Below are 123,679 nucleotides of genomic sequence, written 5' to 3' on the forward strand. Positions count from 1 at the left end.
CTCTTATTTCCTTCATCTGGGACTTTCTCTGGTCCTCACATTCTCCATTCCCTGGCTGTGTCTCCTTTTCTCCTTTCAGAGTATACCATGTCCCTGCCCCTTTACTGTTCACCCAGCTCTGTTCCTTTGGTAGATAATTGCCTGCAACCATTTCACCCCAAAACAATGGCTTCCCATCCAGTCTCACATCCTTGCTGGAGTCATATTGATTGAGAGCCTAAAATTATCCGTGAGATCAACTCCACTGACATAAATACAGGGGATTTAACTCGATGTTTTCCTTTCTAATACGATTTTTTAAAATTTCAGTCTTATGTATGTTTTCAAAACATATTGTCATTGAAAAGTACGAAAGCAAAAGCTCATTCATTCCCTTTGAGTAAATACCTATTCTTTGCATCCAGCAGCTGTTGCAAATATAAAAAATCTTTTTCTGAAATCAAAACAAGCACACTGCTTTCACAGCTTACTTGCTTTTCCCCTCATTACCGATCTTTTGCTGTAACCATGGACCTCTCTGTAATGACGTGTTTTGTGTGTACTAAACTTTGTATTGATGAAAAAGCACTGACCAAACTTGCCTGGAAGTCTCAGATGAAGATTGCTTAAAGGATGTGGCTGAAACAAAAAGGTGTTTCTACCATTCCATAAATAAATCCTCCTAAGTGTAAATTGTGGCTGTTCCTCTCTCCATCTGAACAATTCAGGTTTTTCAGAGAGCTGCTTTTATGTAAGATTAGAGAGCTGTCTCCATGACATGATGCTCTGCTTCTCTTCACCATTAGTTGGGCGTTAGTTGTTCTGGCTGTAAATAGACAGGCACAGATGGTACCACGACTCTCCGAGCCTCCACACATCTTGCACTGCAAGGATTTTTGTTATTCTTGCTATGTCTCTAGCAGCTCCTACTCTTTCCTAACAGTTTGTTGAGAAGAAAAATGGAAGGCTAAAGAACAATCAGTCCCTTCTCTCTCTGAAGTCTTTAGATAGGACAGCACCATTCATTTTTACTTTTTGTCTTTGCTAGGGGAACCCAGCCATGGGCGCATCAATGAAGCAAAATTTCTGCCATCTTCTTTAGGTGAATTCGGTCATTCCCAAGACGGCTGAGATGCCTGAGACAGCCTAGATGCCCCTAAAGCATTAAATTGTGAGACTCAAGTGGTACATCCTCCCTCAGTTCCCGACAGCTCTGATCACCACAGTTAAAGCACCATGACGGATGAAAGAGAAGCTGGTATCTCGAAAGACTGGAATAGCTTTTGCAGGAAAACCAGCTGGAACAATTAGCAATGCTGAATTGAGAGAAAGCATGGATAAGAGGGATGTGACAGATTCATATTACCTGCTCCTCATGTCCACCATGGAGAAGGTAAAATGACCCTTTTTTACAGGTTATAAAACAGAAGAACAAGATGTTAACTTAAAAGAAGAACAAGATGTTAACTTAAAGGCAACAAATTTGAAATCTAATAAAAGGAAGTCAGTTTTATTGAAAGTAGAGTTAACCTGATGCAAAAACTATTGAAACCAAGAACTTCGTGAAGCTATAATAAGGATTGAATGTTTCTATATATTAATAAAATATCAATTTAATATTTTCTATGTCCCATCTCATGTAAGGTTTTAATGTTCTGTGTCTCTAGAGAACTCAATTTACTAACAAAAAGATAAGAAGTAATTTTCCTTCCTATGAGCAGGCAAATCTCCTATTTGTTTACTACTTGGTTTTTCGTCATCTTCCTCTACAGTCTTGTGGAATGGAAGAATCAGTGATGTGGTAATGGGTGGACCATTCAGCTGCTCCTTGACAGCAGCTCCTGCATTTTCACCTATGAGGCTGCTAACAAGAAGAAAACTGATAAAGGTTAGTCAGTGTGTTCATAAATGGCTCATCTCACCCCTGGGCCTCATATTTTTTGTTTAAATCTGTGTAACATTTTTTAGGGGACTAAGATTTTTCAGATACGCTACTAGCACTGGAGTAGACAGAGGAGTAACAGCTGTAGATGGAGAGTAAATTTCTCTTTTCCCACCCTCCTTCCTCTAAAGAAAGACATTGAAATAGCAGCAATGCAGCTGTGAGCTTGGTGTGGTGAAATACAGACCCAATGCACTGGGTTTCATGGCCAGGGGATGGTTTGCTCCCTCTTCATGCACCTCTTTGATATGACTGCAAACTCATCCTGTCTGTAATGATACAGTTTATCTTTATCCAGGTACTGTGGCAAGACAAAAAGCCCTCCTTTCACAGGTAGGCACACCCACGTGCACCAGCCATGCTCTCTGGCTGGTCCCCAGAGACCTGTGGGCAAGCAGGAGCGGCGTCAGAGCCTGGAACACCACACACAGGGCTCCTCTTACCTGCTGCTCTGCCCTGCTCAAGGCAGTTTATCTACATCTGTATTTATCACCCCTTCAAACTCTATCTTAGTCAAGACAACAATATCCTCCTTGCTTGCAGGAGGAGAGAATGTGATGAAAATACTGAGAGAAGGAACATCACAGCTTACCTCTTTTTAATGAAGGATTTTCTGAGAACAGTCCATCAAAAGGGCTAGACATCTAAGTGACAGATGAGTTTCCTAGAATTTCAGTGTTTCAACAAGAAAAGGAAAAAGCACCCTAATATTGAATAGAAACTGTGACTGTCATGTGGAAATAAATCTATGACAATCTGCAGAGGAAGCAGTAGAAGGCATGAAAAGCCTGATGAGATTATAAATAATATAATCTATTGTGTTACACCATTGTCACACAATTTGTGTTCCCTCAGCTACTCAGTATAGACTGCTATGTGCTTATCCTCTTATCTGCTGCAGACTTTTGCAATCTCTTGGCTCCCCCACAAATGAGACAATTTGGATACTGACATGTAGAAATAGGAGGTGTCTCATAGTGGATGCCAGTGTAAGTGGCAAATCTGGGTGAAATCCTGACTGCGTGAATGGCTCAGGATATGCCAGCACATGTTGGAAAGGGCAAGCAGAGTTGCAGTTCTTTGAAAATGTGAAGACAAATAAATATATAATTCACTTGATGGAGTCACCAAGTGGTGATGACTTTGAAGTCTGCGGAGCAGTTTTCCTGGTAGCTGGCTCGTCCAGGCTTTTCTGTGTTCTTTATCCTGGAGACTGTGCAGGCATTCCCAGGGAAGCTTGCAGATGTCCTGATGCAGAATGCAGGATATGGTCGATTCATCCGTGCTTGGTGCCTTCCTATTAAAACCATCTGCATTCCTAGAACATGTGTACTAACTGGACACGTGCAATTAGGATCAATACAGAACTGCAAAGGGAAATTTATGGGCATCAGCATCAAGTGCCACCTAAAAGTAACGCTCACAGATCTGTGAGACACTCATGTGCTCTCTTGCTTGGCTGTCTGTCTCACCAGCATGCCCCAGTTTGCCAGTCAGAGTTGGATAAAAAGCCTGGCATCCACCATGATGCACCACAACAGGGTGAGCCCCAAGGAGGTGTGCTTTGGAAGCTGCTATGGGGGTCTTTAATAATATTCCTGATTTTTTTTCTGATTTCTGCCAACTGAACACCGTGTTCTGACGATGAATAGAGCGGCTGGAGCCAGGTCCACGTCTGCCACTTAAACCCTAATGCTTTGGAGCTGAAGCGAGCTGCTTGCAGGAGTTGCTAGGTAACTGTAACCTGCTCACAGCTTATGTGAGCCAGCGAGATGCTTCTGATGATGTCATGATTCAGATATGTATTTCATCTCTTGAAAGAGTTTTCTCTCAATTTCTACAAGAACAGGTGCATAGGGAAGCTCTTCAAGCTCTTCAGTGAGGCACAACTACTCTGGCCCAGCATGCTCATGCAGCTTAATTTCACTCTTGCAAGCACCATAATAAAACAATATTGACCATGGCTTCTCAAAGTGTGATTTTAGGGGAGAACTTACAGCTTCAGACCTCTTTTATCTTCTAGACACCAATTCAGTGGAAATACAGATATCTCCATTGGCTACTCTGCAGCCTGCATGAGAACAAAATGACGGCTTACTTTCTGCTATTAATAATATAGAACAGGAGTTTCTTGATTATGCTTTCCAAGAACACAAAAATCCAAGTATTACATGCCAGATATGGACTAAATCTGGGAGTTATGGTCCTTCCAATACTAACTACATGCCTATCTATAATATTTCTTACAAGGAGAGTCTAGTTATGGCAATATGTGACATGACAAGTGTGTGTAGCATATCACTGACAAGGCAGATGGGAAAACCTTCTCCACCACAGTGCCTTGAACATGTTGTGGTGAGTATAGGGTTGATGAAGAGGAAACTCCAGAACTGTGGGAGATCTAAGCCAGGACTTGAGAGACTTCAGCCCCAAACCTGGGCTGAACAAAGACTGCAAAGTGTGTGTGCTTCCTCATTCCTAAACCAAGAGGGGATGCACTCCTACATCATGGGGAGTCTGAAGGCTTTTTAGTGGCTCTCTGCCCATATGGGAAGTCAGGATAATTAAGACTGATCATGTGTGTGTGTGTTTGACACCCACTGGGGCTCTGCAGATGCATTTCTTATTTCTCCTGGTTTCTTCCCCCAGCCTATCAGTGAGAAACCTGTGTTTCTCCTTGAAACACCTCCTCGCCTTAGAGATACCCTTGGGTTGGAAAGTGTTCTGTAATCTCTAAATAGGCCAGTTTGCCAGGAGCATCAAACTGAAGCAGTAGCTGGTGCAGGCAAGGAGAAACCAAACCCCTTGTTTCCTGTCCTCTGCTTGTAACACTCATGCATCCTCTGTGAGCCACTGCCTTCATCCCTGACACTCCTAACTATCTATTGGTTTTTCTTTCCCTGTTTGCCTGTCTGATTTGATCTTCTTTCTCCTTATTTCTGTCTCTTGCTGTCGTTCTCCCCATGTGTGCTGCTCTTCCCCACGTGTGTGAATCCCTAATCAGTGCAGAGCTCGGGTCCCAGGCATGTGCTGTGCCAGGCTGCTGCGACAATTAGCTAACATTTGGAGAGTGCTATGCCTCCAGCACACTATTTTAAGATGCGCAGCCTTGATCACATTTACGGGTCTACCTGGCAGAAAAGGAACTGAGACAGAGCATACAGCTGACATTCCCTAGGCTCTGGATGAGTGCCAGTGTTAAATGTACTGTTTAGCACAGGGAGGACCATTTTCTGCAGAGAGAGGTCTGGCAGGCACTCATTAGGACAGGCAGAGTCCAGTGGGAAGGATGATATATCTCACTGTCAGCCAAGTGCCTTGGTATCTTCACCTATCCAGGCTGATCAGATAAGAACCCCCCTCCCCCACAGATGAACCACAGGAACCTATTCTTTGTGTCACTTCCACAGAAATCACTGGGATTATTTGCATAAATATGCATTTTTCTCCCCTGCTTGGTGGTAGGATACCTCTCCTAAAACACAACACATTTACTGTCATGGCAAAAGAGCAGAGCAGGAGCTGCCAGTCCTCCAGTAACCGTCTTGTTCTTCCACTTGCAATTTTTTAACTAGTTGAAAGCGTTAAGTAAATGGGAACTATTAAAATTGCTGATCCCATTGGGAGACTTTTCATGTATATTTCACATACTGATACATTCTGCTAGATCTAATTTATGACCAGGAGTCTATGAAGAATTAAGTGACTGATATTCCTCATTCTTCACATTTTCATTTTGTTTTCTGCTTGATACTCTGTGTATTCTGATGTTTAAACCAGAGATTAACACACACTTCACAAAGCTTCATGGTATTTTATAGAAAGTACCCAAGGTTTTTGTACAGCTGCCCAGCAATTGCAGAGCAGAGGGCTCCAGGGCTTAACAGAAATGATCAAATACGTAACTTGAGGCATGTCAGTTTGCATATCATTAAAACTTGGAACTAAAATTTTTATGATTTTCAGAAGTGATGTAAATGAAGATGAATGCAAGAACTGAGCCAAAATGAGGATTAAAGTACATCCTTCTTCTAATTACCCAACATAATCCTGTCATTAATTAACCTGGTTTAAGTGCCAGGTTAAAAGATGTCAATTACCTAGAAAACTGGTAATCATCAATTGAGTTGTCTAAAAAAACAGTACTTTCCAGTAACACAGTGTAATATTTATGAGTTATGACTAGCAGTGATACTTTCTTGAGGCAGATGGTCAGACTATACATAAAATAAATCAGACAGCAGTACTTTAGGAAGGTGTCATTAAAGTCCCCCTTTAAAATCTCACAACTTTTCAATGTAATAATTTTGAGGAATGAAGTTTTTCAGTGCTTAGTTCCCTCCCAAAGATGATTCCTTTTAGATGTTCATAATCATTCTAGCTTCCTAGCTACATTTAAAGAACACATTATATAAGCATACTCTTTTGTATGATTAACAGAAGTATCTGCTGCTGAAAAAGCATGGTGATACAGGATAAGGGGCAGATTTAACGGGGTACATATAACTCAACAAATGTTGTGGGCCAACAATAAATGCTTCACTGATAATGGCAACCTGAGACATCCACAGGGGAAAAACATTTTTTCTGAAGACCATTTTTTATGCTATTTTGTTTTGAGTAATCTGATTTTTCCAAATAAGAGACATGTTAGGAAATGTTCATTAAAACACCACAGAAATTTTAAGCAGTGTTTGAGTACCCTTTCTTGGGATTAAGGTTTTGAAATATTTCTCCCACGGTTTGTATTCTGTTCTCATCTCAGTGTTCAGAGACAGCTTGCAGAAACAGTTATAATTTATTATGCTCTAAAGAAAACAGCTTACCCAGATGAAGACATATTAAGATCAGCTGGTTTTAATAGTTCAATTCACGAAAGTTAGTTACATTTTTGTTTTTTAGGAAAAACCATGGTTGTCCTGGCTCATCAGGCATGGTTTTCAGCATTTCTGTGGCAGTGCTGAGGACTCGAGTCAGATCTCCTTAGGAATGGAGCAGTTCAGCCCTGTTCTGGTCACTTACAACAAGGAGACTGGAAGCATGACAAAAGGCGCTTCTGCCCAGCCTGCATGGATACTTTACACTTCCAGAAGAATGATTCTGTGTGATTAAAACAAAAGTAGGTGCCCTTCATACCAGCTCCAAAGGTTGTTCATGGCTGTTCATTCAATAGCAAAGCTCTTCCAAGCAAAGCTTTTCCAAAGAGGAGCTATCCTCCAACATCAATCCCTGCTGAAAAGCAGTGGCAACTTGGAGATACCCCTGAAGATTCCAGCAGCCGCTGCTCAGGGCTGAGGCTTGCACTGCCAAGCTCCCTCCACAAAGAAGGGTGGGCATGCCACACTGCTGCCACTGCTCCTCCAGGCAAGTGCCACTGCTGAAGTTGCCTACTGCCTCTGAGGAAATGATCATCAGTTGCATTTTATTTTTATACCCTGAACTCCCATCTTTACACTGATAAGGGAACAGCTGCCTCTAATCTCTCTTCTAAACCCTGAGCCTGGTATGGCAACCTCTTGGGCATCATGGATGCTGTCCTTAAGTCACCAGTGAGACAAAATGCCAGCTATTATCCTATGGCAACTATGGGTGGCATTAGCTGTGGGGTTTTTTGCTGCCTGCCTAATTTTGTCAGTAGCAGTTGGGTCACGGGAGTCAGAGAAAAACTCTGCAGTCACTTCTCTTGCTAAAGGATTCTGAGATTCACTGACCAGCATGCAGAGAGTTGTTTGGGGCTGCTTTGGCATTAAAGGTTTCATTTCCAGAGATTGCCACACCATGATGCAAACTGCCAGGGAAATTTGAGCACAGATGATTAATGCATAGTAAGGTAACCCATGGACTAGCTGAGCTGCTGCTCCTCCAGAAGGGCTGCCTTGTAATACAACATTTAGATAAGAGCAGTGAGACACTCTGGTCTTGGAGGTGCCATGGTCTGAGTTCACCATGGCCATAAGAAATGTGAAGGGAGCCTTTCTCAGCAGGATAAGCAAAATGCACTTTTCCCACTATGGGTGAGATTCAGCAAAGACAGCAGAGGTGAGGCTCTGAAAAGCTGCTCTGCTCTGCAGATCTGGTCCTGCAAAGAAAATAGTCTCCATACACATCACCCTCCTGGTATAATCACCTTTTGGAAAGTAAAGAGGGGACCTGCACTCCAAGTGATTGTAAAAATGTAAAAACAGATCTATCATGTAGAAAGTCCTCCTATATATATTGGGGAAAAGCTAAACACAGGTAAAAGAAAAATTATTTCCATCTTCCCTGACATTGGTAGGTAAGTATTAAAAGGCATTCTTTCTTCTTTAACTAACTTTTGCTAAAAGAGAGGAATTCTAAAATCTTGTCCATCACATACTTTTTGTGTGGGTCAATGGAGGCAGTGGTGATTGAATCAATGCCTGGAAAAGAGATGGGGAAATGTATAGAGCAAATGAGGTACAAGAAACTGGGAAGAGATAATTTTCTCTTTTTGTCACAAAGAGGAGTTTTATAAAAGGCTCTGCAGTTGGTGCTTGTAGCCAGATAAGATTTTATACATATTCTTTCTGATGGTGATGAATTGCATGATGGGAAGAGATCCCTTTCCATATACACAATACAGAAGTCTTGGAAGGAATATTTTGGTTAAAATTCCTGGAGTAGTACTAAAGCTGCAAGCTGGCAGCATTTCTTCAGAGCTAGTGGTTTGTTGACTTAATATTCCTCTTGCAGGAAATCCTGTGTGCTGAACAAAGACCAGGCACTCTTTGTGTTCCTGGCTATGGACTGGGTTTGTTCAGATATGGAGGGGTCATTCTCATGAGTCTCTTTGCCCACTCTTCACCCCACAGAAGATACAGTATGTTAAAATGTGAGATATCTAAGTGATAGCAAACATCAAGAAGAGAGATTCACGCTTAAAAAATAAATTCTTCTCATGACTTAGATTCACCAGCCTTCTAGTCTGCGTCTACAGCCAGTTTGCTGCTGGTGTTCAGCAGTTCATTTGAAGATGGTTCTGTTATGTGAACAAATATGTGCAGAGATATATGCAGGGAGACATCTACAAACATGTGCAATTCACTGTAGTGACATAGGATATAATTCAAATGACATGGGGGATGTTGAAATTATTTTGCACAGAAAAATGCCATAGCTTCAGCCTCATAAAATTCCTACATATTTCACATGGCCTCACTTGTTGTTTAGTAACTCACAATATGAACCCTTTTAAGAAGTTATAAAGAAGCTATTTAACTCCTTTATCAGAGTAGGTAACATAAATTAAAGCAGCTTCCATCCCTGCATAAGCAGGGCACCAGTCCATTCCTGGCAGCATAACCCTGAGATTCCTAATTTTCCTCAGGGCCATGTTCCAGTGATTCATCCACAGTGTTCAGTCCATCCTACCTCCCTTCTCTCCCAGAGTCATTAGCCATTCTGCTCTATTGTAGGCACAAAGGAGCTTTCCACCCACCTACACTAAACCTAAAAAAAGCCAACAGAGCCCTTGGGCCATGTATTTTCTGTGCTCAAGATATTGATTTGTATAAACATGTATTAGTTTTATCTCCTCTGCCAGCAGATTGTGCTGCTGGAAGTTTTTAATATTTATTGTGCTTGTATGGGAGGGTTCTGCTCACCTGTGGTATCCCAAACATATCTCCTCTGTATCGTTTCCCATTCTGGTCTTGCTTTCCAGAATGGGAAAGGATACAGAGGAGGGTAACTAAGGAATAAATTTCACAGGCCCCTTCCACTAAATGAAGTTTGGATTAAAAGGGAAAATCCCCAACCTGCTGAAATGGAGACAGGGAAAGAAGTGAAGTTTTCCTTCCATCACCCTGTGCTGAGCTCTGTAAGAGAAAAGATCTCACTGACTGCTGGCAAAATTCTGGGACTTTTGTCTCATCTTGACCTTCCCTTTATTACTGTATGCAGATTATTTTTCTTTAGACTTAGACAGTGAGTGAAGGTGGGAAGGGTAAATGAAGAAGAAAAAAAGAAGAGGACCAAAAAAATTGAGTTTTATTATTCTTGCTCCTGGGCTTTGTCTATTATTCGTGAATCACCTTGGGATTAAGTCCCTTTAGAGATATGAAAAATATCTTCCTCAGATATAATTTAATAATTTCTCCCTTTCCCTTATATTAGTAAATCCCCCACACACACCTTCCACTGAAAAGCAGATCACTCTGAAATACATCACTTGGGCTAATACTTTATTTTCAACTGCACTGGCCACACTTGGGTGCTCTTGGTTCCTACTCTGCACAAGTTTGTAGCTATTCAGGAATATTAAAACCCAAATGCAAAAGCCTTCTTCATCAGCATTGTAGTCCTGATGTCTGAGGACAGTCAAAATATCAGTTCTATTTACCTGCTTCTCTCTATTTTCCTCAACTTGTTTACGCCATTTTTTTCTACAATATACTTGCATAGCAAAGATAATCTGAAATCAGACTTCTTCATCAAGTGTAGCCTTTCACTATGAGCATGTCCAGCTAGAGCTGTGCTGTCCTCCTGGTTGTTTGATTGCCCATCTCTGAAAGCTGGTAGCTACTTCACTCAGCTTCAGCAAGGAGAAAGCTGACAGGAGGCCCTTTAAGACCCTGTTCTGCTGGCTTGCAAGGTAGTTCTGAGCTGTTATTTCTCTAAGAAGCAAAAGCTTTTATTTTGTCTCATTATTATAGTCATTCAAGAAGGAAGAGAAACAAGAGGGCATCTATGTGTGCCAGCAGAGAAACATCTCCCTGATAAGTAAGCAACTCATTCATTAATTTCCATTTTGAAACAATGTTTTCATCTCCCAATTTTGCTTCTGCCAGCTACAACCAAGTAGAGAAAGATTGAGCTGTTTATATGCAACTTAAAATGGATGCCCAAGACATTTCTTTCTTAAATAATGGTTTTGTACTGCTGACTGATTTTCCACTGAACAGGCACAGTTATTCGAAGCTGTGATATTCGCACTTTGTCTTCTGTTCAGTTCCAGGAAATTTGTCTCATGAGGGTTAGACATGATGCCATCTGCAATACAGACATTTCTATCAGAGAATATGGCCAGGAAAACGTACTGTTTGTAAGTAATTTCTTTTAAAAATAAGTACTGTCTCTTAAAAGTAAAATGGGAGAGTGGCATGTAGGTCTAAAACTAATCTTCTGGTTAGTAGCAGAAAATAACCCACATCAGTGACTATCTGTAAGGCAAATAGCATGGGCATGAAGAGAGATGCTATTCCACTCCCAGCCCAAATGCAGCTTTTGAACTTCTGTTCCACAACAGTGCTCAGACCACTGGCTGGGACCATTGGCTGCCAATTCTCAAATGCCCCTTGAGGGTCTCCAGCCAAAGGTTCCAGCTCCATTCACCTGTGGTGGAGTGTGAACCTCCCCTTTGTTCACATGGCAGAGAGAATGTGCAAATGCAAGGGGTCAAGGAAGGGCACAGACATTCAATCTACTAAAATAGGAAGGGCAAGCCAGCATGGGTCAGTTTAAGGGTCAGGATCAGAGAGTTTCTTTATCCCACAGGAGCAACCTGGGAAGGCACTGAAGCTTTCATACGTGCCCCTGAATAAAGCACAGACCTTCTATGACAAACTGCCAACCAAGGGAGTAAACCAGAGATTATAATCAGTAAAATAATGTATGACAGCTCTTCTTGTGTCTCTCTTAGCACTAGGTTTTTTTATGGCACCAAGAGATAAACTGACATCAACTCCCTAATATACTTGCTCTAATGACAGGGCTTTTGTCACTCCTAGGTGCACCCTTGCTTTAGCTTCAGACAGGGTTGTTACCTTTGTAAATGCTGCTTGGGCAGTAATGTATTAGGCACAAACAGTAACTGCCAATTATCATTCTTTCCCACAAACCCACAAAGGGAGGAGAATTTTGTCTCCTCTGTCAGAGACAGGCCACAAAAAGATCACAGAGAGGGCAAGAGCCCTGTGGCCAGGAGGCTGGGGGCAGAACTAGGGCATAAACCTCTTATAAAGGCAATAAAAAGTTCAACTACTTATAGTTTGGGAAAATGGTTAGCCAATAGACCACTTAATCCCCTACTTCTACAGTTTTATAGAGTCATTAAGTCTTAGTGTGACAAATGAATGAAAGCCTTTATTTGCAAAAATGCCCAGTATCTGGCTGGTCTGAGGGAAACAACCAGAGAGGTCTTTTAAGGCTCTTGTTTGATTTTAAGGCAGGGGCAACCTTTTCTCTAGAAATTATGGCTTTCTAATGGGGCACCACTTAAGATTTGGCAATTTGTACTTCTAGATCAGAGAAATAATAAGTACTGGCACTGAAAACAGAGAAAACATCTTCCCATGCCCATATGTCTCCCTGGCCCGTTGGCAAAAGCTCAAGGACAGTCCATTGTCCACCCTCAGTCAGCGGTCAGATGGACATTTCTGGAGTCTTGTGCTACACAAAGTCCTTGAGAGAAAAACAATCCTCTTGTCTTAGCTACGGGGAGAACACAATGTAAAGCTCTCCCCTGCTTTCTGCGAGCAGGGCACACACGAGCTGACTCAATTTCCATCTTCCAGATTGTCATTCTTACACATATACAGCTGCTAGAGCCAGTTTTCACACCAGGACTCGGAGCAAGCTGAGGGGAATCTGCTGAGCAGAGGCCACAGTGGAGCCATTCAAGGGGCACTGTCCTGCAGTGATATGAAATCAACAGGAACTGACCAGGAGAACACAATCTGGAGGGCACATGCATGATGCAGTACAGGAGAGAATTAGGAGAAGTTTGTGGGAAATTAGCAGAAGAAAACAATGATTTGTTTTCAAAAATAATTTCTTTACAAAGACATGATCTAATCACAGAAAGTGGTTAGAAATTCTGGCCTTTTGAGCCCAGCACTTACTCTGGCAGAGAAGAGAAACACTCTGCATTGGCTGAATCTTTTCTTCATCCCCCAAAAACCAGAGCTCTGGGGCAGCTCTTTCATAAATATTTCACTGTACAGGCTGCTATGCAGCCTGCAGGTTCAGGCCAGTTGTGCAGCCATTCCTGTCCCTAATGGCCTGATTCACTACAACCCATGTAAATAAGTAAGAAATATTCTCATGGGGAAGATGAGGTCTTGAAAAAGGCTCTGAATACCACAGATAAATCAGCAGTAGTGTTGGCATTGCATAAAGGGCAGGATGAATAATAATAGCAACAAAGAACTCCCAGCATCCTTAAAATGTGGCAGGCTTAGTCTTTGCCACCAAGACAGTTGTTCAGGAGAGATTTAAATATTTTGAAGGAAAGCTCAGTAGGGCAATCATGCAGGGAGCTACTAAAAGGCTCTGTTTCAGCTGCAGCCCTGGGTGTTGGGCTCTGGCTGAGGCTGCTGCCACAGAGCATGGCCTCTTCAGCACTCCACTCTTCTCCAAGCAAACACATCCTATAGTCCAACACCCTAGTGCATGTGGTGCAATCCATACTGGTGGGCTGTGAAAACTGGAGCCTCTTCCTCAACAGTTTGTAAAAGGTTGCCTCCAGCAACCTGCACTCTGGCCAGCTCTTGCTCCCATCTCTGGCAGCCACCTTGGCCATTTTCAGTGAGTGACTACTTTTCCTAGGAAAATTTTCAAGCCTGGTGTGGAATCTCCCACCATCCAACCTCACCCTCCACACTCCTGTTGCAGCATGTTGCCATATCTTCCTTTGCAGACCCACCCATGTTCCTCCTGGCCACTGTATTCCCAGCAAATTCTCCCTGCATCCCTTCAGAGAAGCCAGAGGGGAATAGATTACCACAGCCATCTTCACTGTGCACTGGCCCTTTGGAGTCTGGACAGACTGCAATATTCTCAAACATCCTTGAATTAGTTTTTTATTTCTTCAACAATTAATTCTTGGTCTGTATCCTGACTCACTGAGTGCTGTACATCTCTTAAGTCATTCATGCTAATGATCATCTTCTCTGGATTTTATAGCTAGTAGTGGTGAAAGATAAAAGCCTAATATTGCCTATTATACTGGGGCTACAGTCAGATATTGAAAGCAAAAAAAGCCCTTCAAGATGACATCTGTTGTAGCCAAAGTTCATATATTCCTTCATGAAAATTCAACTACATAAAAAAAAGACTTTGCAATAGATGGAGGATGATTCACACTTAAATATACAGCTGAAAGCCACTCAAAATTCTCTCTTTTCTCTACTTCCTGCTGGTTTGTGAGTCCAGTGAAAGAACTATGTTCAGTGATAATAAATCTCTGTTTTCTCACCTTGCCCTTCAGCATTTCATCAGAGATAACAGTAAAATCTGGTGCTCTTTTGACATCACACAAATAGCAGTCTGTGGCTCTCTTCTCTCTCCAGCCTGCTTTATCTTTCACTGCTCAGCAAATCTTCACACAAAACTAATGTCGAACTGCAAAAAACAAAGGATATGGCGGTTATGCATGAACACAGAAAGTAGCAATGCTCTGCTGAATGGCCCTTTTTGGAGAAATTGGCCCCGTTACAGTGGTTAGTGAACAGCTGCTTCCCAGCTGAGATTTATCAGCTAAAGACAAGGTGATACAAAATTTAGCAAAATTTAGAGAGCTGTAAAAACTGGAGGGCTTCTTTCTGGCCGTACATTGCAAGTGCATGATCCTGGGCATTTACACCCCAGAAAAGGATGCCCGGGTGTCTGTGAGTAGCAGTCCTGCTCCCTGCAGCTCCCACTGGGAACAATCTCCATGCCCTGAAGGGATGATGCTAGTGAGTGCCAACTAGAAGAAGAAAGCAAAGCAGAAGGCCTGAGGCAAGTGCCCAGATTGATGTCTAGCACAGTCTCCTGTATCACTGAGCTGCAGAAGTAGGTTAAAAACTTGAGAGAGAGACTGTAGCATTTCTATCCAAAATAGCAAGAGGTTTCTTGGGCAATCCCTGACTTACAGCTGCTGTCTACCCATTTCTCTTGGTCACTTCAGTCCCATGGTTACTTTGGCTAACACCCAAAGCCAATCCCTGTCTCCTGCTCCGCCTATGCAATGCCTCAGGTTGAGGTGGAAGCTGAAAAGATACTTGGATCACAGGAGAGGGCTGCAGGCTACTGAAGTCATCACCATATTCCCTTTCAAAGGGCTGCAGCAGCAGAGTGAGGTAGGACCATCCTTACATGTATTCATGTCTTCATAAGGTGTTTCTTGGAATTTGTTATAATTCAGAATGAAGTAATTGCAATTTTGTGGGGGAAGATTAGCCTTCTAAGACAGCAACACACCTCCAAAGCAGCCATGACTGGACTGGGTATGAATGGGTGACATATGACAGCAAATTGTAGGAATGAGATGGGTAGTATTCATGTAGTATCCTATAGAAACCATGGAAGAGAAGAACAGGGGCTAGGACCCCACAGACAGAAGAGCCAATGGAGAGAAGGAACACATAAAAGACATTGCCCAGAATAATCCAGGACTAAGCTCTGTTTTGTGCAACACAAACATCTTGCTTACATTGCCAGTTGAAATGGAAGATTTTGTCTGCTAGAAGCCAAGAGGCACTACCAAATATATAGGGTTTTTTTCTAATTATTATGCCATTCAGCTTTCATGTGCCCATGAGTTTAACATCAGGGTCTGATCCTCAGGGAGGATGAGTGACGGGGGTCCTGCAAGGCTCCAGACCAGAAACATGGTGAGGGAAGCCATGCCAAATATATCACACCAAGCATGGGAAGTAAAAGGCCAGCCAGGAACCATAAAAACTACTTTGAAGTTAAGTCCAGGGGTTTTTTGTGCCTTTCTTTCATGTCACAGAATCTTCTGGCTTCTGAGGTTTTTATGATTGCTCTGATAATTGAATGATTCTCGGTGGAAATAAAAATGTTATTCACAAAAATTCTTTCCAAAAAAGTGACAATTAACTGCCAGATTTTTTTTCCTGCATCATACACTGCTATCACAACTACCAGAGCACTGATTAAAACCAGAGGTCACCCCTGCAGATACATGGGGAAAATCACTCCAGATCTCTCGCAAATTGCAATTTCTCAAGCTGGCAACCCACCAAAGCACGCCAGCTCAGTTCTGGCCAATAAAAGCACAGAAGCAGCTTTTTTATGTGTTTCTCTACTGAAGTTTAGTGTTAATGGAACAGAATATTCCAATAACCTTTTAAAAGGTTGGAATAACTCAATTCTTTGGGTTGGAGAGAGCCAACCTGCATTAATCTGGTTATTGGGCAATAAGTAATAAGCGAAAGGAGTGACATAGAAGGGAGAGAGGTGGTGGTTGAAAGCATTTTCATGTAGCAGTTGGTATAAAAAGACAGAGGAGCTGAAAGGTGGGAGGTTTAGCTTGCTGACAGGGGACAGACACCCACAAAGTTGCTGTCTCTCCCTTGCATGACCAGTTCCTGAGCCAGGCTGCACCTGCGCAGCTCCAGCACTAACATCCTGGGATGAGAGGGATATGTGGGGATGAATAATTCAGCTGCAAATCAGCTCTCCAACTGCACTGCATTTTTTTCCCTGGGTTGCTATTTTTAATTTAGATACTCCCACGTGTGTGTTTGGTGGATTAGAGGCATATGAGAAAGAGAAGAAGGTGGCTGACGCAGGCAGGTAGCAGAGCCTGGGGGTGGCAGGGGCTGAACCCACACTGACCTATAGCAGGTCCAATGTCACCTTCCTGCTGAGGGCAAGCTCCTCTGAGCCCTACTTTTTTTGGTGGGAGTTTAAAAAGCTCAGCACTTCTTGCTTGGATTTATAACCCTGTGTTGGCAATCACAAATAAACAATGCAGGTGCATGTTCAGTTATAGACATAGCTGTTTGTCAGGGTTCCTGGGTTCAGTTTTGAGGTCTGCTACTTATCTCCTTTCCACAAACCTTGTAAATCCTGTCTCTTCAAGTTCCAGATTTGTTAGTGGAGAATTGTTACCACTGTTTCCTTTGGTCTCCCTCACTTTCCTCTGTGGGAGAAACCATTGCTGCTTGTTTATAGCTACAGAAGATAACTCAGGGAGGAGCCTCTCCTGCTGTAAGGTGTCATCTTCCTATTGTATTTTTTAATCACAAACATCAAAAGGAGAGAGTAATCAAAATGGTTTAAGAGGAAGTAGAAAGGTTTTACTTGCAGCAACTCAGTGGACTGTGGGATACAATGGGGTAGAAACAGCTGCCTATTTGGGCAAAAAACTATTGTTACATGCTCATCTTCACAAGAACCCAGATTTCTGGAAGAGATTGGCTGAAATTTTGGTTTGTTCATTAGTTCCTACAGATAATAAAAACAAAGATCAATCGATAAAGAAAATACTGTCATGTCCAAGAATCTTTCCTTTTCCCCTTCCTGTGCATACAGTGTCCAGTCAATTACTAATAATAACTGCTTTTACAAAATCTAGAGTGCTTTTGCAAATCTCTGGCTGGTAAAGGCATTAATGTCTTCCTGTGGACTCAAGGAAACTGATGTTTAGAATAGATCATTCCTTGTTAGGTTATACAGAGTCTCAACTCTTCAGCTGTAAATCACTGGATATGGGGAACTTCTTCAAAATTAGATAAGACGGAAGTATTTGAAAACCAAAAATTAATTAACTATTGTGAGATTATTCCAGAGATTACTGCCAGGGTTGTGGAAAGTGCCCATGTGTTCAAGGCATGATGCACTGTGCTACCCCTTCTCAGTATCTAAATAAAGGTCTATTTTACAATAAGCCCTTTACTTCTTAGTTGATTCTTGATCTTTGAGATCAAGAAAACCCTAGACTATTGCTTAATTATTCAATTCTTTGTCAGCAAAATCAGATGCTGCACACAGATTGTGGGGGACTAACAGCAAAACAAAAATGTAGTGATGCAGCCGTGATGAAGAAGCCAACATCTTTCACAACAGTAATTTCATTACTAATGGTTCACAAAGCCTGGTGGTCAGTTTTAGCCATGTGATATCCAGGAGACTGGGACAAAAAGCATTCTCAGTTATACTCTGCTCAGAAAGTAGATAATTAGCCAAACAGCTGAAAGTTTAATAAGCTCCATTTATCATGCACCTTTGGCCTCCTGACTTCTGGGAAAACAAGCACCAACAAGTACACACCACATGGTGGCTTCTCACACCAACATTTTACAAGGAGTATCTACAATTTTAAAACACAAAACAGCATGCCAGACAAAGGCTTCTCTTTCTTTCCAAAAACATTAATCTCCAAAAACTACACTTGCCTGCAGCCTCCAAACAGCAAGTCTACATAGAAACAGAGCATTGAAACAGAATCTGGCTCGAGATTTGGAACCCTTGGAGGCATTAAAGCAGCATTGAATTGCTTTATATCATTAGAAAGCCAAGACTATCTACTTTCCCAGGGAATATAAAGCATTCTGTTTGCAACTGGTACTTCACAAGACACTGAGCCAAAGCACTACCACAGTGAATTTTGCATACGCACTACAGACCGTTTTACACTTTCTAAACTATTATCAACAACTTGATTATTTTCTTTTCTCTGATGGCACATCTAAAGGCAGATTTTTACCTACCTAATTCTCCATCAAATCTTCCAGACTTTTGGGAAGTTGTTGGCATGCAAAATTTGCTTTCCAGTTGTTCTTCTCCAGTTTTGTTGAAGCCCAGATCAATAGAGAGACATCCATTATCCAACTTTCGACGTGTGAATAAGCTGTAGTACAGTCACTTGGTAGACTTCTACCAGGACAGCATGCTGTCAGGCACACCATGTCCTGCAGTGCTGAAACTGCTGCTGAATGATTGTCCCCAGTGTCCTCTGGGAAGTGCCCTGTGTTGAACTAACACCTCAGCCTCCAGCAGGCAAGGACAGGTTTGAGTTTAAACCCTTGGTTTAGGACAGAAGTGAGAAATACTTCAAGGGAAGCCTGAAAGGAGTAAGAAGTATTCCTTAATTCTTCTGTCACTCTTTATACAAACCATGGGCTGTTTGCAATCCAGATACAGCAAAACACTCTTATAAAGAACAGGCACTAAATATCCGGGACAGGCCTTAAGAAATCTTAGCATTATATTCATGTAAAAGCAGTGCTAATGTGGGCTGGTGATCCTAGTTGTCAAGCTACCTTTTAATCTTAACTCCTCTAGTGGGCTTTTGCATGTTAAAGAGTAGAAAACAATAGTTAAATTAACATAAGGTTAACAGTGTAAGTATTTGGTTTGCAAAACATATGTAAAAACTGCAAACATTACATGCTCTGCTTAGACTTGGGAATGTTAGCAAGACAAAAATACATCCAAAAGACCTTTAGAAATAAGAATCAAAAGTAGGAATCTGACTGTATGAATAATAGACAGAGTACCTGAATGTTCTTTTGGTATTTTGTTCACTTCATGCAGTGTTTTTCACAAGTTCAAGCTGAACAAAACAACAACAACAACAACAACAAAAAAGTGAAATGCAGCTACTGAAGCAACCCTGTACTTCTCATGAAGGACACAATGACAGGAAACACAAACAGGCAACCACAGCATCCCTCTGGATCTGCATAACTAGAAGTGAAAATTTCCTTGCATTCCAGAATAAAACTTGGCATGGTTGAGTTATTTATGGCAATGGAATCTTTAATGAGCCATACTCTCCAAAGACACATTCTCAACTGTTAAAAGTTGCACTCATTTAAAAAGTCCTGTATTGTTGAAATAGAACTGCTTAACATTTAAAATATATTTTCTAATTTTAGCTATATCATACAAATCTCAAACATCTTCTATTAGAAGCAATATACTCCCCATTTTCTTATTCAGGTTTTGTGACATCTTTTCCTATAATTTCAGCTACAAAGAGAAAATGAGTGACAGGTTTCATAATATCAAATCCTGGAATGGAGGTGTTAATTGGTATTTAAGAACTGCAGTCCAGACCATTCAAAAGTTCTATTCATTATCTACTCATTTAGAAGCAAAAGGATTTCTATCTAGCACCAGTGGATTTGAATAGCATATGCATCATAGCTATCAACAAAGACCACTCTATATAATGGACATAATATCTGTGTAGTTTACATGGCATTAAATATATCTGTTGATAGTCACATACTAAATTAATAAAAATTATTTTAGAAAGAAAAAGTAGAAAGAAAAAAGATAAAACATAGTAGATGATCATTAGGAAAGATTGCCAACATCAAACAGCATCCAGAATGCTTTACCAATCCTGTTTTGCTTCCTTTCCAAAGGAAATTAAATTAAAAAATTCTTTTTTTAATTAAAAAAAAATTAAATTAAAAACTGGGGTCCAAGATGCAAATAGTACTGATGAAGAACATAAGGAATCTGCAATTGCATGAGATAGCAGGGGGCCATAATAACATCATAACTCTCCCAGGTGTAATACTTGCAGTATCCTAAAGCAGCAACAGTCTGTGCTGGACTGTGAGCAAGCAGACTCCATGTGCATCATCCCTGACATAGAGGTTTGCTGGGTCCAGTATCTAGTTACTCTTGTGCTGATCCTGCTTGGGTTCCTGCAGCTCAATAGCCTTCACCATCCCAGATCAGCAGCCAGGTTGGGACAAAACATCACACTCAATATTTCATGAAATTTCTCATGCTCACTTCTCATGCTCACTGTTGGCTTTTCTGCCTGTCCATGCATCATGAGAAGCAGCAGATTGGTAAAGGAACATAAAACATTAATTTTAAAGTGTCAAGATGTCCTGCAGCTTTCACATCTTCACAGCAGTCCATGACTGCCAGAGGGCACAAGTGAGTGAGGTTGGCAAATGCTACCTTTGGGGGAGGCCAGCTCCCTTTTTGATCTCTTTCTGTAGTCAATGGAAAGAGCAGGATCTGACTTAGGTACACAGTGTTGCCACTGGATGAACTTTTTCCCTTTGTGTAAAGCCCTCCTCAGCTAAAACAGGCTCTGGTGAAAACTCCTCCAGCCTCATGCCCAGAGTGGGCTCCACAGGGCCCAAGGTGAGATTCCCACATGTGGCTCCTCACTGGCCTGGGACAGAGACACACACTGTTTGGCTACCTTAGGTATAAGAAGGGCACAGTGTCCCAGTACAAGAAAACAGTTTCTACCCTGAAGCACTACCTAGTTTATTTCCCTTACTGCAAGGAGTTACCATGGCTCGATTGTAAAATCATGGTAATACGGAACAGCATTGAGTCACCACCCTTAACCATCATTCCTGGGCTTATCTCATTCTTGAGTAAACCAGTGATTTTCTTTCATCAATAAAGTATGAATCAAGGTATATCCTGTGCTGAAACTGCATGTCCTTTGCTTGAAATTTCTCTTGGAACAGGAAGGCATGGAACATCCCCTCCTGCCTGTCTCTAGCAAGTAATTTCAATGGCAGTAAGAAACGCTGAGCGAGCTTATCCGGTACATCTGGTATGCCTGCAAGCCATGCTGGCAGTTTTGCTGAAAAATGTGCAGAAGAACCTTCCCCCTGTTGGAATGTAAATCTTCATTTTTATAAAAGCATAACGAGTTTTGAAGGGGTAGCAGAAAGTGATTTACAGAAATGCCAACTTTGCATTACATATCTATGAGACATTCAGGATTCCCACGGTACTGAAGGATGGATAGCATGGCTGTATCTGCTTACTTTGTGATTAAAGTAAACAGGCAAGGCCCCTGTTTAAATGTTATTTCCCAAAGTAATTTACAATTTTTCCAGGGAAACAGGGACTTGAGTGACTGGTTATAGTATTTCCAGAGTCCACCTGCATTACCAAAGCTAGACCAGGCCCTGGCTTTCCACAGAGATTGTGCTGTTAATGGGCTAAATTTTGTTCTAAAACTTGTTAGAGTTATTGAAGGGAGGAAGCTGTTTCCAGCTGTAGTCCTCCAGAAGCTTAGAGGACTTCTGCAATCCAATAATGAGAACCTGCTCTTACTATCCAGCCTAAATGTGATATAGTTATTTAAGTTTTTCTTTTCTTTTCTTTAAGTAGGAAAAAGATGGTACTAAGTTAACCAATATATTCTTAGAAAGAATTCACTATCTTATCATAACCTTTATTTTTTAGACTAAGTAGCATTTCATGCCATCTCTCATATGACATGCTATATGGTACCTCTGCACTCGTTTCAGATTAATTAATCTTTTTCAGAGAAATGTGGCAGCAGCTGTGTTGCAGATGCACATTCACCCATGCCTTCTACAAAGGAGCTTTCACTTTCTGCTGGAAATACCTTGTCTGTAGTATGCTGTGGCCACAAACACCTTCTTCATGGGTTCATGCCGTGGTCAATTCACAGTCACAGTCACGCAATCCTCTCCATCTGAGTCCTCTCTTGTCTCCCTTAGACAAATTCCTCATTAAGCCTAAAGTGTACACACTGAAATTCTGTTCTAATCAAACATCTCTTCCACTTATCTGTCAGAGTCAGAAAGCTTTTAATAAATGATGTCTTACATGTTAGCTATGCCCCTTCATCTTCAGATTTCAAGAGCTCGCTGACTTCATATGCTAATGCACTTCATGAAAATATTGCCAGCACTGGTCCTAAAATTGACCCTTGAGGAACTCAGTGTAACTTGTTTCTTGGCTCTCATTTCTTTCTCTTACTCTGCCGTTTCCCATTGGCCAGTTCTTTCCCACCTTTCATGTCATCTGTTAAACACCATCTTCTTTTGCTCCATTAGTATTTTCCAATATAGGGGTGTATCAACCACTTAGCTAAGGTACAAATGAGATTTACCACATTTTTTATTTTGGAAAATCCATTATCTCATTTAGGGGAGGCTATCAGGTTATTCTGGCACCATGTCCACCTTGTAAACCCAGGCTCCTTTCATTTTGTTTTATGCTTAACTAGAAAGAAATTTAGTCATTCTTTCTCCATTGGTAATTTTACCATGTGTAGAAATACAGAAGAAAGTTGAGGGAGATCACATTCACTTCCATCTGGAGTATATTGATAAGCTTATAGATAGAAAACACGAGTATATATATATATGTGATGTGCATATGAGTGTTTGTGTTACATATACACATGGGCAACACACACACATACATGTAAATATTTGTATACAACCACTTCCAAGCTGCACTGAGCTTTTTAAGGAAATACAACCATTTTCACTTGTCCATACAAAAAGGATTGATTAATACTCATTAATTTTAACACTTGCAGATATTTTCCTCCTTTTCCACTTCTTCTGGAGCCAGCTGACAGCCACTGAGACAAGCCCAGTGTGCAGGATGGTTTTACCCGACACTCAAACCATTTCCTGCTGATATCATTACAAAGTTCAAGTGCAATCTAGATGTTGGATAATTGCAATGATGAAGTTGGTCCATTAGTATAAAAAGCTGTTTTAAGAGTCACAGTGAACAGAAAATGTCCATTTGCCATCTATTTTAAATATGAGGGCCTGGTTCTTAATGAAAGAAAGGTCAACATATGGCAAGTGTTTCATTAACAAGTGCCTGTCTTGCTATTCCTTCTTGTCTGATATGGTAGCACACACTTATGTAATACAAAAAGTTATTGTGAGAGGAGGTGGAGGAAGAGAAGTGCAGTGCCACTCTGTAAGGTGGCTGTCCAGATGGATCATCCTCTCCCCCACATACAGAGGATATCTAGAAGATGTGTAGAGGATATGTACCACAGCAATGTGGCAGCCTTCACTAAGGTCTTTGAGGAGCTGGAATCACCTGCCTCTAGGCATACAACTGACTTACCATCTGCAATGACACACTTCAAGAAAGACAGAAGAATGAAAAGCCAGGTTTCCAAAATTTGCATTTTTAGCTGTAAGATGCCCCTGAATTGTAGACAGTTTAATGACAATATGGTGTCACTGTGACCAGAGCCCACCAGCTCACAAGGACTGAGCTCTTACTCCCTGTAAATAACTGTAAATTCAAAGTTTTAAACAGTCTTACAAAAAACTTATTTTGAGATGAAAAGCAAGAAATGTGTAGCTTTGAAAGCTGCAAAGGGGTAGTTTTGCTTGCCACTGCAAGCAAAACAGCAAAAATGTGCATTAGGAGATGGCCAAGATGAAAATACAGTACCAATTACTTTGTTTGAAAACTGAGCTGCTGATGAAAGGCAAAAAAGTAAAGGTGCATTGATTCTGATAACTTCTCCCCAGCCACATGCACACACCTACTCACACACTTTTAGTCTGAATCAGTAAAAGTTGCTGATTGCCACTGGTCTAAGGCCTTCATGTGGAGCATGGAGGATGCACGTTTTGGGTTAAATGCATCCTTCTGTAAATAACACAATACAGGTGCTGCATAAGACTCCTTCACAATAAGGCTCACCTAGGTTTTAAAAATTAGTCCTATGTCCCAGCTCCAGGCTCAGGATTCCAACATCAGCCTGCTAAAACAATGCTGGTAAATATGATTCCACTGAGCCTGGATCTTGCATGTTTTCAAAATTCTTCCATAACATTCAGTGTTTTTATGAGTGGCACAGGGACAGGCATAAATATTTTCCAACCAGACAGGGCCATCCTGGTCATCCTGGATGGGGCAGGCAGGTTTCTGACTTCTTACACAGCTGATCTCTTCATCCACTGATGATTAGTGTGAGTTCTTCATTTTGACAAACCAAGGAATGACAAATCTTGTGCTGGTTTGGATGACAACAACCCACTCTGTCATCGTCCAGTCTCCAGCTAAAGTGGGGCATCAAACAGTAATACCTATAATACAAGTAATACCTGTTATGAGTTACCAAAACTCACAATTTAAAGGCTAAGCTCCACCCCTAGTAATGTGACCAGTCTTGCCCAAATCCATACCTTTCTATCCCAAAAGTACAACTGCTTCTTCTACCGCTTTCAAGTGTTTATTCTTCCACTACCACAACACCGGAGTGCTTTTAAAATAAAATCCACTGCAAAAGTGAAGCTTCTCCTGATCTCTGATTCTTCTGGTCTCACTCAGAATTCTTTCCTTTGAGATATGGGCTCAGATAGTAGATATAGTTTGAAAAGATTTTTCTTAAATTTAGTGTATGAATTTCTTGCTTTTTTATATTCTCAAATGATACTCTTCACACCCCTGCAATCCAATCACCTGCATTTTTTATCTGACATTGTGTTTTAAAGCAAAACGACTAAATATGCATATATGTAAACAACAGCAAAACAAAACTCAGTAGCAAAAGCCACATTCAAGGAGTTGGATGGAAAAAAATAACCAAACAAATTCTTTAAGTACATGAAATAGGGCTAGGATTTTAAGTAGGCGATAAAGACCATTTTGTATTTGAAAGGCTGGGTTTTAATCCTCTTTTTGTAGGAGGCTAAAAAAAATACTAGTCATGTTGTTGATGTAGGAGCAAAAAAAAACAATGCCGGGAAGCACAAACATCAATTCTGGTAACTATCAGCCAAAGCAAAATTATACTTGTACGGAAATCTGGGAACCATGTCTATTTAAGCGACAGACAACTGGGGCACTTCTGCACACTTCCTATACAGGAACTAATGAATTACCTATTTACCCAATCAGCTCCAGGCTTTATGTGGACTAATGAAAATGCTAATAAACACATTAGTGCACAGACTAAAAAAAGAAATCAGGAGACTATCAGCCTGATGGAAAATAGCTTATGATTATTAAAGCAAATACAAATATTTCTATATCAATTATTTCCCATAATGAAATGAGACTGAGAATACAGACTAGGTTAGGAAGCAAAACTCCAGGTGGGGAAGGTGGGGATCATGGGAGAGAGGGTTAGGTATCCTGTTTGGAAAAGTCTGAATCTTTTAAGGGCTTGTGTCCCTGCTTGCTCTCTGCACTCTGCATGGGTTTTGGCCCAATAAGGACAGACAGGTGAGTGGGTGGTGTCTCCAACACTTGCCTGGGCAATCAAGGCATTGTGGGGTTTCATTGTCACTCATATGTGCACTGTGCAGCTCACAGCTCTGATTCATTATTGCTACAGGATTTTGCTCAGGAACCTGAGAGGTTCCCACTTCCAAAGGGATGGGACCTGATGTGGAGCAGCTGGCCATCCTTGCTTGCAAATGAAAACCTCTTTACTTTGTGTGTGTAGTGCTCTTCCCCTCAACTGGGGAAAACACCATAGAGCTTAGAGCAAGAAAAATTAGCAAAATAATGAGAGGTTTATTTTATGTTGTCTTGAAAACATTTTGGAATTCTAATTACTGCCTCAAATTTAGAATTATAATTTTTAAAATACATTTCAATCTCTGGACTATTGAAATATCTAACATTAAACATATTGACCTATATTTCTCACCCACTGCCATCAAGATTATAGCTGATTCAGTAGTTAGACCTTTGTCTTATCTTTTTAATCCATTCATTTCACTAAAACATTGCTTTCTCATCCTGACAATCTACTTATGTATTTGATTTGCTGGAAGCTGAGGATAATCTGTTTAGATTATTGCTAAATTCATCACAACCTTAAATGTTTCCTAGAAAGTTAGATAGATGCTATGCACAAAAGTAGAGCTGCTCCCTGAGGAGCACTCACTTTGGTTTGGGCCCATGTGGAGCCTCTAGCTCTTCTCTGTTTACCATATTAACCAACAACCAAACTGGGCTTGATTGAATTCAAATCTATCCTGGGATTCTGATGATATGGCAAGTATTGTACCAAGTCTTGGCTACAGTGCCATTCTGCAGACAATATTTTTAAAAAAATTAACTGGAGAAAAACAAAAACCAAAATCATATAATATTCTTATTTTCTTCTGGAAGGACTTTACTGGTATGACTTTTATTACCTGCTAACAAAAACAACTCAAGCAGGTTTGCCACAGGTTTGAATTGGGTGTTACTTAGAACATGTAAAAGGTGAGAATATACTGATATTTTAATTTGTGTCACTTTCTGTTGATCTTATTGGAGCTTATTGTGTAATCTGGATTCTAATAGTGAGGAAGGCAGCCAATATCAAACAAAGCTAGAAAAGGTATAAGACTTTCTGTAAACAGAAACTAAGTGAGAAAAACCAAGACCAACCAGAAACATTCTGAGAAGGAAAGAAGTACAAAGGTATTCTTCAAGGTATGATAGTCCATGAAGGCCAAAACCAATCCAGACATACACTGTTATTTGGTATTTGGACATTTTATTTCCTTATTTATGGTAGGAAGCACTGACTGTTTGGCAGCACCATTTCAAAAACACTGTCAAGACCCCATGTCAGCAATGCCAAGAAATGGCAATGAATAATTGCCCTGGGGTGTCAAGAGGACAGCCAAAAGCACACAATAGTTCCAAAATCTTATACTGGCTTTTTTTCTGTGGTCTCACCCAGTCTGCTAACCTCTCTGAGATACTTTTCATCCATTCACTCAGACATGAATCAGAAAAGCAGGGGTTAAGGGCAGTGTGAGGGGAAATCATCGAGTAAGTTGAAAACATGTCCCAGCTGGTCATGAGCTGTCATTTATCCTGGGGAAGGGACTCAGCCAGGGACTGCACTGTCTGTCCCCACACACAAGAAAATGCTTCATCCTCCCTCAGTCCAGGAGCTCACACAGCAGCTTAGGGAGAAATTTGGGATGGAAGTCCTGTTAAAGCCAGATTGCCATCACCTGCTGAGAAGGAGATCAACTGGAAAGCAAAATAAAATCATGCACAGAGTCATGGGGAAACTGTACTAGTTTATCAGCAGGGTAACCATCAGAGCTGCTCTCTGTTCATTTTTGTGGTGAAAAGTTTATAATTTAAGCACACTTGACAGGTACACACAACCAAGTGGAAAGCTTTTATTCAGTAAATACTTATTTTTAGTCATATAAGAAGGTTGACTTTACTGCAGGCATTGCACTGCATAGTGTCTGTTTAAACTGTGTTGGAGACACAACAGTGAAGAAAAAGGTCTAAAAATGAAAAGAACCAACAGTTGCCAGCAGAAAAAGGGCTTAAACATGGGGAAAAAAATATAATTATTATTTCTTTTTCTTTGGAGTCTACTACAAGTTACTTGCTGTAATTAAAACCAAGTCTGAGCTCCACAGTGTTGACAACAGGATGAGATGTTGCTTTCCAGGCAGAGGTAGCATTAATTATGCTGGGCTAGATTGCCTTTATTGACTTGTGCCATTTTGTCCAGGATGCCCCTGTTGGAGGAGGGAAGTTAGATGACAGCCAGGGGCACACTGCACTAGAGCTGAGCTCATTCAAACACACGGAATTTCAGGACAAGAAAGAGAACTGCAGTGCTTTTCCTGCTCCCAGGTACCTATTTTGTGATCCTGTATTTCTGTGACTTGTGCTTTTTGCTCTGACTAGTCAAAAATTACAAAAGAAATCCCCAAACCATTGCCTTTATTTCAGAATCTGAAAAAAAAAAACCAAAAAAACCCCACCCCAAACCAATAAACAAACAAACAAATAAAAAACCCAAAAAGGTAAGTAAAATTAGTAATTAGACTGTATAGATTAGTAATTATTGAAATTACTAATCTTTACAGGGCATCTGTGTATGTGGAAGGGAGCAAAACTAACCACACAGACCAGGTCAGGTTGGAGGGGACCACACTTGGTCGTCTGGTCCAACCTCCCTGCTCAAGCAGTATCATCCTAGAGCACACAGTACAGGATTGAGTCCAGACGGTTCCCGAATATCTCAAATGAGGGAGACTCCACAACCTCTCTGGGCAATCTGTTCCAGTGCACGGTCACTGCACAGCAAAGAACTTCTTCCTCACATTCAGCTGGACACTCCTGTGCAGCAGTTTCTGTCTACATCAGTTGTGTCACGTCCTACTGCTTGGCACCACCGAGAAGAGCCTGGAAACACCCTCTTCGCACCACCACTATAGGTATTTATAAATGTGAAAAATGAGTATTTTATTACTGGCTTTTCGCAAATATTAAAATGAATATTATATGTGTTGTGTTAGAAAGTAATGCTGTATTAATTCTCTTAAGTAGTGTGTTAAATATAGTTTTAAGTTATAAAAAATGTTAGAATAGAAACTATGCTATGTAAAATATTTTTTTAAAGAAAGGACTTGCAGCGAGATAGCAGCCACAGGACACCTAAATCTTTCAGAGAAAAAAAATTTGTTGCCCTCTTCAGAAGAAACGAACTTCTTCCCGCCTCGAAGGCTCTGTTAGGATTCAGAGGAAGAAGCTGACAATGACCAGACAGAATCCTGTATTTTAATGGAATTTGTGCATCAAGTATGAAGTGTATGAATACGCAACAGGCTGTTGTTTTTAAGGGTTAATCCTTTGTTAACGGGGGTCCTTTTTCGGGCTTTTGCTGCCCAGAAAAAGGTACCTGGACGTCCGTAACTCTTTGTTTCTATTGTTTCATATTGTCCTAATTCAAATTGTCGAAATTATTATTACTCTAATTGTATTACTATTTTTATAACCATTTTATTACTATTAGACTTTTAAAATTAAAAAAAAAAAAAGTGATTGGCATTTTTCACAATAAACATTAATGAGGGTCCCTCTCTTCTCAAGGCCGAGCAGGTTCTGTGCATTTTCTACAGAGCTGAATCCCGGTTAATTAATTTTTTTTATATCATTATTTTTGTAAGTTACTCTTGTTCTACCTTTCCACGTTACATTCGGGAAAGGTGGAAACTCTTCCCGCTCCCTCCCCGCGCGGAGCTCCCGCCCCGTCGGGCGGTGCCAAGGGCGGAGGCGGCGCCTCGCTCCGACACCGACACGCCAAGATGGCGGCGCCCGCGGCCCGGCGGGGGAGCTGAGGGAGGGCGCGTGCAGGTAACGGTCCCCCCCCGCCCGGCCCCGCCTCACGCCCCCCGCCCGCCGGAGACGCGCTAATCCCGCCGCCAGCCGCTTCCCAAAGCCTCCTCCTTTGGGCTCCTTGCCCGCGCCCAGCCGGCTCTCCCGGCGATCCTGCGCCCACGGAGTTCCCCCCTCCTCTAGCCTCCCTCTGCCACTGCTCCCCCGCTCGCTCCGGCCCGCCTGCTTCCCGTGCAGGCTTCTCCAGCGGCGGGACACGCCCCCATTCCCGCGGGGCTGAGTGAAATGTGCTGGGCCTCGTTAGTCCGTTTCCAAGACTTTAATTCAGTCTCCGGTGTGCTTACTGTCTTTCCAAACGTTTTCTGTGTCAGGGAGGTTTACATTGTGTATTAGGAAAAGATTCTTCCCCCAGAGGGTGGTTGGGCACTGAACAGGCTCCCCAGGGAAGTGGTCACGGCCCCAAGCCTGACAGAGCTCAAGAAGGGCTTGGACAATGCTCCTGAGCACATGGTGTGACTCTTGGGGATGGTCCTGTGCAGGCCCAGGAGCTGGAGTCAGCGATCCTTGTGCATCCCTTGTAGCTCAGACATTCTGTGATTTATTTCTTTATCAGACCAGGCCCTTCCTCCTTGCTTGGCATACCTGCCTGAAGACAGTTATAGGCTCCTAACCTGCTCCTTGAAAGACTCACATACCACTGGGCTGGAGTGCCCTTTAGTGGGGCACGGAGAGGCACTCTCCTTGTCCTAGTGCCATGCACACAAGCCTGGAAAGGAAAAACAGCTTAGTGCTGTGTCTTTTGGATTTGATTATCCTCTGTGCCATGCCTCCTGGACATGATGGTACCTGGGAGCAGGAAGGACACTGGTCCAACACATGGCTGGCTGACCATTGCATCTTGTGCATGATAGTACCTAGGAGCAGCAAGGACCCTGCAGTTCTCTTTCTCATCCTGAAATTCCATCTATTTGAATGAACATAGTGGTAGTGCTGTGTTCCCTTGGCTGTGGCTGTTTTCTCACTCCCACCCACTGCTCTGACCCCTGCCTGGGTGACCTGTAGGGCCTGAGGTCACCCAAATGTGCCCTCTCAGGCATGACATGGCTGGTGGGCTTCCCTTGAGCTGTGCACAGGCATGGGTCTGTGTTCTTTCTGTCTCAGAATCACAGGATCAATTAATTAAGTTGGAAAAGACCTCTGAGATCATGGAGTCCAAGCCATGACCAAACATCACCCTCTCAACCAGGCCTTGGCACTGACTGTCATGTCCAGTCTTTCCTTAAACACCTCCAGGGATGGTGACTCCACCACATCCTTGGCAAGCCCATTCCAATATCTAATCACCCCTTCTGGGAAAAAATTCTTCCTAACGTCCAACATAAACATCCCCATGTGCAGCTTGAGACTGTGTCCTCTCATCCACTAGTCTGCTTTCATGTGGAGCTTCTGGGGTTTAAAATACTTCCTTTGTAAACCAGCAGTGCTGAAATTGGCTTGTATAAGGAAGCACTCCTTTCTGTTGTAAAATAAATCCATAGAAATGAGACATAAGTAATAAGAAAATAATTAGTAAAAATAAGCAAAAAACTTTGAAGTACTGAGATGCTAATTTTGAGATGAGTGTGATGTTATGGGCTGGGGGAAGTTGGAGTCTCCTGAATGACTCATGTGCGCCTGAACTGGGAATCCTGAGTACAGTCCTGGATCTGTTTTTATTACAAATGAGAGAGATTATGGAGGGTAGCAACAAGAAATCCAAAGCACTGATGTGACATAAGTGAAGGAGTGTTTATAAGATCCTGCTTGATAAGTAAGGGAGAAAAGGAGCAATTCTCTGCATAGGTAATGAGACAGGCAGTGAGGGTTTGTGTGTGCACGTATGGTGAATGTTAAAGGAAGCATAACTCCCACTAGCTTGCTGGGGATCTAATTTAGGTGCTATAGCAATTATTTCTACTGATAATGTTTCTACCTTATGGGAAATGCATAAGTAAAATCTTTTCTTATACAGACTTTCTCTACACTGAGATTTTACTGATGTAACTCTGCAAGGAAAATTCTGAACTGACTGAAACAGCTAGTTTGGTACAAGTGTATTGGGCAAAATTAAAAAGAGAAAAACAACACCAAAGCACCAAAATCAACAGTAGAGAATAGAAAATACTGATGTAAAAATGCCATAAAAAAAAAGGCAGTCAAGATGACGAGGAAATAGCAGAGTACAAGTTCTTTTAATGCCATATTTCCTACTGTAGGAAGTAAAATCAACAAAAATCTTGTTGAGACTCATCCCAGATATGAGAGCTGTTCAATCTTTTCCCATCTGAGTAGCTTAGAAGATTCTCTCTGAAGCATTTGAGGAGTTAACCAGATTTTTAGTTGAAAAAGAAAGCCTTAGCAAAATAGTTGGTTTAGAATATCTGGTTGAAATCTACTAATTATAGTCATCCTCCCCCATCTCTTTTCAGTGATGACAAATTCAGTATTTTTACAGTATAATTTCGTCCAACTTCCTTTTCTCTCTGTTTCATTCTGAATTTTTACTAACACCCTGTTAGCCATCTTCTATTCAGGCAGTGGAGCTTCTGGAACCTTCAATTGACTGATTATGCCTTTATGGGACACTGAATGCAAGAATTTTATTTTATTAGACAAGACATCTAACACAATGGTTTTGTTCTGTGCGATCCCACAGTTAGTTCTCTTGACTAAAAAATACATACTTTTATAATTCAGATGTGGAAATAAAATGCAAGTTCCATGAAAAGCAGCTGAGTAGACTAAGTCAAGCTAAAATAATTTAATAGCTACCGCTTTTCAGTATAATCATAATAATCATTGAGTTCTTGTTATGTATTGTGGCATGAAATACATATTTTTGTCTTTTCAGATACCAAAACCTTAAGAATGCAGTCGGTTTATCAAAGAACTGGCCCTTGTTCCTCATGTTTGAAGAGACAACTAAATGGCTTCCTGGGATTAATTAAATGGCAGAGAAGACTGGTTCCTGCTTGTGTGAGAACCATTTACAGTGAGACGGGCAAATGGGAAAAAAACTATGGGTTGGAGACAAGGAAACGAGTTGAGAATTGGTGGTTCCCAAGAATAAAGGAACAGTTCTGCAGAATTTCAGAAACTGATGTAAGCAATATGAGAAATGTGGAGATTGCATGTTTATATTTTTGTTTTCTTAGAATGAAATGAATTGAAACTTACTTAGTACAGATGGCTTTTAATGATTAGATTTGCATTAAGTTTCAGGGGAAAATACTTCCATGTAGATTATTAAAAACTGTTATTAAGTAAACAAAAATAATTTTTAAAATCCTGAGGAAAAATACAATAATAGGCAAAGTATAAACTTGTACATTTAGGAAGGGTTTAAGTAATCAGTTCTTTCTTTACATATTATAGATATTTGGCACTTAATTATTTAAAGTATTAAACGAAACATCTAATAGTAACTTCTGCAAACAATTTTCTCAAGGTTCTGTTCCCCACATTATGACAAATCTATCACACTACACCCTGTGACTCACTAAAATCTATGTTAAAGGAAAAAGATTTTTTAATATTTTCTGGTTTACAATCTCATAGTAAGTGACTTGAAGAAAAAAAAAGTTTTCCCATGCAATAAAAGATCTTGAAAACAGCTGTATCGCAGTCTCTGACTCTTTTTGCCTTCACAATTATTCTGTCACAATAGACAAATACACTTCTGTGGCTTTTGATGTTTTTTTGTTCATGTCCCTTAAAATTTGCCTTTTTTCTGACAAAAAAAAAATAATTCTATCAAAATGTTGAAGAGAGAAAAGAGCTTGCTTTTTCTGGGGAAGAAAATTGAGATGAAATGGTATGTGTGTATACCTGTTTAAGGGAAAGCATTCATTTAGACCTGTGCCTTTTATATACATATGTACATAGGAGTCATATGTAGCATATGTATGCTAAGTTCTAGATTGTATTTTAAATGGTATTTTTGTTTTATCCTTAAAGTTGAAGTAGATTTAATAACATATTAAGAGGCAAATAGTGTGTAGTGCTCAGATTATTTCTGATTTTGCTGTGATTGAACAAAAATGATAAAGAAATATTATTTGACAAATACTAATAGAGTTTTATTCAGAACAGTAAAAGCTGAAAGCTGCCTGTAATTTTTTATTATTAACAAGAAAAATAATATAAGAATTTAGCATGTATCAGTGGCACTTGATACTATCAATGTATCAGTGATGAATTCAGTGGTAATCAAGATGTAATAGGAATAATTGATGTGCAAGAGGATTTGTGATTTCTTTGTAACTTTTGTCATTTTAATTAAACCTAAGTAAATGAAATTTTTCGTTTCTTTTCACTGTGCAAAATCTTGCTTGTAAGATGTGTTTGGATCTGAGGATACATAGTGAAACTGAACAGTTTCCCTTTAGCAGATGTTCATGCAATTGCAAATGATGCAGTCACTCTGGGATGTTCAGATGACAAAAAGCAACTGGCCAGGAGTGAGCTCTGTGTTTGTTGTAGATACAAAATAAAACATTAATTATTTAAACTGTTATGAGTGTAATTTAATTGCTATGTTTTCATGTTTTTGTTGGGGCAGACTAAGAACACATAGATAATCAGTTGCAGATGCTGTAGTTAAGCTCCAGTTCTGTCAATATAGCTTTTTTTGAGTAAAAGTGAATTAATTTTCATAACATTTAAGTGCCATAGAAGCATCAGTATAAATTCATGAGATGGCAGCAAAATCTGGCAAAACACCTCCATTTACAGCCCCAAAGAATTTGATCCAATGAACTTTGTCAGTGCTCACTTGGATCAGTTCCAGCAGAACCATGTTTCCCTTTATGATGTTGTGCAGTAGTTTATAATGTGCATGTGTATTTGTTCAAGTGAAATGTGAACTCATGTAGTTACTAGTTTCTAAACATTTCTTTCTAGAAATCAAGACCAAAATTTTATGTGCTTTCTATGTTCCCATATCCTTCTGGGAAGCTTCACATGGGCCATGTTCGTGTCTACACCATCAGTGATGCAGTAGCTCGGTTCCAGAAAATGAGAGGGATGCAGGTAAGAATAGATCAGTGGTAGGACTGGGTGGGGTTTTTTTATATTTTAATATCATAATTGATCAGGAAATTAGTATTTTCCAGAATCCATGAAAGTTGAGTGTGTGCTACAGGTGTGTAGATAATGACCCGTGAAGCTTTGAATACTGAAATTTGAGAGTTTTATTAAAGGAAGTGGTGTTCAGAGCTCACTGTCGGTAGGAGTGGTTGGAAGCTATCTCAGATGATAACAGCTGGTGCTGTATGAGGTGCCTGAATCTACTGATGTGTGGCACAGTGTCACTGAGACCTCTGGGCTACACTACACAGATTCTGTGAGGAGGCTGACAACCCTCCTGCCAGCTGGGTGGGACCAGGGGGGAGGAAAAGATGTACCTGGCAAGAGAAAAGAGATACCACCAAAACCAACTGCTTTCACCTCTTCTGCTCCTGAGAACCAGTTCATGTCACTTGTCAGATGCAGATGCCTCTGTGCCTGCTGGGAGTGAAACCTCTTTTTTTATTGTGGCTGCTGCAAGTTGGATGAACAGGATCATGCCATATGTTACATCATGTGTGTGTAGCTGAAAGTTTCTGTTCTGTAGCATCTGACCCCTTGGCTTGCCCATTTCAGCCTTGCTCATAAAAATGAAATATCCTCTGAAGGTGCAGGCCTACGAGGTAGGCTAAGTCTTAACTTTCTTGCTACATCTGCAAGGAGAAATCCCATTTTCCCTTCCACAGTTCTCTGTTTCCCAGTCTCCCCCACGCCTGCCATAATTTCTCCTCACTGCCTTCTGTCTCTCCATTAGGTTGAAGGGGTAGCTGAGAGCCGTGTCCCTGCAATCTGCAGTGGGATCTTGGCTGGCATTCTGCAGTAAAGGCTGGCAAGGTAAAATTTGAAGGATGTAAGGAAGGTGTAGGAGAACTGTGGCCTGAGTGACAGCCATATTACAGAGGAAAGACATTTGGTAGAGGGAAAATGTGAAGAAGCTGGGAAAACAGGAGGAATATGGAAAGAGAAGGGAACAAAAAGAGGAAAATAGTATAGGTAAGGATCTAGGATGACAGGAAGCAGTCTCTCTATTGTACAAGAGTGATGGAGCAGCTCAAGAATATAGGTATCAACCTCAAAAGAGTACAAAGAAGATGAAATTGAGAAAGAATGTTAGTTGCTGGTCGTGGTACTAAGTGCAATTTCCTTGCTACAAGTGCTGAAGAAGTGTAGCATTTCCTGGATTTATCACCATCCCTGAGACTCTGATAGGTATTGTCACTGCATTATTCAGTGTGCTGCCTTTCCACATACTATGTGTTTTTTGCCAGTGATGAACATACCATGCACTGAATACTTGCTGCTGCTTTACAGATATGCATTCTTAGGCTTCCAAAATTGCAGGAAAAAGAAATAAATGCTTTAGACTTTAAATGAGAAGAAACCCCAATGTCTGTTATAACACTTACCTTTCCTGACTCCTCTGAATGACCAGAACTTGGATCTCACTAAAAAAATGCAGCTATAACAGGGCATTTGAAGGGATGCTTGATTTTTGCTTGATGTCATTTCAGGATGTAGCCCTCTCTTATCAATAGCAGGGAAGGTAGCCAGTAAATTGCTGTTCAGAAAGATGAAAACTTGCTGCTTCTTGTACTTGTGAAAATGAAGTGAAAATAATTATCTGCATCCAGTAGCATGCTCTAGTTGTAAATTTTTGAATACAAAGTAAGTAGGCACTTTAATGGAAACATTTGGAGAAAAGTAAAAAGATAATATAATTCCAATAAAATGCAAGAGCTACCATGCAAACAAGTTTTTATTTCCACGTTTGCCTATATTTTTTCTGGAAAAATTTTTCCAGACTTTTCAAGTTTTTACATCTTGCATTTCAGCACATTTTTATATTTCATATAAAAATTACTTTGAAGAAGTGCCTGTAGAATATGCTGGATTTCTAAAAATACTTATATCTTCTGTTATGTTAACCAGTTTGAACATCTATTTTTGACTAAAGGTGGGCAGCCAAAGAATTTAACTTTCATTTACGATTAAGAGACATTAAAAATCTCTCAGGTGATTTTCTGGGTATGTCAGATTAATAGACATTGTGTTATTGATGTGCATTAACTTGCTGGAACTTACATTTACTTTAAAGAACTTTTTCTTTATTTCCCATGCTAATTTCTCCATCACTTAGAATTAGAGTCTGTATAATTGATTTTCTCTTTGCAATTAATTTATCAACCTCTAAAGCTTCCCTCTGCCTTTTTCATGGTTGTACAATCTGTCAAAGGTTATTATGATGTTTAAGATACTGTGATGATTGTAAGCTAAGATGTGGTTATATCATAAAACTTTATATATTCCCTAGAAAAATTAATTTGTCTCTGTATTCAAGGAATTACTGGAATTCTTCAGTATATATAAAGAAAGAATGCTTTAGAAACAGAACTGTTAGTATGCATAATTTTGAAGTTGTTCTATTGATCTTCTATTTCTCAAAATTCTGCTGTAATATTCTATGTTTGAAAGCCTAGTGACTGCTAATTTTTCTCTAATCAAAAATCTGAGAAGTGAATCAATATCAGGTATTCAATGCAAGGTTAGGGTAAGATTTTTGAGCAACCATGTTGTTTAAACTTTGCATCCATCATTTTCAAATTAAAAGAAAAGTGTAAGGCAATGAGAAATGATGGGCTGTTACAATGAAAGTTACAGACAAAACCATTCAGATTTACAGTTCCCAGGGAAAGCTTCAGACTACAATGTATATTTGTTATTTAATAAACAGTGAGGGGAAACGTCTATCATGTGTATGTAGTTGACAAGAATATATGATTGAGTAAGAGATTAATTTATATTGAACAAGGTGGAGTTATTTTTCATAAAGAATGCCTTACTGAGAAAACAGTAAATTAGTTACATCTTGATTTAATCTGAGCAGGCAAGAATTGGCCTATATTTTGTAATATTTTAGTGAGGATAGGCTAGAATACATTTACAAAGGGATTATTTTGAATGCAGTTGCGTAATTTCTTCATATAGGAAGTATTTTGAAATTTTAATTGGTAAAGTTTTTAATCATTTGGATTCTGTTGTGGTTTTGATTTTTCTAAAATGGAACACTAGTATTCCATTTTTTTTCAGTTCCATAAAGTCTGATTTTGTTTCAGTTAAAATATTCTAGAGAGGTAATGCACACTGAACTGTACAGATATTTCCTAGAAACCTGTACTGCATCAGCGCTTTAAGTGTGAAAATAAATATCTATTGCTCTTTTCCCCACCTTGTTTCTGAAAGAAATACTACTTCAATATAAAACTGCAGATGAAAGCATTGTAAAGCATTGTCTTGTTCCAGCAGTCACTCCTCAAGGACCTGTAGGCAGTGCATGGGATGCAAGCTGTCATGCACTAGGATTGGGTTGCTGGATAAGTGATTTGTAGAGTACATGTGTTAGAAGGTAACTTGTTTACATTTTGATTACTGAAGATGAAGTTTGAAGTCTCTGCCTGGGAAATGTAAGCCATATAGATTGCTTAGCATGGCTGCACTGAGCTGGTCTTTCCAGAGTGTGTTAAGGGTGACATGTTTCTTGAAGTGCAATTAAAACAGTTTTTATCTATGGAGATTTCTACATCTTATTTAAAACGTGTTTATTGTAAAATGCTATGAAAAAGTAATGCATATATTTTAAATTACAAATTTATAGTTGTTAATAAATCAGTCCCGAACTATTTGTTAATAAATCAGTCCCGAACTATTATGTGTAGTTTCTGGTTGTGTTTACTCTGTGAATTTACATGCATGTTGTGAATGCAAATGTAGGAGTTTTGTAAGAAATTATTTTCTATTCATTATTTGAGATTGCTGTGTAGAAATGATAGAGATATTCATGGTGATTTTCACTATGGCAGATTTCCAGTGTGCTATTGCTCTGGGAAAAAGTATTTACCATTACTTTATCATGCTATCATTAGCATGTCTTTGATAAATTCCAAAGTGGATAATTTGTGCCTCTCAGAAGACTGAGAATAATTCCCTTAGTGATCAGTAAACAGAGTGATTCAGTTCAATAGTTCTTGTGATATCTCTGTAATGAAACTGGTACCAAAGCCAGGCAGTCACATGTGAGAGTTGTACAGAACTGAGAATAGTCCTTTCTGTAATCAAATCAGGGGGAAATTCCTGCATGCTAGAATCACACTATACTCATTATTTCTTAATTTATACTTAAACTGGGATGGATGGGATTAAAATATAGTCAGTGATATTTCTGCAATGCCCCTAAATGACTTGAAGAGCGTTTTCTTTTTATCTGTAACATATCTACTTTTTAATTGGATGTATTTTCATTAATTATTTTCCCTTTCAGCAGTGAATCTTAATGCTCTTGAAATTGCAAAAGTGAGTGGTATTGAAGCCAGACAGGCAAGTTTAATTAAAATTCTATAATTAATCATCAGTAGGATGAATTATTTCTATACAGATCCGTTTTCTACTCATCACTAGCTGCTATTTTCCAGGGGTTTTTTGTGAGGTTTTTGTATCCTTTTGTCAGGTTATTTCGCGTGGTAAAATTAAGTAGCAAATATTACAAGTATTGTGTGTGAATTGAATCTTATTTAATTTCAGTTTTCCCACAACCTGTACTGAAGGTGTTAATGAGCTCACTCTGTTTCATTTTGAAAGAAAAAGAGAAAATGAGATATAATTTTAAATATAATTATGTTAGACAAGAATGCATGAGATTAAGAAGGCAAAAGATAACTTTGTTCTCAAAATGTGTGTGGTATTCTGTGGATGTTGAGTAATTTCTCATATCTCATATTCTATGAGAATAAAAATAAATGGGCATTTTATGTTTTGATAGAAATCTGTATGGTTTGATTATTAGAGAGTACCTTCTCTAGTATGCAGCACTGTGTTGCAGAGAAGCATTGAAATAGTCCTTTTTAGGATCTACACTGGTCAAAACCTCCTTATTTTTATCTTTTTTCAGGTGTGCCTTATCTGCTTGGGGGAGTTGTCTGTTTGTTTGTTTATGATAATTTTTACCTGTTGTGCAATGATGTCTCTTACCTGTAGTGGTTAAAAGAGAATCTAGACTTCGCACAAGGGGAGGTCTAGTATTTAAAGTGTGCTGTAATACGCCAGTTTACACCAGATTTTCAACAAGTTCAGCGCACTGTGGGCAGCCAATGGAAGGAGCAGCCATCCTTTCCATTGCCCTCTCCACCTGCAAGTCCTCGCTGTCTCATGTCTGTGATTGCACAATTGCAAGATCCATGATGGAGCCAGGGGTGTTTTCTGACAGCTGGAACTTGCAATCATGGATTGCCTGTTTTGCCAGCCGTTTTTGGTTAGTTCATGTCGAGTGTGTCGTGGGGCTGCAAGCAGAGATAGGAACATAGACTTTGCTGTATCAATTCAAACCACTAATTTGTCAGCAAGCCTCTTAATTTTCATTTCTGGTCATCTTCTTTTATTACACATTCTCTGAATTAAATATATTTATCTGCAGGCCTTTCTGACACTGAGTGTACCAGCTTTCTTAAAATTTAGAATGCATTGATCTGAGTGTAAGAACAGTATGTCAGCTCCCTGGTCATAGTTCTGAGACATACTGAGTATATCAGGAGAGCAAACATGTTCTTTGTGTCCTTACAAAGACCGAGGAAAATTCACTGAATCACCAGCCCTGGTTATGCTGATGGAGGCTTAGAGCTGAGTGTTATGAGATCATTGTCAGCTCTGTGTTATACAGTACACTGATCTCACCTGCTGATGTCAGTGTGATGAGCTGATTGTTACAGCAGTGAACAGATGAGAATGCTCAGAGAGGAAGAGCTGAGATGTCAGCATTCAATCAAGTGAGTTTGTGTCTTCCTCCCCTTGGTCCCACAGTAACGTGAAGAGCTCTAGCCATTGCTAACAACAGATGTTTGACCATGCTGGGAAATTATTCTTAAAAATGCTTCAAGCCAGAATCTCTGGGCTCTAAAATGTTTCAAGATGCAACTGGTTTTATTTTTAATAATTTGTTCCTAAAAAGCCCATTCAGTGTCGTAGTTACCGAGCGCTTTGTTCCCTACGTGCTGTTTAATCGCTTCCTTGTAACCTTTTATACTCCTGTGCAAACTGTGTTAAGTGGTAGAAAATGCCAGTGTTTCATAGTTGATCCTGCATGGTCATGTGAGCTTCTGAGGATCTGAAGTTATGCCATGTGTGTTCAACACTAACCTGGGAGTTTCCAGCACGAGGAGTTCACCTGACCACTTCATTGTGAGGATGAACACACAGCTGCCTTTGGTGATGGCACTGCCTTCTGCCATTGTAAAATGGCTGGAACTACAGCCTGCCTTGTTTTACCTGGTGTAGGCACCCTTAGACTTATGCAGCCTCCTGTTTAACAAAATACAGTCATTTGTTTTTCTGTCTCCTTGAGGCTTAGAGAAGTGATGTTCAGAAGAATGGTCACTGCAGTGAGCAGAATGGATCCCTCCATTGCATAAGGTTTAGAGGTTGCTGTTGAAAGCAATCAAGTCAGCTTTCAAGAAAGTGGGTGACTTGTTTTTCTTCTGCTCATCTGTGCTGCTAGAGAGAGCAGCCATGTTTTCTGCTAGTTAGGCCAGTGACCAACCCATCAAAGAGCTACAAGGAATAATCCTTGGGTCTTCAAAACTGCTTTCTATTTTTTTTTTTTAAATTTGTTTTGAACAGTCAAACTGTTCCTTTATCCCTTGTCCCAACTTTTGACATGGTAGTTGCATATTTTCTTCTCCTCTTCCATTTCTTTTCAGATTTTATGTTGAATAACTAGAGTTAAGATGTAAATGCTGGGTGGAGACTGTGGCATTTTTGCTGCAGATTACAGCCAGAAGAACTGACCTGTTGTTTAGACAAATGCATTTCATAAATCATTCAAATCCATTCATGGTAGAGAATTAAAAGAGACAATAAACTTGAAATCATTTTCTAAACCCCTGTGCATGTTACATTCATCTCTATAGCAACTACATAAATAGATCTATCCTGGAGGCTAATTTGAGGATATTTTTAATGTCTCTTTAAATTCAGTTTTCTGATTGAAACTTGAATTAGCATACTTCTTTAGACCTTTAGCTTGAGGAATGCTATTGGTCGTTAAATTGAACTTTTGAATGTGAAGAGTGGATATGGCATTTTTTGATAAATGCTAGAATTTGGAAGCTCTGTGAGCACAGGTTGCTCTTTCCAGCACTGATGGTACAGGGTTAAAATGTCTGCACATGAACTGTCTGCAGCACCCATCAGCCCTTTTGGGGAGTCTGTAGCTGGTAGTGAAGTTGTTTTTCCCACATCTTTTTGCTCAGGGCCATGAGAAATGAGATTGTGTCTTGCATTTGGCTGCCTGTCTGTATCCAGGAGATCATCAGAAGCCAAATTTTACAAAAATTAACCAAGAGTGATTCTTTCTAATCTCACTTAATGTGCATCAATTTGTATTTGTAAGAATGTAAAGGCAGGACATTAGTCTAGGGCATTTAAATAGAGAAAACATGTATTATACATGGAAAAAAAAAATCTGTTTTTTTCCATCACATCTGTCCAGAGGTCGGTTGTCAGCAGTACTAGCAGTCAAAAAGAACTGAGCTACATAAATTAATATTTTAAGATGTCCATAAAAATTCTGTTGATATTTATAGCTTATGTAAAGCATAACTTTTTTTTTCTTTCATACCAATAGTTTTGATTGGTGGGTGGATGGGAGGGGAGGGGAGGGGAGGGGCTGGGCAGAGGTGTGTTTCAGTGGGGTGTTGAGAAGTGGTTTAGGCTCCAGCTGACATTTTCCATGTAAAATCCCCCCTCTATTTGTGAGGAAATAGGCAGTTAAGACTCATAATTTCTGATACCATGGTGTGAGGAGCAATAGTTTGTCTGATAGGGAGAGTTTGTGACACAGAATAGCATTCCAATTTCTGTTAGATTTAGACACCGAAAATGTGCTGTGCATGGGCCCTTATTGGGCTGGCTTGGATCACAGATAATCACAGGTTAATACCTTTGGTTTTGTTATTGCACCAGTAGAGTTATGATAGACAGCAGGTTTAGTTTTAGATCAGTACTGAAAATGAGAATGCTGAAGAGTCACATCTATTACATCCTGTTGCTTTTACACTGTTGGTGCCTAGGGCATCTTTATAAACACGTCTATAAAATATTTGTTATGAAATATTACATTAAGTCAGGAGATTGGAAAGCGTTGGCAAAGAAGAATAAAAATAATTCAAAGCAGTGACAAAAGTAGCTCTTATGCTTCTAAAATGAGGTGATTTTTCACATGGAGATGTATTATGAGATTAGTATGGCTGGGATTGCTCTTTTATGGCTTGTTTGCTTACATGCCACTAAGAAACATGTTTTTTATATAAATAGGTATTTTAAGGGGCAAAAATTTTGATTTCTTACAACTTGTAAAATGTTAGTCATGTTTGGCTGTTGTTAAACTTGTGTAATTTTAATAATGATTATTGAATTTATAGCACATTTGTAGGTTAAGAAATAGAATTGGCTTTATCAGGTATCCAATATATATGTGTTTAATGACAGCATCTTAAGTACTGGCCTTTCTTTTGTTGGTTATTAAAGAGGTTTTTTGAATACTTACCATATTGCTAGATTATTTTTCTAAATAACATGCGTGTTAACAGGAAGAATACATCTCTATTTCAACAGAAATTATCTATTATAGTTTGTAGTAAACTTTTTTCCCACCTTAATTTGTTTGTGGTTATGAAATAATAATTTGTCCGTCTGTAGTCTATATTTGCAAGAGATGTTTCAGTAAAATTTGACTAAAACAGTTTTTCCTCATCTTCACAATTTTATCTGGTGAATTTAAAGTTATCATAGGGTATTTTTCTTTTATTTTGTTTTCAACACAAAGTAAAAAGCTAGTAGGCTACACATCAGTCACAGTTGTAAAACTGTTGTTTCAACTATTTTTACTTACATCTTCTATTTTAGAATGAATATTTAGTTCTGTCCCGTGGCAGCATCAACTGCTGACTTTTACCACCACACAAACTTACAAAGAGTTGGGTTTTGTCATTGTAACCTGATATTGAAATAGTCATGAGAGTTTATTGCATAATACTTTAAACTCCCTCTAACATCTCATTGTAGGTAACAAGTGCACTTCATAGTCATCTTTTAAAGCAAAGCTGGCCACAGTTGGCAGGTTTGGAAGAAGTTCAGCTCAGACTGAATGCTGGAATGCCAACCCCATTCATTATTCAGAGGCCTCTCAGTGTGTTGCTGATGCCATTCCAGGAAGTTGCATAACATTGTGGTTTTTCCTTTTGCTGACAGGTGATCAATCCCATGGGATGGGATGCGTTTGGTTTACCAGCAGAAAATGCTGCAGTTGAACATGGCCTTCACCCTGCAAGCTGGACACAAAGGTGAAATGAATTGAAATATGGCATTTTCACTGTGAATACCTGTACTGTGGCCCCCATGAATCAATAAAACAGAGCAAAACTAGCACAGAAGAAAGATGGTACGGGAAAGAACAGGGTTGTCTGAGACCAAGGTTATGTGAAAACATTTTATGGGACTGTGCAGATGACTCTGCTTTGAAAGATAAATATATTGGGATGATTTTCAAGGTTTTAATCTCAATGACTTTTAAATTGTAAAATGCTAGAATATCAAAAGAGAAGCATTTCCCAAACACCCAAACCAGCAGGTACAAATAAATCAAAATTTCATCATGGTGAGGTAAACCTTAATATGGAGTACACAGTGGAAAATTACGAGTTATGTGGTTTGATTTACTAGCAGATTTTGGTACCATGGGAGAGAGGAAGGAGGTAGTTGGGGTTTTTTGAGACTGGATCTTGGAAAGTGCTAAGTAGCCATTATTGCTGCTGATTTCTGTGAATATTTTTGGTTTAGACCACAGAATGGGGTCTTACGTTCTCCTGATATTCTTTAAAATGAGTAAAATGTTATATAAGTAAACAGTTTCTGAAAATTACTTGGAAACCAATCTCCCTAAGTGAGGTTGTTTGTTGTACTCTGGAAGCAGTAATCTACCTGTGGTATCTTTATAGGCCTTGATTCATTTCCTTCTTTGATAATGCTGTTTCTTTGGGTTTTGTTCATGCTTCTGGTCCCATCTTAAGATTCTTGATAATTTTCCAACAAAGATATTATAATACTAAATACTTGCAGTACTCAGTTATTCAGCACTGCAAGTTTTTTCTGGATCAGAATTAAATGCTTTGTTTCATGACTGTCAACTCAGCTGCTCTGGGAGGATAGATATTACTTTATCTGACAGAATGTCTTTCAGTAGAAAGGTCAAAGTCCCTAAGAAATTTTAATTCATTTTACAGTATTTGAATGAATTCTCACCAGGTCACTAATTAATATTGTGTAATTGAGGGTATTTTAGCAAAGCACATTTAGTACATTTTCAAACTAAAGCTTCACTGTATATCCTGATGTATCTTACTTTACATTTGTAATTTAATCTGTTCAGAGCAGCACCTAACCTAACAGTGTGTGAGGTGATTAATGTTTATCTATGGTGGTGCTGCCACCAGAAGTTTTGTAGTTCTTTGTCACCTCCCAGGATACAAGCTCTCACCACCTCCTTTGCACTGGCTCAGCTGGTTTTGTGGGCCACGGTTTTGGTTTGATCGGCCTGTTGATCAGAGGGAGGAAAGAAATCTCGTGGGGTTTTTTTGGAGAATTTTTGTAGGGCATATCTTCAGCTGAATGGGTAGGCTGATTCAGGTTGTTTTACAGCCACACAATCACCAGAGCCACAGCAAAATAACAGCCAGGATAGCATTGCCAGAGTACAGCAGGATTAAGCTCAAAGTGGAAGTGTCCCCTACTGCATTGAGATTTGAGAGGGCCCTTTGACTCAACTGCAGTAAAGATAAATAAAAATAGTAAGAAGTGGTGCTTGGGTAATGCTTCCTTCAAACTACACTGCCATATTTACTTTTAAGTTGCATTCAAATCTAGAGGAAAAAAAATTTATTGCCTCATATACATAGCCATGGGAATTGGACCGGAATATACTGGGGGCTTTTTAAAAGTATTATTTCAGTATTCTGACAATTCTGAGTTTTACTGCTAGTGAGATCATAGTGTTTAGAGGTTAACTAGTGCTTTGGATTTCTCAGAACTCTATAAGCACCAGATTTTTTATATGATCACATGTTAGAAGTATCTTAAGCTAATAATTTTTCATTTATTATCATTATTTTGCAGTAACATTCAACACATGAGGAAACAGTTTGATGCACTAGGTCTGTCTTTTACATGGGAAAGGGTAAGATTTTCTTTTTAAAATGGATACTGCTTTATTTTATTGTATGATGGAGCATTGAGACCCATGGAATTTCACCATTTTATTTATGACAATACAGCTGTCTTTGGCAGTAACCAGTTTAAGTTGTTAAACTGTAAAATTGAGCTTTTTATCAGATTTGGTTAACTTTTAACATGCTGATATAATCTGATATCATCAATGCATAGGAGAATCTTTAAAGTCATTTTGATTTTGTATTTGCTTTTTATCTCTTTGAAGTATCAACTTTCTGTGTTAGAAATAAGGTAATAAACAGATGTTTATGAAACAGCAATGCCTTTGTGCTAAGGTATGTGTTTCTTGAGGAGTGCTGTTTTCAATGCATATGTCAAATGTTTAAAGATAGTAAATTGGAGTGGTGGCTCAGTTATGTTATTCCAAATTTTGAAGTGTAAGCCTGCATTTTCATAAATGTTCATATCAGGATCATGTTGGAAACCAGAAATTTATTTAAAACACTAATGCTTGAGAATCAGGTGTTCACCATAAAAAACTTACCAAACATGGTCAGACATAAGCTAATGCCATTTTTCCAGATAAAAAAGAAATTAGCGTTGGAAGCGATTGTGAGGTTATTGCATTTACCAGTGAATCAGTCACACTGCCTTTATATTCTCAGCAGTAGCTGCTGCTTATCACCTTAATGTGATTTTGAATAGAGTGATGGAGATGCTAATCTTGGATTTTTATAGCAGTATTGTAGATCTGAAAAGGAAAAGCATTAGTTTTCTGACAGTCTGAGACATGCCATCTGTTTTCTTTAATCATGAAGGTGAAGTTGTTTATTTGTATGTCTTGCATCCAAAAAACCATTTTGTCATGTCTCATATAGGGAAGGATTTTCCAGTGTAAGCCTTTTGAATAAGATTTAAATTTTCTTGGTAGCCAAAAATTTGCTCTGAAAATAAAAGATTTGTTGTGGAAGCTTCACTGCAGGCATTCTTGACATCTAATGTTTAAAGCTATTGGTATCTCAGAGGTTGTTTGTATGTATGTGTGGTGCAGCAGTATTGAAAGCAGTGGAATCCTGTGTGGAGGCTGTGTTATGGAGCATACACGTGCACACACACACACGAGTTCAGTGGTGCAGGTTGCATTTCAAGAAGATTGAGAAAATTAATGTCTCATGTATAAGCTTCTGTTTGGCCCTTCTGTCCTGAAAAACAAATGGAAAACTGGCAGTATTGAAAACCATGGCAAGAAGTATAAGTGCTCAGGGAAAAATGATTTGTCATCTCTGCCTATTCTTCGAGAGTTACTTTCACTTTACTAGTAAACTGTATTTTAGTTAATGAACTTTCAGGAGTTTCTCAATACTTGTGGAAAAGGCTTTGATACCCTATTACTAACTCCATTTGAACTGCTGTGTAGCTGAAATGCTTTAGTATGCTCTAGGGACATGTAGTTGGTGCTTTTGAAAAGTAAGATTTTGAAACAGCTGAAAAATGTTCCTTGAAAGACAACACATGTTATAGTTTTCACTCCTTAGCTTATGAGTTAAGTTTTGTTTTACTTGGAAAGCCGGTCATACTAATTGGAGTAACAGTAACCTGAATGGTAGCCACAGAAACAGATATGTTTATTAATTGCAAAAAATGCATGATGCCCAAAATATTGTGTGACTCCAAATACACAGATATTTGAGCTGGCCATGAAAGAAGCACCTGTGGAAATGGAAGAGCTGAGCTGTAGCAGGGTGTTTTCCAGGCTGATAAAGCCTGCTTCTCTGCAGGCTCATTAGGCTGGGCAGAGCATCTTACTGCCTCAGCTGTACTGCTCCTGGGCTAACTCAAGCATCTTTGCACAGAAAAGCACTGTGCTGTGCAAGTGCTTATCTTAAAAGTGAGCTATTTGAGGTAAGGAGTATTTTTTTATAGTATTCTATACTTGTATGGCTCTAAATCAGTGGCTCACAAAATACTGTGACACTGCAAAAAACCCACTAGTATTAGTGACTCCTATGAACAATCCAAGAAAAACAGATTTTATATGGGTTGGTCTAATTAATCAAGACTATTACACAAAGCAGGGGCCTGTTTTAAATTTAATTTCCTTGATGTTGCTTAAATCTTCCCCTTTATTATGCTACTGCATAGTACTTACCAAATAATGCTGGAGGGAACCCACTCCCCTACCTTAACTCCATGAACTGCTTTTTTAAAATGTGAATTTATGTTAACTCTCTCTTTCCTCTGTGGCCAGCTTAGAGTATGTGCTTAGATGATGGGAAGGAAACTTACATAAACTTTACCTTTTACATATGGTATGGGAAAAGAGAAATGGAAAAAAGAAAAAGAAAATCCATTTTGAGAACCTATTGCATATAGCTGTCCTAAAGAGTCTTCCTGCTTATAGTCACGTCTGCTTGTCAAGAAATTTGTGTCCAGGAATACTAAGACTAGTTAAATCTCATTGTTTGATAAAATTAGTATGAATAAATCCCTGTGCACTTGCGATGCTAGAAATTTCCTTTTATTTTTCAATGATTTTTTTTCATTGTTCTCTCTGTATTACAAATCAAAATGTACAGGTATTTCTGTCTCATAGCTGTCAGTGAACTTACTTATCTAGTACAATATCATAAATAAGACATTTATTAAAAGCTAGATTAATTAGATTAGATTATTTCAGTCAGGTTACAATGACACTTTAAAATTGCTCTCCTAAACAGAAAATCTAAGCAAATTCAAAATGAAATTAAATTAAATGAGTAAAATAACTCTGTAAGTACTTTGCCTTAGAGTAGTTTTGAATACAAATGATTATCTGATTTTTTTACCTGAAACATGGAGGTATTTTAAATGCCTCAAGTTAGAAGTATTATATTTGTAAATCACTTTGAAAATGGTGTGATTCTGGGGAGAGTTTTTTTTTTAAATAAGTGAGATAACATTTCTATTCTGAACATTTATGTTTCTAGGATGGAAGGATGAAAAGCTGAAGTTTGAGCATGGAAGAAATGTCTCTTAAGAGTCATTAAAAACACATGGAAAATTTTAAAAATCCCCAACGTTATGTTTTGGGTTTAAGATAACTATAATCTGAGCATTCCTGGTGATCAGATTTTTTGAAAATACCACCTCAGACAGCATAACAAACTGCCTGTGATTTCTTTTGAACATTATTTTCAGGGGAATTAAACATTTTCAATTATTCATATCATCAACAACAAAACATGAAAAGCATATAAAGCTTTTCCTTCGTTTTGTTCAGGAGTGTCATCAGACCAAATGCATGTTCCCAGTCAGCCATCAGTTCACCAGTTATTATCAATCTGTAACTTTCTCCCAGGAAGTAGCTCTTTCTATGAAGGTTTTTTAGTAATTTCAATTTCTGCATTCCAAGTGACATATTTTTTGCATGAGACTAATGTTCCCCGTCTGCTCTGTACATTAAAAAAATTAAATCTTTGGTAGATTTTCTCTGTGCAGATAATTTTCTATTTAATTTTGAAGTTGTCATTTGTGTGTACTGCCTGAACATACATAAAACCAACAGTACATAGATTACCTATGAAATTTTCTTCGCATCCACGTACCATTGACCCAATTATAATTAAATTTTTTTAAAAAGAAACTGTTGATTCAAGACTGCTTTTTTTTGCAGAAAATATATTTGTGTTCCAAAATGTAGGCACTGTATGACATTTCTATTTGTAGCTAATAAAGCATAAAACTAAAGGCCTTTGAAATACAAATAGTCAAATTAATTTAGAAATGTAGGTTGGTGTAGCTCCAAACCTCTGAAAATCAAATAATTATACTTCTAGATGAGGTAGTGCATGCCCTTGAAAACCAAAATAGGCAGATAATTGATTAAAGACTGTTTTATCTTCCCAAATAGATTTTGAAAAAAATCCATCCTGACTTTTTCTTCTTATCTCCCTTTAAAGAGGTGCAACATGCCTGTCTTCAGGACAGCATACGACTGTGCTAAAAATAAATTTAATATTAATAAACTAGGAAATTGCATATCTCCAGTCTAGTTATATGTTATTCATAAAGCCTGGTGGATCTTAGGAAAAAGTAAATCTTTTCATGCAGCCTATAAATATTACTTTTATTTTTTAAAATATAGCCACGGAAGTAGCTTGAAGTTGTAACCTTATTCTTAAAAATACAAGCAAAAATGAATTATAAGGTCAGAGACTCATAATAGAAAATTGTTAGAAGGGAGCAGGTTTAGAACAAATAATGAATTTCAAAACAAAGCATTTGAAAATTACTTTTTCTTTTATTAAACACCAAAATCTTTCATCTAGATTTAGCTGTTGTTTTTTGGTTTTTTTTTGTTTTTTTTTTTTTAATGCAGGATTTTTTACTCTTGGTTACCCTTATTTTTATTGGTAGTTGAAAGGTACTCTTTAAAGCAGATTTCATAATAGTGAATGGCTTTTTGACCTTTTCATGGACCCATTGCTTCCCACATTGCAGTGATACCAAATCCAGATTATAATACTACCAATTTAGTCTGTAACTGAGAATTTCTTTGCAAAAAGAAAAAAGTTACCAACCCCTCTGGTATGGTATTTGTTTGAAACAAATTACTGTGCTGCAATAAATTGATTAAGCTAGGTAGTTTTTGGTAAGGATAGGGGTCTTTCTTATGCCTTGCCAGTATCTGCTGTTTTAAAAGCAAACCACCTGTATAGGTGATTAATTTAAATTCTTGTAATGAGTTCTATTAATGAATGAGTGTCATTCCTGTAGGAATAAGGAACAGTAGCAGTAACCAAAGACAAAGATGCATTTTGGTGAGTGTCTGTTTAAAGCTGACAAAAGTAAAAGGCAAAATGTAGAGGGGAAAAGAGGGAGAGACTTTCCCTGGCATTTCATAATACTGAAATGCTGAGGTGATGGGTGATCACTGCATCTCTCACAGAGCACTGAAGGGCACATGCAGTGGACAGCTGAGCAGCATCTTACATATTTTTAGAAAAGTTTGGATTTTTAGTAGGTATTTTATTTTTGTGGAGAATATGGTAATATCCTGTTCTATATATTCACTGTACTGCTTTATGATACAGGATTCTATATGTGTGCTGTAATGCCAGTGCTCAGATCGCAAATGAGAAGCAGAAATGTACAGTTTTTGGCAGGCTGGAATGGCTCCAGCATGCTACTTTTCAAACCCTTTTATAAACTCTTTTGTGTATTTCTGAGTTAAGATAGTTCTGTCAGTGTTCTGTGGATCTTTGTCGTGCTTACAGAGTATAAATAGAAATGTTAACATTCACCTTAATTTAAGCATGATGGCAGCCTAATGGAAACTTTTTACCAGGCATCATTCATTTAATCAAGGTCAGTAACTGGAATACACACAAAATTATTTATAACAGTAAATCTTACTGTGCTAAATGATAGGAAAAAAACCACCAAAACACATTTCAAGATTGACAGGAGTTTGCTGGCTTTTCTTAGCACCTCATTTTACTTGTTAGTGATGTAATTTCTCTTTCTTCATTACCTTGAAATGTTACTCCAAACCTTCATGGTTATAAAGTTAAATTCTAAACTTGATTATTCTTTTTGCATCTCAGTGACCACACAGCAGATTTCTTTTTCACTGATACAGTCTGCAACATTTCTTTCAAAGAAATGTCTATTTACTCCTTGTGAGAGATCGTGTACATGGGATTCTGTTTGCAGCAATTAGCTTGTATCTTGTAGCTCAAGCTTGCAACATGCTTGTTTAAATTGGGAAATGTCATCTTGTTGTTTCAGTTGACACATATCTGCCTTTCAGGGCCAAAAGGACCAATCTTCATTCACTTTTCTATTTTTATTTCACAGCTCACTTTTGTTATCCTACCTATTTTCCTGTTGCTCACATAATCTTATAATGTACTGAAAGGGATTGTGTCTCTTCTTTTGTGTGTCTGATACTCAGCGATGAAACTGTTGCCTGTAGTGGCATCACACTGGCACAAGAACTGTTGTCACTGTGTGAAGAAGCAGGGGGGGAAAAACTATTAAATGTGCTTAGTTGAAGAGATGGAAATCAGATTTTTATCAAGTGGGGGTTTTTTTCAGTGCAGAGCAAAGGGTTTTAATCAAGCAACTGTTTTTCATTACTAGGTCTTCACATGCTGAGCTGAAAACTTGCCATTAAATGTCTCCTTTTGATCTTGAAAACCTCTTATACACACTTCTGAGGCACATTTATTCAAAGGTCATATTAATTGTTAAAAGCTATGTTTCAGCACTGGCATATAAAGTACAAAGCAACTAGAATATAAAGTTGTAGAAAAAGAATAAAAATTTTCTGCTAGAGCATTTCAGATGTCATTTGAGTAGCAGATGATATTGCAGGAGCTGTGTGTAGTGGGAAGCTAGGATGATGGGAAAGCCCACGTGAAAGACATTTCACATTTAGAGCTGTTTCTGATGCTTGATAACTGCTCCAAAAGGAATAAATTGTATCAGTGGCTTACTTTTTGTCAGTAACTTTAAAATCAAGATATGTTCATATTAATTTGAAGTTGATATAGAAGCCTCTTTCACTTCAAGCAGGTATGTGGGTTCCCACTGCACCTGTGAAACCTATGTTTGTGTTGAGAAAACAGGGAGTCTGTAATGATGGAATCCATTAGTTGTCTTTACATATTAATGCTTATTTTAAGTTAGAGTTTTTTAAGAACAAACATTTAAAATATGGAGCTTAGTAAGCAGTTGGTAAGCAGCTTGTTTTTTAATTATCAGAATTCACTAAAAACTTAGCAAATGTTTTTGAGTTTTAAAAAAGCTATCCATTATATCGCAGCTTGCTGTTCTCGTAACTCCCATTCCTCCTGCTTATGTTGTCTTTTATTTTTATCCATCTTTATTTCCTTCATAACCATCTTCCTCATTTGTGACTTTTATGACTCATTTTTTCCATACTTTAACCTAGAGCTAACTTGAGCTGCCTTGCCTTATGGAGCAGTTGCTTGTCTGAGCTTTGAGTGTGAGCTGCCCTGTGTGAGCTGCCCTTCCCGAGCCTTACCCAGTACTCCAAGCTGTGTGCCCCGCATGGTCCGTGTGCCAGCAGCTCCTCAGCGCTGCTCTCTCTCTCTCTCTCTCTCTCTCTCTCTCTCTCTCTCTCTTTCTCTCCTCCTGCACCCACAGTTTCAGCTGGAAGCTCCTCGCTCTGCCTGCCTCACATCAGCCAGCTCCCTGCTGCCTCTGAGCATCCACAGCCTCTGCTCCTGCCTCCCATTGCTGAGCAACAGAGGGAAAGGCAGCCTGGCTAGGAAGGCTCTTTGAGAGAAGTCTGCTTTTTTTTTTTTTCTAGTTTTGCTGTTTCCTTGATCAGGCTGCTGTAATCACTTCCATTCATCTTCTGTTCTTATATCTATCAGCTTTAATCTTACAGAGTTTTATGTCCCACATTAACAGGGAAACTTTACCTTCTGCATTAAACCCACACAAAGCCAATGTTCTCTGGTGACTATCACTCATTGTGACTGCCATTCATTGTAAGCATTATACAAGTAAATAGGTTTGTACATGAATACATGCATAAATGTTTACTCTGTGGAATATATTATACACTCCTGGGTTAATTGTTGAAGTTAAAACAGTGTAGGAAAATACTGACAATAGTTTCAGAAATTTTTATTTCTTTTCTACAGGAGGTAACCACTTGCTTACCAGAGTACTACAAATGGACACAGTATCTCTTCCTTAAGCTTTTTGAAGCTGGGATAGTGTATCAAAAAGAGGTAGGTACAAACTTTGACCTTCAACATTTTGCTGCTACACTAATTTAGATCCCTCACATCAGTGGCACATTTCTGCATTGTCCATTCACAGTCATAAAGTGATTGTGTTCTGTTAGTTTTAAATCACTCTAAAATGGAATTAATTTTATATATACAGAATTTTTATGTAGCAGTTTATAACTAGCTAACATGCATGGCCATTGTAGCAAGTCAAGTCAGAAGTGTTTATTGTCAGAGATTTGCACTGAAGTGCAGGACCAGAATATAGCTTTTAGGTTTTTATTTCCTGGCTTTACTATTTTCTAGATTTTATTGTCCCTCATGGAAATACATGACATGGTGGTCATTAGGAGTCTGTTCAGCAGTGAGATTATTTACCTGTCTAACATTACTGTGATACTGTCTCAGAACTTATGGTTTTGGATAGGATAATTGGAGATCAGGTGCATAACCATCCTATTCCAGAACACTATTTGTGATCTTCAAAATATTAAAGAAGTATTAGGTGTCATAAGACTATCACAGCTGTTCATCAGTTACCATTATCTTAAGAAATTATAATATTTTGTACCTAATATGTGTCAGGCTGTATCTGAAAAGTGAAGGTTTCAGTTATTTCTGAAACACGAGATGAAACAAAGATGTTGAATGAGCAGTCCAGAGAACTCTCTGTATAGCCTAGGCAATGCAGTTCCAAAATACCTGAACAGCTGCACTTTAACAAAGCAGCAATTTACTGAATGTTTCTAACTTAAAAAGGAAACTAAAATTTCTTAAATATGCTTTGATATTTCATTTGTATTCTGTAGAAACCAGGAAACCCCATAGGATATAATTAAGGACGTACTCGAATTATTCTGTGAACCTGGAAAAAGAGATTGATGGTGAAAGGTAGCATTTAGGATAGCAGGGTGTTACTGAGCTATTTCTCCTATTTGCATTTGTATTCAGAGATCTTAAATGACAACCAGTGAAATCTCTCAATGGTTAATATATACTAGCTTGCTAGATTGGGGGTTGGGGTTTTTTTTCCCTTCTGTAATTATTTTTTTCTTGTATTAAAAAAAGGGAACCCCCAGCTTTGTAACAAACCTGGTTTTATCTGTGAATTTGTTGTTTGACAAGTGAACTCAAGATTCAAGATGAATCTTGAATCAAGATGATTCAAGAAAGTAAAAGTTTGCTGCTTCATTTAAAGCAGGGATGATATACAAAATAAATTTTGCATTCTGACTCTGAGTACTGTGGGATCCTGGAGGTGTTTGGATACCAGTGATTGAATCTACTTCTAACTTCCATCTGCTTTCAAGTCAAGGATCAGCTTGAGGACTTAAATCAGCATCTGTCAATCTGTAGGGGATGTAATCTCTGGTGGATATGAACCAGTTGCTTTTTGGCAGGAAACAGATGGCAGAGAGAGCCCGTAACCCTGGGTCTCTTTGAACAGTCATATATACTTAAAGCATATATTTGTCTCATGTTGTCAGTGTTTCTGCAGTATGTATTAAACACAGCCTGAAGTCTCCTGTATTACAGTTTCATTTTGGGCACAAGAGATAATTCATAGCCTTGCTGTGACAATAAGAATAAGGTGTTAGCCTAGTTCATGCTCTGTTCCAGCAGTGTGCATGTCTGACCAGAAATTACCCTGGCAGGGAGACGCAGGCTCACAATGTCCATGAGCTGCAATTATGGAGGATTAACAATGTCTGTCTGAGTGCTGCAGCATCCAGAGAGGGCACCTTTATTCATTGCAGCAAAATTGTCCCTTTTTCCTGCAGTACTCACCTAGTCAATGTGCTGTGGAGGTTATTGACCTGGCCAGGTGTGAGTGCCTCACTGAGGTTAATACCTGCCCTGACTCTGCTACTTTGATCAGATACCTGTAATCCACAGTGGACACAGAGACAGCAAGCCTGGAGATAGATGCTCACACTTAGGAGAGCTGAAGTTAGACAAGATGAATCCTGCCTTAAAAGCACATGTCTGCATTGGCATAGTGAGGAGAGCAAGATAATTGGTGTGCTCTGAACACTCCTGCTCTCTGCTTTCTTTGTGTAGGTGACTTTGAGCAGCTTCCTGGGGTCATAGTTTCAGAGGCTGTCATTGTCAAGAAGTTGCCTTTGTGAGGTACAAACAGGAACTAAAGATTTCATTTATTAGCCAGGTTCTAGATACTGCCAAAAGTCTGTGTGAGATGGAAGGAATGTAACTTAAAAATACAAAGAACTTTCCACCAACCATTTCTTAAATGCATATTTGCTTTATGTTTTGCAGGATTTATTTAAATATAGCCTCATGAGTTGTAACAGGAGGATTTGTTATGCTAAATAGTTATGTAATCATTTCAGTTACCTTCCAAAATTTTCATCATAAATTTGGTATGTTATCATCAAAATAGAAATGGTATTTTTTCTCAACTTAGAGTCACAGCCAGTTTAATACAAGCTTATGCTAATACCATTTTATGCAACTGGAATTTTATTACTTCTCAGTATTGTCTGATTTAACTCTCTTTAGGTGTAACTTTGTGTGGCATTTTTTCAGAACTTTATAAATTAAAAGATTGCTTTTAGATTACTTTAGAGCCATATTCATAATGTCTTATTACTGAAGAAGCTTTATTTTCTGCAAAATACATTTGTAATAGTGGAATATATTGATTTCTTTTAATTTCACAATGAATTTTCATAAGCCTTTTTAAAATCTGGTGGGGTATTATTGGTTGGTAACAGATAAAAGGCTAAAAGTAAAAAGTTTAAATTCAAGTCTGAATTCAAAGAAGCTTCGTTTCAAGGCAAGTTTCAATTTATCAATGAATAACATTCTTTCATTTAATGATAATAAATTTTTTATAACTCAGTGTAGCCAGACTTTGTGCTCACACAGTTGTGAGCAGTATTTTGAAGCAAGAGGATCCCTGTGTCTTTCTTTTAGCTCTCCTCATTATAAGATTTGTAAAGTGGTTGTGGTATTTACTATTTGTAAGAACATATAGCATATTTAAAATGAAGCAATATTGGGTGTTTGGAAACTGGTCAGAAGGTGATCAGTGATAGATAAAATATAAAGTACAATGTGAGTGCGGTTACTAATTTTTGATAGAGATACAAGACCTCCCCATACCCAAAGAAGTCGTTCAAATATTTTTTTAAATGTTTAATGTATTTGATCTCTATGGAATGATAGCTGCTGTTTTTCAGTCAGACTAATTTAGCTTAAATACTAAATAACATTCAATATAATAGATTACTCTATTGCTCTGATTATACTTTTTTTCTTTCTGTTCATTTTTTCATGTCAATGTATAGCATTTTATGCCACTTTTGGATAGGATTCTTTTGTGATCCTAGATCCTTTTTGATAAGTGACCAGTTAAATTGTTCAGCACTAGGGAGGCTGAGTTTGATTTTTGCTTCTTTTCCAGTATGTTATGTCTTGTATTTCAGTTGACTCTAAAGCTCAAAATACAAGGCTTGTGGAGTTGAACACCAACATTAATTACACTTCACAGATTTTCACTTAATGCATTTGTATTGATAAGCAAAGAATTCCAAAAGTAATTCATGCAGTTGACAGGAGTTACATACAAATAATATCAACTCTTTCACTTAAAATATAGCTGACCACTGTAATATTTCCTTGAGATTCTGTCCTTTTCAGTTGGACATCCTTGTCTACTCATCCCCCTCAGTCTGACTCAACTCTTTTGGATTAGTAGTGAAGAACTTTTAAGCATCAGACTATTTTATTTGAAGTGTAGTCTAGTTGGAACACTTATTATATATTACAGCCAAGCAGTCAAGTACCAGCCTATCCTGCTGGCATGATCAGTCTGGACAAATCTTGCCAACTGCATTTTTGGGTCTTTTGAATTCTGAGAAGATGAATGTTCAAAACTTTTCCATCTGAGTCCATGTTGCTGATTCAAATTAATGTTTTAAAAATATGGAAGACTCAGGCAAACTTCCAAGGTGTGCCTCTGGATAATTCATTTGGCATCTGTAAAGTAAAACTGGTTTTTAACTAGCTGCTGAAAGTGTTTCTTCTTCCTGCAACTTTTTTTTAGGCCTTGGTTAACTGGGATCCAGTGGATCAGACTGTTCTAGCTAATGAGCAGGTGGATGACAATGGTTGCTCTTGGCGTTCAGGAGCAAAAGTGGAGCAGAAATACCTCAAACAGTGGTTTATCAAGACAACTGCTTATGCAAAGGTATGAGAATACAGTTTTTGGAAATTATGGTAACACTTTGAAGAGGAGACTTCTTGCTCAGAAATATTAAGCTGAATGTGGTCCTTTATAGATACATGCTTGAATAATACATAATTGCATAGTAATATCCTTGTGTATATGTGTATATTAAAATTATTACCCCTGAAGTTCTTCCGTTCACCTCTTTAAGAATTGTAGGTGACTGGTGTGGGATTAAGTTTTGAAGAGATCAAAAGGCATAAATTAGAAGTGAATTACTGAGTTCTGCATTTGCACATTGGCATCTATATTCGCCATCAAGTGCTTTTCTGCATATTTTGAGTGTAGAGCTGTGCAAAACTTGTTTGCTGACTTGTGGGCATTTTATTAGCAATGGAGTACAGCCTGTTACCTAGCATTCAGTTCTACCTGTGTCTGCATCATAGTTCTTTATGTTTAACTGCTTTTTATTGAAGATTCATCTCAACCTTCTACTTCACTTCACACTCTACTCTGTTTGATAATCTGTTATTTTAAAAATGTTTTCAAGTTATTTAAACATCCTTTTTTCTTATAAGCTCCAGTTTTGATTGTGCTGGGACAATGTAGATTCCATACTTCAGAATTCAGAACAAAAGTTTTGGCTTTATGCTCTCTGAGATGAAAGTATCCGCTTCATGTTGTGTCTGGGCGAAGTTTTTATTCCCTCTGAGTGTTCTGTGTAGTGAGACTTCAAGTACAGATTGAGAAAGTTGATCCCAAGAAAATATTAAAAATTTGTCTTTGATCCTTTTCCCAAGTCCCAGACTCAAGAAGCCAAATTTCCAGTATCATCCAAGGAGAAGTCTGTGTCTCTCTCTAGATCTATTCATAACAAAGAGAAAAGCTTTAGATATCTTGCCTGATGCTTTGATTCTTCATACACAGAGAGGTGCTTGAGATACATGTTTTTTGATTGTGCTGCCTGTTCTGGCAGTAAGGAGGGAACATTTGCAATAGCTGAAGGAAAAATGGAGCATGTCTGCAGCATCACAAAATAAACACAATGTTCTGAGCTTTTTCCCCCCAATTCCTTTGTCACCAGATTTCATTTTGACCATTGTGATATTTTAGGGTCTGCACCAACTCACTGATTCCCCCCGTTTGAGGCTGGAGCTCCATTAGAGTTTCTGTCTCCACTGTTATTTCTTTTGTCTATTGTCTCTATACAGGTTGTAGGAAGCAATGACTGGTATTTCTGGTCTGTATCCATGCTGGTACCCAATCACTTATATCCCTTTAAAAGGGGTGAATCAGCCATAAATTTTTACTCATCAAGACCAAAAGACGTGACTGAGGAGCTTTTCAGTAACCTTGAAAACACCCTTGGTTTATGGGATTATTACCTCTTGCTCGATATCCACCCTCTGCTAGGAAGGATTTATCTTTTGTATTTAGTCTCTTACCTGAGAAATGCTGTTAGAGGAAATGCACAATCTCTGATCACGTCTCCATCATTCCATCATGTCATTCCCCAGTAAGCAGGCTTATCTTATGATAAGACGGAACTTTTGCCCCCACAACACCCCCTCATCTTCCCCCCAAAGATGTCACCTCAGCACGCTGCCATATTCCCTACCTACATGAGGGGCAAATGTGCAGGTGACCTTTTGTTCTTGAACATCTTAGTGACATGAATAAGAGCTGCTTCTGCTTTTCATTTCAGGAAGACCATTTGTATCAACTCCTACAAAACCTTAAAACATTGCTGCAAAGGACAGTTGAGTACTCTACAGATTTCTGTGAAGGTTTCCCAAAATTTTGTTCAGTTTGTGATTGATATTCATAGGGTCTGTGCTAGCTGATACAACCAGATCAGTGAATGATGCCATGCTGCTTCCAGCTGAAGTGCTTTGGCAAGCATTACCTACATGTTCTCCCACTTCTTGTACAGTGACAGATGCTACCAAGAATCAGCAGGTGGTTTGGATTTTCCTTTTTACTCACCCTCCATTCACTCCTATTTTTGTTGCTGTGGTTCTTTTTAAACAGTCTCACTCTGCTTCTTTTGGCAAGGCTTTTAAACATTTGGTTGTAGAGGGGGAAAAATAACTTCCCCCCCACCTTGAAATAAGAATAGCAGATTACCAGGCTCTGCTCTATGAAGTCCAATATCTGATAGTCGATGGATTTCATGTTTGGAAGATTAAGACAAAGTCCCCTTTTTTGGTAATTTTTTTTCTTTCAAGTTGCAAGAGACTAGATAACACAGCATGCTGTGGTTTATTTTCTCAGGAAGACTGTTTTGGCCATACAACTCTGAACAGCCCATGAACTGCAAGCCACAGCTGTAAACAGTCCACTGGAGGGAGGCTGGATCTGAGCTAATAGTGGCCAAGTATTTCAGTCTCTTAGAAACTCTTTGCACACACTGACATAATAATCAGGAAGCTTCACATTAGCATTTTGACAGGAGCCAAATTAGAGATCTGAAATGCTACAACTTTGGCTTCTCTTCCTGAATAATTCGACTAGTTATCCTCAAAACATCCTTGCACACAATTCTTCATTCCTTATGGTAGTCATGCCAGTACTTCTCCAGGAGTGGTAAAACCCATGAATCCTTCCTCCTGTTTCTTTTGTCCCCTTTATCTTTGGATTCAGGCTGTTGACATTTCATCTGAATCCACATTATCCTGCCTTATTGAACACCCTGGTTACAGTAATCACTCTTCCTAGCCTATTCCTCAAACCTTCTTCCCCACCTCTTTTCAAAAGCTCTTGCCAGGAGAATGGGCTTTATTGAGAGGGAGACCTTCATTCACTTTCATCATTTACAGAACCTTTCCTCTTGGAGTGGAGGGTCCAGATTTCTAAGGAGTTAGTCCTTTTAGTGGAGGATAAAGACATCTCTCTAAGAAGCTAAAGATCTTTAATTGCTAATAGGATTTCAGGATGATAACATTGGTGGTGGTGATACCTTCACTTTGGCAAGGGGTATTATTTCATGTCTCCTGATTTTGAACACACTTATTTCCATGAAGAGATTTTGCTGGCTTATGAAACCAGACCAGAAACACTACCAGTACAGCTTTGTTTTCCTGAAATTCTTTTCAGTTCCAAGACTTCAGATATTTGTGCCTCTAATGATAAATTAGTAAAGCAATTTGATTCTTTATGGATTTCACTTCCCTTTTTTGTCAGTTGTTTGGTAATTCATATGCCAGACTCCTGTAGAAGGGAAATCTGAGGGGGCATTATAAAATGGGGAATTTCAAATCCATGGTCAATTTCAAATCCGTGGTCATTCAGAGAGCTGTGTGACTAGATTGTTTTGCATTAGACACTAACAGAAATAGAAATTTGCCCTTCCAGAACTTGTCTGATCCTGAGTCCTTTATTCCCCATTTTTGAGCCAATTACCTGTTGATCATCTTTTGTCCAATTCATTTTTTTTAAGTGTGTCCAGAAGGTTAAGACAAGATTATGTCAGGTTAGTGTGGTCACAGTCATTGTGATATGAAAATCTATGTTTTCTGTCAGTACAGAGCAGCATTTTGGTCTTTGGGCTGTACTGCCAGAATTTGTATCCCAGCACACATGGCTCTTTATTTCCTCACGGTTCACAGGCACAGAGCAGATTTAATCCTTCTTTGTGCAAGATGTTTTTCCTGGGTTTGGAAAAAGGTAGAGAGCCAAGTGGATCAGGCTTTCAGTGAGCTGTGTGACTAGATTTGTGCTATCCACTGAAGTTCCACTATATCTTATTTTGAAATCTAAAAATTGAAAGGCACTAAGAGTAACTTAGTCCTTGCACCTTTTGGGGAAGACTTGTGTTTTTTTCTGATTGGCCTACTTTCAGACCTAGAGGGTTAGAATTCTATGAGTGTCTCACTCACCTTTGTGCAGTCAGGCCTTTATCTGGTTTTGGTGTATCATAGGGAAAGGTATTTGATTCTGGTCACCTTTTTCTTGTGCCTTCAATGGTGACTAATATTTCTTCTGAAAAGTTTACAGAAATTCAAGACCAAATGTCAGAAGTATCACCTTCCTTACCCTTTTTCTGAAAAATGGCTCTCTGTAAATCTGTTTCCTATTCCTTCCCCAAAGTTATACCTGGGTTTTCTATAAATTGAGATAGTGGGAAAGTATTTGGAAAAAAAAAAGCTTTATTTCTTGATGGGGAGACCCTGGCAGACTAACCTCCTTGTGCAAAAAGGAAAAACGGAAAATTGTTGGAGAATTTTGCTCAGACATGGCTTGAAGAAAAACAAAAGGCCATGAAAATATACAGCTGATGGAAAAGTAAAAGGCAGCTGTAAGCAGCTAATTCTCGAGCCTGTTTCTCAGGCACGTTTCTGTAAACAGCAAGAGTTCTCAAGCCTGTTTCAATAACAAGTAAATACCTTGTCCTTGGATAAGGTATGGGAAAGCAGAGTGACAAACATGGAGGCCTTGAGAACCGTTCATAACAGGATGAGAAAAAACAAGTCTTGGTCTCAATAACAAACCACAGGTATTGAAAACAAAAGGAGGGGTTGCTGTGTAATCTGTGACCAATGATGAGCTCGGGTTTTGCAATATGTATGAACTTAATTAACACGGTTACAAAATGTGCATGTTGGATCAATAAGTCGGAGTTCGATGCTGATCAAAGGATGGGTCGTCTCCCTTCGCTTCTACAATTTCTGTTAACTTGCTCCATTCCTGTGTGGCTTAGAGGAAAATTTGACCAGTAATGTAGGCACTGTAAGTCTTTCCATGGCCTTCTTTCATAGAAAAAGTTCCATTTGAAATACATTTAATTCATCTTCTAGCCCTTAATTCTTCATGCAAATTACCAGCTAGCAATAATGGCTCAATATGTATGGATACAACTTATTTTCTGCTTGTAGCATCCACAAACTATTTTGTTGTAACTTTCAGCCTATTTATAGTGTATACTGACGATCTATTCTAGTCATCTGTGTTCCTCTCTTTTGCCCATTTATCATTTTATGTTTTCCTTAATGGAAATAAAAACTAACCAGAGTAATCTTCATCTGCAGTGCCTACATTACTGGTCAAATGGCAGCCAGGAGTTACATGATTATTAGTGATCTGTGAAGCTGGGTATTACAGGAACCAGTGCTTCATTCCTACACACACTGTTTTTCACATTTCTGTTGTGTCCAGAGCATCTCCTGTGGACTTGCTTTGATTTTTTTTTTTTTTGGTAGTTACTGCACCATCTCATATTCCTTTCTTGAAATAAAAATTGTAAACAGAGCAGTGTTGGCTCACATGGCAATTTACCACTGGTAATGAGTTTTGTTCAAAGGGCAAAAATATTGACCATGCTTTTAATGCTTAGCAGAAAGCATTTTGCTTATGAAAAGTAATAAAGTAATTGTGACCCATTTTTTAAACTGTTAAGTACATGTGAAATAGTCTAGCAGCTTTTTTTGATTTTTAGAGAACATTTTAATTGTTATTTTTCTTTTGACACATTTCTTTGATAAAAGTATAATGCCTTAACTGATGGCATTATTATTCAAATTGTTGGCTTTGCATTTAAGATGTTTAAGCTAAAACATTTAGTTGCTATGGTTACCCTGCTGAATTGGTAGGCAGATTCATTGGAAAAATCTGTCTGTAAATGTTAGTATTTTCTCTGTGTACCTGTAAATTGCTTTTATGGAGGTTTTTATACATGGTCATCTGAGTCCTCAAAACAGAATTGGCAAGGTTCGTCTTTTTATAGATGCTGTTCTTCCTAAATTAAATTTATACAATTCTTTTCCATATTTTACTGTATGAAAGTTCATTCAAATAGCTGGAAAATAATCTTTTCTTGAATAAAATGAAACAGAAGCAACTTTAAAACTTCAAGTTTTGCCTTAAATGATCTCCCCTTTTTGCACAGCAGTAGGGCAGTCTGTTTAATTCAAAAAATTCTACTGATGTAATTGACAGTTGCCATACAGATAAGTAGCACCCTTTCTTAGTTACGTTTTTTTGTAAAGACATTTAGAGATAAACCCTTCTCACTTTCTGTGGGTTTCAGGAACACAATGTTGGGCATGGTGCTGACTCTGTGGAGGGAAAACAGCAAATGAACTACAACTCTTCTCTGGCTTTGCACTGCATCTGACAGCCTTTTTTGCCTCATCTGAATAGATTTGGAATTATTTCATGTAATTGTGTTTTGCTTGATTTTTTTATTTTGTATTTTATTTCTGAGATCTTAAGCAGAATAGTAATGAAATGTAATGAGATTGAAGTACTGAATTTCAGGATGTCAGGAGTCTTGGTAGCACTTGGGATTTCATAGCAGGAGGTAATGCCTCATCACTGAGAACTGAAATGCTGGCTCTTTTTCATTCTTTATGTGTGCTTTGTTTTGATTCCCACACTTGGACTCGAGCTCATAGTTGTCTTCTCCTAAAACAGCAGGCCTGATAAAGCTCTATTTGAAGCACTTCTTCTTGAGCCAGGCTGAGAGCTGTCTCCTGGACAAGGACCAAGAGCAGGGCTCCCTCAGCTTGCTGAGCACTTCATTCCTAAGAAATGCCCCCAGTTTTGTCAGTTTGGCAAGGCAGAAAGTTGTTTGTGGATATCCAGACCAGGCTGGTCTTGTCACCTTGTTTTAAACACAGCATCTCATTTGATGGTACAGCAATGTACATTTAAGTTCCTGTTGGTATGAGGTTAACCAAAACAGTGCATACTTAATACTGTTAAAAATTATAGCAAATGTTTTGAAGAGCTTTTCTATTTATGGATTCAGTTACTCATCACAAATATATACTTCATTATTTCAGAAAGGGATTATCTTCTCTTCAGAAATTTAAGCAAGGAACAGCTTTGAAGAGCAAATCTGGAGAATAAGTCTGGATTTACTTTTTGCTTTTAAGGAAACATTTATTTGCCTCAGCTCTGTGTAATCACACCAGAGGTGTTTGTTGCCCATAAATTGTAGGGAAGGAAATGGGAAAACTGCTGACAGTTCAGACATTTATGAGAAAGAATTTTCAGTATACGCAGTGTCTGTGTTATTGCTCCTCTTTAATGTATGTTTTCAGTATTCTTCACACATGGGAAATAAAAGTCAAGGGTGACCTACAATAGTACAGACAGAAACTACGGAAGGAGAAGAAGAAGTAGTAAAACAAGAAGATATTAAATGCCAGCAGAAGCTGTAGCATATAATCACAGTTGGAACAGTGCAATAGAGTGCAAAATAAAACAGTGGGTAGCCTAGCTTTAATTTCTTGTGCTTTAATATATGTTAATATATTAAGTTGTATTAAATGATTTTGTGTAATCTTTAGTTTATATTTGGTTGCTCTTTGGGGAGTTTGATCAAATGAAGTGAAGAATTTCATTTTAATTCAAACAGAGCTTAGATACTTATTTGACTTCATCAGAAGCAAAGCTTTTAAATGTTATTGTTTTTAGTAGAATGCAATTTTATTTTGCTAATTGAATTCTTCTGAAATGCGACCTTTTGCTGAAGTTTTTATTCTGATCTTCTTGTTACCTTGCAGATCTGTCAAACTTCATTGAAGTGTCTTCATTTAAAAAAAGAGTATACATTTGATTATATAGGTTATATTTAGATTTTCCACTTTATTTCATGTATTATCATAGAGGAGTTAAGTCACTCTCACTAAATATGAAATTAGTAGCTGGTATTGATCTACTAAAACCTTTAGTTCATGGAGTCAAAGACTGAATTTTTTAGGGGTTCAGCAGAATTTTTCTTTGAACTAAAGCAGGAGGACTTTTGGAGTTGAGCTTCTCTTGGGAGATTGTAAAATACTTCTGTTCTTGGATTTTCTGGATCTTTTTTACCTGAAAATTGCTTAACTGAAGTTCTCTTTCTGTGATAATCCTCAGCAGACTAAACAGCTAGAAATGTGAGACCAGTTTTTCACATACAATGTGTTACTTCTAGTTTTAGGCTTGGTCATCATTGTCTTTGATGAATTTTCAGCAAATTCATCTTGATTTAGTTACTCTCTGATCATCTGAGGTAGTTGACTTTCATCTTCTGGCTGTGCCAGGATTTTCTGCATGTTCTGAAAGAGTAAAAAAGTCCGTGAAACATCTATCCTCAATCTCCAACTTCTTCAGGTGTAAGAGCCTTTAAATCATTCTCATCCCTGAACACAACTTTGATTTCTTTAGCTTTTCCTGAGTCTGTCTATCTTTAGATCTGAAAGACTGACAAAATGTATTTATGCTATTCCTTGACTTATGTTTAATTAAGATGGGAGTAATTTCTCCTGTAATTAGATGTTTGCATTTGAGGTTTTCATGTCTCTTTCTGAGTAATGAGAAATGAAAGCAGAAATACTCTGCTACCTAATGTTTCCAAATTTTTCACTATTAAGTTATCATCAGAAATTCAAAAATTGAGTTTATTTGGTAATCTTGTCACTCTCTGCTTACTGGACTGAAATGCTGCTCTTGTTCTTTGTCCCCTGCTGACTCCAGCATGGTTTTACTTTTGTTTATTTGCCTGTGTGCTGGGAGTCTTCTTACTGACTGTCTTCTCTGTGTTAGCAAATCAAGTTAACAAATTTGTGGCAGAAATAACAAGAAGTTATATGCACACTTTTAAGGATCAGTTTGTTTTTTGTTTTTTTTTTTTGTATGGAAATTATCAGTAATTACAGAATCATAGAATGTTAAGGTGTTGGGATGAACCTTAAAGACCATCTATTCCCAATCCCCTTTGCCATGAGCAGGGACACCTCCAACTAGACCAGGCTGCTCAAGGCCCCATCCACCCTGGCCTTAAATACTGCCAGGGCTGGCAATTTGCAAATAAAATTTGGAGCAGAATTCATGGGACTAATGATTGAGAAAATGTTGTACTGAACATGGCAGTGATTTTTTAAAAATAGCCTAGAAGCAAAATTCATGGGAGTTAATATTTAACTTCCCAAATAGTAACTTAAAATATTCAGGAATTTCTATGCTAGCACTGGTTAAGAGTATACCCAAATAGTACACTTGTAATTTTTTAAAATATTAATAATAGTTTTAGCATATATTTATGAGCATGTATTTTGTAGGGTGTAGTGCAATTGGATTTGAAAATGAAAAGCTTTTTTAAAGGGTTTCCTTAAGCTATCTTTTAAATGGTCCTAATTTGCATATATGAATTTTGGATGTACAAGTGCATTCATGTGTGTAAGAACTGATGCATCTCTGCTTTGCTGCTAGTGAGTACCCTAGATAATTTACCATTCAGAAACACTTACTAACACGCTAGCAGTGTGCATATTGTGTATTATTTGCCTTGTAACACCAGATAAATTGTTTATAGTTTGCATGTTCATTTTCTGCTTCACCTGCAGTTCATAGCCTTGACGAGAAACCTAAGGAGTTTGTTGAGTACAACGAACTGAGTATCATAAATCCATTTTGAACATTTTTGAAGTTTTTTTGTTTGCTTGGGGTTTTTGTTTCCTATCACACTAAACTGTTTATGTATAAATTAGGTTATAAAGGTTTATGTTTGCAAACACTGTAGGCTTCATCATCATGCAGAGTAAGCTTAGTTATCTTCATTCACATGAAGTTGGCTCTTCCTGTATTTAGTTGCATGAAGTAATTGCATTATCAAGAGAAGAACTGGGTTAACTCATACTGTAGCTTCTAATAAGGCCAATGAATTACAGTAAAATCATTATCACACTGGTATTGACAATCTTGGTGTATGAATACTGCAGTGAACATCTAGGAAGTTTTGCTGGCAAGCAGTTACAGACTGTACAGTTTCAGTAGAACACATGCACAATTAGCTGCTTCTGGCAGCAAAATGTGATGTAGATTAGAATGGATATCTAATGTGTACAGCCAGTTCTGCCTGTATTGACACAATTTCATTCTTTCTAAAATGCATAAAGTTCTTACAAAGAGTGTAACTAGACATTGTGTGTATGTGTAGAGATATACATACGTAGTATAGAGATATAATATATATATCTACAATTATGTTTTTTCTTTCATAATTACATCAGTACATAGATTGATCATGGTAGATAGAGCTTAGTTGTTTCTGGAACGGTGCAATTAATGAGAATACTTCAAACTTTGAATTCTCTTTGATATAACATGCTTGCAATTGAGAGTTAAAACTGATTAAAGAAATCGTGTAATAAAAACCTATCCAAAAGTCTAGCATTCTTTTATTTATAAATAATCAATAAATTGGTTTGATTCTTAAAGTTGTAGAAAGCAATAAAAATCCCAAGTGGTGATGTAATATTATGGTTTACAAAGGACATGGATTTTGTTATATTTTGAATGACAGATATACAGCAGAGCGGTAACTAAAAAAGTAATTCTTACAGTAACTTTTCTGCATCTCACTTTGAAATTAGTTAAATATGTCATTAAAAGAGAACTTGAAATGCATTCTTGGAGAAGAATTAAGTGTGCATTCACTAATTATCCACCTACCTACTGTTTGGTTTGAACAGCACATAGTAGATACTGTCCATCCTTGCAGGTTGTTAGTAATTACTGAGATAATAAAGAGCTTGCACATTTGATGTTGAGAGTCACAGCTGAAGGAGAAATTATTCAACATGTTGCCTTATTCTTAGATTTTAACTGTAATTGTTCAGCATATTCACCATCTGTCCAAATGACTCATGCCTCTGGCTATACTTCTGCCAAAGTAAAGATTTTGGACAGTCACAGTATTCATAACAAAAATGTGAAGTGTTATGAAGTGAAAAATAAGATGAACTTTAAGTTATCTGTTTTCTTTACATTGTTATAGATGCCATTTATTAAAATCATGCTGTTCAAACTGTTTAGACAAATACTAATTGATTTGAAATAGACTTTCATGCTTCCATTCCACACATCAGAAAGCACATAAATATATAGGTTTATCTCTTGTTGAGTGCAAATATAAGTAGAAGTTACAAGTTGGCTGTTGGACATTATAGATAGTAAGGGAGGCAACACTGAATTTCTTCACTGCTGCATAGTATAGAACCATTTAGGTTGGAAAAAACCCTTGAGATCCTCAAGTCCAGCCATTTAGCCAGCACTGCTAAGTCCATCAGTAAACCCTGTCCCTAAGCACCACGTCTGTGGGTCTTCTGAATACCTCCAGAGATGATGACTCAAGCACTTCCCTGGACAGTTTCTTCCAGTGTTTGACAGCCCTTTCCATGGTGAATTTTTTTCTAGTATCCTCCCCTGGTGCAACTTGAGACCATTTCCTCTGGTCCCATCCATCATTTGTTACCTGAGGGAACAGACTGACCCCCACTTCACTACAGCCTCCTTTTGGACAGTTATGGAATGATAAGGTCCTCCCTGAGCCTCCTTTTATCCAGGCTAAACATTCCCAGGTGTATTGGCCACGCCTCATAAGACTTGCTCTAGACCCCCCTCCAGACCCAGCTTTGTTGCTGGTTGCTTATAAGAATTTTAATATTATAATATTATATATATTTTTTTTTATTTTAGTACAAGCCTTTGTTATTATGATTAGTGTTGTTTTTGCAGGATGATACAACCTAAAGATCCCAATCAATTTTGCAGCCTGTTGTGCTTGGTAAAATATCAATACGAAATATGAAAAAATAGATAGCTAGAAAATATCATGCTATTTTAAGCCAGAGCTTGAAAATTTTAGGACATGTTAACACCTTTTGTCTGATTGCAATCTCTAGGCTATTGTCTACTAATACAAATCTAGGCTTTGTATCTGCAAGCATATCTGTTAAGTCTTGTTCGGCTCAGTAGGTCACCAACACTTCTCAGAAGTTACAACCACTGGGAATATTTTCTGTGTTTGTTTTCATCTCAGTTTTTCATTCCTGTATCTTCAGGTCTAATCCATTCAAAAGAAAGGCCACTTTTAATAACAAGAGGGTCTCTGTTGGCAGTGACATCCCTCTGGCTTGTACCATGTTAGTTCTGTTCTCAGAGATATTAATTTGAGGTAGCAGCAATATAAAACCACCTCTTCCAATGTTTTTACCAGCACCTTGCCATTTTGCTTTAGTTATAATTAAACCCATAGTATTAATTCATATGCTTACAAAAGCTGAATGTCCTCATTCTTTCTTTTGTTGCTCCAGGCCATGTTTGATGCTTTATCTGATCTCCCTGAGTGGTATGGCATTAAAGAAATGCAAGCAAATTGGATAGGTGACTGCGTTGGGTGCTCTCTTGACTTCTTGCTAAAGGTAAGTCAGAAATTTCACTTGCTGATCTCTTGGTTGGGCTAACTGCAGCCCCTGAAATGTGTGATGAGAATGGATTCCCAGATCTTAAAAGCTTGAAACCTCCTAAAAAAGATGATTATTATATTCATGCACGGACCAGCACAGATTCCTGGAGAACAGCACTTGAGGGTTGAAGAGATGCTCCCTGCTACCCTCCTTAGGAAAGGGTTTGTGTGTTCAAGTGGATGCAAATTGGCTGTGTGTATTTATGCCAAAATACATGCCAGCTAATAAGCTTCCCTAAAAGCCACAACATTTGTGCCAGGTGCACTGTCAAGTGGCACTGCACATGTCAGCTAGGGTCTAGCTGGGCATTTGCTTTTCTCTGAATGGCACCTTCTCTGCCAGACCCAGGCTGACCTCAGGCAAACTGCTTTGCCAACATTTGTCCATTATTTCACTTACTATTTCCCATAATTAAAATAATGGAAACCATACCATTAGGTAGTGATGGAGCTACAGAGAAGTCTAGATAGAAAGAAAGGAGAGGAAGGAAAAGGAAACCTGAAAAAAAATATCATTATCTGCAGAAGGGCTTCAGATTTCCCTTTTTTGTCAAGAGATTGGCAAGGCTCCATGAATATGGTAGTGGCAGAAGACATTTTCACAGACCCTGATCAAATTTCAGCCCTTGTACTTTGAAGCTTTATTGTGATTATTTACTCTGGGCTAACATTCTAAAAGTGACTTCTCATTTTAAAGTACTGAATTTTTCAGAACTTCAAATTGAGACAAATTAAACCTTTTAAATACCTCTGAATTGCACCCTGCTGAAAGATTCAGTACTTGTATTTGTATAAATAACTTGGTATTAAAGTTGTTTTTATCAATTGCTTCTGAAAATTTATATCAATACTTATTATGGAAAAATCTCCTTCCAAGACCCGCATATACTCCACAGTTAGTTCATCTAAGATATAAACATTGTTGATAGTACCAGATGGTAATTCTTTAAAAGTGTTTGAAGTTTACTATTTCCATTTTATGTCCAATTGTTTGTTGTGCCACCTTTAATTATTTTATTTCTTTTTAATTTATTATTTATTTGTATTATTTGTTCTTTATTATCATTAATTATTATTTATTTCTATATTTTATTATTTCTTTATTATTATTTATAATTTACAGCATTTTCTTCATCAGAGAAGTATGATGTAAAGTCATATTGTAGCTGAGAAAATCCTAAATTCTTTTCAGAGGCAACATCTCCCTCCAGTTTCTTGGAAACAAGGCATGCATATTAAAAGTGAATAGAAGGATTCTGGGTGGCTTAGCCAGGGATTGAGTCTATCTCAGTAGCACAGTGCAATATTACATATGGGATTAGAATTATATTTTTATAGTTATATTTGGATAAACTAAGGCAAGACTGTAAAATAACTTTCTCAAGGCCTAAAAGTAAGTTTTGTCAAGGTTTGATTCTGGAAAATTTCTATAGTGGGAATGTGTCTGGCTTTGCTGTTTGGATCTGTGTATTTCTGTAGGGTGATGTAGGCTCGTTAGCTGTGGGAAAAGGAAGGGAAATCTATAAGCACTGCACAGCCAGTGGGATTTTTTTCTGCTCTTTTTCAGGTGAATGGCAAAATAACAGAAGAGAAACTAACAGCTTACACCTATACACCTGAAGCCATTTATGGAGCTTCCCATTTATATATCTTACCAACTCACAGACTGCTGCATGGGAATAGCAGTCTCAAGGAAGTCTTTCAGAGGGAGTTCATCCCAGGGAAAGGTGGTATTTTTCTCATACTGCAATTTGTTGTAGAAGAGCAACAATTATAGAGAATGATTTTTAGAGAATGTGCATCAAGATGAGCAGGAGCTGTTCCTGTTGAGAGCAAGCAGGCCTTTGATTCTTGCTATGTCACACAGTGTCACATCAGCTTGTCCTGGCTTCAGATATGGCAATAGCAGCTATGCTGGAATTCTTCTTTTTATAATAGTTGTTACACTTCACAGTATATGAAAGCAATGGAACAGATTCTTGTTTCCTCATCCACCAGAAATGAATAGTCCAAATTTGACTGTGTCAGCCCATTGGAAAATCTCATGTCTATAAGGTATGTGTCATTAGCACAAAGACAGCAGAACTAATTCTTGCACCAGAAATTATTTCTTCCTGTCATAAGGACTCTAAAGAGATCAATATATCACTAATTTTTTACTTTATTTTTTAAATTGTTTTTTAAATAAAAACAATTTATCTGGTTTTATCACTTATACATAGCAAAGTGGATCACTGATAGATTGTAAAATAATACTCTGCTATGCAGATCCTTTGTTAATACAAGGCTCCAATGGAGTAAATTCAGAGTATCCCTGTGGCAGTTCATGACTTGCACAGTCAACTGATAATGCTTTAATTGTTGTTAACTGCTTTCCTGAAGTCTCCAACCACCAATTCTGCCTGTATTTAGCATCCATGGTCTAGTATTTTTTTATTGTTTGGAAAACCTGGACATGACAAGTGTAAATATAATGTGTTTTGTCTCTACTTCAGGCTGGTGTTCGATATTTTCTTTTTCCCTTACTGGTAAAGATAAGATTGTCTGGATAACGTGATTTCAACAGCATCTTGTGGTAAATTGTGTTGATTGTACAGAACCTGCTTTTTTAGGTACTTTTTTTCTACCTTAAAAAAGTTTGCTTGCTAGTAGAAAGAAACATGGATCCTGACTGTCTTGAGTACATAAATCCCTGGTCTAAGAGGTGAGAAAAGCTTGGAGAATTTTGGAGAACAAATTTGCAGTTCTTGCAGTTGAACCAAATCAAAGCACTAACTGCACAAACACACATTCATGCATGTGCCTGTACCTTTGTTGGATCTTGTGCTTTATGCCAAACCAGAGAAGTGCAAAATTTGCTTTTAATAAGGACAATGTTATATTTTTATATTGTTTTTTAAGTGGAAATACTTGCAAAAGCTTTTTTGTGTGTCTGTTAACAATAAGCTTAAAGCTTTTGGCCGAGTTAAATTAAGAAACTCTGAATTGAAATGATGACAACCAAAAGTCTTCAAAAAAGAGGCACAATTTCACATAACTCTGCTATTGTATACTCCTGCTACTTGTGAATATACTTACAGACATTCTTCAGTTGAAATTAGCTGAGATTGGCATTTTACATATGAAAGGCCAAAAATGCCATTTAAAAAAAAGACATTGTGGATGGCCTTATGTAGACCCTATTTTCACATTAACCAAGACTTTTATAAAAAAATTCCTCAGTAACACAGAAATTTTAATTTGATTAAATGTAATTGTTTTCTTTTCAATGGGCATAGTCTTGCAATTCTCTTTTTTCACTGTGTTCTCATTTAAATGGGCATAGTCTAGCAATTCTCTTTCTTCACTGTGTTCTCATTTAAATAATTAGGAGGGTATGTTTTCATGTTTTCTAGGAGAGAAAAATAAGCAATTGTATAGCTGAGTAACTGAAAGCTTTAAAACCTTTAGTCTTGAAGTATATGTCTGTATTTTAGGCTCCTATTATTTAAATAAATAGAACAACCACTTGTCGAACATTCAATTTTTTTTTTTTTTTTTTTTTTTTTTTTTTTTTTTTTTCCTAGAAAAATATGTATTAATTTAGAATCTGGTAAGTCTAATGGTTTGGGCAGCAGGAGGTACCTGAGATAAAGATTTGACCATTACATTGTTCATTATCTCATGATAATATTCTGCATACATTGTCTTACACTTGTACCTGTACCACTCTCTCTCTTTGGTTATGATGATAATGATGTGAGCAAATGAGCACAGCAAAGAGCACCTTCATCAACTGCAGTTATTATTTTGGGTTCCAGCATAAAAATGAATATTATTGCTGGGTGAAAGAGAGAAGTTATTTTTAAAAGCAGTGTCCTGCCCACTCAGCTTCCTGCTCATGACGCTTCTTGGTTAGTTGCTTTTAAAAAATGAAATTGTCCCTTTTGTACTTTTTTAAACAAAGGAAAGCTGTGTGTGGTGGTTGGAATGTAGAAATTTTCTTTGTAATATGAATACCTCAGACACCTAAAATTTGGGAAAGTAGTAATCAGAAATAAAATGTATCATTTGTGTTAAGAAGTGTGATGAGATACAACAGCCCTGTTTTCAAAATTGCTGTTTCTTTACTTCAAGCAGATTTTATGCATTGCAATGCAAGCCTTCATAGCCTCAGCTTAGCTATGAAGAAAGGTGAAAGGAAGCTCTTAGCAGCCCATATTTTAATGATTGTAATTATCATCAACTTAAAGGCACTGAAAAAGTTAGAAATAGACCAAAATTGAGATCTGGTGATCAAATCCTCAAAATTTAGAGTGTTCAGATTTGGATTTCTTCTTGCTGAGACTCCCAATCTGCACATTGTACATCAATTTCAGTTTATTAGTCCTCACCCTTAATTCTCTCCTCTCCTATTTCCCCTTGCTTGGACATTGGGTTCCTCATCTGGAATATGAATGTGAATATCCTGTTTGGAAATCAGTAGGTTACTTCGGTGGCTTTTTAACACAGGTTAGAAAAATAAGATGTCATAAGCTTTGAAGTTCTTCTGTAAGAAATTAAATCATAAGGATATATGCTCCCCTGCGATTTTATCTGATTTTTTATAGAATTTTGTAGCATTGTATGCTAGTACATAATTCAGGGCTTAATAAAACCACTTTGTACAACTTTGCAGCGGCCTGTATTTTGATCAAAAACTCAATTTTTTGTTATAATCCAAATCTTACTCAATTTTTATAGAGGTGCTTGTTATAAGTATGTTTTCTAATCATGATAATTTATCAATCTGACTGAGCATTTTAATACATCTGAGTTTTTTTGAAATGTGAGTAGGTTTGTCACTTTCTTTTTTAAAGAAAACTGTTACTTAAAATTCATGTAAGTTGAAGATAAACTGCTTTGTAATGTTAAGTGATGTTCTTAGCATATCTTCTGTTATATTTTACTTACCATATCATTACATTTGTTTTCAGACTCACTTACTTCAGTGACAGCTGTGAATTTGCTTACCAATCAGGAGATTCCTATAGTCATCTCAGCAAAAACCAATTTTGATAATTATCTTGATACTAAAATAGGTATGTGGCATTAAATATTTAAGTGGAATAGTATGCTTTTCAGTTGCTGTATTGGAGCACAAGATACTGGTGTAGTAAATATTTGAAAACAGAGGCTCTCTCTCCTAGATTTTAGATTTCTATTCTCCATTAGGGAAGAAGGAAGGGAAAAGAAGCTATGTGGAATCTATGTGGGTGAAGAGATTTACAGCATATTAAATGGAAATATTATAAAATTAGTCCATTTAATGAGCTAAGTTTGAGGATCTGCAAATCTTAAGAAAATTTGTTACATACAACATATGTGTTTGGCTTTTTCTCTCACCATCCTTAATCAAAACAGAACTACTATTTTTTGGCAAACAACCCTAACTTTTGGACTTTTTTGTGTGTCTAAAGTTTACATAAATTATGGACATGCTTATAGAGAAATGCTTCAGATAGTAAATTTACAAAACTTCCAACTTTGACTTTTATCTAGTAATATTTGTTTTGAGGCCAGTAAAATAGTTCAGGATAGGTAATAATTGTTTTGAGGTAGTCTTGGACAATTATCTTGGATCCTTTATCTCTCAAGGTAGCATTCCCATAATTATGGCACCTGATTTGGAGTTGAGGGTGGATAAGTGGAGGGGGAGGATGTGGCTAGAGGATGCTGAATCACCTGCAGTGAGCTTCTGTTCTCAAAGTTGTCCTATGAAGCTCCTGTCTTGCTCCTTTCCTGGACATGGAGCTTGGTCCCAAAACTGGGCAGCTAAGTACATCCTCTTAGATAATATGATTGTCTGAATAAGTCAAAGTAGAAATTGTACTAAGTTTTAAAAACCATATCCATTTTAATTTGCACCCACCAAGCTCTCAGTTTACTCTTGTGCTTTGCCATGGGCTCAGCTGCATTGAGAAGGCAATGTTCTATGCCAGTCCTAAAGGGAAATAATTTATGTCTTCTTCCCTTTTTCCAGTGCGTTCCTTATCTCTTAACTCCTGTTGTTGCCTCCCTATTGTTGATACTTCTTTCCTGTCCTGGGGCTGCTGCTTTCACTGCTGCCAATATTGGCTATTTTTGCACAACTGGACTGAATTAAACCAGCTGAATGTGCAGAAATGTCTTGGATGACCCTCACAGGGCTGATGGAAATTACCCATTTGGGCTGTATTTGCTTATAACATGCCCAAATCTTACACTTTAGATTTGAATCTCGTTTTGACAAACAAAGGTTTTCCTCATATTGGAGAAGCCAAATGATTGAGATACCTAATCTTAATTTTCCTTAAAATCTTGCAGTTTGCTGGCACATACCTTGGCCTTATGTCTGCTGGAAACAGCCCAGCTCTTCATGGGAAGCTGAGGGTGCCAGCTGTTGAGCTTTGCCAGTGTACATTAATAGCATCATCTTTCCAAAAGGAAGCAGACCAAAAAGTGGGAGCTGCTTTTTTCCGTTTGTAGAGCATATTGTGAAGTCACCTGTTGCAGACTGCAGAGCTCTCTGACAAATTAAGATACAAACATTGTTCTTGAAATGGCAAGAGTGTACATCTGCTGGGAAGATAAAATAGCAATTCTTCATTTTTCTAGTTAAGGAAGTAGTTGTCACAGGGGAGTTTTGTTTGATTTTCTTTAGACATCTGCTTCCAAACTTCCACATATTGGCAGAGTTAAAGTATAGCTGGCATTTCACTGCCTGAACTAAGACAATTGTTAAGCTGGTTTAGCTAATAATTCCAATGTGCTCGGCAAATATTTTGAAAACTTTTGTGTGTAGTTTTCACCAACTTAAGGCTGGCATTGTCTCATTGGAATAAGTTTCTTTGCCTTTTAAAGATGCCAGTAATTGCAAGATAGTTCAAATTATTGATTAAATTATCATTGAAGGGGGAAAATGTGCAGAAAGATGTATCTCTGTGTAAATAATAAATCTGATGGTATCTTAATATTATTTCAGAATACATGTGATAATAAAACAAGCTAAGAAATTTCTTAACTCACTGCTAAACCCTCCAGAGCAGAATTAAAATGCATGACTGTCCCAAATAATAAAATGCAGAGGGAAAGGAGAGCTTTGGGAGCCTTAAATAGTGTGAGTTGTGTAACTCATCTGAATAGCTGTAGGAAGTGTTCTCACCAGTTATAGTTTGAATAGCAAACTGATGTTATTTTAATAGTTTCCCTGAGTTTATAAACAAATCATGTTTTTCATAGTAAATTAAAGGGATAGTAATGTTTGAGACTGTTGCATTACGGTGAATTTAGATGACTTCTAATTCTAATAATTTTCTATTATTTCATAATTCTATGAAATTAGAGATTAATATTGAAACAGGAAGACTCTTCTCTTTGTTGAGTCTTTGATTATCATATTAGCAAATATAAATAAAATTTGTATTGTTTAAATATATTATATTTAGATAATATGGTTATATTGAAAATTCTGTAATTCTATCCAATTTTTATGGCTTTAGTTTTTTCAGTACCATCAGATTTTCAAACTTTTCTGAAAGAAGGACAGGACATTGATGAACATTTGAAATACAGAGGAACTGAGAAATTACTGAGTTGTAATTATTGCTGTTTGAATTTCATTGCTTAAAGAACACAAAAACGTTTTTACTGTTCTTAAACAATTTCCTTTAACTCTTTTAAGAAAATATAAGTCATTATAAAGAGAGTGCCATAGAAATTAAATGGTTTTTCATCTCTTCTAGGAATTCCTAGTACTTGTGCAGAAGATGCTGCAGTAGCTAAGAATTTGGGCATTTCTTTCACTGAAGTCATTGAGACATTGCCAAATGGTTTGGAGAAGGTCATTAATTCTGCAGAGGTGGGTATACAAGTATGGATTTATTTCCAGCTTACAGTAACAATGCAGGCTAAATCTGTTTTCTCAAGAGAGCCAAATATTTTATATGATTAAAGGGATTTTTTTGTTTGTTTGTTTTAAATCAAGCCAAGCTTATGCTACCAAATTTCTGGGAATAATTTAATGATGAAATATGTTCACCCTGCTGTAGCAATAAAATAAGTTTTTTCCTTTTGTACAGGAGAGGAAGGTTGAACTTTCCTCTCTATTGGTTTCAGTTCTGTAATGGAAACTGAATAATTTAACCCATGTTGAAAGTTGATTCTTATTTCATAACCTCAATAGAATATTAACCTAAACATGAACATACTAATCCTTCTTCCATAAATTCATTGAAATGTGGCTTCAACCTTTGTGGTATCATGGATGCCTCAAGAGACATAGGAATCTTATCTTTAGATCTAGCTCTTGAAAATATGTGTTTTAATAGCAGACACATTACTTCCCAGATAGGGTCTAAGTGGTTAAAAAGGATGCGAAAGCAAGAATAGAAAATGCTGAAGTGAACACAGGAGAGAGAAAGCAGTTTTCTTATGTATTTCCTTAGTCTCTACCTTAAGTTTGTGATAGAATTCTGAAAGTTTTGGCATACAGCAACTGATAAAGATATCAGCAGTAAATTCAAATATCTGCCAGTAATGGCTGAAGGGGTCTACATGACTCTTTCTCAGCCTTGTTCTATTCAGATCATGAAGAACATAATCCTTTAAGCAAGAAGGTTCAAATGAGCAGCTGGTATGTGAATAGTCTCTTGGATAGCAGGATGTTAACCAGCGGTAAGAGGGAACTTATTATTTTATTTGACTCCCAGAAAACTGACTGGTTTTGTTTGTTCTTGCACTTCCACTGACAGCACCTATAATTTTTTCTTTCCTTTTCCACGTCTCATTTTTTGTTTCTTTTTCAATCAGATCACCGGCATGACTCGGCAGGAGGCTTTAAAAGCTATTACTCAGCAGGCCAAAAATAAAAGGATAGGTGGAGACCTAACAAGTGACAAGTTGAGAGACTGGTTAATATCTCGACAGCGCTACTGGGGAACGCCCATCCCAATCATTCACTGCCCGGCGTGCGGCGCTGTCCCCGTGCCTTACGGGGACTTACCTGTGCTGCTGCCCAATGTCACCACCTTCACAGGAAAGGGAGCCTCACCTTTGGAGAGTGCCCCAGAGTGGGTGAACTGTTCCTGTCCAAAGTAAGTCAGTGCTGTGTTTGCTGGGAGAGATCACTTTGCACCTGCCTCTTCCTTGTGCGCTTTCCCAAAGTGTGGTGGTGTTCACAGGGGTCCCAGGACAAGGGAAAAGACGAGAATCTTGACTCCATGTTTCAGAAGGATGATTTATTATTTTATAATATATATTATATTAAAAGAAAATTATAAAAATTATATATTAAAACTATACTAAAAGAATAGAAGAAAGAATTTCATCAGAAGGCTTGAAATAATAGAATGGAATGATAATAAAATCTTGTGACTGACCAGAGAGTCTGAGACAGCTGGACTGTGATTGGCCATTAATTGAAAACAACCACATGAGACCAATCAAAGATGCACCTGTTGCATTCCACAGCAGCAGATAATTATTGTTTGCATTTACTTTCTGAGGCGTCTCAGCTTCTCAGGAGAAAAGATCCTAGCAAAAGGATTTTTCATAAAATATGTCTGTGATACCCAAAGTGTTGGCAAGTGACTGCTCTGAGACAGGATACTACTCCAAAATAATGTTTCGTTTGACCCAGCTCAGGAATTTTTTTCTTACACACTCTGTAAAACTCCTTTGTTTTGCAACACTCAATGCCTACTGCTGTTTTTCATAAAACAAGTTAAAACAAAACTCACTGGTTTTAAGTTAGAGGAGAGAAAAAAAGGAAAAACAGAATAATTTTCTCCATTTTCCTTTTCTTTACAGTATTTATCACTTCATTTATTACAGATATTCTAATTGTCTTTCATCAGTGTTCATATAAAGCTTATAATGATTACTGAATTAGTCCTTTTGTTAAGGAAACTAACATTGTCTTTATTTTTTTGCAATAGTCAACAATAAAGTGTTCTCTCAGCTATATAAATCTTTATCATGAGGCTGTACCTTACAGATAACATGTAATTCAGATTTGAAAGTAAATGCATCATGTTGTCACTGTAATCCTTATTGTTTGTAGTCCATCTGTTCAAGAAATAAAAGTCTAAATGATGTAGTGAGAGATATGTTGTAAAAATCAGTTGTGTAATCTTGAGGACTGCATAGATACTCTGTACACTGAAGTTTGTCTGTGGGTTCTGTGGGAGGAACTGGTAGAACATAAAGTATCCCAGAGAATTTTCTCATCAGCAGTGCAATGCATTGCTGGTCTTAGTAGCCTGACCAAACTAATGGGAAGCATGTTGTCAGGCTGCCAGGTAGGGAAATCAGACATATAAATGGCAGTAGGGCTCTCACTGATAATTCAGCAGATTCATAACATCTAAATTTATTTTAATATCAACAGTTCCATGGTTCTCTGGAAACATATGTTTTAAACTTTGTTGATAACATGTAATTTTTTGCAAAACAGACCTTTACTCCCATGTTTCTGCATAGAAAATTTCCTCTCAGATGTGCCTATTGAAATTGCACATAGTAGTGTATTTTAAAGTGTGACCTTTGCAGTGAAGCCTTACTGAATAAAATCCACAGGTTTAGTAAAACCCCCAGAAAAGCCTTGGTCTACAATTCCTAATTTCAACTCAAAAATTTTGCTGTTGTGACTGAAAGACTGAAAGTCACTGTGTGCACTCTTGGCTTCCCCCAACTTTTAACCCCCCAGTTTTTAACCTTAGTTAAAAGTTACTATTTTGTTTACCAGACGATAACACACTTTTGATGTATAGGAAATCCTTAAGTTTCTGGATAGTTATTGTGGCTGCTCTGCAGGGAAGTTAATCAAAGGCATTTGTTTAGTCAGAAATAGAAGTCACACAGGATTAGTTTCTTAGCCTAAAATGTAGTAGTTTGCTGAAATAACTTTTTAAATTATCATCTTTATTTGTCTTCCTAATTTTCACCTTTATGACAGCTATCATCAGTATTGCTCGTCCATGTCTGCTACAGTTTCAAATCATTTGAGCTGTTACTTCTGTGTGCAGTTATCCTTGCTTTTCCTTGCTCCAAGAAGTGACATCATCCCTTCCTTTAGTTCTTCTCTCCAGTAATATGTTTTTTTATTAGTTTCATTTAATATCTATAATTAATAAGGGAAGCCAGATGGAAAGATACAAAAGTCTGAGTATTTGGGTGACAATAATGTTAACAATCATAAATGGGAGGAGATGCCCAAGTTATTCTTTGTAATACAAATCCAGTAATTGTGTTAGTCTTCTGAAGATTGTCTAATGAGATCCTGTAATCACAGTATTGATATAAATTGTATAAACTCTGAAAGATGCCCCTGCTGGCTCTCTGTTAGTGAGCCATGTCCATTTAGAGCACAGAGACATGAAGCAGATGTAATTATGTTTCAATGACTGTAAAGTATTCTTAACATTTGACAGAAAAGCCATTCTTTTACATTGGCTGAGTCTTTGTTTATGTGTGCAATTTGAAAAAAATATTTTTCTACACTAAAAAGCAGTTAGATGTGAAAATCCTTTATTACATTAGTCTCATTGGAAGAAAAACTTGCGTGTAGAGGAAGACCACGTACAGAGACACAATGAAGAAAAATGTTAAGTGGTGATGCTCTTGTAAACTTGCCTTGGCAAGCCAAGCTGAAGTATCAGGCAGACAAGCAGGGATACATGTTGCAGCTCACTCATCAAGACTGATCAGAGACTGAATGTGCAGTTAGTAAATATGAAATAGCCAGTCCCCATTCATTATGTGTACTTACTACTACTATATACATACATTTAAACTTGCATGCAATTATTAACTGTGTACATTTCTTACATATAATCAGTGTCATTTATGCACTAGAGTGTCACAGATTGCAAAGTTTCATTGACTTTAGAATAATCCCATTGTTTTAATAGTAAGAGTTTTAAGAGGGATCATTTACAACAAATGGTAGTTTATTAAATGTCATTATTGGCTCGTACAAACAACGAATATTCAAGGAGAAATTAACAGAAAGTAACCTGAGCTCCTAAAATCTATTTTGAAACTGTTCCTTAGGGCTGCCAATATAATTACAAGCAAAAATCAATTTACTGTAATCACAAATTAAAATTGTGCTACAAGGTCTAGAAGAGATTTGATTTCAGTGAAAGCTGAAATTAAACTAAGTTAATTTTTTCTAGAGATAATAAATGGAATCTGCAAAGACCATTTTGTACGGGCAATCAGTGAGAGGCAACCACCTGACCTTTCTGCTAAATCTGCTGGTACCTAACGAGTGTGATCTATATTCAGTACCCATTAACTTGATGGCAAAGTATGCTTGTCTGTGCTTTGTAGCTTTTAAAATGACAATTCTAAAAAATTCCAAGATTGAGAGGGCTGTCCAGTGCAGTGCCGTCTTCTGCTGTTGCTGGATATGATGAATGCTCAGGCTTCCTTTCAGCTTGCTTTTGCTATGTTGTGGGAGGGAGAGGGAAGTCAGTCCTGTTATGGTGGTTGGACTTTTTCTGAACATGTCACTCTTCAGACTGCTCAGTTTTCAATCTAAATGTCTTTATGGCCACCCTGTCCATGTTTTTATTGGGTTTTTTTTCCAAGCTTGTCACTTATCTAAAAGAAGCTTTTCTCCCCTCTTGCTCAGGTGCAAGGCAGCAGCACGGCGAGAAGTCGATACCATGGATACCTTTGTTGATTCTGCTTGGTACTACCTGAGGTACACTGACCCTCACAACAGTGACAGGTGAGGGCTGCGGGCACAGGGCCACTGGGAACAAGCCTGCTGCACAGAACACAAGGGAACAAAGAGACCACACACTCAGGTGCTTCCAGCTTCTAGCTGCAGTGTGCTGGCAGGGTAAATCCCTGCACTGCCCTCATCATGTGCCTGCCCTTTGGGCCTGAGCGCAGCACAGGGTTGGTGGGTGTGGTTTAACCCCAGCTGGTATTTAAGTACCACTCCCCACACACACCCTGTGGGCTGGGAAGGACAGTTAGGAGGAGGAGAAAAAGGTAGTAAAAATCATGGCTTAGATAAGAACAGTTTAATAACTGAAACAAAGTATAATAATAATTATAATGAAAAGGAGAGGGAGAAAGAGAGGGAGAAAACCCAGGAAAAATAAGTGATGCGCTGTATAATTGCTCACCAGCTGGGATGACAGTCCATGGTATGGGATATCCCTTTGGCCAGTCTGGGTCAGCCTTCCTGGCTGTGCTTCCTCCCAGTTTCTTTGTACACGTGCTCTCTGGCAGAGCAGGAGAGACCAAGAAATCCTTGGCTTACAGTACACACTGCTCAGCAACAACCAGAACATCTGTGTGTTATCAACATTATTCTCATACTGAATTCACAGCACAGCACTGTACCAGTTATTCAGAAGAAAAAGAACTCTATCGCAGCTAAAATCAGGACAATATCTGGAGCTGGTCTAAAAATGTGGTATTTGATTGCTCCTGTGTCAGGAGATCTAGAAGAGCAGGATGCGTAAGCACAACTATGCAAGCACAGGAACCACAGGACAAGGAGCAGAAATTTGCATGAATGGGAATTATGGGGCAGGGCTCAGAGAAAATGTTCAGCTGAGGAGCTGAAGTCCTTAGTGGGCCATGCCATCAGGAATTACAGCCTGCCATGGTTTCAGACTGGTAAATTGCATGGAGTGTAGCCTCCCTGGCAATGCAGTGAGTAGCTCAGTGTGTGGACAGGCAGTGCTGTTCCAATGGTAAGAAGAGGAATAGTCCAGTGTGATATGCAGCTGCCAAGCTGGAACCTTCCCTTCTCTCCTTTTAAATTCTGGTGACTCTTGCCATTTTCTTGTGTGCAGACCTAAAGTGAAGAGGCATCACAGCAATGTCCTGCTGTGTCAGCACTTCCACTGCATGCATTATTAATGAAATGAGGTTTTTCCTGTGCTATGGCCTAGTGTCTGCAGCATGGAGAGTGTGGGAAGACAGATGTAGTTATTTAGCTGCTTTTCTGCTTCATAGTGTGGCTGTAGTAGCACTGCTTGATAGCACTTTTTTTTCCCAAAGAGGAATTAGTGCAACATCCCTATGTAGTCTGAGGAGGACAGGAAGAATGACATTTTAAAACATTGATGCCACATGATGGGCTGTTTGGGCATGTATTTGTTTATTTATTGTGCAGAGCAGTGTCTGGAAGCATACTGCATATACTGAGTGACTTAGTATTGCTGGGCCAATTATTTTTTTTTGTATTGGCAGCACTAGTTTGGTTAAACTAGAGAAAAATCTTCTGTGAACTCTTTTATTTTATGCCAGTTTTAATTATTTTCTAGTGCTAGCATGAATATATTACTGCTATTACTGAGTTAGGCAGATTGCTCCCTCTCCATTACAGTTGAAGTATTTTTTGTGTGTGTGCAAGAGGGACTTTTCCAGAAGCTAAAGAATAAATAGTCAGATGTAACATCCAACTGTCAAAGTAACAGCTTAGTGTAGTCTAATCTGTTTTACACTGAAATGAGAACACTTATATGGACTTCTGCACTAAATTGCTGCCTGCATTTGATTTATTTAGTTAGTTCTTTTAACTAAGCTATGCATATGTAAACCCTTCATTTCCATAAACCATATTTCACTGGTCTACCGTTCAGGAGAATTACTCTGTTGATTCTGGAACCCTATGAACAAGTTAGGTTTGATTTGTTCCACCAAAGACATGAATCCCAGATCATTATTTGCTTCTGGGCTCATCTGTGACAAAGGAAGTGTTGCTGTAACAAAAATTACAGATAGAATAATCAGACAGACAGACAAATAAATTTGTTGGAGCAGGGGATTGAAGCCTACATTAGAGAAACACTTCTGTACAAATTGTATTTTGTGGGCCCACTATAGAGACATGGAAATATGCAATGAAGCAATAAGCAATGCTGGGAAACCATTCAGGTGACCTCCAACGATATGTAAATATGCTGTAAATGGCAAATTTATTGTCATTTCATGAGCATCCTTCACTTGTAGTGCTGTGACCCATCTCACTCTACAGAGGGTTCTGCAGCCTTGAACTGCACCATTGCCCCCTAACGGCAGCAATGCAAACCGTCAATTTAAAAAACTGGTTTTAAGTGGTCATGTCTTTTGTCTTTCATTCTAATATATTTGTATATAAAGCTTGATAAATACTAAAAAATTTAAAGCCAGCCACAGGGTATTTACAAAAAAATCATTTAAAGAGCAGTCAAGCATTTTCATTGCTTTCTCAGGTAATTGCTTGCCTGAAAAATAGGTAAATAATCTTTTTGTAGATCTGCATCTCAGCAGAAACTTAATTTTTGTCTATAATAATAATTTTACTTCTTAGAAAAATAAAAAGATCTGATAGTAAAATGAAAGTTTTATTGCACATGTATTGCTCTCACTAAACAGTATTGTCCAGTTAAGGATGATGAGCTACTTTCGTGGTGCTGATCTTTCTTTTCAACACTGGATTTTTCCCTATAATTGTGTTTTTTCAGGCCCTTTAATAGTGACTTAGCAGACTACTGGATGCCTGTGGATTTGTACATCGGAGGAAAGGAGCACGCAGTTATGCACTTATTCTATGCAAGATTCTTCAACCATTTTTGCCATGATCTAAAGATGACTAAACACAAGTAAGCCTTATTTATTTCTGTTAAAGTCTTTCATATTTCATTTGACTCATAAGAGTATTAGTGGACACTGACGTGATGGTGGAACATTACATTGAGTAAGCCTGAATTTTCCTGCCTTGTCAGTACTTGGTTTCTCACAGTGAGTTGCACTTCCTGTATATGTTCATACAAAGGTTTTTATTGCATGAGTATTAACTGGCTCAGAGCAAGTGGTAAAGTGCTGCTGTAGATTTCCAGCCTGCAAAAGCATGCACAAATGAGTAACTTCAGGCATTCTGTGTAGTGCTATTATTTCAAATTAGGTAACTTCCTACCAGTAATAGCATTAATTTCAGTGGAAGCATGCATATGTAAAAAACAAAGCACTCTAAGTCACTGTATAATTGGAGCTGCGCAGTACAAAACACTTCTTGATAGGCAAAAGAAATATATTTATCTCATGCCAATTTATTTTTTATTTAATTAATTTTATATAATTACCTTTAATTATTCTTGTTGATGCTGCTGCTATAGCCTAATTCACTGTTCTCTGTTTTGGTTAGAGGTAAAGTTTGATGGAAGAAAGTGAGTCATCTGTTGTTCTGTTCTTTGTCCTCTCAGATAGGTTCTGAGTTTGACATCCCCATTTCCACTGAAATTCAGCTCTTTTGTACCCTAAAATGCCATCCTCAGCTTGGAGAGTGCTAGTGACAGAACAATGAAACTCTGGCCCATGCTCTGTTCTGTTCTCCCATCAGCAGAGATGACTGAATATACTGAGTCAAAATGAGTGGCCCCATGAGAAGAACTGCTCAATGATTTCTCAGCCACAACTCATATAAATAAATTCATTCTTTACAAGTATCCCCTCTAAAAACTTGACATTAAACAGGAGCCTAAATATATGTGTCACTGAACTCACTTGAATGCTGTAGTTCTGCTACAAAACTAGAATTGAATTATTGTGAGCCAGAAAAAGATGGACAAGTTACTGCAGCTAGCAGGATGCTTCCCCAAGGTATTGCCTAATTTTGATGAAAATAGGCAATGTGTTTTCATAACTCGTTCTTGGCTGTGCAAAAGTTTGCAGTGAAAGCTGTGTTTGAAATATTGGATGTAGATGATTTGTGTACCTGTTTCACTCTGTTGTCTGCAGCCTGTGTAGCTGCAGCAGGAAGGCTGTTTCTTCTCTCTCAGAGTGGACCTTTCAAAGCAGACCCTTCCTCTCAGAGGTGCTATGCCTTCAAGCAGAGAATTTTAAAGCTTTCCCTTGCAAGCAATTTTAGGCTTATTAATTCTACAAAAGATTTTACAATCCTAATCCATCAAGCATCTAGTGGAGCTGTAACACACAACAGCAAAATGTTCTTTTGCTAGTCAAATTCTTTAACCTTCCAAAATTATATTAACCACATTAGTGGCTGAAGTATTGTCAGAAAGTGAGATCACAGGGCAGGGGAGATTTTCTTGCAAAGTAAGTGGTTTGTTTTGGTATGCTAGAGAAAAGGGCATGGAACGAGGCCAGCTGGACTAAAAAGAGACCTCTTGTGTGACCTAAAGAAGACCAAAATAAGTGCAAGGAAATGGGAGGTAAGGATTGGCTACCCCTGGAGGAATGTAGAAGCCTTTACTGGATAGGCAGTGTGGATTATGGAAAGGTCATAGCTCATCAGATGTTGAAACTGGTGAAGAATGTGAAGATAGTAAGAAGAGCCTCTGGACATACATGGAAGAGAACAGCAAGGAAGACATTGGACTGATTCACAATCCAGCAAAGAGCCTAAGTAGAAAGAAAAGTCTTTGCCTTGGCCTTTGCTGTCAAGGTCTGTGCTTAGTAGGAAAGTTTGAAGGCAAGACATACTGCCCATTGTAGAGTAAGATTGAGTTAGGGCTCACTTAAGTAAACCAGACACATGCAAGTTCCAGGCATGAAAGACAAGGTGGCTGGAGCAGCTGCCATGGATTTACCAAGAAGAAATTATTCCAAACTTAATCTGCTTTCCTTCTGTGGTGACATGATTCCATCTATGGATGAGGAGAGAGCTGTGCATATCTTTTACCATGACTTCAACAGAACATCTGGGACTGTGCCATCTGTGTGGGCAGGATTACAACAGAGAAGGGCTTAGGGGTCCTCATGAACAGCAATTTGGATGTGGGTCAGCAGCTGGCATGACAATATACTCCTCTAGCAAAACCATGCCCAGCTTTGGCTATCTCTGCTCATCATTCAGGAACAACTGGAATACTGTGTCTAGTTTTGAGGCCCTCACCCCAGTGTGAGGTACACTGTCAAACTAAAGAGGGTTAGAGGAGGACCACCACCATAGTCAGGGTTGGAGCATATGACATACAAGAAGATGCTAAAAGAGTTGAGTGTGTTCCCCATGGAGAAGAGAAGGCTAAGGAGGAAATGTAATTGCTATCTACTGCTACCTAAAGGAGGTTTATAGAGAAGATAGAACCAGACTCTTCTCAGAGATGTATTGAGAAAGGAAATGAGTAGCAGTCACAGATTGCAGCAAGGACAGAAGGAATACAGTTTTGGCAGGGAAGGTGATGAGACTGGAACCATTTGACTTGAGACATTGTGGCACCTCCATCATTGCATATTTTCAAAACGCAGCTGGACAGGGCCCTGAACAACCTGAAGTCAGGTCTGATATGAGAAAAGAGTTGCACCAAATGACTTCCAAAGGTCCCTTCCAACCTGCATTATTCTGAGGACTCTGTGATTCTGTAGCTGCATTGCTTTGGAATGTGTTTTGTTCACACTCTGGTGTGACAGAGCAGTAGCACAAAAGCTGTGTAGCGTAGCCTGTTCTAAATGTGGTAAATTGCAGAAGAAAACTCTACCTTCAGTGAAGAAAGCTCTTTAAGAAGCACTGACTACATCTAGTGACAATGGCAGAAGAAAATAGAAGTTGCTTTCTGTAGAAGCAGTTTGCAAGACTGTGGAGAATTCCTTTGGCGTGGTATACAATGTCAAGGGCTGTTGCAGGTGTGAAGATGTGTTACAGCATTGCCTGAGGGCTGGGTGTATGAGCTGCTTGGGCGTGTGCTTAGATATGTGCTCAGACTGCAAGATGACTCTAACAAATTCATCATCATGCACAAAATTGTTCACTTGTTTTAGCTCTATGCAAGGTAAAGCATTAGGTGCTTTGAAGCTATGAAGTCAAATTAGGATTTTGGTTTAATATGGAAATCATAACTCCTTTATAAATACTACCATGTATTTTAAATTTTTAGTGTTAATCAGAAGCCACTTTTGCTCAGTCTTCTGTTTGAACTGCTCAAGGACTGGTCTGAAGGATCTGACAAGTGTAATTAGAAACAACAGGCTTATTGTTAGGAAGCTCAAAGTCATGATGTCAAAACCCACAGCTCTGAGGGAAAACACTAAAATGTTAAAAAACACTGCCCTCTTGTGCATTTTCAATCTCTCTCTAGAAGCTTAGGTCTTTTTCACTGATTAAATAAATAAAATTGTTATATCTCAGGTAAGGAGAGCTGCCACCGTTTAAAGTGTCATCTAGCATTAATTTTATGATTCCTCTGCTTATCTGTAGTAGTTTTTCTTTGATATGTTTACTTGATGGAAATTTTCATTGTTTAGCTCCTATCCTGTGATGTTCAAATCCAATTAAATACTTCTGTGTAGCCTTTAATTATGGATAGTCTTTAATGGCTATTTATATAGTAATGTGGTTGAAAACAGAAATTAAAATTCCTGTAGTTTGGATTGTCAAAGCAATCTTTCCAAATATGGGGTAATGATTATTACAGAAATGTTACAGGCAACATGTATGAAATAGGCATTTACAGACACACATACCCTCATTGAAAATGCAGTGTTTGTAGACATTTAGAGTTAGAATTTAGAATTGTAAAGGTGTCAGTATAGCTTAAATATCCCCTAAAGATGAGGCATGGTCTTTTATTTTTTAATGCATTGGACTGGAGACGATGGGAAAGAAAGATGCTGCTCAATTTCTCAGTAATGACAAGGCAGAATAAGTGGTACCCTCTGGGTATTCATACATGTGGTATCAGATTAAGCCCAAATTGATGTCAATTTGTTCTAGCAGTCTGGTCTGTAAAATGCATTGGTTCTATAAATAATTCACAAGGCAGCAAGCCCTCCCAGCTGTGACCACTGCTGGGAGAGGGGCCAGGTAGGCAGCTGGGGCCAGAAAACTCCTCCTCTGTTCCAGCTCAATCCACCACGGCAGGCGTGTGCTGTCACTCTCTGCTGCACCTGCTCATCTGTGCAAGTACAAGTTACACAGAATTTGGTTCTGCCCTAGACTTCAGTAATCACATCTGTCTGATGAATAATTGGAAATGGAATCTAGCACATTCTCCGTAAAGAGTTAGAAAGCAATAAAAAAATTTTGTTGTTGCCGTTAAGTCAGCAGATTTGACTCTCATAGAGGGCAAATCTGCTGAGTAAGAAGGCACTGTTTTTCACATAGCTGAGTTACAGAATAAAAGACTGTATGTGACAGAAATAGCTTATTCTGTGAAGGAACAATGCTACAGCTTCTCTGCATTCATTTAGAACCTTATCTCTAGTGCTGATTTTAAGCAAAAGCTCTCAGTTGTTAACTGTGTGGAATCTTGAACATTCAATATTGTTTTATCTTTTTTTTTTTGCCTAAAATTATTGGTTTCTATGCCCTTCAGTCACCTCCACAAGGTTGCAGAGCTGTATCTAGCAGCAGGTTTCACAGCCCCCTGAACTCAGCCAATAGTGACTGATGTAGTCTTGTCTTCACTCAGGGGCACAGCACTCGGGCTCTCTCATCCTTTCTAAAGGTGCAGGGTGCAAATACATGCAGTGAGCTCCCTTGCTAGGGCTATCCCTTCTCCTGAATTCACTGTTTTATCACTGTGGCCCCACAGAGTTCTTCCAGCCAGGTCATTTGTACTAGGATTGAAAGTCCTGCTGGTCACCCTGCACAGAACAAAGCAAAGAGCATGAGACCATGGTACTGAGCAGGAATTCCTGATCTGTCTGTTGTGCTTGCCCTACCATCCATTGCATGGTCCTAGATTGGTCTCTCATAGAGATGAACTTGAGTGTGAACATTAGAGAAAGGAAAAGATGAAGGGAAGGATTACAGATTTCATTACTAGCACAGCTGATCCTTCTCAGATGTGTCAGGCACACTTTGCAGGTGGGTGTACAACATGAGCAAAAGCCTCAGGGCAGATACTCCAGCATGAGCACAAACAAACTTCACAGGCAGGTGAAAGCCTATCCCATTCCATTATATCTATGGTCTGAAACATGATCAAGCATTCAGAGGAACTCCAGACTCCTCTTCTATGCCAGAAATGTCAGTGTGTCTCAAAGTGGCTTAATTTCATTGTTCTTGGTGTTTTGGATCAGGAGGTATTTATGGTGCCATGACCATGGTGCTGCAGTATTGAGGACAGAATTGCATCATCCCTGCTGTGCTGCAGCCCCTTGGCAGTTCCCTTACAGTCAAGAAGTGCATCCCTGCCTCTGAAGGGGCTTGTTTGAGGTGTGCAGTTTTATTAACATGAATTCAAGTGTAACTCTGCATGTGAACATGAGAGGGAGCCACGACAACACAATGCCAAAATCACTAAACACAATTTGGTTCAGAGCCCGTCTTTGGCAGATGGGCTCTGGCTTTCTCCTTTCGGGCATGTCTCCATACTCCTGTGGTTTCCCACTAGGAACACATGGTTGGGGTTTATTTTCCCCATACTTGGTAATGTATTTTGTATTGCATTTTTGTAGCCTCTGTCAGCATAAACAAAAATAAGAAATGCTTGTTCCTGCATTTAGTTTTTAGTAACTTGGCGTATGATCTGAACTAACTCTTTGTCATGAAAAATAAGTGTTCCTTGAAAAATCACTTCCAGTGGAGAGCCCTATCTGATTTGGATGATCTGGCTACCTCATTAGCTTTACTTTAGATAGCAGGAAGTGTAGCTATTTTAATAACTGTTTGAGATCTTAAACAGACTGAAGTACTGAATGATAGGGAGGGAGTTTTTTTTCCAGTGGTGTTATGTCTCTAGATTGTAGAGACAGAAGAAATGTATCATAAACTGTTTTATCCTGAAGCATTTTCCCACCATTGTTATTGATAGAGTTACAAAGTTTTTGTTCCCAATTTTTACCTTCTAATTCACTTGGATAATTTATAATAATTTTTGGTATTTTAGATTATTTTTGAATCCTGTTTTTAATGTTTTTTTCATTTTGCTGTCTAAATTTGACTTCAGTTCTCATTCCCTTAAGTTCCTTTACTTCTAAATAACAAGATTTTTCATCAGCCTCTGAAGTATGGTCTACAAAATATTTATAGAGATGCTTGAGTTGCTCTTAGTTAACATTGTTGCTAAAACCAGGTGGCGTGGCAGAGACTCATACTTCTTTGTGACTGAGTGATACATCAATATGTGCCAGTACTTGCACAATATTTATAAGTATACAAAATATGCAAGGAAGGAAGCTCGTGTTCAAACTTGAGCACATTGAAGATCAAATATGAAGCCTGTTACTTTCTCTCCCAGTTTATAGTTTTGTTTTCAAATATCTTATTACTTCAGAGTCATCAAAAGTTTTTAAGGACTAGTACTTGGAATATACTTGCTTTAATATGATAGAAACATGCCTAATTGTTCTATAATTTAATAATACTTTAATTGTTTTAATAAATTACTTCATTTTAAATTGTGAGATAAATTTTCATTTAATTTATATTTTATAATAATTTAAAATACTATATTAACTCCTTAATGGTGAATCGTGTTTTGGATTATGACTTTTTTGTACACATGAAATAAAATGTGGAAGTCTGGTTTTGCTACTGCTTTTTTAGATGGGTATACTCTGGCTTTTTAAAAGTTAATAGAAATAATGCATCCTTTTACATAAGTTGTTTTGTACATATTTGAGGTTTTATTAGGTAAAAAGTGTAGAAAACTCAGTTTAATGTTGCACACACATGTCAGCATTAGGAGATGCAAGTCAGTACTAACCAGTGCTGATGATCATGTCCTCCAAAATGACATGATGACTGATGTCATGGTGTTGGTGACATCATGATGACATGATGTCATCAGTCATGGTGACTGATGTCCCTGTGTTGGAGGGTCCTGTGAGAAGGCTTCCAGACTGTATGTGCTTTCTGGGACTGGCTCCATACCTCCTTCCCTGGCCCCTGCTGTTCTTAAAGCTGTGTTAGAGCTGCCTTACTTTCCTGTTCTGCTGAGTGGGAACCAAAAGCTTTAGAGATTCATTTTGTTGCCTTTTTTTTCAGTGAAAACAGTGACAGAACTGTGACTGAATACATTAGAAATGCAAGATCATTAAAGGAGGAGGCCACAATAGTGTCAACCAGAGCAGTGTTTACTTAGAGTTTATTTCTTGCTGAGTGCGCTACTGCCTTTCAAGGCTCTTTTTAGCCCTGTCATACACTCATTTCATGGGAGTTTACTGTCACTGATGTAAATTTTGCTAGAAAAGTAAGGTGCTAAAAAATTGATGCACTGAGATAGGAACTTTTCAGCATTGCCCTTTTTCTAGTATACTTTTTCATACAGCCAGGCCTTCCTGGCTAGTTCTGCAAAGGGCCAAGGCATGTGGGTGCTTATGTCAGAGAAACATCTATCTGTTCTTTCCATCTGTTTATAGAAAGAAATGTGCAACAGCATTTTGATTTGTTCAAAATTCTGTGCTCCTCAGAGAGAAGCTAGAACTAAATATTTGTGACAATGAAGCCAGGTACTTGAATGCTTTCACGCAAGAGATTTAGCTTGAAGTTAGGGAAATTGTACTGTTGTACAAGAAACTTCTGTGTGTTATCCATATGCTAATTTGAAAAGTGATGTTAGAATAACTTAGTACTAAATTAGGGTACAAGAATGTGAGCAGAATGCAAATAAATACTTAGAATTGCCAGCCAGCCACCATTAATCAATGCACAAAGTACTCTTTCTAAGGTGACGACTATTTATGTACAGTCAGCTTGAAATTCTTGTTTCATTAAAAAATTGTGCCTGATTGGCTCAACACCTGAGGCTTATCATAAAGTATGCTTTTTACAGCTCTTTTCAACGGAGAAATTTCTTTTTCCTTCCGTCCTTAGGGAGCCTTTCCATAAGCTCTTGGTTCAAGGACTTATCAAGAATCAGACCTTCAGACTAACAACAACAGGCCAGTGTTTGAAGAGAGAGGAGGTTGATCTCACTGGTAAGAGAAACTGCCTGGGAAAATCAGCATAGGTGCACCCCCAAAGCCAGGGACTGCTTCGGTGCTGGGAAAATTTGGAAGAGAAAATGAATGTAATATTTAAACTGGAGAGCAACTTCTGTGAGTTTTGGATTTACACATGCTGCTGAGTACACAGAGATCCTACTAATACAGCAGCTTTTAATTGCATCCAAACACAGAAGCAGTGCTGTGGTATTATTTTGGCTCCAGTGTAGTCCAAAAGATCAAAAGTCAGTTTTGTTAAGACAGCGCTCAGCAGCCTGCTGAATGGAGCCAGTTAGGCCCAGCAAACAGACAACCTACAAAAACATTACAGCAAAACTAACACAGGTGCAGGTGTATACAGTAGGTATTAGGAATGTAAAACCTTTAGGAAACAGTGCTCATTCTCAAGTTCTTTGCAGAGCCTTCATTGCATAAGCTGGACCAGTCATTGCTATGGGACCTGTAGCAACAAAAATGTTTGGTCTTATTTGCCTCTCTTAAGCATTCCTCTCATACATCCTCGTTTGCACTGAATACAAACCCTGTAAGACAGTTAAAAATCAACCCACCAATTCACCCTCTTAAGTTTTACCACTCTCTGCTACCCTGTTTTCTTCTAGAAAGGATTGAGTTTTTTTAGCAGAGGGTTTTACTCAGTTGCACCTTTTTAATTGTAAATGCCCCACTCTAAATTCATGCAAGAGAAAACACACTCTTTTCAGGATAACTTACTGCAATTGGAACCTGTAACTCTGGTGTTTGCAAAAGCTAAGTGCAGGTCAGAATTGTATCAAATCAGTAAAGTTTTAAATGTCATGGTTATAAAAAAGTTTAAATATCGGGAGCTGTCAAGGCAGCGCTTAGGATGCATGCCAGATACAGCTTCCAAGTGGTAGGAGACTTTTTATCATGATGTGATGGAAGCTTTAGGATATTACTGGTGTTCAGAACATTAACACAAGAAAAATTTGGGAGGGAAAAGAGTGTTTGGAATGGGTGGTATTCTTCTTTAAGCTGTTTTGGAAAAAAAAAAAAAACCAAAATGCTAGCAACAGTTGTTTCTTCTCATGCTTAGGGAACAAAATTAATAGCTGTTACAAGTGAGCAAAATTTGTTTCAGTAGTTTTTTTATGTCTTAATATTTAGGAAGTGAACCAGTCCACCTAAAAACTGGTGAGAAGCTCCAAGTTGCTTGGGAAAAAATGAGCAAATCTAAGTACAATGGAATAGACCCTGAGGAAATAGTGAAAGAGTATGGCATCGACACCCTGCGCCTTTACATCCTGTTTGCTGCTCCTCCAGAACAAGACATTTTGTGGGATGCTAAAAGTGAGTCAGATTATTTTCTGTAGTTTGTTTTCTTGTGGACTTGTTTCTTTTTTCTCAAGTAGTATATTTTAAACACAAAATTAATACAGTTCTTCGTGCCCAAGTTTTGGAAAAAATGAATCAAAAAGTATCATAAACAGGTTTTATTGTTTGTTTCTTTTAAAGGAGAGAGTCACAAAGCTGTCACTGAGGCAATCTTACAAGATTATTGCAAGCAGCTTACCTCTTATAAGCTAAAAGCACATACAAAAGCTATTTCTTAAGTTGCATTTTCTTCTGAAAACTTGGACCTCATTATCTTTTTTTTTAATTAGCAATAATTGATTAACTGAAAATTATTTTTCTTTATAATCTGGTTTTTTCTAATAATATCAGATCAGAGATGCAACTTTACAATATTTTGTTATTTCTGTTTATTAACAAACATGCAATGGCTTTTGTAAGCTGGATTATGAAATAGTTTTCAGAAAGAATCTCATTCGAAGATAATCACAGTTCCTAATAATTAATATTTCTAAATATGACATTTTTATGAGCTTACTTCTTGAGTAAGTTAAGAATTACCCTCCTGTGCATTTATTTACTCCTGTCATGCAATTCCTCATACTGAAAGGTCTTAATTTCTTTTATCTACTGTGGTTCATACATTTTAATGTAGTCTTATATATTCATTTACATTTCACCTTCCTGTTTCATAAGGCTTTAATAAAAACTCCATTCTTGGTTTCAAAAAGTGTAGTTCTTCATTCTTTCACATGTTAAGTTCTTGCCACTTAGTTCAGCCTGCACTAAACTTTATTTCAGTTGTGTCTGGCATGCTTTATATTCATTTGTGCTCCTTTATATATTGTTGCACTATTGTATGTACTGGAGGAGTGGGCTTTGTGAGTTCTCAGCTGGCTTTCTGTCACCACCTAATCACAACAGTAGAGAGCTAGGCATTTGAAAAGGTCTCTTAAAAAATGAGTCACTTAGAACTGAGCCTTAACAGCTGCATCCTAAACACTAGACAGGTACACAGTTCCCTCTGAGGCAGCTAATTTGGTGATGCACAAACTTTTTGCTGTATTTTCTGATCTTGAAAATGGAATAATTGAATTACTGTGAGGATAATGTGTACCAAATCTTAGTTGCAAAGTATATGAGAGCTTGGTGATTAAACATTTTTGTAAGAAAGCTAAGAGCGCGCAGTTATAATACTAGCGAAAATGTATTTAGTCATTGAAGCCAACCTGTTTACCACTTTAGAAGTACAAAGGAATATTTTGGCATCATCTCATGTTAAAAGTATTGGAAAATGTGAGCAAAAGGATATTTTAGCTGCCTAAAGATATTTCCAGGGGAGAAGAAAATAGAAAGTTAGGTGAAAAGCATCTCTTAAATATCTTTATGCTTTGTTCTGAATTTATGATGATAACAACATCGTGAATGTTTAAATTAAAGGAATTAGGCAGGTTGTGTTGGGTTTGACCTTGGGCTGGATGTCAGGTGCCCACCAAGCTGCTCTGTAACTCCTTGCTTTTCAGTTGGACAAGGGAGAAAAGTACAACAAAAGGCTCATGGGTTGAGGTAAGGGCAAGGAGATCACTCTGCATTTGCCATCATGGACAAAACAGACTCGACTGAGAAATTAATTTAATGTAATGCCAATTAAAATTAGAGTAATGAGAAGTAAAACCAAATTTACACCTTCCTTTCATCCCTCCCTTTTTCCTGGGCTCAACTGGCTCTGTCAGACATGGAGCAAGCCCCTAGAATCTTCCCAGAGGAGTCATCCTTGTAGCATATCCCTACCAAAACTTTACCATGCAAAGCCATCCCAGGAAATTTTTTCATTCAGAGAATGTTAAATAGTGGTTCTCAGTTGTCATGATCCTTCTCTCCTCTGGATGGGATAGCCTTAGGATGATTGCCCTTCAGACTAAATTCCTTGTCCTCTCAGTGGTGGGCATCAATGCAGGGCTCATGTCATTCTCCCCTGTGGTGTGAGTATGGTGAGCTTGTACTCATCAGCACAATAGCATATCTAGCAACAAAAATATACATACTTGCTGAAATCAAATCTGAAAAGAAACTTCTCAATTTGAAAATGTATATGTATGCATACTTGTGTGTATGTTTGTATTCTGCCATGAGTTCAGAAAATGAGAGCACATACAACTCCTTTGTGGAGTCATTAAAACAGATGAGCATTCTAGCATTGACATAATATTGGGTTATTTTACAGATTTTAGTAAATATTCTATGCTGTATTCTTGCTATATATATCTGCTTTAAAGTCATTGCAGAAAAATACTTACTGATTTTTTTTCCATTCAAGCAACTCAGCATTATTTCTAAAGACATTTTTAATTGCATTGATGTCTTACATTTAAAATAGAGAGTGTTTTTTAAAAATGTTTATCTCCAATGTTCTGTTCCTGCTTTTCTTTACAGTTTTGAATTCTTTACTTGTAACTGACATTTGTTTCTGAAATCTTTCATTAATCTCAGCTGATGCCATGCCCGGTGTTCAGAGATGGCAGGTGCGCCTCTGGGCACTTGTAACCAAACTTATTGAAGCAAGGACTTCAGGAATCATGCCCAATCCTGAGCTTCTGAATAAGAAAGAGAAGGCTGAAGCCAGAAAGATCTGGGAGCAGAAGAATCTGGTGATTTCTGAGGTTAAAAGAAACACTTACATAGTTTCTAAATTACTAAACAAGTTGCTTGTTGTGCTAAAACCATATGTTTGACTTACAGAGCCAAAAGCTTTTTCCCCAGATGAGTAGCTATTTTTTAAACTGAATTATTCTTTATGTAAATAATTTTGTCTACCTACAAATTTTGTGGGGCAAAACTTATTTAAAGGATGTATGCCTCATTAAGGAATGAAATGTTATGACAATAAAGTTCTGTCAGTCTGGGATTCAAGTAACTTCATTTCAAGTAACAAAACCTTAGGTGAGTTCTGTAGGTTACCCTAACAAAAGCTTTGGTCTGTTTCCTTCATATCTCATTATCGTGCCTGCTGTTTCATATAGAATGAAAAAAGCCACTGGTTAAAATATATTAGCATAGCCTTGAAAAAAATACTGAAGTGGTTGTTCATCTCTTGTTATGTGTTGTCTCCTGCTGTGATTGGTATCAATTCTGTTATCCAAGACTCAGAAGAAAACATAAATACCTGCAAAATTAACTTCAAGTAATTTTCTGTGGATAAAAACTTTTGCCAGTTTAAACCCTGCTGTGAGGGATATTCCAGATCATTTAACAGACTTTATAATTTTAATCTTGTAATCTATGAACAAGTTTTCACCAGTATAAATGGATTTACAAGAGAGAAGGCCTCTTGAAGGGGCAAAGGGAAGATATTTTATTAAAGGAAATAAAGGGTGACCAATGCACATTTTTCATTGATTGAAACATTTTAAATCTTGAAACAGAAGGGAAGCTAATCAATTGAATTTTTATATGATTATTATTTTCCCTTCCACACCTGTGATTGCACATATGATGTGTTTGTGTACTAAAGTGATTTTCCTCACTTTAGGTAAGATGTACATATTTCACAAATTGAAATTGATTACCAGTAATTGTTTTCCATTTTTAAAAACCCAGTATTCTGAGTTTGGGAATTTTAAGTAATTAATGACAGACCTTTTCTTCTAATACAGGTAACCGAGTACTTCACAAAGGATCATTTGTTCAATGCAGCTATTTCCCGATTGATGAGCCTCACAAATGTACTCCATGTAAGTATGGGATATTAATGAAGGTATTTTCCTCTCAGACACTGCTTCTGTCAGTCTTTCTACCAAGCAGGAACTACCTGAACTGTAGGTCCAGCTTTCTGTAAGTCATTAACTTCATAACCAGTATTACTGAATCAAGAGCCTTGTTGAGTTACACTCAGTTCAAAAGCATGTTCTGGTATCACTGTAACCCTGAAATATAAACAGTTTTGCAGGAGGAGCTTGATGGTATTAGATCAGATTAGACCAGATTCTGATGTTTATGTCTGCATCCTGTAATTTGAAGAGGATACATTTTGTTTAGTTCTGTTCTTTGTTCTCTTGATTTTAGCCAAGTTACATAGGTAGCTAGGTATAGTAGTACATTATAGAATTACCAAATATTCTGATTTTAAAAGGGTTATTCTTTGCAAGGAAAATCACACACAGTCAGTCCTCAAAGACAGCTTACACTGCTGAACCTAAGTTTTAAGATTTTTAATTTAGATTATGTTGTTTATCAGCCAGTGGTAATAGATTAAAAATAATAAACTATTATTATTTTTTGTTACTACTCTTAGATCTGGTTGAGCAGTCCTTCAGGCATATAATGGTAACCTGATATTGACCCGAAATTAAATATAATTTTGAAAGCTTTAGCTTCTTTATTGAAATACCATTTTATACATTATGGATTCCAAGGTGCTTATTAGCAAAATCAAGGAACTTAACAAAAATGAAGTACATTGTGCACAGGTGCTGTACTGAAACAACTTAAGCCTGGCATCTTGTATGGTGTTGGGAAGGTAACACCCAGTTCTTTGTCTCCATTTCAATGACTCATAGGCATTTGGGGCTAATGGATGGTGGAATGAATGTTAAAAAAGATAAAATTCAGAGTCCTACAGACAGCCAGATACTTGAACACTGATGTATTTCTTGAGCAAAGAAGACAGTGCAGTATCTTTGAAGAATAAGTTTCCACATAGCTTGCTGGCACTTCCTCTTTTTGCTCCCAGTTAAAAGGAGGAAGTGGAGAGGTGGGCAAGGATTAAACATTGAAAGTGGGTAGCAGTTGCTAAATCTTACTCAAATATAGTTTGCACTATAAGTGATAAGATGCCCTCTGACAACATTTGAGGTCAAGCAAATCACTGGTTTTGGACCATTTTCTAGTTGATGAGAATGGGTTTTCATCACATCAAATAATCCTTGTAAGTTGACATGTATTGACATTTTTTTGTGCTGTTTCATTAGAGAGATAGATTACAAAATAAATGCATCAGCTGAATTTGCCATGGGATGTGATCTCTTAGGCAAAGAATAAAAAAGTTCATCTGATTACTTTTAGTGCTGTATCTTTTTTTCTGTAAGTTGAGTTAAATGGGGAAATGAAGTTCAGATTTTGTCAGTCAAGTTCCTTTTAGCTAGAAATTGAACATTTTATATACTAAAGAAGGCAGACACTTTACTAAAATAATGAGAACATAAAACTGTAAAAAATTTCACTGTGCTTTCATTCTCAAAGCTTCCTTCAGCTCTAAAACCTCTCTTTGTCACTAAATTCAGCTTTACTGAAGCCACTCTATGATCCTGTAGAATGGAACCTTGTCCCAACAAAATCTATGTTGCATTCAGCACAGTTTGACTGTCATATACAAGTGCTTCACCTCTTCTCAGATAGCTCTGGTTTTGCCTAAGATTGCACTTCTAGAAAAGGCAGCACTCCAAATGGTTTTGTGGGCTACTCTTGTCCACATGAGTGTGTGTTCAGAGTTCTGTGCTAGAGCAGATCCCCAAGGATCTTCACCAGGATGATGATGGCAATTTCAGGATGATCCATTTCAGGATCAGCTTCTAAGTGTTAGAGAGCACTCTATGACCAAGAGTTATGATTTTAATTCTCCAGTTTCATAAGTTTCCAATTTATTGTGAAAATGCACTCTCCTTAGCATAGACATTGATTTTAGGTTTTATTACTGCATTTTCTTCTTAATTAAACTACTTTCCTCCCCACCTTGGAATGTTAATAGTTTGTTTCTTTTTCCTTGCTTTTTCACTCAGCAAGCTCCTCGGCCTCTTGTTCTCCACAGCACAGAATTTGAAGATGCTTTGGCTTCCCTCTGCATTATGGTTTCACCTATGGCTCCCCACATTGCATCAGAGATGTGGAAAGGTATTTATAAACTTCATACAGGTGTTCTAGGCAAAAGGACAAGAAATTTGCAAAAATGTCTGTAACTCAGCACATGTCACCTCTGAATTCTTTATCTAGCTTGTCACCTTCTTTCATAATTGTTAAACAAATTTGAACTTTGGTCATTCCCACATCTCTCCTTTCTGCCTTTGGTTTATTTTTCCTTCCATACAGAGGTGGATTTCTTGAAACTAGGTGGAGAAAGGGAGCTAGAAGAAAAATTCAAGACAGGACTTGCATGAGGAATTCATATGTCATCTGCTAACTGCTCCTGGATATGGATGGCATTATTAAGAGCTGAACACCAGGGCAGAAACAGCCCTTTTTTAAATAACTGTGTCAGAGCCTTTGAACTACAAATATTTTCCTTCAGGAATTCAGGCAAACCAAACCATACCAGAGGGCTGGATAGTAAAAAAGACTAAAGGAATGTTCAATAAAAATCCTGTCCTTTTAGGATGCTCCATAGGCTGAGGGACACTATGCTGTAAATTACCCTGCCGTGGAGAATGGGAGTTGTAGAAAAGGGTATCTTTTCTAACACCTGTCAGAGCTGTACAGGTTGGAAGACCAAATGGACTAAGTTTCATGGTGCTGATACAGTTAAAGCCTGTAAAATAAGGGATGTGCATGCCAGAGTTTAGCAACTGATTGTAAGGTTTATTGGAAGACGTCCCAAGATGCATGTGGGAAGATAGGAATATACTCTGCATTGTGGCTGGCCACAAACTGCCATGTGGTTTTGGACCTAATGTGTAGCTTTTGGATGCTGTTTTAATGGTTTTATTTTCAATGGTTTGTGCATTCAAGTGTTTGCAGAGCAGTGCTACTAAACTGATGGTATTTCAGTGTTGGGCATGGCCTGCAATGTTAATTGTCAAGGAAAGACTGCACTTGTTCAAAGCAGTAACAAAGAAGCAGAGCCTGTGGAAACAAGAAGATATGGTAGGGAGAGTGGGTTGGGGTTTTTGTGTGTGTTTTCATTTCAAGTGATTTAAAAATCTCTTACTAGGAGTTTAAGTCTGGAATAAAGAGTGGCATCAGACAGGATCCATCTGGTCATATACGATGACGTGCCATCTAATTAAAATAATGCTAAATAAAAGCAATTAGCATGACTGTTTTCCTTATTGGTTGAGATGGAGACAGAAGAGATTCAGGATAATTACTTATACATACAGTGCCTTCTAAACTTGGAATTCTATTACATGTTAGGAAATTCAGAATTATCAGCTATGGTTGATAAAATGACAAAGAGCACTAGGGTATCTTAATTAACAACTTGTCAAACACAAAGCTTAATCCTATAGTGTTTTGAATGTCAGATAAGGAAGTCTTTTCTTGCTACTAAAATCACTGGAGAATGAAAATGATAAACATTTTCTGTATCTCACTCTGATGTAAGAATCAAAAGGAAGCATATAAAAATTGGAAGTGTATTGTCCTCAGCCTCTGTCTGCATTTAAAGATAAAATTTTACTTGTGTGGTCCAAAGGCATGTGCACTGTAATTCAGTGCAGCAATCATTAAAAACCATAGTGAGTTGATTACTGCCTGAAGAATTTTATTACTACATTTGAAAATGACAGTATCCTTTAGCATGGTAATCATTGCATTATACTGAAGTTATTAAACAATTTTATCAGGAGAATGTGTGTACATTTAACTGCTGCATTGTGGTAAGAATACTGTTTTACTTTGAAATAGCCAGCATCTATCAGTTCTGTCCTGGGATCAAGATTTCATATTAAAAATTCTCCAAGGTTTGAATTGCACTCTGGTTCCACCAAGTCCTTTTGCTGTTCTAATGTAACCAATTTCTCAAACTTTGTTGTGTATAAGTGATAATGCTTTACTATTTTAAATAATTTCAATACAAAAATTAAGGTTTCTAAATACTCCGTTTAGTTTTCTCTGTGTTTAGTTCTTCATACTCAGAGAGAAAAAAATCTCTCCTTTTGTACCTTGTCTTTGCATCTAAATGTCAGGATAATGCTGCTTCCTCTGTTGTAACTTGGTCAGGAAAAGGAGTTTGTATATTGTTAGTTCTATAAATTGCACCTATAGCAGTGGACCCCAGGCTTTGATGGAAGCTGCTTGAATGCTGTTCTGTAAGTGCCTCACCTTTCAGCAGCTAAACAGCAGCAACCCAAGATACTTTGTGTGTGAAGAAGTTCTTCTCCCCCCTCAGAGGACGAGCAGTTTTTGGTGTTGTGGTGTGTCAGCCTGCTGGTGTTAATTGTGCACAGAATGCGCTGGTTTATCGCTCAATTACATAAAAAGCAGCCGTAGCCCCTCAGTGTGGGAAGAGTTCATCCGGCTGATATCTTGGCAGTTTATGAACACTAACAGGATGAGGAAATCTGTTTCCTTCCTGAAACCTTGTATCTAAGGAATATACAGACACCATTTGAGACTTTTTTTTTTTAGTTTGTTTGTAGTAGTACAGTGTTTTGCTGTTCAGACAAGGATATGAAACTGCTTATTGTGAGTTGCTAAATTTTTATTAGAGATGGCTCATGAAAGATATGTAGACCTTCAATAAACATATCTTAGGAAATGCTGAAATTAGACATAATTTTTTGAATTTTTAATGGTATCATTGTCTTAGCAATATTTTAACTGTCACTACAATATCTCTGTTGCAAGAATTTGTCTAAATTCAGCCCTTGCTCAAAAAGGGCTGAAAAGAATAGAGTTGAGTAAAAGTTAGTTGATGTTGCAGGTTTTAATTGAAAATCTGAATGTAGAAATCCCTCTTCATAAATCCAATAAGAAACATGATTTGGAAATTAATTTTTTTTTCTCCAAGAGTAATAGCATAAGAGGAAGTAGAGAAAGTCTTTCAAATGGAGGAAGACAGATTGTTTTAAGAAAGTTAAAAGTGTTTGTGTGGAGTTTGCTGGATTGCAAGCACATCCAAGAGTTGGCTTACGGTAACCCAGGCTTTTCAGTTCTGTGTTCTGTGCTACTACACCAGTGGTGTAATACAGCTTTTCTCAGAGCTGTCTGGAAACAGCTTTTACCATTTCTTTGAGATAGCAGATTGTTTCACATATGACTGACAGACATATTCTTCCTGAGCTGCAGAAAGAAATTTCGGGTATGTAACTTGCCCAAATCTGTCAAATAGGAAGATTCATTAAATAGTAAAGAGAATATCAAGAACAAAGTAACATGGCAACAATGCCAGAAAGAGGTTTCACAGGCAAGTGGATACTCACCCAAAATGTCTCTCCACTTGCCCTTACACACTTCTGATCAAGCTTTTTAATTAAATTAGCAGTATTTGGGTATTCACCCTCAGAGTCATCTTGTACTTACCCCTCTGATCTTCTAACATTTTCTCTTTGAAAATCTCTAGTCCTAAACTCTGATACTGCCATTGTTTCAGATGCTTTCATTAGATTCCTTTTATCACCCATTAAGACTTCCATCTTCATTTCCTTCTCTGCTTTAACCTCTCCAGGGCTTGTCACAAGCCAGCTCTTTCTCAATTTACTTCATAATCACAACTTTTCCTTGGCCTGCATAATTTTATGTCTAAGTAGCTGCACAATTACTGGAATTTTACAGATAATTTTTTTCCAGGGCTTTTTTTCTGTAAGACTAGAGTTACCTTTCTGTTCCAACACCTTGCTGATACACGATTGCCCCCACGTCTTCCTTTTTAAATCTCTTTAAAATGAGAATCTGCTCTGCCCTGTCAAATAGCACCTTAGGGGAAGTATTATGCTTATGAAATACTCCTGTAATGTTAGTAAAACATTGCCCTGAGCTGAAAAGTTGTTAGACTGGTCCTGTCCCCTCTTTCTCTCAACTTGCTATATACTATAGTACTCGTTTAACTTGGTGTTTTAAAATGGGTTCTAGTGCTGTGAGTTACTGGTTAGGGAAACCTTGCTCTAATATTTGCTTGCTGGTCAGTAGAAGTCCATTGAAGCAGGTCCAATAGCAAGATCAGGACTTCAGACTGAACACAAATATTGTCTTTGATCTGTCCTGTACAGATGGATACATATAAGTAAAAAGCTTACAGTAAGTTAAAAATTTACTGTTATCTTTCTGTCGTGCATCTGCAAGAGAATCTGTAGCCATAAAAGAAAAATGCATTAAAAAAAATGATGCAAAATGCACACCACTTCATAAAATGCACTTCACTAGGCACTTTCCTGTACAGTAAGACAACAAAAGATGTTTTTCATGTTTTCACAATCAAAGCTTCAGAAATGGTCCATTTTTAATTTATCAATCACCATTATGGATCAGAGTGATGGAGTTTCTGTTTTAGCGTGTTGAATTTTGGAAATACAAACCAAATCATTATGTTTTCTGTGTTCTGCAGCTTACAAAATGTGAATTAAGGCAGGAAGCCAAACAGGCAACATAACTAAAACCTTCATTTTGGTTTCCTGTCAAACTGTTTTCTCAAACTAGTTCTGTTGACTTTTCTACTGTCTTTTTCTGTGGATGAGCTCATAGCTCATTTTGTAGCAAGAAAATGAACCAAAAGATTGACACTGAGCTTACTCACACTTTGCTTCAGGATAAATTTTGATTATTTTTTATTGGTCAGTTTATTAGGACTGACAGCCTCCACAGGAATTAAAAGGGACCCTGGTTTTGCTTTTGTAGATAGAAATTTGTCTGTCAGAAAGTGGGTTTTAAATAGTTTGAAGAATTCTCTTCAGCAGTAAAATAAGGAATGGCCAGCGTGCATGCTTCTGCCACAAAGCATGTGATCAGTTGGAAAGAAGTGAAGTCATCTGGGTGTTCAGAAGCCAAAAAGGAAAGAATCTAACAGCTGTTTTCTTTACAGTCAATGTGATAATGAATCATCAATATGAAGATTTTTTTCTGCTTGAGTTCCTATCTTTTGCTCTCTCAGTTTCCGAGTACTGCTTCAAAAGAAAAAAAAAAATACACAAAATGAGTGTCACTGAGGTGTTTTAATAAATTATTTACCTAACAAATAGCTGTTGTCATTAGCAAATGTGCATGTTCTTGCTTGCCATTAGAAATAACTCCTATCAGTGCTCCCCACTGTCCCTGTCTGAGTCACTCAGCAAATAGCACAGCTGTGTGTCATTTTATCAAAGCACTTTGTCCAAAAAAGCACTGCCAAAAATGTGGTGGATTTTTCTGGAGGAAGCTGCTTGCTCTTTATGTCCCTGTTTGCTGTTACTCACCGTATCAGTCTAAACAACCCAGCGAGCTGAATTGATGTATGCTCTGTGCATGGGTTGGGTGGGTGCCTGTGGCTGCTGTCCTGCTGTTTTGAACAGCTTCAGTGCCTCAGTCTCACCAGTGAGTCTTGTGTGAATGGGTTTTCTTTATGCTTTTGATAGAGTTTCCCTACACCAGAAGAAATTTCACATCCAGAAAAGATTTCATTTTGCAGCCCTGAAGGAAGCATGTGCTTATAAAAAGTTTTAGTCTGTGTTCTTATTCATATGCAGAGAATGCTTTTAATTTAAAAAATCTCCTGGCTCTGTCAGAATCACAAGAGTCATAATCATCAATATTAATTATATTTGGCAGCATCTTGTTAAATGAAATCTTTGTATTTTGTCATATAGCTGCAGTAAACAGCAACATAAATCCCACTCAGGAGCTTCTATTCAGTTACAGAATGCAGCTTCAGAATGACTTGCATCCTATTCTCCTATTACTTAAATCAGAAATTAATTATCTTGAGAAGACCAGTTTAATAAAAGAAGATCACTTAAAGCCATTTTAGAAATTTTTAACAATAAAATTGAAGGACAAAATGTTTCAGAATGTAAAAATCGTAAGAAGGAGAGCAAGCTCTGCAAGGCATTCCTTTGTATCACCTTTAATTTGTGAGAAAATATACTTCACAAAATAGAGAAAATCTTGCAAGTAGCTTGACTTGCAAATTTAGAAACTAGCCAGCATATTACAGCTGGTAAAATGAGGCATAATCATTTATCATTCTCAGTTGTTAGTAAAATTCTAATCAAACTGGTGGCATTACTGAAAATAAATGCAGTATTATGGTTGACTTTTAGAAGCAGAGGTCAGCTTATGTTGCAGGATTACAATTTAAAACAATAAGCAGCAGTCTTCTGCACTCGTGGCAAAGTTATAGAGTGTTAATTTAAATTTAAAGTGTGCCCACATTGTTAATATCCTTACTCATGGTATAAAACAAATACTTCAAAGATTTAAATCTTTCTGTTTATAATGTGTTGTATGCTAATCTAAACAATGTTATTTCCTCCTATGGCACTTGCTTTTAAAGTGAGCTTTATCCTGATCTAATTTGTCAAACAAATTCCAGAGACCAAATGTTCTGGTTACCATGTACAGATGAATGTTTTACTGCTTTCATTTTCCAGGTTTGGCACATGTGCAGAATAAACTTTGTACTCATCATCACTGGGATGTTGATGTTCTGCATCAGTCCTGGCCCAAAGTAGATCCAGCTTACCTTCAGCCATCAGATGTTGTGGAGATGTCTGTACTGGTAAGAGCATTTTGATTTATTTTCAGTAGTGGCCAAATAATGAGTTATGAGCCCAGAGGATGATGGAATTTCTTCTCTTGTGGAAGTCAGTTCCCATAGTAAGTGGCCCAGTGAAAGTTCAAAATAGAAGCTGCTGTAACAGTTGTGCTGAGTAATTAAAATGGTTACCTAAACAAAAAGATATAGTGAGTCTGGAGGAGAGATGCCCTAAGTATAAATCTTTCAGAGTGACTGTATATTAGTACCTGTGGAGATTTGACCAATGAACAGCCATGGGCAAGGATGATACAGTCGAAACTAGGATCACTAGGCCCAGATTTTTTGCCTGACAGTGCATTTATTAACTCAGTCCTGTACACAAATGTATAATTGGGTGATATTTCTTGTGGTGCCAGTAGTGCTATGGCTCCCTAACAGAACCAATCATAAGCTCGGTTAAGTTGTGATTTTTGCCAAATGATGTTTCCCATCTGCGTTGGCCTAAATTTCTGGCACATGTCAGGAGAGTCCATTTGCAGGAATGGAGTTGAGAAAACAGCTGTGTTTGGAAGTGTGTAATAACTTCCAATTTCTCTTTTGGGCTCAAGCCCCTTTGTGGCCCAGGGAAAGAGCTGACTGTTCACTGGAAGAGTGCAGATGTAGGTACCTTTAGTTAACCTCCAGTTCCCCAGTGTGTGCACAGAGTAGTTTACTGTCTTCTTTGCTATGGCTCTAGTTAACTAGCATGTGTTCAGGATGCTCCCAGGCACCATAAAGCATAGACAGGGCACAGAGGGAATGGATGCCTGGAGCCAAAGGTGTGGGATCCCTGAGCAGGGACTCAGCTCTTCACTGGCTGGCTCCTGCTCCGCCTGCCTTCAAGCTCCTCATGCTCAGGCACTGTGTGATAGTCAGTAATTAACATAGCTGCACACTACCAGATCTGAGGTCTCCTGCCTTTTTCACTGTTCCCCAAAGGATAATCTTTAATGCTAACATTCTAAAAGTTAATGTTCTAAATTAAATGTAACGCTTCAACTTAAACACTTTCTGTGTTTCTGGACAGTCAATGAAAATGGAGCCTATAGAAGAAATGTCATTTGGTCATGTAAAACTGTATGTTCTGTGTGTGTAGAAGAAACAGAAGCAATGTGTTTTAGTTGTATTTTTTCTGTTCACCCCTTTGGGGGAGGGAGCAAAGCAGTTGGGTTGTTTTTGTTGAGCTGAATTTTTTCAGGAGGGAAGAGATTGGTTGAATTTAGGGGAAGCCATTTTGCTTTATATTTCCTTAATCAAAGTATCTTTGCAAATAATTTCATATCTTGCCCGATCTCTGAGTCAGTTTATTTGAACAGAATGAGAAATAATTTTAAAGCACTTGTTTTTCCAACATTAAACATGCGCACTTAAGAAAGACCAAGGAGTATGTCTTTTTGAAGGAAATTTTCAATTGTCATCTTTCCAAACCAAGAAGGACTCAATTGCCAGCTGGGGTTAATAGAAGACTTAGCCTAATAGTCACTGTGGGTGAATTGCTTTTTTCCTCTCTCTTGCCCTCTCTTTCTTTCTTTAAGTGATAAGCTTTTAGTTCTAACAGTAAAAATCTTCACTGAGATATGATCACTTCTCTCAAGCCCAAAATAAGCCTCCACAGCTAGCAAACATGTTGAATTCCAGCATTCAGTTTATAAGGAAGTCATGAATGAGAAATTGTGTAATTTTAGAAACGTCTTCGCAGTTGTGGTTAAAGCAAACATGTTATTAAATATATCTTTGAAATAACAACTTCAGCAGCACAGAGAAAACTCTGGACACAATGTTTTTAAGACTACACAACCAAACATGAAAATACCTAAATATTTCACTGATATTATTCTGCTGACACAAAAATTTCCTTCTCATAAAAAGGAACAAGAAAAAAAATTTAATTAATTTACTTTATTAAAATGATTTTTGTTTCTTTTCCTGGTTGACTTTGTCAAAGCCTTGTGTAAGTCTTGTTGTAATAAGACAAAAAAAAAACCCTGGGGTCTCAGTCATAGATTCATGGAATTATATGATGTATGTAAACACCTTCCTTCTGAGAAAGCAAGTGACTGGAAGACCAGAAAGACAAGTTGTTTTTTTGAACTGGGAATAATTCTTAGCAATAGTGCCTACAGAGTGTGCCTGGCTTTCTACTGTAAGAGTAAAGCAAAAGGGAGGTATGGGGGAGCAGGGAATGTGAATGTGCATGGAATGTGGGAATTCTTGTGGACACTGAAGGTTTTTGTATGGCTGCAAAAATAAATTGCCTTCATTAAACCAAGAAACACTCGCCATACAGAGGAATTGGTTTTGCAAAGAGTCAGTGTCTCTTCACAAGGCTGTACAGTCAAACCAAGTTTTTGGGCCACAACCCTATTCTTCTGGAGCCATCAAACTGCCTCAGGCTGCCAGGGATTTGTCTGCTGAGACATTCTGGGTTTATTTCTCTTCACACAAAATACTTCATTATTTCCTGTCTGTGCTGCAGTTATGTCTTTCCATATTTAACCCAAAGCAACAAAAGCAACCAGCTCACTGTATCCTTGGCTGAAACAATATAAATTGCCTACAAGAAAGACGTTTAAATTCACTGGGTATGCACAGTATCTGTTCCTCTAAATATTATTGCAAAGTTGAGTATTTTTAATAATACTGTATATTATTAATGCTCTGAAAAATCTGACCTGAATGTAGTGTGCATTTCATCCTATAAATACTTCTGACTAGCATTCCTCACATTTTCTAGGTGGTGCAGAACTGTTAGCAGATGTGGTCTTATAACTGATGTTTTTATAAATTTAAAAAAAAAAATTGGTGTCATTTTCCTTGCTTTGGCATATGAGGAAGGTCTAACAGTGCACAGATATTTATTTTCTTTCTAACTTCTCAGAAGGATTATGCATCAATGGTAAAAAAATATTTGAGTTGAATTAAAAATTCCTCTCTCCAGCCTCAAGGTGCTTATTTTTCAGTCTTCTGTGATTTCATTTCAAGTTTTATAACTTCTGTAGTTACCACTGGCTCTCTGTAGATCTGGAATAGTGTGGAATGTCAAATGTTAAAAAGAAAAAAAATAAATGAGAGAAAAGAAGAGAAGAAAAAAGCAACAGCTTCCTTCCTCAGGGGAAGAGAGGACCCAAGACTTGTGTATTTCTCCTCTTGCATGGTTTGTCAGAGAAACAAGGCTACCAGCACCCAGTTTTCTTGTGTGGCACTTTCACCTGGAAATGCCAAGGGTTGTGCTGGTCTACTGAGATACACAGAGAGAGATGCAGAAATGGCAGAAGGCATTTCTCCTGCTGAGAGCCTAAGCCCTGGACTAAAAGGATATGTGACTAGGATGCTTGTTACATGCAGCATGTGATGAAATCTGCAGCTGCCTCTTTTAAGAATAGTGGTAAAATGCTTCATGATACCTATGATAAAATGAAAGCCATGCTCAAACACGTGGTGAAACCATAACCAATCTGCTGTTTGATAAAAGTTATGGTCCCAGCTCAGAGCAGAGTGTGGGAAGATCAGGAGACATGCTGTGGGAAGGTGGAGATGTGCTGTGGGAAGGTACACAGTGCCAGGTCGCCCAGGCTTCTCAACCTTTCTAGGAAAACACAACCACTAGCAGTCATTTATTTACCAAGTTGATTTAGGCTGCTTGGCTCTTCTGTTGAGAACAGCACCAAATAGGCTAGCTGTGGAAAATTTCCCCCTGCCAACATCCATCCACTGGGACATATTAATTTGCATGATGGAGGACAGTGAATGACATTTTAACTGGTCAGGCATAGCTTTGAACTGCAGGCTGCGTGTCCTAGCAGCAAGCTGAGAGGCTTGCTTTATATTCCCACTAAAACTGTATCTCTTTGGATTTTACTGTTTTCTTTTTCCTGTAGAATGCATTTCTTCTCTGAAGTGTCCTGTCAGAAAGAGCTGTTTGTAGTTATTTTTCACAAAAGCTTTAAAAATTAACTCCTATGTGTTTTTCAAAGATTTTTATTTTACACCAGATGCTAAAGGCAAAGTTTAACACAGTCAGCCTTTTATGATGCCATATTATGGGTGCTTATAGGAGTAATTAAAAGCCTACTGACATCACTGCAAATTATTGTCAAGACTAGTCAAAAAACAGAAGTGGCTCATCCTTGCTGCATTTGAGACTCCATCTTGTTCCTTAAAAATCTGTCCCAACTTCCTCTTTCAGAGAATTGCACAAATTATTTTATTTTCATTAAAATAAAATACAAACAAAATACAAACTAGGTAAGTGAACTAGGTCTTTCTCTGGCTTTGTTGTATGTTGCATGGAGATATCCTGGATAAAATCCAGGTGAAAACCAAGTCGTGAACATTTTTATGTCCAAACTGCATGAAGCAATGTGTGTTTCTTTTAGATGATTGAAATCTCCCTGAAATGATGCCTAGGGCTCAGAAATCTGCAGTACATATACAGATTATTATGCAAGTAATGCAATTAACTGCATTAAAAGATTTGAGTTGTTTCATTTTCTAAAATGTGTGATTGACCTTCTTCTCATTAAGCCACTGAAAATAGTCCATATAAATCTGAAAGCCTTTGTAATAATTCATTTTATGCCAGCTCCAGAAAGGTACTCAGTGAGGCTCCGTAGTCTTTCTCTGTTATGTACCCTTACTGGATGACAGAAAAGATTTATAAAACCATTTTATAAACTGAGGTGATTCCCACCAAAAGGCTTACTCATTTTTACTTATGTGATTCTGCCCTCCTGAAGCAAAAGCAGGGTGGAAGCTGCACTGAAAAGCAGCCCCACACAGGAAGATGTTGCTGAGTGAGCAGCTGACATCCTTGTGGTCACTGTTGGATTAATGAGCCATGGGTTGAGTGCAGCATATAACAATGAGTGCAACATACACTAAGTTAAAGCCTATTTTTCTAAAAATAATAAATCTTCCATTTGAATCTCTGCAAGACATTGCTTGGCTGTAAAGAATCCAAGCTGCTGCCCAGAAGTAGGTACAAACCAAGACTCCCACCAGACATTTCATGCAGCCTATATGACTGTCATGTTTTTAAAATTAAAAGATCACTGCATTGCACAGTCGCATGCTGCTTGCTGTCTTCAAAACTGAGACTTCCTGTGGCCACTTCTCCAATTTTTTTTTGAGTATCATGAATCAGAGTTTTATCTTAGGTGGACAGGAGATAGAAAGAATTTTATCCTCTACTTATAAAGTGTGGGTTTGGAGAAAAAAGTGTTTATTCCACTTTCCCCCTTTCCTTTTGTAAAAAGATAGGTTAGATACAGGAAATGAAATTGTAGGAAACAGTCTAGTTAAACTTCTTTTTTTTTCTTGTTTTTGTGCCTCTCTTTCAGATCAATAACAAAGCTTGTGGCAAAGTTTCTGTGCCTCAGCAAGCAGCCCGCAATTTTGAAGAAGTCCAGGAGCTCGTTCTTCAGAGTGAGCTTGGAGCCAAGCACCTGCAGGGACGAGCCATTAAAAAGGCCTTTCTGTCTCCCAGAACTTCCCTTATCAACTTCTTGGTGCAAGAATAGTAAAGGCTCTGCTGGGCTGCAAAAGGGATCTGGAATCTTCTGAGGTAGAAACCAAAAAGAGCAGTTATGGTTATTTCACTTCATGTAAAGGTGGGAGAGAAATCTTGTTAAAATCAGGTTGCTGCAAAATCTTCCTTTCAATGTGGAGAAATGTGCAGAATTAAAGTTTCTTATTGAGTCACGGTAAGATGCTGCTTGTCCTTATTCTTTGGGAGAAAGAGAAGGAAGCACAGAAGAACTAAACAATTGTAACAGAATGTAACTGAAGAAAGCACATGGGGCTTAGTGTCAGCCTTGGGAATATATCCTGTTGGAAAGCTGGCTTGGCTAATTGCAGATGCATAAATGTGATTCCAGGACTAAACACCTGTCCTGATATGTGCTAACCCAAATGTTAGGTGTGCTTTGCTCCCTGGATCTCATGTTTGGGTGCCCTACCATTAACTAGCATTTAAAGTTTGAAGGAAACACTACAAAACACTACAAAGTGTTAATTTAAAAAATAATTTCTTGTGCTGACCAATGGCCTTGGGCACAGCAGGTAGCCAGAATGGGGTGGTTTGATACATTTCACATAAATTTCAGAGCCAAGCCAAGAAAAAGGTCAGATTATTTAGCCAAGCCCTGCCTTAGCCAGGGTTCTCCTTCTTAGCTGATGTGTTTGTGTTGGCACAGGCATGAGAGGTGCAACTTCAGCAAAGTATTGATGGTTGTTTCTGCATGGAACAGGATGGAAGTTGCTTCCTGTGCATGAGCCATCTCAGAGACTTACAGGCCACTCAAGGCTCTTGTAGTGCCTAGATTGTGAAACTTGAATTGAGATTCTTTTTTTTTTTTTTTTCCTGAGGGGTTGATTAAGTGAAAATAGCCATCATGTTTCTAAAAATCAATCAGACATTCCTGAAACATAAAGCCATTCTCATACCTGATTCTAGACAGGTTATTTGTACACTGCGTTGCTGATATATCCACATGGAAATATTTATTGTGTTCAGCAAATGCTTGAAAAGGAGTTTCCAAGGAAACAATTGCAGGGTTCATTGTGAAAGAATGTTTTTTTCTTTAACAGTCATCCAACTAACTAGTCCAATAAACCAGCCATTTGTGAGCCATTCTAACAGTTAAGAAATCAGCAGTAACAACCAGCGAGGCAAATACAGAGGTCTGCAGTAACCTTCCAGCCCAGCAGGCATCCAGACTCTATACTGAATTGAAACCAAGAAAAATATCCCACATAACAGTAAATAAGTCTCACAGATCCTCAGCAACCAGGCCCAAGACAGATCACATTGCCATGTGGGCACTAGCTAAGCAATGCCAATATTCATTTGGGGTTTATGCATTCTTGGTACCAAATATCCAGATGCATAACAGAGATGCCAGGCTTAGTGAGCATGTTTGGCTCTACACAAAACTCTTCTGATTCCTGCTTCCTCCTGGACCACACTTGTGCAGATTTTCTCTCCAGCAGTCCTTTGACACCACAATGACTAAGAAATTGAATATTTACAATTAAGATGTGGTCTTTGCAGTTTTAAGACTCCAGAAATCTGAGCCACAAAGGAATGCATTCAGACATTCGAACACAGGCCTTTAGTTGGAGTTAAAATAATTTGAATTCCAGTGTCTGCCTGACATATATGTTGTTATAAATTCATAAAACTCCTGTTCAGAACCCCCTTAAAGGACTGTAAAAGAGATCCTTTGAAGTAAAATCTGTAGCACAGCCCAGTCCTGCTTTTTTTCTTTTTTCTTTTTTTGCCTTTTTTTTTTAATGTAAAAGGTTTAGCACACCCTGTGGAACCAGGGTGTGGGGGTTTTTTAAAACTTTTTACAGAGTTTTTCTTTGGGGGAAGGTGGCATGTTTGATGTAAATAAAAACTATAAATTTACAAGGATGAAGAAGGATGTTGTAAGCCCAGCAACCCTGTGGTGCCTTTAAACAAAAGCTGCAGTCACTGCAGGGCCGGGCAGCCGCCCACAGTGTTTATTGCTGTTAGCACTTGAGGGTATTTGCTCTTGCCCGAGGAAGTGAATTGTAGATGTCACTTGGTGATTCAGGCAAAAATCAAAATAGGGAATAGATTTCTACAGGCTAAAAAAGGAAAGGTAGTGAGCAGCAGACTCACAAAAAGTGTAAGGTCAGAAGTCCCGCCAGTGTGTTTATAGTAAGTTGTAATTCAGTGTGGTCTAGGGGATACAAAAAAGGTGGTGAAAGAATGAGTGAGAGAGATGATGCAGACGGTGTGACAGAGCCTAATCCCTGCTAAGTGTATGTTTGAAGGATGGCAGAGGTGCCAGCAGCAGAACTTTGCTGTGTGCTGGCAGCCACTGACATTTCTTCCAAGGGTGACCTGCTCTGAAGCACAATCACCGTTTGTTTTACAGTAATTGTGACTCACAGGTTCGGTCTGTGGCTAGATGGGTCTGATAATGACATACAGGCTGCAGCCTGTTACCCAGCCTTTGTAAAATAACTCAGGACAGAAGTCTTATTTATTTGGCAGTTGTTATTTGTGCCACAGTAGAGAGGCATCTTTATGCCTAATATAGATTGTGCCCCCTTGGAGAGCTCAGTGGGTAAATAGTGCTGGAGGTTGAAATCTGGGCAGGGGACACTTGAGAAGTGAGAAGGAAGGGTGCTGGCAGGTGATCAGTCAAATTGCACTGCATTCACACACGGTAAAAATGACGTGGTGCCACTGTCCTTATTCCATGAAGTGAACTCCAAAGATGATGTGGGAGGTTTGCTAAACCCAGTGGGACAGGCCCAGGACAAGCTGCTCCAAGAAATGGATCCATGGCACAGAAGGGGCATTTTCAGCATCCTGTCCATCTAAGGGATAGAGGATTGGTGGTTGCACTAATCCAATCTATGTTGAATTTCTATTTTAAGTACTGTCAGATTTAAAGAATAATTACTACCCACACTTTCTACCCCAAAATTGTTCATGTGACTAAACTTAAAAAAATCCAGCCCTCAAACATTGATTCTGGGAAAATCAAAGCTGGCAAAGTCCTGAAAGGTCACCAAGTACTTTTCCTATGCCATTGATTTCATGAGAAAGGATCTCAGATGCTGGGGTGATGGGGGCACTGAAATGTGCTGGAAGACGTCACTGTGTAGAAAAATGTGTTATTTGGTGTGGGTGAGAACTGAGGTGACATGGACACACCCGTGCTCCTTTGCAGCAAGGCAAAAGAGCTTTTTCTATCACATAAAGGACACTGATAGCTCTCTATCCAGCTTGTTCCACCTGTGCTTTGAAAAAAAAAAAAAAAACTGTACAGGAGCATTGCTGGACAGGCATTTATATTTCCATGACCTTTATTAGAACCCAAATATGGAGATTTGGTGCAAAATAAAATCTGTGTGCTGTCTTATCATACTAATGCTACAGAACTGACATCAGGTTAATAATGACATTTTCTCATCTGACTTTCTAAAGCCTGCTTGTTTCTTCTGGAGGGAGTATTTCCACATATAAGGCAGGTTGAACAGTCTCTCCTCTTTGTCTCTCCTCCTTCTGTGTAAAGCCTCACAGAAAGCTATTCCTATTCTCTAAGCCTTTCACAACCAACATGCACTAGAAAGAATGTTAACTAGTGCACTGCTGGTTCCTTCCTAGGGAGGTTTGCAGTATGGGAGGTTTTTCTAAAAGCTTGCTATAAATGAAGAAGTAATTGGGGCTGGTTGGTGGGTTGGTGTTTTGAGGTAGTTTTTGATTTTGGGTTTTTTTTGTGGGTTTTTTTGTAGTTTTGCAATACTTACTACAGTTTACAGATGAGATTACATTTTACAATGGGATTGGTTTTATTCATGTATATTTACCCACTTGGAAGAGTACATATGCTGGCTTTGCTGGATGCTTTTTTTTTGTTTCTATGTTTCATCAGTCCTCTCCTTCAATGATCTGGGCTGATTTTGTATCGAAGGACTGAGCTGAACAAGTGTTCAATGTTAAACCAGGTCTGTCACCACAGAACCCGAGTGGTGAACATACATACTATCAGTCTGCTTTTGACCTTAAAAAATGTTGCTGGAACTGGTTAGTGGTTAGTTTAGGGGTCTTTTTCATGGAAATGGGGTTTATGTCTCAAAGTAGTAGTATGAAGCTGATGACAGTAGATGAGACAGAGTGTTAAGCATCTCCCAGCCCTAGCAGGAGAACTGAACTGAAGCATTATCTCTGTGCAGAAGGGGAGAGAATCAGAGCTCTCATCTGCAGCCCAGATGATAAAAGAGATCTTGCCTGACATGTGGAGGAAAGGTGGGAATTTTTTTCCCTTTCCTGAATAATGTGGCTTTCCGGTATCACAAAGCAGTCTTCAGTCACTAACCCTGTCTGTCCCAGGAGGCCCCAAGTCACACACAGCCTTTGTGACTCGTGGCACTTCTCTCACTCAGGTAAGCCTGGGGTTGGAAAACTTCAGGTCTGGTTTGAAGCCCTGGGTAGTTGCCATCCAGCACCATCTTCCATACAAAGCTTTCCAGGACATTTCCTGGCATTCTCGTCTGCCTGGGCCACACCAATTTGCTCTCCCTTCTGAGCTGCTGAGTTTCTCACTAAGCAAAGGAATTTGTAAATGGGACAGGCTTAAGTACAATGAGTTGAATATTCACACTCTGCTTGCACTGGTGGTGCTCAGCCCTGGCATAATTCTTTTATTTGAGAAGCCTGGTCTTCTTCACTATAACTCTAAACAAAACCTGTACATTTACGTGAGTAGAAATGTGTGCTTTGTGCTTGCTCTCTGGGCTGCCTGCAAGGGGGTGGCCAACACACTCACATATAAGGCTCAGAACTTCCTCCCCTGCCAGTAGTTTTTTACACGTGCCAAAACCAAGCGTAAAAGGTCCAGGGTTGTCCCTACAGCCGCATCCCACTGCCAAAGGAGACACGCAAGGCAAGCTGCTGAGCAAAGGGACTTGCTTTTCAATAACTCTGCCTGGTGCCAGCAATACATGAAGCAAAATATGTACGAGTCATAACAGCTGTAGGTGATCCAATCCACTGATCAGGAATAATAAACACAGGACACATAACTGGGGCAGAAAAAGAGAGTGATTTAATAAAGGAACGTGACACATTGCTGGCAATGGCAGCCTGGGTTTGTTTCTGATGAAGATTAAGAGAATCGGCATAACAGGAAATTGTTTTCTGCTACAAAGGGAAATCAATTGTCTTTAAGCACATAGCGGTGTAATTAGCAAATCTTACTAATTGTCACAAAACAGAAACACAAGTGTACGTTGCTGGGCTGGTTAAGCCAAGGAAGTATTGTGAAAAAGATCTGTAGAAGCTTTTAGAAGTGAATATTTTTCTTCAGTACGTCTCCATCCCTGGAGAGCCCCATCGCTGGATGAAATAGCAAGGGTACAACAAAAACATGTAATTCCCAATTTTCCCATGTGAAAGAGCATTTAAAAACATCTGTTAGTCAGAGAGCTTCTCCTACATGCACGGGGGAACAGAGTGGATGCACTGACTGCATCTGGCAAAGCCACTCGAAGTGCAGGGAGGCACGTGAGGCCGATGACTGATGGCAGGATGTCGTCTGACCTGTGGAGTGCTTCCAGCCCAGCATTACTGGGGGCCACGTATGTTGGTTAAAAAGGTCACGGCGCTGTTTGTGTTAATGCACTGATAAAGAGGCAGGGAAACAGAGCTGGAAAATTCTCCAGGCGAGCTCTTGTTCTGATAAAAGGCTCTTTTCAGTAGAAAATGGAGAAAACAAACTATTCCACATTCTTTTGAGCAGGGGTAGGAAAACCAACTGCATCGGTGCAAATCTGCAGTCACTGAAAGGAAGTGTTCTGGCCCATGGAGTGACAGCTAAGGGAGACCAGTGACTCCAACACCACTGATGGCACCTGGAGAAACTGAGGAGAGGAAGGTGAAGGTTCTTGTCTGCCCCAGAGCAGTAGCTGAGCGCCTGGCACCCAGCTCTGGCCTTCCTCACAGAGACTGAGCTGCTGCTACTCAGGGATCTGCAGCTTCTCTCTCTGCTGCTTCCTGGGTTCCTGTTTGGATCTTGGTGATTCCCCATGGCTCCTCTAACCTTCCCAAGGTGGGGCCTGCCAGGTAACTCTCCCTGCCTCAGTTTACCCACCTGTAGGCAGGGCCCACAGCATCCCCACTGGACTGATGCTGCATGAGCAGCTATTTAAGAAGGAGCTGCCTCTCCTGAAAGGCAGTGTGGAAAGGTGTCCCTGTACTGCCCTGGCCTTTCTCTCCCATTAGTGTTAATTAATACTCCTAGCATAATACCCTGCCAGAGGTAATGCCCTGTGGTAGACACTTGTAGCACAGCAGGACCAAAACATGCAAGTCTGGATCCATTTCTGCCCTGATCCCAGGGGCATGGGATGCACCAACCCAGGCTGCATGGTGAGCATCTGGGCAGCCCCCAGCCCCAGACTGCCCCTGCAGCTTGGGGGCTCATTGTGCAGGCAGCAGGCAAGGCAGGCTGCAGGCAGGGCTGGCAGAGCCAGCTGCAGGCAGGGCAGGCCTCCTGGAGGAATGCAGGGGCCCCTGGGGCAGCCGTCAGGAGGAACAACACATCCCTGCCCTGCCCTGCCGCCTTCCTGAAAACCTTTGGGAAGGCAGAGGCTGAGGTTTGGCCTCCCCACCTCTGCAGCGTCCCATCCCACAGTCTGCAGTCCCATCTTGCAGTCTGGGTCCCAGCTTGAGCCCAGCCTTCCCACCCACAGCAGCCCCCAGGCTCACCTCTGCAGTCACCTTGCTTCATCCCTCCCTCCTCCTCCTCCACCCTCTGATTTGCCCTACAGTGCTGTGCATCATCTTCCTAGTATAAAGCATCTGGCAGGTGCAGATAAATGGCACATTTAATGAAAACTTTTATTAAAAAGCTGCAAGGAAAGTCCATCATTTCCCCCTGCTATTCAGTCAAGAGTTCAGAGATGCCGTGGCACTGCCTTGCAAAAAGCTGAGAAACACATTTGCTCCTGCAAGAATCAAGCCAGGCTCTATGCTGGAAATATTTCTGCCTTATAAATTGCTTGCTTTGTTTATACTCTAGCCCTGAAGCCTTTATTACTTTCTTGCTAAAACACACCAGAGCATGTATCTCAGGCCCTGCAGAGTGGTGTGCATAGTCCTGCAGGAAATTACCTGCCTGGGACAGCCACGGCCTGGAGATACACAGGTACTGGGACCAGCCCTGGACGTGTCCACAAACAACCTGGTGGGCTGCCAGCCACTGGCTCCCCACACTCATTTGGTTGCAAATAGGCAGTGTGAGCATGCAATAGTTGCTTTTGGAGAGAGATCTGGCTGTGAATTTGCACCCAGACTCCTCCTAATCATGTTTTCCCATAAACTATACAGCCGCGGGCTGTTGTCATGCTTTAAAATATGAGGGCGTTTTCTCCCAGACTGAAAAAAGATCGGGGCGGGGGGGAGGGCAGGGGAGAGAAACTTGTGAACTTGTGTTGGAGAATTTCTTCACATTTTCTCCATCTCTCTGCAATGTGAGCCCAGACACCAACGTGGCAGCGAGAAACAAAGACAGAAGATCCCCTTCCTGCTCTCCCTGGCCACTTCCCTGTTTAGCCAGGCTGGCAGAGCTGTGCCCACCCTGGAGGGCCGTGCTGCCCCAGCACAGGGCTGTGCTGATGTGCCCAGCACTCCCGCCGAGGTGGAGCCAAAAGCTGGGAACACCACTTGGGGCTGCTTCTCCCCAGATCACTGCCCCCCTCCACCCCACGGGCAGCTGAGATTGCCACGTGGAGCGGGGCTGAGTTACAAGCTGTCAGCATTATTTTGCATGAATAAATGCAGTGTGTAAGCCTTGCCCACAGGAATAAAAACAGATTAAATGAGCAATGTTTTGGTTTGGGGTTTTTTGTTTTTTTGGGGTTTTTTTTCTCTTCAAGGGGTAGGGTTTAGAATAAGTTAATTCAAATTGGCACATAGATTTTGGTCCTGTGCTACAACAGAAATTGTGGACCCCTTAATTTCTTAATAGGCGTGGGCTGTAAAAGTCACAGGAACTATAAACATGTGGGACCATATCTAATCACAGCAGAAGGGTCTGCAAGTCCGTGTAGTATTACATCTCCAGTCTAGTAGAAAGTTCAAGTTAATCATCTGCTCACTTAAGAATACCCCTAGCCCAAATCTCACAGAAAGAATAAATCCGAGCAGGAAACTTCAAAGGTATTTTGCTGCCTAATGTTCACTGAAAGCGTTGCGAATTCAGCTCCAAAATGCCTTTGAATCGCTTGGCGGCGATCCCCCCTGGAAGGCGCTCGCCATCAAAGTGTCTGCTCATGCATGCGGAGCCTGGAAGGAGGCCAGGCCCAGAGCGAGGGGTTCCCTATCCAAAGGGCTTCAGCAGCCTTTTCCACGTAAGCATTGTTCTGCAGACAGCTGATTTGATCCTCTGGCATAGGAAGGAAATGTACTTTACAGAGCTGGTGAAGGTCAGCAGCATCCAGAGCGGCCATTTGGCAAGAAGACTGCTTCCCCCACTCCTTCCCTCTGCAAAGGGGTGAGCTCCTGCAGGTCGGACTGTGAAAGGACTTACAGATGTTAGATAAAAACTAAAAACAGCAGAAAATATGTGCATGACCCTAAAAAAGAAAGAAAGAAAATGATCTGATGGAAGTTAGATTCTTCCTTGGTTTGTGTGTTGAAAGCTGAAAATAAAGACATCTACTCCCAAATCCTTCTGCTTCACCAAACAGTTTGTTTTTTAGAGGGATGGAAGAGCCTCATCTCTGTGTCTTGGAATAAAAAAAAACTCCAGTAGACACAAGTCTGAGTCTGATGTGCTGGACAGAAGCATGGCCTCCCCTGATTAACTTCACATCCTTTGGGGAGAAGGAGGCAAGAAGGTGCACGCTGTGTAATTTCCTTTCCAAGTGCTCTTTGTCCACGTTGCATATTGCTCCAGTGAGCAAAGCACTGCCGGGGCTCACACTCCCATCCTTATCTACCTGGTGCTCTGTTTCCTTTCTGTCATTCTCCATACAAATATGAACTCAATATGTGCTTCAGTACCAACTTTGTTGTTACTTACTGTTTTAACACTGAAGCTTGCCCATTTTCATACTGAAAACTAGGCATCTCAGCTAAGCCCATCTCCAAAAGCATCCTGAAGCCAGCAATGAGGAGGAGGCATCCCATGCCTCAGTAACTTGCTGTGGTTCTCCTGGTCAGCCCAGGGTGTTGCCAAAAGCAGACTTCCAGGAACACCTTCTGAGGATGCTTTTTAGACACTGAAACTGTTTTGGCTTTCATTGCCCCAGCTGAGCTCTGCCTCAAACATCACAGTTTTGGTCAAGACCCAAAGAAGAGGTAGTCACTCTGGCTCTTAGTAACTGGTGGCCTGAGCCTACACCTGCCTGGCATGAAGCAGCTCATGGGGGCCACTGTGGCCTCTTCCAGCCACAAAATGGGAGGCAAACCCCTTCCACTCCAGCCAAAAAAGCCCTGGCGCAGGCAGGGGTTTGCTGTCTTTGCACCATGGATGGAGGCTAAACCCTCCTCCTGAATTTATGGGACTTGTGCAAAGTGGGGTTTAGCCCCCAGGCACCCAGCTTCTCCCACAGTGAAAGAGAGCTTGTAGGGATCAGCTTGAGAGAACTGTGACACCCCTCCTTCCCTTACCCCCACCGCAGAGGAGGGCTTGGAAAAGTCTGATAGATGAGATTGCTTGATAGTTGGGATGTTTCCCTGATATTGTGAAAAGCTCCAGCATTATCAATCTCTTTAAAAAGTGGCAGATCTCTTTAAAAAGTAGCAATATATGCTGGGGTGCCACTTCTCCAGATCCTGAGGACTGGGGGAGCTCTGCTGCTTTGCCCTGTGCCAGGATTCCCATCTGCCTGTCTTCCCTAGAAACCATAAACTCCCTTATCTAGAGCTGTGCTATGGCTGGGCTAATTTTTGTAAGTCCAAAGTTCATCATTTATCAGCTCAAGCTCCAGCCTAAGTCTGTTGCTGCAGGGACAAGCCTCCAGCCTCTTGGAGACACCACAGCAGTTCCAAGGTTGCCCTGAAAGAAGACAAGGCACCTTTTCCAGGGGCTCACAGTGCCATCATTTTTAAGCACATTGGGCCGAATCTCACATGAAGAGTCAGGATATTTTAGGTCTGACCTCAGTTGCTCAGGAGGCTTTGTTGGTGTTTTTTTTTTTTTTTTACTTCTGACATGTTTTGATCACAGCCCAATTCATTATTATTAAAGGCAGAGAATTTCTACATTCCTTAACATTTGGCCCTCCCTCTTGGAGCCTGGGGGAGAATTACAATAACAAGTTATGGGAATGCCAGACACGTGCCTGGGCCCGCAGGATCGACTGCACCAGTAAGTTTAGAGAGAGGTACCACAGCTCCCTACCAACCAGCCTCTCCCAGGAACCCAGCAGAGTTCCCACTGCTGCCCTCCAACCTCTGGCAGCCCCAGGCTGTGTTTTGCCGTGAAAATTTTGTAAGTGGCCCAGGCTGACAGAGGAGGGAGGCCGGGATGTAAAGTGTAGATTCACA

The 123,679-nt window shown here is 38.7% G+C and overlaps 1 protein-coding gene across 1 annotated transcript; it reads left to right on the forward strand.

Annotated features, from left to right (window-relative positions):
* Positions 1 to 29,469: 29,469 nt before the first annotated feature.
* LARS2 (leucyl-tRNA synthetase 2, mitochondrial) lies at positions 29,470 to 113,340 on the forward strand. The gene is made up of 21 exons (XM_058808930.1): positions 29,470 to 29,530; positions 32,403 to 32,653; positions 34,454 to 34,582; positions 43,913 to 44,004; positions 45,833 to 45,893; positions 53,545 to 53,634; positions 57,704 to 57,847; positions 69,907 to 70,014; positions 71,626 to 71,785; positions 75,014 to 75,118; positions 77,801 to 77,916; positions 78,867 to 79,150; positions 82,696 to 82,794; positions 85,535 to 85,672; positions 93,787 to 93,890; positions 95,043 to 95,225; positions 97,719 to 97,888; positions 98,882 to 98,959; positions 101,003 to 101,114; positions 107,498 to 107,625; positions 112,983 to 113,340. Exons 2-21 carry the CDS (start codon positions 32,420 to 32,422, stop codon positions 113,160 to 113,162), a joined length of 2,715 nt encoding a protein of 904 aa, XP_058664913.1. The 5' UTR covers positions 29,470 to 29,530; positions 32,403 to 32,419; the 3' UTR covers positions 113,163 to 113,340.
* Positions 113,341 to 123,679: the final 10,339 nt, after the last annotated feature.

Source organism: Ammospiza caudacuta, chromosome 1 (assembly GCF_027887145.1).
Source record: "Ammospiza caudacuta isolate bAmmCau1 chromosome 1, bAmmCau1.pri, whole genome shotgun sequence".
In the NCBI taxonomy this organism is placed as follows: domain Eukaryota; kingdom Metazoa; phylum Chordata; class Aves; order Passeriformes; family Passerellidae; genus Ammospiza; species Ammospiza caudacuta.

Bases quoted from the DNA above. Each gene is read 5' to 3' on its own strand.
- LARS2 (XM_058808930.1), top strand. From the start codon at position 32,420: ATGCAGTCGGTTTATCAAAGAACTGGCCCTTGTTCCTCATGTTTGAAG. The intron at 44,005-45,832 runs GTGAAATGAATT...ATTATTTTGCAG, and splicing joins CCTGCAAGCTGGACACAAAG to TAACATTCAACACATGAGGA. The intron at 98,960-101,002 runs GTAAGTATGGGA...TTTTTCACTCAG, and splicing joins GCCTCACAAATGTACTCCAT to CAAGCTCCTCGGCCTCTTGT.